General features: G+C 59.3%; 3 protein-coding genes across 3 annotated transcripts; 2 read left to right on the top strand and 1 right to left on the bottom strand.

Moving 5' to 3' along the window:
- The first annotated feature begins 36941 nt into the window (after positions 1-36941).
- On the top strand, positions 36942-39832 carry SCRT1 (scratch family transcriptional repressor 1). The gene is made up of 2 exons (XM_054019833.1): positions 36942-37841; positions 39108-39832. Exons 1-2 carry the CDS (start codon positions 37727-37729, stop codon positions 39830-39832), a joined length of 840 nt encoding a protein of 279 aa, XP_053875808.1. The 5' UTR covers positions 36942-37726.
- Positions 39833-71397: 31565 nt separating this feature from the next.
- Positions 71398-80088, top strand: LOC128831755 (cytochrome P450 11B, mitochondrial-like). The gene is made up of 9 exons (XM_054018492.1): positions 71398-71663; positions 73059-73214; positions 73782-73981; positions 74646-74849; positions 75670-75824; positions 76924-77090; positions 77579-77657; positions 78512-78703; positions 79247-80088. The coding sequence occupies exons 1-9, from the start codon at positions 71398-71400 to the stop codon at positions 79358-79360; spliced, it is 1533 nt and encodes a 510-aa protein (XP_053874467.1). The 3' UTR covers positions 79361-80088.
- A 12345-nt stretch (positions 80089-92433) lies between these two features.
- On the bottom strand, positions 92434-136975 carry LOC128831758 (TBC1 domain family member 20-like). Its single transcript, XM_054018495.1, has 8 exons — positions 136880-136975; positions 130224-130412; positions 128013-128093; positions 126274-126460; positions 106429-106530; positions 98424-98565; positions 97498-97682; positions 92434-93835 (listed from the first exon to the last, which is right to left on the bottom strand). Exons 1-8 carry the CDS (start codon positions 136953-136955, stop codon positions 93586-93588), a joined length of 1212 nt encoding a protein of 403 aa, XP_053874470.1. The 5' UTR covers positions 136956-136975; the 3' UTR covers positions 92434-93585.
- Between the last annotated feature and the right edge of the window lie 2892 nt (positions 136976-139867).

Below are 139867 nucleotides of genomic sequence, written 5' to 3'. Positions count from 1 at the left end.
AGGGCCTTTTTGAATAGTTCGTAGTCCCCTTTCTCTGCCTCTTCCAGTTGGCGGTACAATGCCACGGCTTTGGGGTCCAGTAAGGGGGTAAGGACCCGGAGTCTGTCCGCGGGATCAACCCGGTGCAGCTCGCAGGCCGTCTCAAAGGCCTCCAGGAAGTCATCCATGTCCTCCCCCTCCTTGTATGGGGCCATGATGCACTTATCAAAGCTCTGTGCAGTCCTGGGTCCCCCCTCACTCACCGCAGCCGGGGGTTCGCCGCCCTTCAATCTCGCCAGTTCCAGGTCATGCTGACGCTGTCTCTCATTCTCCTGTCTCTGTCTCTCATTCTCCTCCCGTTCATGCTGTCTCTGTCTCTCTTCACGCTGATGCTGTCTCTCTTTCTCCTCCCGTTCATGCTGTCTCTGTTGTTCACGATCCTCCAGCTCCCTCAGTTTTAGCTCTTTCTCCCATTCCAGCCAATTCCGCTCCCCGGATGCCGAACGTCGCCGGGAGGATCCTCTGCTGGCCGGCGAGCTTCGCCGGGGGGACCCCCTGCTGGCCGGGGGGGTCACGGCGCCTTCGGTATTTGCTGGGCTCCTCCCCACCCTTCCCCTAGGCATAGGAAGGAGGGGTCTCGGGAAGCCCTCAGCAGCCGGCTGACCACTCCCAGCTGGGACAGATACTGGTGCCTGCGCTGCATTTGCCAGGCTGCTTCCCTGAGACACAGGGATCAGTTCATTCGCGCGATCTTCCGCCTCCAGCTGGGCAATGAGCTGTTCTTTGGTGAGCCTCCCAATGCGCAGCCGCCTCTGCTTGCACAGCTCCACCAGGTCGCTCTTAAGCCGCTTGGCATACATCTTCCTGCTGGCCACTCACCGGCCTGTGTGCTCACAGCTCCCCACAGTTCCCAGGGGGACCCCTAGTGTGCCAGCCCTTCTCGAGGTCACCGCCTCTCTGCCAGGGTCGAGCTGCAGACTCCTCCGCCCCTGGGACCACTCGCTGCGATCCCCCCGGGGGACCCTGTTACTGCAAAAGTCCTTCTCGCTGGTCACACACTCCCAGGGGTAATAACCGTCTCTCTCCCACTCTTCAGCCGGCCTGGTCCCCGTCAATCCCCCTTCGTTTTACTGCTCCCCAGTCACTTACCGCAGGAAGCGCCATCCACGGGGTGCAGTACATCCCACCGCTGCCACCAGTTGTCACGGAGTATTGGGGGACTCAGGGCCCTGCACCCCCGGCTTCCTGCGATTCACCATGACTCTCAGCCAGCCAGTAAAGCAGAAGGTTTATTTGGATGACAGGAATACAGTCCAAGACAGGTCTTGCAGGCACAGACAACAGGGCCCCCCTCAGTTAGGTCCAGCTTGGGGTCCCAGGGCATGCCAGCCCACCCCCCTTTGGGGGGTCAGAGCCATCTCTGCCTCCCAGCCATCTCTCCAGCCTCCCTCCAGCCTGCTTCCAGCACTCTGCTTTCAGCCCCCCTCCCACAGCCTTTGTTCAGTTTCCCGGGCTAAGGAGTCGCCTCGCCTTCAACCCCTTCCTGGGTTCTCATGTTACACACTCAGGTATGCGCCCTCGGGCAGATCCCATCCTGCAATGCAGACTATCCCAGCACACTCCCCTGTCAGCATTCACAGACCACCGTGAGAACACGCCCAGTTCGTCACAGGCCAGTTTCACCTCCAGCAGCTTTGGGTCTCCATGTGCTGCCTTGTGCAGAACGCTCCGCTCCAGGTGTTTTCCGTACGTCCCTCCCGCAGTGGCCGTGACAACCAGCGAGTGTGTAGCTCTCGGCAGAGACCCGCCTGGCCCCTTCGGCGCAGCACCATCACGGCTGGGCATGGCTAGGCAAGTCCCTGGGCGCAGACTCATAACTGTGCCCCCCGTCTGTTGCCAACCTGAGGTGCCTGGCCCCCCCTCCTCGTAAACAGCCACAAAGCTGCCCCATCCCCTCCCGCCAATCCCGCCTGAAAACTCTCTGCTACCAGCTGGGCTGGGCTGCCGCGCTGACCGGCTGCTGTCTCTTTGTGCTGGGTCTGTGCAGCGCCTGGCGCAGTGGGGACGGTCTGTGACGGGGTGCGTTGGGGCTAGGGTACTGCAGAGAAGAGCATCCCTCTTGCCAGCCTAGAGACAGCCCAGCCAGGCTCTCCTTTGGGTGGGGATGGAAGCCCCTGTGAGGCCCAGCCCCCCCGGGGACGGCCTGCCAAGCCCGGATTGGGGCAGGCTGACAGCAGAGATGTTGGGGGTCGGGGGGCTCACTGCCTGCTCAGGGGAAGATCCAGGTCAGCGCTTGTTCTCTGCCAATCCCCACTGGGAAGACTTTTCTTTCCTGGGCTCACCTCCAGCCGGGCAGGAAGCAGTGGGCAGAGGGAGGGCAGCCTCTGGGCTGGGCTCAGGGTCCCCTGCGTTGCTCTGTGGTGAGGCAGTGCCTGTGTGCATGGAGCCTTCTCCTCCCGCCTGCCTCCTCTTGGCCCACCCGCCCTCTTCCCTTGTGCCCAACATTTCCTCCCGGACCCTGAGCCTTCCCCTGCTGAGGCCTTTTGTAACCTCCTTCTCTGAGCGCCTGGCTGTGTCCGGACAGGGGCATTTCCACTCGTCAGCCCCCGCCCTGCACACCCTCCTGGCTGAACTGGGTCCCTAACTCCTTACAGACCTTTGTGTGGTCAGGTGCAGGAGTTAAGGCTCAGGACCTGCCACTCTCCTCCCCGTACCACCAGCCGCTGGAATTTCCCTCCAGCAGCGGAGAGGGCAAGTCACCCTCACGCTCCGCATGGGACAGGTCCCTCCAGTGAGTTCAGGACCTCACCCCGGCTCCCCAGCCCAGCGAGCCTGGATCCCGGCTGACGGTAAATGCCAGCTGGCTGGGAACAGGCCGCTTGGCGACACTGCAGATCCCTGCTGCTGGCTGCATCGCTCCCAACAGGCTGAAGTCTCTGCTGGGGGCTGAGCGCATGTGGATTCACTGGAGCACCACGCTGAGGCAGGAATGCTGAACCCGAGGGTCCCGGCTCAGCCCCATGGAGCTGTGGGGCTCGCCCTTGTGAAGAGTGTCAGCCCTCCGTCGGGCGCAGGAAAGGGGACACTGCCAGGGAGACTTGGTGGGGGGAGGCAGAGCCCACCCTGTACATCCCAGAAGACAGTGTTGGCCCCAGCTAGCCCAGCCAAGTGACTGGTTACCCAGAGCCCCAGACCTGCGTTCCCAGCACCCCAGGTGCTCAGCACAGCGGAGGGGCCTGTGCAGAGACCAGACTGCTCAGCTCTGATGCTGAGTCTGGCTCTGGGTTCAAGCATGTCTTTGGCTGAGGGCTCGCTCTCATTGTGGGCCATGCACCCCATCCTCCTGGTCTTTGTCTTTGACACGAGCTGATCTCCCCTCTCAGCCCTTCTAGCACACCAGGATCCCAGCTCCACGCACACGGAAAGGGTTGCCATGATCCAACCAGAGTACGTGTGGCTCACTAGGGGGCGCTGGCCTTGAGTCTGTGCCGACCCCAGTACCCAGTACAGTGCTAGGGGGCGCTGTGCTGCAGGGAGCAGGGCTGGGGGTCACTAGGGGGCACTCGCCGTGAGTCTGTGCCAACCCCAGTACCCCAGTGCGGTGCTAGGGGGCACTGTGCTGCAGGGGGCAGGGCTGGGGGTCACTAGGGGGCGCTCTCCCTCAATCTGTGCTGACCCCAGTACCCCAGTGCGGTGCTAGGGGGCGCTGTGCTGCAGGGGGCAGGGCTGGGAGTCACTAGGGGGCGCTCTCCCTCAATCTGTGCTGACCCCAGTACCCCAGTGCGGTGCTAGGGGGCGCTGTGCTGAGGGAGCAGGGCTGGGGGTCACTAGGGGGCGCTCTCCCTCAATCTGTGCTGACCCCAGTACCCCAGTGCGGTGCTAGGGGGCGCTGTGCTGCAGGGGGCAGGGCTGGGGGTCACTAGGGGGCGCTCTCCCTCAATCTGTGCTGACCCCAGTACCCCAGTGCGGTGCTAGGAGGCGCTGTGCTGCAGGGAGCAGGGCTGGGGGTCACTAGGGGGCGCTCTCCCTCAATCTGTGCTGACCCCAGTACCCCAGTGCGGTGCTAGGAGGCACTGTGCTGCAGGGGGCAGGGCTGGGGGGCGCTCTCCCTCAATCTGTGCTGACCCCAGTACCCCAGTGCGGTGCTAGGGGGCGCTGTGCTGAGGGAGCAGGGCTGGGGGTCACTAGGGGGCGCTCTCCCTCAATCTGTGCTGACCCCAGTACCCCAGTGCGGTGCTAGGAGGCGCTGTGCTGCAGGGGGCAGGGCTGGGGGTTACTAGGGGGCGCTCTCCCTCAATCTGTGCTGACCCCAGTACCCCAGTGCGGTGCTAGGAGGCGCTGTGCTGCAGGGGGCAGGGCTGGGGGTCACTAGGGGGCGCTCTCCCTCAATCTGTGCTGACCCCAGTACCCCAGTGCGGTGCTAGGAGGCGCTGTGCTGAGGGAGCAGGGCTGGGAGTCACTAGGGGGTGCTCTCCCTCAATCTGTGCTGACCCCAGTACCCCAGTGCAGTGCTAGGGGGCGCTGTGCTGCAGGGGGCAGGGCTGGGGGTCACTAGGGGGCACTCGCTGTGAGTCTGTGCTGACCCCAGTACCCCAGTGCGGTGCTAGGGGGTGCTGTGCTGCAGGGGGCAGGGCTGGGGGTCACTAGGGGGCGCTCTCCCTCAATCTGTGCTGACCCCAGGACCCCAGTGCGGTGCTAGGAGGCGCTGGGCTGAGGGAGCAGGGCTGGGAGTCACTAGGGGGCGCTCTCCCTCAATCTGTGCTGACCCCAGTACCCCAGTGCGGTGCTAGGAGGCGCTGTGCTGAGGGAGCAGGGCTGGGAGTCACTAGGGGGCGCTCTCCCTCAATCTGTGCTGACCCCAGTACCCCAGTGCAGTGCTAGGGGGCGCTGTGCTGCAGGGGGCAGGGCTGGGGGTCACTAGGGGTCACTCGCTGTGAGTCTGTGCTGACCCCAGTACCCCAGTGCGGTGCTAGGGGGCGCTGTGCTGCAGGGGGCAGGGCTGGGGGTCACTAGGGGGCGCTCTCCCTCAATCTGTGCTGACCCCAGTACCCCAGTGCGGTGCTAGGGGGCGCTGTGCTGAGGGAGCAGGGCTGGGAGTCACTAGGGGGCGCTCTCCCTCAATCTGTGCTGACCCCAGTACCCCAGTGCAGTGCTAGGGGGCGCTGTGCTGCAGGGGGCAGGGCTGGGGGTCACTAGGGGGCACTCGCTGTGAGTCTGTGCTGACCCCAGTACCCCAGTGCGGTGCTAGGGGGCGCTGTGCTGCAGGGGGCAGGGCTGGGGGTCACTAGGGGGCGCTCTCCCTCAATCTGTGCTGACCCCAGTACCCCAGTGCGGTGCTAGGGGGCGCTGTGCTGAGGGAGCAGGGCTGGGGGTTACTAGGGGGCGCTCTCCCTCAATCTGTGCTGACCCCAGTACCCCAGTGCGGTGCTAGGAGGCGCTGTGCTGAGGGAGCAGGGCTGGGAGTCACTAGGGGGCGCTCTCCCTCAATCTGTGCTGACCCCAGTACCCCAGTGCAGTGCTAGGGGGCGCTGTGCTGCAGGGGGCAGGGCTGGGGGTCACTAGGGGGCACTCGCTGTGAGTCTGTGCTGACCCCAGTACCCCAGTGCGGTGCTAGGGGGCGCTGTGCTGCAGGGGGCAGGGCTGGGGGTCACTAGGGGGCGCTCTCCCTCAATCTGTGCTGACCCCAGTACCCCAGTGCGGTGCTAGGGGGCGCTGTGCTGAGGGAGCAGGGCTGGGGGTTACTAGGGGGCGCTCTCCCTCAATCTGTGCTGACCCCAGTACGCCAGTGCGGTGCTAGGAGGCGCTGTGCTGAGGGAGCAGGGCTGGGAGTCACTAGGGGGCGCTTTCCCTCAATCTGTGCTGACCCCAGTACCCCAGTGCGGTGCTAGGGGGCGCTGTGCTGCAGGGGGCAGGGCTGGGGGTCACTAGGGGGCACTCGCTGTGAGTCTGTGCTGACCCCAGTACCCCAGTGCGGTGCTAGGGGGCGCTGTACTGCAGGGAGATTTCCCTTTTCAGAGGGAAACTGATCCGACAGCCTGTGGCCTGCACGAACCCAGGGCCCTTGTGCAAGCTCTGGAGTGCAGCGCCGGGTCCAGCCTGCTCTCCCTCCCCGTTCGGCTGCCCCAGCCCGCCCAGTGGTTTCCCTTGGGTAGTGCCGTGCCCCATGGCTGCATCCCTTGGGTGGGGGACGGGGTCCCTGTGTGCCCGGCTGGCAGCGTGGCAAGGAGAGTGGCATCGGTGGGGCGCGCAGATGGGCTCGGGGAAGGGCCGAGCGGGCTGGGGCCTCGCTGCATCCAGCCGCCAAGCGGAACTTTCCGTCTCATTAACGCTGCCACGAGCAATCGGCCGGCGCAGGCCTCACACCAGCTGACCTGCTCCGCGGCTGACTTCTGAGGGGCCAATTAGCAGAAGCAGCTAATTACCAGCACCTGGACATCCTCCACCCCCCCCCCCCCCGCATCAAACCCTCGGTGTTAACCCCTGAGTGCCCAGAGCCATGCCTCGGCTGCAGGGCCCCCGGGAGAGGGGAACCTCCGAGCCTTAACTGCCCTTCCCCTCAACCCCAGCAGCCCCGTGGCCCTCTCCCGTGCCCCCCGCCCCAGGAGACCCCCTCCCTGCCCGTGTGGCAGGCAGCACTCAGCTGGCAGGTCACACTGCTGGCTATTGACATGCCCTGATCCAGGCTCGGCTACCTGGGCCTGGCAGAGAGACCTGCCCAGGGGTAGGGGGTGTTTGGAGAAGGGTTTCCCCAGCCAGGCGGAAGAAGCGGCGGTCAGAGGTGCTGGAAGGTGCCATAAAGAGGCAGGGGAAAGGCCTAAGAGGGAATGCTCCATAGAGATCCAGCGATCCAGCCAGGAGTGTAGTGTCCATCCCCGTGGTATCTGGGCACCAGCCGTAATGAGCCCCTCGAAACCCTCGCAGAACCTTGCAAACAGTCTCAGCTGCCATGGGGCAGCTAACGGCTGGAAATCGCCTGCATTATCCACCCGGCACCAGCACAGGCAGCGGAGACCCAGCCCAGAGCCTCCGGCTCCCAAATCACTGCCCTGCCACTTGGCTTCTCCCAGCAGTTAGCAGTATAGGGGGTAGGACTGGGGAGCAATTCTGTCTCTGCCCAGTAGAGGGCAGTGGAGGACATGCACATTAGCCAGTTTGTTCCTATGCATATTCATCACCTCTAAAATGCAGCCTCCTCTGGGGTGGAACCTGCTGCTGTTTCACAGCCACACAGCAACATGCCAGGGTGAGCTTGGGGGCATCCAAACTGCAGTGTGATGCGTGACCCCATGGGGTTAGGAGGTGAGGAGGGGGTGATGGCGAGGGGTCAGCAGGGCTGGCTGGTAGGACACAGAGCTGGGGATGGTGCCCAGGGACTCAGGCAGAGGGAGGGCACCAGGAAGCCCGAATGTCCTGAACGGTGCCCATTGTGCTGCAAGCTGTGGGCACAATGTTTTAGGTGCAGGCTCTGGGGTGCTTGGGCCAGAGCTGAAACCTTCAGCCAGTAAAGGGACTCTCCGCGAAGGCACCTGAACCCCCTTGACTCTGCCCCATGGAAACTCAGGGACCTCACAGGATGGCGCCCTGGGATGCCATGTGACAGCCCGTTCGCCAGGGCTTGTTCGGCACAATGGCAAGATTCGGAGCTGGTACCAATGGGTGCAGCGCCCCTGACTTCCCCGACACCAGCAGTGGATCTGGCCCAGGGAGCGTGTCCCTGTGTGCAAGGCCCATGGGACCCACGTCCTCCCACGGACGGCGCAAACCCACACCCTTGGTATTGCAGACACGTGTGTAAGAAACTCCCCAGCATTCTGTGCAGCCCATCGGGGACAGGCGGCCATCCTGGAGGGAGATGGGGAGGCGTGGGGTGGGGCAGGCAGTGGGGAGCGGGAGGAGATGAGGCTGGCAGGGTGGGGAGAAGGTGGCGGGATGGGCAAGGGGGCCAATGGAGGGTCTGGGCCTGGCTGGGGAGCTGGCTAGACCCCTGTACCCGCTGTCCTGGCTCCCCGCTCACAGGGCAGCCGGGCAGGTTCAAGGACCTGACTCCCAGACCAGGCCCCAATGGGGCATGGGGGCTACACTGGGGCGTCAGGGCACGGTGGAGAGAGGCCCCTGGGCACCGATTCCCTCGGCTCCCCCCAATGCTGTGGGTCTGTCATGGGACTCCCTGGCTGCCACTGCCTGCCAGCAGCTCCTCCCCAACACTGGGTATCTGTCGGTCTGTGCGGGGCAAGCTGTGCAAACAAGGGGCTGGGAGCCAGGACTCCTGGGTTCTATCTTGGCTCCGGCAGGTGTGACGCAACAGGGAGCGGGTGGATTTGACCTGGGAATGTTGCAGGGGAGTTACATTGGGGATGGGAAGGAAGCTACCTGAGTTATAACCTGAGCCAGGAGGGGGCTGGGAGAAGTGACACCTTCTGCCCGGGAGACTGGACAAAGGGGAGGAGGAGCAGAGGGGAGGGGAGAGAGCTGCTGGAGGGGTTTTTGGTTTCAGTTTGGGCTGGGTGGTGCAACGCAGGGAACCCCAAGCTGGGGTCTAAGCTCCCTGAACCCCCCAGAAGGACTTGATTGAGGGGTCCTGGTTGTACCTACACGCCCTGTTATAGCCTGCATTCCTATTGTCCAATAAACCTTCCGCTTTACTGGCTGGCTGAGAGTCACGGTGAATCCCAGGAAGAGGAGTGCCCTGACTCCCCTACACTCCGTGACAGAAGGGGAGTGGGGTCTAGTGGTTAGACCAGGGGGGCTGGGAGCCAGGACTCCTGGGTTCTCTTCCTAGCTCTGCTCCTGACTCCCTGGGAGGTCTGTCACACCACCCCGTGCCTCAGTTTCCCCACATAGGGCCAGCTTATCAGGCTATGCAATAGGGCTTGGCCCTTCCCCCCTGTAGGACAAACCGCTGCGACCCAGGGGACCCGTGGCCCAGCAGAGCTGGACAGAGGCTCTTTGGCGTCTGCCCGCACAGGCCAGGCAGGCTCCACCTCCAGCCCCCCTGGGCCCATCCCCATGGGGCACAGAGCACGCTGGGCAGCCCAGCGCCGCTATCAGCCCCTGCCCAGGCGCCGCTCCCTGTAATTCTCCCAACAAAGCCCCTAACGCCGGCGCCTTTCCCAGCGCCGACTAATCAGGCTTAGGCAGGGAGCGCTCGGCCTTATCTAGGCCAGGCAGGCCCGGGAGCCGCCGGCTGGCTGGGCTGATAGGGGCTCCTGGAACCAACCTCATCAGTGGGGAGAACGGAGCCGGCCCCCTCCCCGCTGCCTTCCTACAGTGCCTCCCCCCGCCCTGCCTCTCCCCCTCCCCACTGCCTCTCCCCACCCTGCCTGCCCATCTCCCCCTCCCCACTGCCTCTCCCACCGCCTGCCCATCTCCCCCTCCCCACTGCCTCTCCCCCCGGCCTGCCCCTGCCTTCCCCCCACCCTGCCTGCCCATCTCCCCCTCCCCACTGCCTCTCCCCACCCTGCCTGCCCATCTCCCCCTCCCCGCTGCCTCTCCCCCCGCCTGCCCATCTCCCCCTCCCCGCTGCCTCTCCCCACCCTGCCTGCCCATCTCCCCCTCCCCGCTGCTTCTCCCCACCCTGCCTGCCCATCTCCCCCTCCCCGCTGCCTCTCCCCCCGCCTGCCCATCTCCCCCTCCCCACTGCGTCTCCCCCCGCCTGCCCATCTCCCCCTCCCCGCTGCCTCTCCCCCCGCCTGCCCATCTCCCCCTCCCCGCTGCCTCTCCCCACCCTGCCTGCCCATCTCCCCCTCCCCGCTGCCTCTCCCCCCGCCTGCCCATCTCCCCCTCCCCGCTGCCTCTCCCCCCGCCTGCCCATCTCCCCCTCCCCGCTGCCTCTCCCCCCGCCTGCCCATCTCCCCCTCCCCGCTGCCTCTCCCCACGCCTGCCCATCTCCCCCTCCCCACTGCCTCTCCCCACCCTGCCTGCCCATCTCCCCCTCCCCACTGCCTCTCCCCACCCTGCCTGCCCATCTCCCCCTCCCCACTGCCTTCCTACAGTGCCTCCCCCCACCCTGCCTCTCCCCCTCCCCACTGCCTCTCCCCACCCTGCCTGCCCATCTCCCCCTCCCCACTGCCTCTCCCCCCGCCTGCCCATCTCCCCCTCCCCGCTGCCTCCCCCCACCCTGCCTGCCCCCGCCTTCCCCCCACCCTGCCTGCCCATCTCCCCCTCCCCGCTGCCTTCCTACAGTGCCTCCCCCCACCCTGCCCATCTCCCCCTCCCCACTGCCTCCCCCCACCCTGCCTGCCCATCTCCCCCTCCCCGCTGCCTTCCTACAGTGCCTCCCCCCACCCTGCCCATCTCCCCCTCCCCACTGCCTCCCCCCACCCTGCCTGCCCATCTCCCCCTCCCCGCTGCCTTCCTACAGTGCCTCCCCCCACCCTGCCCATCTCCCCCTCCCCGCTGCCTCTCCCCCGGCCTGCCCCTGCCTTCCCCCCACCCTGCCTGCCCATCTCCCCCTCCCCGCTGCCTTCCTACAGTGCCTCCCCCTACCCTGCCCATCTCCCCCTCCCCGCTGCCTTCCTACAGTGCCTCCCCCTGCCCTGCCCATCTCCTCCTCCCCGCTGCCTCTCCCCCTGCCTGCCCCCGCCTTCCCCCCACCCTGCCTCTCCCCCCCACCCTGCCTGCCCATCTCCCCCTCCCCACTGCCTCTCCCCCCGCCTTCCCCCCACCCTGCCTGACCATCTCCCCCTCCCCACTGCCTCTCCCCCACCCCCGCTTGCCCCCACCTTCCCCCCACCCTGCCTGCCCATCTCCCCCTTCCCCACTGCCTCTCCCCCCGCTTTCCCCCCACCCTGCCTGACCATCTCCCCCTCCCCACTGCCTCTCCCCCACCCCCGCTTGCCCCCACCTTCCCCCCACCCTGCCTGCCCATCTCCCCCTCCCCACTGCCTCTCCCCCCGCCTTCCCCCCACCCTGCCTGACCATTTCCCCCTCCCCACTGCCTCTCCCCCACCCCCGCTTGCCCCCACCTTCCCCCCACCCTGTCTGCCCATCTCCCCCTCCCCACTGCCTCTCCCCCACCCCCTCCTGCCCCCACCTTCCCCCCACCCTGCCCATCTCCCTCTCCCCACTGCCTTCCTACAGTGCTTCCTCCCACCCTGCCTGCCCATCTTCCCCTCCCCGCTGCCTCTATCCCCCACCTTCCCCCCTGCCCTACCTGCCCATCTCCCACTGCCTTCCCACACTGTCTCCACCACCTGCCCCTCTCCCCACTGCCTGCCCCTGCCCCCCCACCTTCCCTCTCCCACCCTGCCTCTCTGCTCCCCACTGCCTGCCCATCCCACACCTGCCCATCTCCTCACTGCCTCCCCCTCCCTGCTGCCTGTCCCCCCATCTTCCCCTCCCCTGCCTGCCTCTGTCTCCTCTATCTCCCTCAGCCCTGCCTCGGTGTGGGGAGCCGGGGGGAGTCCCTACCCCAGCCCCCCTCCTGCTGAGATGAGCTGATCACGGGGTCCCGGTCCCACACGCCGGGCTCCTTAGCGAGAGCCTGGCTTTCCCCTGCCCTCTCCCAGCCGCCAGCCCTGCGACCCGATCACCCAGTGCCACACCCAAGGGGCCCTCACCCCCCACCTCCGTCAGGGGCAGGGATGGCAAAGCAAGGCCCACAACACAAAGGTTCTGGGGGGCTCTGCCTGGGGGTAAGCCCCACCTGCTGCCCTGCATGGCCCAGGGAGAGGATACAGCCTCACTGCCCACACCCAGCTGGGCTCCCAGGGACTCCATCTCCCCCTGAGGGGAAGGTGGGGGAGAGGCAGGGGGTCCAGGCCCCACTCCCCGGGGCCAGCATGAGCGCTCGGGCCAGGAGAGCATTGGGCCAGGCCCGGGCCCAGGCCCGGCTGCCCCATCCCCCTCCCCTCTGCCCCTGAAGCCGCCAGCAAAGAGCCCAGGCTGCTCCGGCATCCGCGCTCCCCCCCCACACACCAACAAAGGCCCCTCTCCTGGCGGCACTCAGGGCTAACGAGGGGCTTGTGCGGCTGGAGCAGGTGGAGGGAGGCTCCGGCACGTGGCTGGCGCGAAGGCAGAGCAGCGCTTAGCCCACAATGAGCCTCTCCAAGCAAATCAGCGGGTTATTGAAAAGGCTCCTGAACACCTGCCGGGGCTCAGCCGCACTGAATGGGGCCGGCCCATTAGCACCTCTCGTGCCAACTGTTGCGTTTTCCTGCTCGGAAGCGCCCGCGTTTGGCTTCCCAGCGGCAGGGCCGAGTTCTCAGCACCCACTTGGCCCTGGGGGGCTGGGCCAGGCTGGGACTAGGGGGCTCCTCGGATCCGGGATGGCAAAGGGCACGGGAGGGGGGCAGTCAGAGGGGCAGCACTTGGCAATGGCCCCTGCTTGTGTGATGGAATCTGACCAGGACCTGCCTTTCATGTGAGATGAGTTTGGTGGGGTCTCAGCCTGGGGAGCCCCACGTAGGGATGGAGGTAGCAAAGCCAGCAGCCTGTGTCCTGAAGAGAAGCGGGCTGGAACAGCAGGGAGCTGCGGGTCGGGAGTGAGGGGCACTGGCAGAGCTGGGGGAGCAGGGCTGGGCTGGCAGGGAGCTGTGGGTCGGGAGTGAGGGGCACTGGCAGAGCTGGGGGGGCAGGGCTGGGCTAGCAGGAGCTGTGGGTCGGGAGTGAGGGGCACCGGCAGAGCTGGGGGGGCAGGGCTGGGCTAGCAGGAGCTGTGGGTCGGGAGTGAGGGGCACCGGCAGAGCTGGGGGGGCAGGGCTGGGCTAGCAGGAGCTGTGGGTCGGGAGTGAGGGGCACTGGCAGAGCTGGGGGGGGCAGGGCTGGGCTGGCAGGGAGCTGTGGGTCGGGAGTGAGGGGCACCGGCAGAGCTGGGGGGGCAGGGCTGGGCTAGCAGGAGCTGTGGGTCGGGAGTGAGGGGCACTGGCAGAGCTGGGGGGGGCAGGGCTGGGCTGGGCTGGCAGGGAGCTGTGGGTCGGGAGTGAGGGGCACCGGCAGAGCTGGGGGAGCCCAGGGCTGGGCTAGCAGGAGCTGTGGGTCGGGAGTGAGGGGCACTGGCAGAGCTGGGGGGGGGCAGGGCTGGGCTGGGCAGGCAGGGGGCTGCGGGTCGGGAGTGAGGGGCACCGGCAGAGCTGGGGGGGCAGGGCTGGGCTGGCAGGGAGCTGCGGGTCGGGAGTGAGGGGCACCGGCAGAGCTGGGGGGGGGCAGAGCCGGGGGGGGCAGAGCTGGGGTGGCAGGGGGCTGAGAGTCGGGAGTGAGGGGCACTGGCAGGGCTGGGGGGCAGGGCTGGGCTGGCAGGGAGCTGCAGGTTGGGAGTGAGGGGCACCGGCAGAGCTGGGGGGCAGGGCTGGGCTGGCAGGGGGCTGCGGGTTGGGAGTGAGGGGCACCGGCAGAGCTGTGTTGGCATTGCCAGGGGTGGAATTGACATAGTCCCTCTAACCAGCCAAGGCTTGTGCCCATATCTATCAAACGGCTCATGCCACAAGGGTCCCGACAGTCCGGTGGGGTTTGTGATGGAGAAGCCATGGGGCCCTGCCCCACACCTGTCCCAGCCTGGCCAGAGACCCCCCCCACCCCTCCCCGCCCTCAACTAGCCAATCCCAAAGCAGCCAACAATCACCTCAAGTGGCCAAGAGCTCTCCCAGCTAATCAGTGTCCCGGCTGACTTGCAGGGCGTTGGCTTGTGCGGAGCTGCCCTGCCTAACTTGGCCAGGCCATGGTGGGACGTGTCAGGACCCCGTGGTCCTGTCTCACCACTGCTGCCAGCGAGGCCTTTCCCACGCCCGTGTGTCACGGCCCGGGTGGCTCAGCCTCGCGGCCCGTTGCCCAGGTCGCTCCCTGGGGCTCGCAGGGCCACCTCCAAGGCCCTGGCCCGCCGAGCGCCAGCCTGGCTCTGTCCCTCAAGCAGGCGGTAGCCTCTCGCTGGGCCTGCAGTGTGGTGCACGCTCCTACACTGACCTCCCTCCAGCCGGCTCCTAGCACGGAGCCCAGAGCAATGCAGGGCCGCGGGAAAGAGGCCCAGGGCAGGCATCTGATGCCACCGCCGTGGGCCCGCATCCCGCAACCCTCGCACCACACTAGGCGTGTCCCAGGTCACAGCGCTGGGCACATGGCCCATAGTTCCCCGTTGCCACCTTGAGCGTGTAGCCCATAGGACTAGGCTGCGTGGGCATCCCAGAGTGCCACGTGGGTACCAATCACCCTCAGAGCGGGGGCCATTAGCACTGGTGTTAACGAGCACACAGGTTCCAGGCAGGGAGAACCCGGCCCAGCGGGTTTTGAACGCCCCCAGCTATCATGCTGCTGGGTGCAGGACATGCTCGTTGGGCGGCGCTGACGGAAGCTGGCTGGTCATGTGGGAGCTGGGGGAGGGAGGGTTATTAACAGCAGCCGCAGGCCTCTGCCTCCCCCAGAAAGCCAGTATCCCAAGTAGCTCCAGCCCCAGGCACCCAGGAGCCCGGGACAGACCATCAGCCAATGGCCTGGCTTGGATCTCTGCAGGAGACCAGCAGAATTCGCATCCCCTGAAGCTGTAAAGGAGCCAATGGTTGAATCCCTTGTACATGCAGCTCCGAGACGCTGCCAGCACCCGTCTCTCCGCGGCAAACCTGGCGCACAATCAACGCACGACTCGTGATTCACCCAGTCCGGGAGCTCTAGAGGGCACAACCCCCCCACAGCCAGCTGCCTGAGGTGCCCGAGGCCAGGAGAGGATGTGCCACCCCTGAAGGAGAACAGGCCACTGGCACCCTGTGAGTGGGGTCCCCGTAACTCCGGCCTCCCGAGCGGCACAGCGTGTGATGTGCATGAGCTCTGGCCCAGGTACAATGGGGTCATTGATCCTGGCCCAGCTCCCAGGAGGCCACGGGGCCAAATTCACTCACGGGCATGTGTTCTCCAGGAGGTTAGGACGGAGGGCCCTAGAGGAACGTGAGGAATTGTTCCGGCCTTCTCGCTCTGCACCATCTTTCCTCCTCCGGGGTCCCCAGTCGCACTCTGAGAAGGGACTCGCTGCTCCTGCCTCTGGGGTGGAGCGTGGCAGTTCTTTAACAGCCCACAGCCACACTGTGCTGCAGTGCGGGCCAGGGAGTGAAGATGAAATTTCTAGCCAGATAGAGCTGAAGGGGGGGATTGAGCTGGACTTTGGCCAGGCCTCGGGTTAAGTGCCCGGCCATCTTCCATGCCAGCCCGTTTCATGTTTCAGCTAAAAGACGAGTAAACCTGGCACCACAGTGCCCCCTAGCCTGGCTCTGGCGTCAGTACGGCCAGTGGGCGAGCACTGCACTGGGGCACTGGGGTCAGCACTGACTGGCAGGGGAGGCCACCCCTGACTCAGTCACCAGTGCCCTCCCTGCCGCCCTGTGCCCCCTTGCCCCATGTTGGGGCTTTGGGGTTCAGGGCTGACCCAGAGAGGACAGCACCCCCCCCCCCCAGAGCTGCTCCCTCTCTGGGGCTCAGTGGCCCTTAGCTAAAGGACTGGGGCAGTGGGTCAGGGCTGGCGGGGGACAGTGCCCCCTGCTGAGTCACTGGCACCACTTCCCAGAGCACCCTGACTTTTCCTTGGAGCTCTCCGCTCCCAGTGGCGACCTGTGGATCATCGTATATTGGGTGGGGGAGGGGATGGGGGGAGGGTTTGAAAGGTGCTCAGGGCATCCATTCAAGGCCAGGCACCTCAGAGCTGTCTAGCTACAGCCCCCTACCAGAGGAACGGATGGGGAAACTGAGGCACGGAGCAGTGTCTTGCCCGTCACCCAGGGAGGCGGTGGCAGAGCCAGGTATGCCCTGGCCCGGCCCGGCCTGGGCCGGCCGGCAGAGGGATCTGCACCGCCACAAGAGACAGGGCTGGGGTGTACATTGGGGGGGGACCCCACCGATCCCTGCCCTGCTCAGGGACAGCCCGGGGCTGGCTGAGCTCTGGCAAGCAGGTGCCACCGGTGGGCTGGGGAGCTCCGAGCAGGTACTGCCCGGGCTCTGCCCCAGCCGGGGTCCCCAGGTCCCGCACACCTGTGCGCTCGCCCGCCGGAGCTCGCCGCGGGGACAGCGGCAGGGCGAGTCCCGCTGCAGTCCGGGGCAGAGGCGCAGGGAAGGGCCGGGCCAGGCGCGCCAGGGGTAGAGAGCGGGGAGCAGCGCTGTCCTGTCCCCGGCTGGCTGACGGTCGGTCCCGCCCCACGCGGGGGCCCCTCTCCCCGGCCCGGGCCGCGCCCACCTGTTCGCTGGGGGGGGACGGGCCGAGGCTAATTAAGGCGGACGCTGGGGCGCAGCTGAGCGGAGCGCGCCCCGGGGACAGGCGCGCGCGGCTCCGGGCGGCCCCGGCCGGCTGGGGGCTAATTAAAGGTGGGGGGACGCATGTGGGCGCAGCCTTCCCCGGCGCAGACCCTGATAGCGGCTCCGCCAGCGCATCTGCTCCACGCCAGCGCGCCGGGAAGTGATAAATCACCGGCTGCGGCGCGGGAGGGGCCGCGGGCTGCGAGGGGCGCATGTGGCTCCCCCCCCAGCTCGGGGGCGGGCGGGAGCAGCCGGGAATTGGCAGGGGAGGGGGGTTTATGGCACATTAACCAGGCGGCCACATGCGCCTCGCGCTTGATTATTCCGCAATTAGCCCCGCAGCCGGGAGGGGCCGAGCGAGAGCGCGCTGGGCGCCTGGCCAGGAGGGCCCCGATCCGCGCCGGGTCCCGCCGGGGGGAGTAGGGCGGCTGGGCAGCTGGCGGGGGTGACACTGGGGAAGGGTGATGGTGGGGCGTGGAGGGGGCAGACCCTCCCGGCGGCCTCGGGTCCGGCCCTTCCTTGGGCTTCTGCCCCAGCCGCCGGCTCAGGGGCCGGGTGGGAGAATTGGGTCAGAGCGCAGCCGGGCTGGGGAGTTGCTCTGGGCGGAGCCGGGCTGGGGGCTCCCTGCAGGGGCCCCCAGGGGGCCTGTCCCCCCTCCCTGGCCACCAGCGGGTTAGTGCGTGGGAGCGCGTGTGCACCCGTGGGGTACAGCGGCCTGCGTGTGCACTGGACGGGGCAGGGCCTGGGCAGGTCTCTCTGGCTGTGCCAGCCCACAGGCCTGTGCAGGGGTGGGAGCGCACATGGGCGTGCTCCAGACAGGCTGGGCCCATCCGGCCGGGCTGGGGATCCCTGGTGCCCCCGGCTCCTTCCCCAGGCCAGTGGGCTGCTCCAGAGGAGTCCCCCTGTGTAGGCCGGTGAAGGCCACAAGAGCCCAGGTCCTGTGGAGCTCGGGTGGGCTGGTGACTTGCTGGGCCAAGGAACCAGCTGGCAGCGGTGAGGGAAAAGCCCCTGGACCTGCAGCCCGTGGGGGGCAGAGGAACGACTTCAGGGGGGTGTTTTGCCTCCGTTTCTGTTAAGTGGCCCTGAGGCCGGGGCCTGAACCAGCCGGTGATGGGGCATCACCTTCCGGGGCCGGGCAGACCTCAGCCGCAGCGCCTGCCTCCCGCTCACCTCCACCTTTGCCCAGCACTGCCTGCCAAGGGAGGGGTGGTGCCCAGTGCCGTGGGGGTGGGGGGCTGCTCAGACTGGAGGGTAATTTATCAGGGTGAGGAGACCCCCCCCCCCCCCGGGGACCTGAGAGCCAGCAGCGACACTACATGGGCTGAGGAGAACAATGCAGCCCTCCTGCTCTGATTCCTGGACTAGGGAGGAGAGGCCTCTGCCTAGGACAGGTGTGTGCCCCATGTGAGGGGCTCTACCCCCAGGTCCTGCCCACTGCATCCGCCAGGGACAGGGTGGTGCTGTCCTCTATTCCCTCCCCCCCAGCCCACTGTCCCTGGAACGCCCCAGCTGACCTCGGCTTCCTCCTCTCCGGAGGCACGGGGGGCGGGGGGGGAGTCTCTCCATGTGCCGCGTCCGGGGAGCTGCAAACCTAGGACCCCAGACCCCCACCAAGAGAGAGAGACAGGCAGAAAGTCTGGTGGGGCCACGGCGAGACTCTCACCTCCTCCCCACCTCTGCCCTGCTGCCCACGGGCTGCCAGGCCCAGCCATGGCCCTGAGCAGCCCTGCCTCCGAAGGCAGGTCCCTACGGTGCCCCCAGTAGGGCAGGAGGGAGCCAGCACCTCCTACGGCGCTGCTCAGTGCAGGGGCAGTGAGGCCCAACGCCTGGGAAGGCAGATGAACGGGATTCCCTGGCCGGAGGAGCAGTGAGGCAGGCCAGCAGCTCGGAGTGGTGGTGGTGAGACTGGGCTGGGGGGTCTGTGCCAGGGAGTCCTGCGGTAGGTGGGGGGAGGTGGGACTTTGCCCTGCAGTGAGGGCGCACTAGGAGAGCTTTGCTCGGTGCCCAGCTGGGGGATGCATGTGGGCAGGGAAGGGCCTGAGAGAGGTTGAGCTGGCCCTGGGCCGGGGGGTTGCGTGTGCAGTCCATGCGCTCTGCATGCAAGGCCCGGAGGGGGCGGGGGCGGGCAAAGTGGGGCTGGGCAGCCGGGTTCCTGTCTGCTGCGGGGTGGTCACGAGCCGGCACACGGGGCCTTAGCCCAAGCCTGAAACTCGCCTCCCCAGCTCTCGGCACCAGGCTCCCAGCGGCCCCTTCCGGCAGCTGCCATGCTAGGGGCGCTGCGGTGCGTGGTGCCGGGGAGGGGGTTCCCTGCAGCTGAGGGGCCAGGAATCTCCCTGACTCGTTAAGCATTTTTAATGAGCCCAGCCTGGCCCAGATGAGGCCGTCTCCTCGGTGCAGCCTCCTGGAACTGTCCCCGATTGGGCTCTGCGCCTCGCTCATCAAAATGCTAATTTGTTTGATTCCCCTGGTGCCCATCGGCGTGCCCCTCCCCCACCCCCAGTATGGCACAGGGAGAGTTCAAAGCCCAGGCCCCTCGAGCACCTGGAGCCCGTTGAGTCCAGCCTGGCCCCTCTCCTGGAAGTGCCGGGGAGCACGCTGACCTGGAGAAGTGGGAGGTGGTGGAACTGGCCGGTTGCTTCTGCAGGCCAGAGCAAGATTGCTGGGTTGGGCCCAGGGTGATGAACTGAGCGAGGCTGGTGCTGGGGCTGAAGGGCGGCGCCAAGGAGGTAAAGGACGGTGCCCGAGTCACAAGGAGGGGCTCAGGCTAAGCTGGGTGAAGGGCGAGGGCTGGAATAGCTGTGGGAGCAGCAGGTTGCGGCTGAGACGGATCAGCAGAGCTGTGTGCATGGGGAGCCCAGGGCTGGGGGAGCAGGGGCTGTGGGTCGGGAGTGAGGGGCACTGGCAGAGCTGGGGGGAGCCCAGGGCTGGGCTAGCAGGGGCTGCAGGTCGGGCGTGAGGGGCACTGGCAGAGCTGGGGGGAGCCCAGGGCTGGGGTAGCAGGGGGCTGTGGGTTAGGATTGAAGGGCACTGGCAGAGCTGGGGGGAGCCCAGGGCTGGGGTAGCAGGGGTCTGTGGGTCGGGAGTGAGGGGCACTGGCAGAGCTGGGGGGAGCCCAGGGCTGTGCTAGCAGGGGGCTGTGGGTCGGGATTGAGGGGCACTGGCAGAGTTGAGAGAAGCCCAGGGCTGGGCTAGCAGGGGGCTGTGGGTTGGGAGTGAGGGGCACTGGCAGAGCTGGGGGGAGCCCAGGGCTGGGGTAGCAGGGGCTGTGGGTTGGGATTGAGGGGCATTGGCAGAGCTGGGGGGAGCCCAGGGCTGGGGTAGCAGGGGCTGTGGGTTGGGAGTGAGGGGCACTGGCAGAGTTGAGAGAAGCCCAGGGCTGGGAGAGCAGGGGGCTGTGGGTCGGGATTGAGGGGCATTGGCAGAGCTGGGGGGAGCCCAGGGCTGGGCTAGCAGGGGTCTGTGGGTCGGGAGTGAGGGGCACTGGCAGAGCTAGGAGGGGGGAGCCCAGGGCTGGGGTAGCAGGGGCTGCAGGTTGGGAGTGAGGGGCACTGGCAGAGTTGAGAGAAGCCCAGGGCTGGGCTAGCAGGGGGCTGTGGGTCGGGAGTGAGGGGCACTGGCAGAGTTGAGAGAAGCCCAGGGCTGGGCTAGCAGGGGGCTGTGGGTCGGGAGTGAGGGGCACTGGCAGAGTTGAGAGAAGCCCAGGGCTGAGGTAGCAGGGGGCTGTGGGTCGGGATTGAGGGGCATTGGCAGAGCTGGGGGGAGCCCAGGGCTGGGCTAGCAGGGGGCTGTGGGTTGGGAGTGAGGGGCACTGGCAGAGCTGTGGGATAGAGCAGAGGGTTGTGGGTCAGGACTGAGGGGTGTTTGCGGGGGAGGGTGCCCAGGGCTGGGGTAGCAGGGGCTGCAGGTTGGGAGTGAGGGGCACTAGCAGAGTTGAGAGAAGCCCAGGGCTGGGCTAGCAGGGGGCTGTGGGTCGGGATTGAGGGGCATTGGCAGAGCTGGGGGGAGCCCAGGGCTGGGCTAGCAGGGGGCTGTGGGTCGGGAGTGAGGGGCACTGGCAGAGTTGAGAGAAGCCCAGGGCTGGGGGAGCAGGCGGCTGTGGGTCGGGATTGAGGGGCATTGGCAGAGCTGGGGGGAGCCCAGGGCTGGGCTAGCAGGGGGCTGTGGGTTGGGAGTGAGGGGCACCGGCAGAGCTAGGAGGGGGGAGCCCAGGGCTGGGGTAGCAGGGGCTGCAGGTTGGGAGTGAGGGGCACTGGCAGAGTTGAGAGAAGCCCAGGGCTGGGCTAGCAGGGGGCTGTGGGTCGGGAGTGAGGGGCACTGGCAGAGTTGAGAGAAGCCCAGGGCTGGGGCAGCAGGCGGCTGTGGGTCGGGATTGAGGGGCATTGGCAGAGCTGGGGGGAGCCCAGGTCTGGGCTAGCAGGGGGCTGTGGGTCGGGAGTGAGGGGCACTGGCAGAGCTGTGGGATAGAGCAGAGGGTTGTGGGTCAGGACTGAGGGGTGTTTGCGGGGGAGGGTGCCCAGGGCTGGGGTAGCAGGGGCTGCAGGTTGGGAGTGAGGGGCACTAGCAGAGTTGAGAGAAGCCCAGGGCTGGGCTAGCAGGGGGCTGTGGGTCGGGAGTGAGGGGCATTGGCAGAGCTGGGGGATAGAGCAGCGGGTTGTGGGTCAGGACTGAGGGGTGTTGGCAGAGCACATGTGGAGTGTGGGTGTCCATTTACACACGGTATAGGATGTACCTGCCCTACATGTACACACAGGCCTTGTATCTCCAGCACTGTGCATGTCTGGAGTTTACACAGCTGCGTGGGTGCAAAACACACACACTTGGGCATGCACCTTCTTGAAAATCTGTGTGTTGGGTGTGTGTAATGTACACACAAGTATACACCCGCCCCCCCAGAGACTGCCATGACACCTGGGGCCAATCCTGGGCCCGGGCACTGCCTCTGAAATCCCAGCTTCCGCCAGGCCTGGATTTGGCCCATACAGTGTCGGTCCATACACCTGTGCGCACACACGACATACCTGGGCTACCTGCCTGTGGCACCCCCCCCGGTGAACACGCATGCAGTGCTTGCACACGTCTCATGCTGGGTGTGCACCGTGCACACGGAGGGGCTCACACGTACACGTGTGCACTTCAGTCTCTCGAGGCGCCCCGGCCTCTCTCGCGCATCACCTCGTGGGCTGCTCCCTTTGTGCCGGCCAGGCCGAGGTGATGGAGGGAACATTAATCTTATTTGTCATAACCAGTCCCCTGGGGGGGCGCGGGGAGGGGGAGCGGCAGGCAGCCCAGCCAGCCGATTGGCTGAGGGGCCGGACCCCCTTTATCTCGGCCCTGCAGTGTGGGAACCTAATTCTCTGGGAAAGTTTGGGAGGGTAAAGCGGAGGCTGCAGCTCCATTATGCAAATAGCGTGGCTGATCCTTGTCTGCTGTCCCCACTGGAGCCCCTTCCCGGCGCGGGAACAAAGCCTGGCCCGGGAGCCCCCGTCCCCGCCACACCACTGCCTCTCGCTCCTCCGAACCCCCGGCAAACGCACCTCCCCCCGGTCCCCGCCTGCAGCCGCATTCGCTGCTTCGCTCCTGGCCAGAGCTGGGCCTGGCAGGCGTTCCGCCAGGGCGAGTTCGGAGCTGGGGATGGGTCACAGTTCCCAGAGCAGTTTCACATCCTCCCTCAGGTCTGGTCTGGCTGATGGCACAAGAGGAGTTTTCACACAGCCTTCTGCCAGCCCCAAACCTTTGGGTTTGAAATGGGGCTGGGGTCCTTCTCCTCCTCTGCCAGGGAGCGAGGAGGGCGGTGACCCCACCTGCCTCCATGTAAGACAAAATCCAGCCCCTGGTTCTGCACCAGCCCAGGGTTTGACCCACAGCAGCCAGAAGATTGGGGGTGGAGGGGTGAGTGATAACGCACGAGGTCGGCTGGCAGGAAGAGGGAGGGTCCCCCGGCCAGTCACACAGAGGACACCGTCCTGTCTGGAACCAGATGCCTGGACCTGAGGGGGCAGAGGAATGGCCCCACCCAGCTCCGCAATGGAGATGTGAGTCCCACGGGCTCTGATGCTGTGACCGAGGCAGCCAGCTCCCGGCCTGCCATCGCTGGGGAGCAGGGGCAGAGCTGGGCCCTGGGGGGGCTGAGCCCCCAGCTGAGCGTGACCCAGGCAGGGCAGGGTGACGGCCAGACAGGGTCGTCCTGTCCAGGGTCGAGAGGCCCCAGCAAAGGGTGATGCAGCTGGAGGCGGTCAGAGGGTGGCCATGGGCATGGTGAGGGCTTTACACTGAGAGCTCGAAGCACAGCCCACCCGGGGGGTGAGGGGCTCTGCCCTGGGGGTGAGGGAAGCAGGTTGGCCCCAACAGGGGAAATAGGCTCCTGGCATATGCACAGTCCTGGGGTTAAGACACAGCTCTGGAGGGAGCCTGCCAATGTGGGGGAGCACCCTGCACCCCTGCCACACCGACCCCAGGCCACCGGAGCCCCAGAGATAAGGCTGGGTGAAGACCAAATGCCCAAGGGGTCACTCCAGGCTGCAAGCAAGGCAGCTGACAGGGTGACACAGTCATTCCCCAAAAGGACATCAGAGCGGCTATCCTGGAGACACCCCCCCCCAGCTACCCTGACCTTTCCTGGGCCTGACCAGGGGTCTAAGCCATAGGCAGGGCGAATGGCTCCATGTTTGGCGTCTTCACCCAGGTCACAGTCTGTCAGCCTTCAATGGGGTTATTCCACACAGGGTCTGCCAAGGGGTCTCCCGGTCCCAGAGTCTCTCCAGCCCAGGGCTGTCTCCCCACTGACCACCCCCTTCTGCTCCCACTGGGGTCAGATGTGCCTGAGCCCAGTAGAGTCCAACAGGATGCGTGTGCGGGGGCCTGGCGTGGGAACCGATCCATCACCACCCTCGTGTCCCACAGAGCTGGCTGTGTGGCTGCTTCCCTCTGAAAGCTCAGTCATACCGTTCACTCTCGCAGCCAAGCTACGGGCTGCCTTCCTGGTCAGATAGAGGATGACACAGCCTCTCTGCCCCGAGCAAGCCTTATTTCATCAAGCCTTGGCAACTTTACCCACGTATGCCCTGTTTTCCTACCGCTGTTACAGCTTAGGTCTCTGAGGTCCCATGGAGGAGATCTGCCCACATCAGCCGTGACCTATCAGCCGGTATCAAGCGGAGTGCCCCAAGGGTCGGTCCTGGGGCCGGTTTTGTTCAATATCTTCATTAATGATCTGGAGGATGGCGTGGACTGCACCCTCAGCAAGTTTGCAGATGACACTAACTGGGAGGAGTGGTAGATATGCTGGAGGGTAGGGATAGGATACAGAGGGACCTAGACAAATTAGAGGATTGGGCCAAAAGAAACCTGATGAGGTTCAACAAGGACAAGTGCAGAGTCCTGCACTTAGGATGGAAGAATCCCATTCACTGTTACAGACTAGGGACCAAGTGGCTAGGCAGCAGTTCTGCAGAAAAGGACCTAGGGGTTACAGTGGACAAGAAGCTGGATATGAGTCAACTGTGTGCCCTTGTTGCCGAGAAGGCCAACGGCATTTTGGGCTGTATAGGTAGGAGCATTGCCAGCAGATCGAGGGATGTGATCATTCCCCTCTATTCAACATTGGTGAGGCCTCATCTGGAGTACTGTTGTCCAGATTTGGGCCCCACACTACAAGAAGGATGTGGAACAATTGGAAAGAGTCCAGCAACAAAAATGATTAGGGGGCTGGAGCACATGACTTATGAGAGGAGGCTGAGGGAACTGGGATTGTTTAGTCTTCAGAAGAGAAGAATGAGGGGGGATTTGATAGCTGCTTTCAGCTACCTGAAGGGGGTTCCAAAGAGGATGGATCTAGACTGTTCTCAGTGGTGGCAGATGACAGAACAAGGAGTAATGGTCTCAAGTTGCAGTGGGGGAGGTTTAGGTTGGATATTAGGAAACACTATTTCCCTAGGAGGGTGGTGAAGCACTGGAATGTGTTACCTAGGGAGGTGGTGGAATCTCCTTCCTTAGAGGTTTTTAAGGCCCGGCTTGACAAAGCCCTGGCTGGGATGATTTAGTTGGGAATGGTCCTGCTTTGAGCAGGGGGTTGGACTAGAACCTCCTGAGGTCCCTTCCAACCCTGAGATTCTAGGCCTCTAGGACCCTGGTTTGGGTTTCCCCAAGTCCCTTTCCCAGGAGCCATGCTTGGGCCAGTCCCCTTTGGGCCGCTTTTCATACCCAGACCTACTGTCCACAAACTCATCTGCCAAGCAGCCTGCACTGCGCTGCTCCTTAGCCTGCCTGCCCACGAGCCACGTTTGAAGCTCATGGGGACAGATCTCAGAGTTGTTCCAATCCAGCCAGGATACAAATCCTCCAGCATAGTGACCCCTGCTCACTCCCCTACCGCCTTTGCAGAGAGATTCTCCCATCAGGGTGGTGGCTTCCATGCAGGTCACACCCTGGGACTTTTGCACACCCTGATACATTTTCCTGTGAGCCTAAGGTGTCCATTGAAATATAAGCAGCACAGCCTGTTTGATCTGTTCACGGTCCCCAGTCTCCACTTCGTCCGTCTGGCCGTGCGCCTTCAGGGCTTTGGGAACGAGGAAGGGGGTGAGACAGCGGAGCTGGTCCGCAGGGTCAGCCTGGTTCAAATCACAAGCCTTCTCACAGGCAGAGCCGTAGGGATCTATAGAAACCGCCCCGCCCCTTAAACAGGAGCAACGATTTGGTATCTAGGCTCCCTGCAGAATAGGCCTCCCAGGGTCTTTCCCCACTTACCCCTCAGTGGGTCCTTCTGCGCCTCCAGCTCACGCTTTCATGGCTTCTCATGGTCTGCTAGCTGCTTTGCTCTAGGCTCCAGCTTCCACCGCTTCAAGTCTATCGACGGGGAGCCAGGTTGTGACGACCCCCTGCTGGACACGGAACCAGGTCTGCTGCTGCCTCTGTCACACTCGGACCTTCCTGGAGCCCCGCTTGGGTCTGGAACCTGCTTCTTGGCCCATTCATCCTTCTCCAGCCATGCAATCAGCTGCACCCTGTTCAGCTTCCCAAGGCTTGGCCCCGTCTCCCTGTGCAGGTTCGCGACGTCCTTCTCAGGGAGGTGGTTACACGCCATTTTCTTGCTGTTTCCTTTTACTCCCTTTGCTTTACTGCTGCACGTCACATTGTAAAATACTTCTTGTGACTTCAGCATCCCACCGCTGCCACCACCTGCCACAGGATTGGTGTTATGCCCCAGCTTTGCCACAGTCTCTGGGAGGACCCCTCTGGGACGCTGCAGTCTGTATGAGTTTATAAAAATATGCTAATGAGTGAATATAATGTAACTGGGATATGCTTCATGCAAAAGGTCTCTTGTAAGGTATCATTACAAAGCTCATAATCTACTGAGTATGATCATTCTATTTGTATAAATGTATCATTCTTGTATCTGAAACTAGAACTATGAACTATAACTCTGAGGGCCTATTGTAATTATGCAAAGTGTGGGCCATTCATGGTGGTTTGGAATCTTGATGACTCCCATTAACCAGAACAATTGTCTGCAGATGGGTGTGTTTTACCTGTGAGTCTTCCTGTATAGGTGTGTGCTGGCAAGTGGGTAATGAAGTCTTGCAGTGACATGTGATCATGTTACCTGAACTGGAATCCATCTTTAACCTGGTGTTTTTCCATTGAGAAGTGGGGGTGGGAACCCAGAGGGACAAAGGGTTCCCGCCTTGTGCAAAAGATATATAAAGGGATGGAAGAGAACAAGGGAGGGAGGAGCCATCATGAAGAATCCCCTAGCTACCACCTGAGCTGGAACAAGAGCTGTACCAGGGGAAAGAATTGTGCCCAGGCCTGGAAGGTGTCCAGTCTGAGGAAAAAACTTACTGAAGCATCTCTGAGGGTGAGATTATCTGTATTCAGTTTGATTAGACATAGATTTGTGCATTTTATTTTATTTTGCTTGGTGACTTACTTTGTTCTGTCTGTTACTACTTGGAACGACTTAAATCCTACTGTCTGTATTTAATAAAATCACTTTTTACTTATTAATTAACCCAGAGTATGTATTAATACCTGGGGGAGCAAACAGCCATGCATATCTCTCTATCAATGTTATAGAGGGCGAACAATTCATGAGTTTACCCTGCATAAACTTTATATAAAATGGATTTATCTGGGTTTAGACCCCGTTGGGAGGTGGGCATCTGAGTGTTAAAGACAAGAACACCTTTGTAAGCTACTTTCAGGTAAGCCTGCAGCTGTTAGGGGCCGTGATACAGACCTGGGGCTGGGTTTGCAGCAGGCTAGCGAGTCTGGCTCAAACCAGGCAGGGCACTGAAGTCCTAAGCCAACGAGGCAGGAAGGCAGGGGCAGAAGTAGTCTTGGCACATCAGGGGACAGCTCCCAAGGTGGGTTCTGTGATCCAACCCGTCCCACCCTCCACCATGCCAGCCCCACGGGGGGTCTCCCTCTCCCTCTAGGGTAAGACATGCAGCTTCACCGCCTCCCACCGCAGCCGACTAACCCCTGGCTATGCAATGAAAGGCCCAGGTGTCCAACGCCTCGACCCCTTATTGTCCCCGGGCACTGCACAGTTGCCCGGTTTGGCACCACCCCTTTCCCATCGCTCACTCCAGACCCTTGTTTAGTGCTGCAGATATTGCGAAGGGAGACGATGATCCCATGACTCCCCACTCAGGGTTCTTGATCCTTCCTCTGGGGCTGACCACTGCTGGCGCAGGATACTGGTCTAGATGGACCTGGGTTCTGATCCCGACTGGCAATGCCCGTGTTCCTCTATGGGAGATCTACCGGGGCACTGCTTAGCACCAAGCCAGCGGCAGAGACTCCTGGCAGACCCCCGGCACTGGAAGAGAACGATGAGACAGACACGGGACTGGTCTATGCCCTGAAGAAGGAGGAGTTAGAGCCCTTGCGATATTTGCTATTATAAGGCCAGTTTTAATTTCCGTTTTCCTGGTGCCCCTCCCCATTCGCCCAGCCACTGACACATAGCAAAGGGTGTGCTGGCGCAGAAGAGTGAGGCCCCTCCTCATGGCAGGGCAGGGTGTAGCAGACTGCCCCCGGTCGTGGTCTGCTTGTTCTTTAGGACTCAACCCACCGGCCAGGTCATGTTCAGTCTCACCCTGTCTGAGTGTCCCATGGAACAATAGTCCAAAGACCTTATGCCACGTCTGCAGCCCGACCCCAGGTTCAATGGCCTTCACACTGCTCATCTCAGGAGGCTTTCACCCCACCTTTCTCGGTGGCTGGTAGGAGAACCCCAGCCTTCACTCTGCTCCGGGTCTCAGCTAAGGGACCCTGTAGCTGGCAGCTAAGATCGGCTCCCTCAGCCTCCTCACTGCCTCCCTGGACCACTTCATCCCTCAGCCTGTCTCCAGGACCTTTCCTCCAGCCCCTTCCTGGCTTGCCCCTCCAGACTGGTCACCCCTGGCTGGGCTCCACAGAGTTCTTCCCAGCCCTTGGACAGAGCGACACCTCCCAAAGTTTTCTCCCTGGAGACCCAGCTCCCGTCTGATTCATCCCAGGCTCTCCATGTCCCTCTCTGTCCCAGAACCCCCACGGCCAGGGTACTGCCCTGGGGTCTGGACCTTTGAGCGAGACTCACCACAGGATCTTGCTCTGTTCCTGCCCTCACTCAGTGTCTCTCCTAGCCTTTTGCCAGCGCTTCCTTCTCAGAAGAAGGTCTACGGTTACCCTGGCCTTTCCACCTCCCCTGAAGTTCCTCGGTCACCTCCATCCCCTGGGCTGAGACGCCTCCTTAAATCAATATCAGGGGGTAGCTGTGTTAGTCTGTATCTACAAAAACAACAAGGAGTCTGGTGGCACCTTAAAGACTAACAGATTTATTTGGGCATAAGCTTTCGTGGGTAAAAACCTCACTTCTTCAGATGCATCAAATCAGCCACCCAGCTCTGCCCCAAGTCGGCTTCACCCACCCTTTAGGTGCAACCGAGTGCATGCATTTCTCCCTGACTCCAGTTCACTCTTTTTCTGCCAGAGTGGGGTCTGCAGCGCATCCCAGTGTGCCCCACCCCCAGGGAATTGTTGCATGTGTCTCCCAGGGGATCCCCATAAAAGCCACCAGGGGATGGGGAACATTTCAACCCTTCTCTCCCTCTGTTGTGTTGATTCGTTGTGTGAGTTGCGTTTGTAGCTGTCTTTGCCGGTCACCAGCACACACAATGAACACATTGTGTTCTGTCTGAAATATTGTTATTTAGGGAAACTCCAGGTGCTGTTGAAGGACTGCTGGCTGACGCTGAGGCTTTTACAGAGAGCTCACTGCAACGCTGAGACGAGCGCCCCCAGCCGGACGACTGGCTTGCTGCAACAGCTGTAGTGAATGGGGAATAGAGACGGTAAATCCCAGGGCTCTGCCCAAAGACACATTGGTGTCCCAGGCAGATCCCTACTGTGGTCCCCACCAGCACAGCTCAGTGCTCCTGCTAGCAAGAAGCTGTGGCCATCAGCAGCCAGGCAGCCGCTCTGTCTGGGACAGAGCCAGTCAACAGGTGTAACCAGCAGAGCTGCTGGTCTCCAACAGAGTGACACTGATTTATGGCAGCTGGGGTCCTGGTCTGCTGGTGGGACCGGCAGAAGTTGCTGGGTCTGCCCCCTGCAATGAATTCCAGTTCGTCCTTATGTAAATCTCTGCTACGGCCCTACAATGTGTTTTCCGTCTGTCAGGATGAGCAGAACTCTGCTCTCCTGGAAATCCAGGGAAAGTTCATGCCGACAGGGACTGGACAATCAAACCTCGGCTTCTAGCTGCCGATGCACCTGGGAACCATCTCCCGCCGTTAACCCAGCAACAAGAACCGCCCTGTCTTTAGCCTGGCATCCACAGGGTCAGAGTCACAAAAGAGTGTGGCTCCCAGGGCCTGGCTGCCAACAGTGTCTTCCAAAAATCTGTCCCCTAAAGACTACAACTCCCAGCATGCAATACTCCATCTCCAGCTGAGCGGTGGGCCACAGTGGTGGCTGGAACCTGTTGCCCTGTGAGCTGCACTGCCGCTCCGCTCTCCATCAGCTGGTGCTGGGACCAGGGCTCCCAGGATAGCGCGGGGAGAAAGGGGCTCACAGGATCTGCAGCGCTACCCATTTCCCCCTAGTTCTAATTCACACTGCGCATTGCTGCGTGGTGAGCGACTGCCTGCAAGGCACCGGGCTGTGGACGCCCAGGCCTGGTCTACACTTAAAGATTTGATGGCGCTAGTGACGTCTCTCAGGGCTGGCGAAAGTTTGCACCCGGAGTGTTGTGGCTTGGCTGTCCACACTCCCGGTGCAGATCCATCTAGGGCGACTGCAGAATTCCTCCATCGACCCAGCTCCTGCCTCTCGGAAAGGTGGACTAACTCCCTGGAAGGAACCCCCTTCTGTCAATGTAAGAAGTGTCTACACTATCCATAGGTGGCGAGTTATATGGGCCCGTGGTGCCCGTGCTCCACCAATATTTAGGAACGCGGGCCCAGCTCCACCACTGTTTGGGCTTACCACGCTTTGGGGGGACGTGGGGTCCAGGGTGGCCCGAGGGGTCAGCGGGAGGCCTGGTGCTGGCAGCAGTGAGTGACTCCATCCCCAGCTTGCCCTGCTCCGCCCCCTCCCCGCCCCGCTGACTCCTGGCGTCACTCGGAGGAGGGGGCGGAAGCTGGAAAGAGGCGAGGCGTGGGGGAAGGGGTGGAATGGGGGCAGGGAGGGGGTGGAGCAGGGGCGGGCTGAGGCCAGGTTGCTCCCTGAAGCATGGGGCCCCCCAAGGCATGGGACCCAGGGTGGCTGCCCCGGTCCGTCCTATGGACAGGACAGCTATGGGTCCAGGGCAGCCGGGGGGGGTTAGTGGAGGGCCTGGCGCCGGCAGCAGCGAGTGACCTGGCCCCAGTCCACTCCTGATTTTCCCCCTCCCCACCCCCATTCCACCCCTTCCCCCAAGCCCCTGCCCCCAAGCCCCGCCTCTTTCTGGCTTCTGCCCCCTCCCCTGAGCAACACTGGGATCCAGTGGGGTGGAGCGGAACAGGGGCGGGGGTGGGGGGCTGAGGCCAGGTCGCTCGCTGCTGCCGGCGCCAGACCCCTGTGACGAACTGGGACTGTTCTTACTGTGGTCTGTGAATGCTGACAGGGGAGTGTTGGCCGGGGCAGGTTGCAGGGGAGGTTGGCTGGGACAGTCTGCATTGGGGGATGGGAGACTGGCCTTGAGGGAGGAGACCTGAGCATGTAACGTGAGAGCCCAGGAAGGGGTTGGAGGCCAGGTGACACCTCTGCCCCGGCAACTGGACAAAGGCTGGAGGAGGAGCCGGGGAGAGGTTGAGTGAGAGGCTGGAGGGAGTTAGAGTTTTGGAGCTGGCTGGTGAAATGGAGGGGGGCCCAGACGGGGCTCTGCCCCCCCCCCACGGGGCTGTGGTGTCCCTGAGGCCCCTAGATGGACCAAACTAAGGGGGTCCTGTTGTCTGTACCTGCAAGACCTGTCTTGGGCCGTGTTCCTGTCGTCTAAATAAACCTTCTGCTTTACTGGCTGGCTGAAAGTCAGGGTGAATTGCAGGAAGCCGGGGGTGCAGGGCCTTGTGTCCCCCCACACTCCGTGACACCCCCCACTACCCTCCAGGCCCCTGCATCCCCCTGAAGCGCAGGACCCGGGGTGGTTGCCTCAGTCCATCTTATGGTCAGGACGGCTCTGCTTGGCCTCGTTCTGGGCACCACCAAAAATGATATAAACCTGGCGCCCAGGGGCACCCCGGCTGCTTTGCTGTAGCTGGGCGGCCGTAGTGCAGACATACCCCGTGGTGAGGCAGCAGGGACCTGAGTTCCAGAAGCTCTGAGCGCCGTCAGCACCCACTGAATCTCCAGGCGCTGTGAGCGCTCCGCCCGTCGGGACAGCCTGCTTGAGTTCGCAGCACCTGGGAGCATTGGTCTGTTAGGGTCTGTTCCCTTGTCCGACCGATCTGTGAACAATTACAGCCAGTGGGTGCCTGGCGTCCAGGGTGTGACACCGCTTAGCCCCCAGCTGAGGGGCTGGCCTCTTGTTTTACTGATGGGAACAGCTGAATCTTCCAGTCTTGCAGGAGGTGGAGAATTCTCGGTGTCTGCAGAGGCATCCTTTTAATGATTCATTAGCTGATGTTTGGACAGCGCAGCCTGGGCCACATATTTGTCCCCTCTGGTTAGTCCCCGGCCTGCTCTGAGCTGTGTGAACACTGGCCCTGGGTGGTACCAGAGGATGCAATGTCTGCGTGAATCCAGAGCAGGTACAATGCCACCACCACCCTGCCAGGCTGCCTCCCGCGATCTCCTGCTACGACAGAGGTCAGGCTCCTCGGTGTAAACCAACCTCTCTGCAGAACACAACATGCAGGCCCTGACCCTGCAGACACTTACGCACGTGAGTAATGTTACCTTTGTGAGTAGTACCCCTGAGTGCAAGGGCACAACTCACTCGCGTGCGTGTTTCCAGGATAGAGGCCTTCGTGCCTGTGAGGAGGCGGGGAGTTTGGGGATGTTGACACACCACCCTCAGAAATGGGGCGAGACCCAACAAACTCATGTCAGGCAGGCCACCAGACGACTATCTCATGGAGACAACTGAGTGCTCCCGACAGCCTGAGCTGATTGGCCACTGCCTGAGCGGCCAGGGCCAGACCTCAGGGTGCAGACTTCAGAAAGCAACGAGAGCTTGAACGTGCCCCAGAAAGATCTGTTGCTGGAACAGAAGCAGAATCCCAAAGGTCGATGGCTCTAGGGCTGAATACCTGCCTAGGAGACCCAAGGAAGCCCAGCTTTCTGACTGCATTTACCGCGGCAAGCTCATGGAATAAAACACCATGATTAAAATATCGCAGGCAGAACTATACCCCAAGGGGTATTCCTCTTCCTTTTTCTTCGGTGGAGCCCATTTAGTTAACACACTGATTATTTTGTGCAGCCTTTTTATCAGGAGACCAGACTTCAAAAGCTTTTGCTTCAATCCACAGCCTGCTTTCTTCATTTGTTTAGCAAGCTCCCTCCCTACATCTCCCACTCCCGACAAAACACTTCTCACTAGGCCGGGTAAACATACAGAGGCTGGCACACCAGCCAGCGTGTTGGGGGGCTGCACAAAATCCAAGCCCAGCTCCTTGGTGGGTCAAACACAAGGTGCAGCAATTTCTCCTGAATACCTTTGGGTTTGCCCTGGCTCGTTTCTATTATCCCCTTCTGCTTGGATCATGTTTGCTCCCCTGTCTCTGGCCACAATTTGTTTAAACGCCTTTGCTTCATTGCTCTGACCAAAGGGGGCAGCAGGGGTTGGCAGCAGGTGGAATGGGGCCAAATCTGGACCCCTGGACACTTTTGAGTGGACCCCAAAATCTTTGTCTTTACTTTCTATTATCATTCCGGTTGTTATTTTCACTGGAGTCTGGACCTTGACAAGAGATGATTGACTCCCCCGGTACTGAAATACAGCAGCAGGTGCTGGGAGGTCCTTGAGCCTGTTCTACCTGCTGCTGGAGATCTGAGGGGAAGCGAGATGGGAATGCACACTGACCGATAGCACGGGACATCCGAATCTAAGGGCCCATCCCCGTGGTATCTAGGCTCTGGCTGTCACAGCACTGGAAGCACTGCAGGCTCCCAGTGCCCGAAGACAGGGACCCCCCCCCCCCCCAGTAATCACCAGGCTTGTCTCTGATGCCCTCCTCTCTGGAGCTGCTGGGTCGGGGAGGGGAGGGGAGGGGGGATTTGGGTGAATTGGTCCCAGCTGCACCGTCTGCCGGAGTCGCAAAAGCCCTTGGGCCATGGATGGTAATGCAGATCGAGCCCGGCTGCAGGACCTGACAATAAAGTTAATAACATATTCAAGCACAAGTGCCCTGGCGGAGAAAGGGCTCCTCGGCATGAAAGCATGATGAGGCAAAAATCAAGTGCTTGGAACAGAAAGGAAGTTAACTAAGGCCTCCCTCTGGGAGAGGATCCGTGGTGTCAGGGGGAGGGGCAGGCCAGAGCCGCTCGCAGGGCGCGGGCCTGGCTTGCTCTCGTTCACACCAGCCTGGGGCTGGCTGGCTGCAATGGAGTCACTCCTGATTTACGCCAGGGAACATTACAGCAGTGAAAGAAAGGCCTTAACTGGCCTGCACAGAGCCAGTCCCTGCTCCCCTGCTCGACAGACAAAGGCTGTGGTGGGAAGCAGGGGAGTACAAAGAGGCAGGGATGGGCCCCAGGTCAGTGGCAAGGCTGGGAACAGAAGCCAGGTCCCCTGAGGCCCCTGTCTCCATCCCTGGCCCCTCTCGCCCCTGCAAAGCCCCCTTCCAGCCAATGGGACTCTGGCCATTGGCTTCAATGGGAGCTGGAGGCAGAGGAGGGTCTGGGAGGGTGTGGACCAGACAGGCTGCCCAGATGCACTGGGCTAAGCAGGGCCGACCCCCCCGCCCCAGGCTCTCGGTTGCATGGATTCCTGGGGAGGTTCTCTGGGGCTGCTGGAGCACTTGGCTTCCAATCTAACCCGTAAGAGTGAGAATTAAATGCTAATGAAGCGCTTTGATTTAACAGCAGACAAGACGTTTTAGTGTTGCTTTGCCTCATGGACTATTATTATGCAAATGAAGGGAGCTTGTATCTTTCTTCCCCATTTAGCTGAAATCAGCACTTCTTGGCAACAGCCAACGCTCAATTACTGTACTTACCTGCTTAATGGGCGCTCTCCCTGGCGGGGTCTTTACCGCGCTGCGTCCGGGCGGACGCGCGGGTGCTCGGGTCCCTGGCTGGGGGGCAGCCCCGGGAGCTGTGGGGCTCAGGCGGGGGGGTGGCTGTGTCTGGGTCTCGCTCTGCGTGTGTGATCGGGGGTGGCTGTGTCTCGTTGTGTGTGTGTCTGGTGTGGGGCGTGCGGCTGCGCTCGGGTGTCCCGGGTTGTGGCTGCCAGCCGGGTGGTTGCGTCGGGGGCTCGTGTCCCTGCCTGTGGCTTGCAGTGTCAATCCGGATCCCCCGCCCCGCCAGCCTGTTCCGCGCTGATATGTCGAACAGCAGGTGCTCGCTGAGCCTCCCTGGTGTTTTAAGCCACTTTCCCCTGGAAACTTTCCAGAGCTTGGGCTTCCTTCCCCTCCAGCTGCAGCTCCCCGGGCCCAGCGCCGCCCGCCACGGGCTGTGGAGGTATTAGGGGAGCCTGGGAAGGGACTCGAGCGGTCTCCTGGGGGGGGGGGGGGGTTCCCTGCGCCCGAGTGACATTCATGAAGCAAGTTCTTAGTCCGGTCATCAGATCAAACCGAGCAGCCGCTGGAGCCCCCCGGGGCGAACCGGGCAGGGGGTTGGACGCAGCTCACTTTCCCGGGACCAGCAGAGCAGCGGTCCTCCCCGGCCACAAGTCTCCGTGCGCCCCGCCGCGCGCTTCGCTTCAGTCGGGACTCAGTTTCCCGCTCGCTCATACAGGCAGCAGCCCCTGGAAGAAGGGGGGGGGGGGGAAGCGCAGAGGGTCCCTGAGCCGGGCGGGCGGCCAGGCTGCGAAGGAGGGGAGGGGGGGGTCCGATTGACCCAACTGGCAGGAGACACAGGACGCGCCAGGGTTACAGGGGTCTGGGATCCGCAGCGCCTCCATAGAGCTGCCGTAAAGGGAGGTGCTGGGGAAACACCCCCCGTAGGGGGATTCTGCTCAGGTGACCTCCCAGTAACGGGCCTCAGGGTGGAGCCAGGAACCGGCTCCGGGCCGGTTTGTACGTGACAAGAGAAGTCAAGTGTGAGCCCGATTTCAACCGCCGAGGGAATAAAATCCGGTGCAAAGAACGACCCGTTTTCTGTCAGGCCACAGAACCTGACCAGCGAGGCAAGAGTTTGTATCTCATTCGCGGGTTGCTTGGGGTCAGATGTTACCCCCCTTTCACCTGCAAATCACGTGTGTGTGTGTGTGTGTGTGTGTGTGTGTGTGTGTGTGTGTGTGTGTGTGTGACATAGACCCACACATGCAAACCTAGGGGCAGGCTGGCAGATGCACACATCTGTATGTGCCCCCCTGCACCCTGTGCGTGTGAATGGAGCGAGACAGACCGGCAGGACCCCCAGCCCCCGGGGGGGGGACACCGCTCCCCCAAGCTGAAATCCAAGGGGGTTGCAAAGAGCCTGGGGGGGTCACTGAAGAGCCCGCCTCGGTTTCTCGCTGCAGAAGTGAACAAACGCGCCCCGGTGTAAGACAATAGGAGCAGGCCCGTGCCCGGGTGTGTTTTAATTAGGGACATATGTCTCCTAAAGGAATCGTTGGGGAAGGGGGGGGCCTTCTGCTCCCCTGCGCGCCTCATTAGCATGAGCCGAACGCCATTGGCCCGGAGGACGTGATGTAAGAGGGTGACTTGTAAACTTCAGGCGGCTGCGGATTGTTAGCTTGGTTGCAGTCCCATCAATCTGCTGGGGGTAAAGAGGGAGGGTGGAAAATCAGAACAAATGCCCGGCTCCAGAGGCCCTGAGGTGCACAGCGCCGCTGCTAATTAGAACTCCGGGAAGGAGCGCAGCAGGGATCAAACCGACAGTCACGGGGGCCACGGGAAAAACAAATGCAACCTGGAGCCTTGAGTGAATATCCTGCGGGAGGCGGCTGCTGGCTGGCAGGGGATTCACTGTCCGCCCGGAGCCAGGCAAAGCCCCTGGAAGGGACCCGTCCCTCGCAGATGTTTCGGCCCCAATGGGAGCGGCAGGTGCTCAGGATCTGGACCCCTGGGGTGGGGGTGGGGAGGTATTTGAGGAAGGACTTCAAATCCCAGGGGCTGTTGTCTTCTTCTGCTTTATTTCCATCGATCAAACCTTGAGCTTGCAACGTCCTTTGTGCGGGCACTGCGCGTTCCCAGCACCCTGGCGGGGTTCAGAGAGTAACTCCCAACACGGGGTCACCTCCTGAGGCCTTCGTTCAGGCTGCGAGTCAACGGGAGGCTTGGCTGAGTAAGGACTGGGCTATTCAAAACCCAGGAAGGGCCCCCCCACCCCACCCCACACGCTTTAACCCACTAGTAATGGACCTGTAAGGAAATGGCAGGAATGAAACCTGGAATAAACTCATCATGCTGCCCATCCTTTGCACTGATTGGGCAGCTTCCATGGAAGATCTGAAAGGATGTTGCAAGCGTGAATTAATGGGGGCTCACAGCGTGGATGTGGGGGTGTCGCTTATCCACTCCTTTAGAGAAGTGGAGGTCCAGAGAAATGAAGCAGCGGGCCCACTCTCACATAGCTGGGCCAGGACTAGAAGCCAGGAGTCTTGGTTCACATCCCCCTTGTTCTAACCACTAGGTGATACTTTCTCGCACAGCTGGGGGTAGAAGCCAGGAGTCCTGACGCCCTGCCTCTGCTCTAACCACTAGGCCCCCCTCCCCCAGAGCTGGGAAAGAACCCAGGAGTCCTGGCTCCCAACCCAGCCCCCCAGCTCTAACCACTAGACCCCACTCCCCTCCCAGAGTTGGGAAAGAACCCAGGAGTCTTGGCTCCCAGCCCTCCCCCCAGCTCTAACCACTAGACCCCACTCCCCTCCCAGAGCTGGGAGAGAACCCAGGAGTCCTGGCTCCCAGCCCCCCCCAGCTCTAACCACTAGACCCCACTCCCCTCCCAGAGCTGGGAAAGAACCCAGGAGTCCTGCCCCAGCCTTTGCTCCAACCACTGCACCCCACTGCCTCCCCAAACCAGATGGAGCAAAAGGACGAGCCAGCTTGGTACTTTCCTCATTAAAAAGTGAACATGTCGCTTTTTTTATTGCATCACAGAGACCACAGGTCCTCCGTATTCCCCCATCCATTAATCAAAGAAATAGTCTCTCATTAGGTCCGGCCGCGCCAGGGCGGCGCTCTGCTCCCAGGATCCCGGAGCTGCCCGAGTGCCGGGGGGTCAAAGACAGGCCTGAGCCCCTGGGCCTCACCAGGGCACCCTGTCTCCCTTCTCCTCCTCTCCCTTTTTGATCTAACTCGCAGAAAGCCCGGGCAGGAGGCGACTCACAACAGCGTCACTAAATCATCTAGTCTCACTGCTGTTCCCGGGAGATTTTTTTTTTTTGATGGATTAAATTAAGCGCTTCCATTTCCGTCCACCACCTGATCGCTGCATTATAAATCCAAACAGCTGATCAGAGAGTCTTCAGAAATTCAGGACCTTCTACAGCGGCTGCGGCAGAGCCTGGGAGCTGTCCAGCGCTGACAAGAAGCCGCCAGCCCCGAGCGGAACAATAAGAATTGCGGCACACGGCGCAGGAGGGGACGCCGGGAACCCAAGCTAGGAGCCGCTCCCGAGCGCCGGGAGCTGTCCAGTGCTGAACTCGCGGGCGATGTCTGAGGACCCAGCTCTGGGCTGGTGACCCTGGACCTCAGGGTGGGCTTTGCAACCGCCTCCCCTGCTGCACAAAAGCCGCTGGAACAAGGACTGATTGCACCAGGCGGGGTCCGGGGCTGGGGACTGCACGTCGGAGCCCAACCTACAGCAAGCCACAAAGCCATAGCGCCCAGGAGCCCTTTTCTAACTGTCCTTTTTTTAAAGCTTTTTTTTTGGGGGGGGTCCATTTCTTCCCCCCTCTAATCGCTGACCCAGCAACCATCGGCCAGCTGCCGCGTGTCTCCCGTTTCGGCCGCGTGTAGAAACCATGCCAAGATCTTTCCTGGTCAAAAAGGTCAAACTCGATGATTTCTCTTCGGCGGATCTAGAGAACTCGTACGGCAGATCTCGGGCAGACTTCAGCTCGCGGCTCCATGACAAGGGTAAAGACAGAGCCGCGCTAGCTCGCGGGTGCTGGTGTAGATGTCCGGGGCTGGGGCTGGGGCTGGCTAGGGAGCGTGTGTGGCTGGCTGGTGGCGCTGGGGCCCGGGCTGGGGATGCCTGGCCGTTTGAGCTGCACCGGGGGACACATTCCTATGTGCCGCCTGCCTCCTTCCCTGGAATGCACCTCGCCAAGAGCCATATTGAGCAGGTCGGGCCTCTCGGAGGCTGTTGACTCTGCACATTTTAATGCAACCCAATCGCTCTGTTCCTACCACGCCGCTAAAATTAGACCTTGAAAAAAAGACGGTACCAAGGCGGTGCAGGGGTGGGGGAGAGTTCCCAGCCGGGGGCCGGGGGGGGGGAGAGTTCCCAGCCGGGGGCGGGGGTGGGGGGGTTGGAATTCACCGCTGCAGAAATGTTTTTGTTTGGAAGGCCCTTTTGTCTGCCACTAGACAAGTTCAAGGACAACTGTTAGCAACCGCCGGGCTTCTCCGCGCGGCGGGCTGCCCCCCTGGCTGGCGCCAGGCGATGGATCGGGGCCGAGGTGACTAAACCTCTGGGTGAAAAGTTCCTCTAGGAAGGACCCCGGCTCCCAGAGGCTGCCCCGAGCCCTGGCGCGGCGCACTTCGCTGGCTCCTGGCTTTTGTTGACTGCAGAATGTCTGCAGCGTGTTGCATAATCGGGGGGGAATTGGCTGAAGTGGTTTGGGAGGGAAGGAAAGGTCATGCCCCGGGCCCCCCTCTGTAGGCTCGGCCCCCGAACTGACCTTGAGCGTTCCCCGGAGAGGCAGGTGTCACCTCTGTGGGGTGGGGGAGGGGCCCATCACATCCATGTCCTTGCTTTGCATTCAGAGGCATCTCAATGAGTGCTCGGAGTTGCAGCCCCCAATTAGAGGAGCCGGAGCAGCGCTTGGCTGCCGCATCTCCCCAGCCTCGCTCCCTCCCTCCCTCCCTCCCTCTGCCTATCTGCGCCCAGCAGCCGGCGAAGCGAGCGGGAGTCTCGGGGAATGATGAAGAGGGTGGCTGGCGGGGAAGGTTCATCAAACGCCAGGGCCATTAGCATGACAGTGGAGAGCCGGCTCCTGGTTCATCGCCACGCACTTCATCCCGGAGCCGGCCCCCCTGCCGCAGGCAAACCAAGGGGGGCCACTCGCGGGACTAGCTTGTTGCATCTATTAAGCAGAGAGCTCTCCAGCTAATCTCCCCGGGCCCATCCATGATTTAACAAGCCTCTCCGTGTCTCTCCCTCCCCTCCCCTCCCCGCAGGGTACATCCGTGACTACATCACCCCGTCGGTCTATGAAGGCGAAAGCGAAAGCGCCATCAAGGTGCCCTCGCCTGACCCGATCTACCCGGGGGCGCACGGGGACTATGGCGCGCCGGACTCGGACCAGCCCGACAGCCCGCACTCGGAGATCGCGGCCGGCTACATCAACGGGGACGCGGCGGTGAGCGAGGGCTACGCGGTGGACGCCTTCTTCATCACGGACGGGCGGTCGCGGCGCAAGGTGGTGAGCGGGGCGCGCAGCCTGCAGCGGCACCGGTGCAGCGAGTGCGGCAAGACCTACGCCACCTCCTCCAACCTCAGCCGGCACAAGCAGACGCACCGCAGCCTGGACAGCAAGATGGCCAAGAAGTGCCCGACCTGCGGCAAGGTCTACGTCTCCATGCCGGCCATGGCCATGCACCTGCTCACCCACGACCTCAAGCACAAGTGTGACATCTGCGGCAAGGCCTTCAGCCGGCCTTGGCTGCTCCAGGGCCACATGCGCTCGCACACGGGCGAGAAGCCCTTCGGCTGCGCGCACTGCGGCAAGGCCTTCGCCGACCGCTCCAACCTGCGCGCCCACATGCAGACCCACTCGGCCTTCAAGCACTTCAAGTGCAAACGCTGCAGCAAGACCTTCGCCCTCAAGTCCTATCTCAACAAGCACTACGAGTCGGCCTGCTTCAAGGGGGCCGTCCCGCCGCTCAGCCCCATCGAGACCTGACCGGGGGGCGTCCCCTGGCGGGGCCCCCTCCCCCCTCCGAGAGCCCCTCCCCTCCCGTCCCTGGCGGGGCTCCCTGCCCCCTCCGAGAGACTCTCCCCCTCCCGTCCCCTGGCGGGGCCCCCTCCCCCCTCCGAGAGCCCCTCCCCTCCCGTCCCTGGCGGGGCCCCCTCCCCCCTCCGAGAGCCCCTCCCCTCCCGTCCCTGGCGGGGCCCCCTCCCCCCTCCGAGAGCCTCTCCCCTCCCGTCCCTGGCGGGGCTCCCTCCCCCCTCCGAGAGCCTCTCCCCTCCCGTCCCTGGCGGGGCTCCCTCCCCCCTCCGAGAGCCTCTCCCCCTCCCGTCCCCTGGCGGGGCCCCCCTCCCCCCTCCGAGAGCCCCTCCCCTCCCGTCCCTGGCGGGGCCCCCTCCCCCCTCCGAGAACCTCTCCCCCTCCCGACCCCTGGCGGGGCCCCCTCCCCCCTCCGAGAGACTCTCCCCCTCCTGTCCCTGGCGGGGCTCCCTGCCCCCTCCGAGAGCCTCTCCCCCTCCCGTCCCCTGGCGGGGCTCCCGCCCCCCTCCGAGAGCCTCTCCCCCTCCCATCCCCTGGCGGGGCCCCCCTCCCCCCTCCGAGAGCCCCTCCCCTCCCGTCCCTGGCGGGGCCCCCTCCCCCCTCCGAGAACCTCTCCCCCTCCCATCCCCTGGCGGGGCCCCCCTCCGAGAGCCCCTCCCCTCCCGTCCCTGGCGGGGCCCCCTCCCCCCTCCGAGAACCTCTCCCCCTCCCGTCCCTGGCGCCCCCCCCCTCCGAGAGCCCCTCCCCTGCCGTCCCTGGCGGGGTCCCCACCTCTCCGGGAGCCCCTCCTCCCTCCAGTCCCTGGCGGGGTCCCCTTCCCACTTTCCGGGAGCCTTTCCCCACCTCTCCGAGAACTTTCCGGGCGCCCTCCCCCCTTCCGTGCTTGGCGGGGTCCCCCTCCCCGCCAGCACTCTCCGGGATCCCCTCCCCCCTCCCGTGCTTGGCGGGGTCCCCCTCCCCACCTCCGAACAGTCTCCGGGAGCCCCTCCCCCTTCCAGTCCCTGGCGGGGTCCCTGTTCCCCAAGCACTCTCCGGGAGCCCCTCCCCTCTCCGGTCCCTGGCGGAGTCCCCCTCCCCCCTCCGAGAGGCCCTCCCCTCTTCCCCTCCCGTCCCTTGCGGGGTCACCCCTTACCCACCTCTCCGGGAGCCCCTCCAGTCCCTGGCGGGGTCCCCCCTCCCCAAGCACTCTCCGGGAGCCCCTCCCCCTTCCAGTCCCTGGCGGGGTCTCCCCTCCCCAAGCACTCTCCGGGAGCCCCTCCCGGTCCCGTCCCTGGCGGGGTCCCCCTCCCCCTCCTCCGAGCACTCTCCGGGAGCCCCTCCCCACCTCTCCAATCCCTGGCAGGGTCCCTGTCCTCAATTCGTCTCCAAGGTCCCCTCCCCACCTCTCCAAGCACTCTCGGGGAGCCCTTCTCCAATTCGTCTCCAGCCCCCACCCCACACACACCTCTCCAAACCCTCCTCGGAGTCCCCCCCCCATCTCTCCAACCCCCGCCCTCCAACTCCAGTACAGAGCACAGCAACCGAGATCCCCCCCCCCCCCCTTGGAAACGGACTCAGATCTCCTGCTGCTCCTCGCATGGACCTTTGAAATTGACTCTCCCTGCCGGGAACCCAGCCGCAAGGGCATCCAATGTCCCTCCATCCGGGCTTTTGCTTTCGAAAGGTTCAACCTTTTTTGAAGCGAAGAAGGAAAAAAAAAAAACACAAAATAAAACTCGTACTCCGCAGCCAATGACCACAAAGTGTCCACCTTTAAAGGTAAAACAATAATGAATAATTCCTGATCGCGAGTCTCTTTGGTACGTTTTTATTTGATTCATTTACAACGGGTTTTTTTAAGTGTCTATTTCTATTTTCGTAAATGTCTGGGTTGATTTATTATATATTTATTTCGCAGATTTTTTTAATATCTCGAGATCTACACTCGCCCCCCCCCCTTATTTATTTATGTCTTTCTCTGGGGGAAGCTCCTTAGTGAATTTAGTTTGCGTTCAAAACTGAGTTGCTCGGTTGTTTACTTCCAAGCTCCTCTCCGTTGGTTGCCAATATCTCCTCGCTATGCCAAAGTCTTCGTCACTTTTTTGAAGAAAAAAAGAAAGAACGAACCGATTTTTCGTTGCCACCCTTTCTAACACTTTGAATTTTTGCATGCAAAAAAACTATTTAAATCTATGCCAATTTTATGATGCTTTTGATTCTGACCACTGGGTTGCGTTCTTTGGTTATTGATTTATTTGCCAAACGTTAGATAGTATATTTGAGGGCAATATGTCTCCTTAGGAGTCCGATACTGAACTTATAGAGCAATAATTAACGTAATGCATGTTATTTTTAAGACAAATAGTATTACTGAGAAATCAGGTACATTTTAATCCAATATTCTTAATAGCAACGAATATCAGGGACTATGCCAATGTAGTGGAATAGAATATATGACGATTCTTCCTTCTCTTCTAATGTATGCACTGCCTGCCTTTGACTTCATTGTAGTTTTAGGATTATAGGCTTGTGGTGCTAACCAGGGGACCTGCAAGCATTTTAGTTACATTTTTCTAGCAAATCTTGAAGGAACATCCACCTTGGCTTTAAGGATTTTTTTTTTAAAGATTTCAAGCATCTGGGGAAAAATATAGATATACTTGGACAAGCTGTTCAAAATTTCTACACACACACACAGCTAGACAGCCACACACACTCAGACAGACACACAGACACACTCACACAGACATACATACACACAGACAGACACACACAGCCATACACACACACACACACACACTCAGACAGACAGACACACAGACACTCACACAGACATACATACACACACACACACACTCAGACAGACAGACACTCACACAGACATACATACACACACACACACACAGACAGACACACACACACTCACACACACAGCCATACACACACACACACACACACTCAGACAGACACACAGACACTCACACAGACATACATACACACACACACACACTCAGACAGACAGACACACAGACACTCACACAGACATACATACACACACACACACACTCAGACAGACAGACACTCACACAGACATACATACACACACACACACACACACAGACAGACACACACACACTCACACACACAGCCATACACACACACACTCAGACAGACAGACACACACATGCATACAGCCATACACACACACACACACACATGCAGACAGACAGACACACATGCAGACAGACAGACACACACATGCAGACAGACAGACACACATGCAGACAGACAGACACACACACACACACACACACATGCAGACAGACAGACACACACACACATGCAGACGGATAGCCCACAAAGAACTAAACACTCCCCTTGGTAGGAAAACATGCCATCACCTTATTTTGTACAAGCCATGTGGATGCTCCTAATCTTTTTACCTATACAGCACTTCCTCTTTTAGTCTTTCCATTTTATGAATAACTTAAAGCAGCACAAAATACAAATAAAACGGAATAGAATTCAGGTAGAAGGAACTTGTATTCGATAGACCTCTGTTTTTGTACTTAAAATAAAAAAGGGAACTGTATATTCCAAGAATGCCTTGTAAATACCATTTGGAAATTTACATGATTTTTACAAGCTGTAAAGAATCTAACCCTGTTTCTGGAGACTTTTCCCCGGGAAATTTTTTGAGCCAGTATTTGAACGATGTCCCAGTAAGCACAATGGCACCAGGCCTCTTGGCGCACTTCACAATAAAAAGAAAACAAGATAAAATGGACTATGGAGAGAGGGTTTTTTGTTGGTTGCTTTGTTTTTAAATCCTTCTTGCCCAGCGACTTACAGCAGCGCGGTGCACCCCAGGTGGGAGCCAGACCCCCCCCCCCCATCAGCTGCTGGGGGAGCAGTTTCGGGCTGAGGTTCGCGGAGCGAGCCCCTCCTCTGCGCTCAGCAGCCTGGGGGCCTGGGGGCTGCTTGCGGGGGAGGGGCTGGGCCTTGAACCGCGGCTTTCCCCGCGCTCCGAGCAGCCACAGGCCGCGGCTAGCGGGGCACAGCGAAGCCGGAGCCAGGCCCGTCAGGGCCCCCAGCGAGGCTGCGACATGCCCCCGCCCGGGCACCCCTCTCCCGGCCCGGCTCCGGGGCCGGGGCCAGGCCGGGAAGGTACAAAGCGCCCAGGCTCCATCTTAGCGAGCCCCGGGACACAAAGGCAATTCCCGGGAGAGCAGCCGCTGCCTGGACCCCCAGCGCCGCCCCCAGCCCTGCGGTGCCCGGCTCCGGCGCAGGGCTCTGCGGGGCTGGAGCGCCCGGCGCCGGAGTCCAGCCCGGGGAAGCGGCCCAGGCCGAAGCCGATTTGTCACGGGGCGGCCCCGGTCCAGGGAGCCGGAGCACAAAGGGGCCGGCGCGACCCTGAGCCTCTCCCCTCCCCCCCTGCAGCCCCCTCCCCCGCCCCGCTCTGCCACAAAGGCCCGGGATTGTTCCGCGGCGAACAAAGGCCGCGGCTCTCCGGGGTGGACCCGGCGGGGACCGAGCGCTGGAGCCTGGGACCCGGCTTTGCAAGGCCCCCGCCCCCGCCCCCGCGCCCGCGCCGCGGGGACCCGGCTCCTGCAGCTACGGGGGATCGGAGCCCCCGGGGGCTGCCCCGGCCCCCGCGGCTCCGCTTCGGCTCAACAGGTCGCGCGACCTGTTTGCAACGCGCCGAGCTCCGGAGCGCCCCGGGCGGGGCCGGGGGACCCCGTTACTCAGAGGGGAGCGGGGCGCGCACGGGCGGGTGGGAGGGAGGAGAAAACAGCTCCGAGACCCTCCTGGCCAACCGGCCCCATTGGCGTGAGCGGGCGGGGGAGCTGTGGGGGGAGATCTGTGTGTTTGAGGGGAGGTCTGTGTGGGGTGGGAGTGGGGGGAGGTCTGTGGGTATGGGGGGCTCTGTGGGGGGAGGTCTGTGTGTGTATGAGGGGAGGTCTGTGGGGGGAGGGGTGTGGGGTGGGAGTGGGGGACGGTCTGTGAGTATGGGGGGCTCTGTGGGGGAGGGCTGTTTGGGGAGTCGTGGGGGGAGGTCTGTGTGGGGTGGGAGTGGAGGAAGGTCTGTGGGTATGGGGGGCTCTGTGGGGGGAGGGCTGTGTGTGTATGAGGGGAGGTCTGTGGGGGGAGGGGTGTGGGGTGGGAGTGGGGGATGGTCTGTGAGTATGGGGGGCTCTGTGGGGGGAGGGCTGTGTGTGTATGAGGGGAGGTCTGTGGGGGGAGGGGTGTGGGGTGGGAGTGGGGGACGGTCTGTGAGTATGGGGGGCTCTGTGGGGGGAGGTCTGTGTGTGTATGAGGGGAGGTCTGTGGGGGGAGGGGTGTGGGGTGGGAGTGGGGGACGGTCTGTGAGTATGGGGGGCTCTGTGGGGGGAGGTCTGTGTGTGTATGAGGGGAGGTCTGTGGGGGGAGGGGTGTGGGGTGGGAGTGGGGGACGGTCTGTGAGTATGGGGGGCTCTGTGGGGGGAGGTCTGTGTGTGTATGAGGGGAGGTCTGTGGGGGGAGGGGTGTGGGGTGGGAGTGGGGGACGGTCTGTGGGTATGGGGGGCTCTGTGGGGGGAGGTCTGTGTGTATGAGGGGAGGTCTGTGGGGGGAGGGGTGTGGGGTGGGAGTGGGGGGAGGTCTGTGAGTATGGGGGGCTCTGTGGGGGGAGGTCTGTGTGTGTATGAGGGGAGGTCTGTGGGGGGAGGGGTGTGGGGTGGGAGTGGGGGACGGTCTGTGGGTATGGGGGGCTCTGTGGGGGGAGGTCTGTGTGTGTATGAGGGGAGGTCTGTGGGGGGAGGGGTGTGTGTAAAAGGCAATGGAAATAGCACCAAATTAATTCCAACACGTGTGTGGGGGAGGGGCTGGTCTGTGCCCCTCGCGGGCTCTGCCTGGCTGGGCGGGGCTACCGCGGTTCTCATGAATATTTTATTTCAAAATACCGGTTCAAATCGCTAGCGAGTGGCGCAGCGCAGTAAAGGAGCCGGGGACTCCCCTCCCCCGTTCCGCCCCTCCCCCTCCCCCGTTCCGCCCCTCCCCCACCTCCGGACCCCCATTCGGCTCGGGGCCGGCGCTCTCCGCCGAGCCCCGCACCCCGGGCAGGGAGCGAAGATGCGCCCAGGGCGCAGGCTGCCTGCCAAGCCGGGCTACCAGAGGGGTGGGGGGGGCAGGAGTCGGGCCGAACCCGCCCCCAGCTGCCCGGCTCGGAGACGGCAGCTCCCCTGTCCTCCGGGAGCCCCCCCGAGCTAGGGGCTCCGGCCGGCTCCGGCCCCTTGGGCCGCGCTCCTGCGCAGGGAGCAATGGCCAGAACCGGGCACAGCCTCCAGCACCCCCGCCCGGTCCGGAGCAGCTCCCGGCGGAGCTCGGCGTGCCGTGCTGCGGGGCTGGGCCCTTCCCGGCCGGCTGGGAGGGGAGCCAGGCCGGCCCCTTAGTCCGCGCTCCGGAGACCCAGCCACAGGCAGATGCAACAGGAGGGGTCCTGCCTTTGTGTTGGGCCGGGCTGGTCCCACGTGTGGCCAGCGAGGGCCCTGTGAAGCCAGAGAGCAAGAGGGACCGCCCTGCCCCCAGAAAGGGGGAGGGGATGCTGGGAATGAGGGTGGCAAAGGGGAGGGGGATGGGGGTGAGAAGAATCAGGAAGGGGATGATTGGAGGGGGTACAGGTTGGGGGTGCAGGGGATTGTGGGGGGGTGGAGTGGTTCAGGGGGGGATGGAGGGGAGCAGGGTGGGGGGATGGATAGGGTGCAGGGTGGGAGTTAGGAGAAGGATGGAGGGGAGCAGGGGGGTGAGGTTTCGGAGGGGACTGGAGGGGATCAGTAACAGCTCTGTCCTTTGGAATTGCCCCCTGCAGCACAGCGCCCCCTAGCACCGTGCTGACACACCTTCCCTCCTCCCCCAGCCTGCTCTGGGTCCCACTCAAAGGCTGAGCAACAGGGCTTAATTAGTAATGAAAGAGGTGCCGGGCTCTGAACCGCCAGGCCCAGAGGTGCCGGGGATAGGAACTGCCGGGCCCAGAGGTGCCGGGCTCTGAACTGCCAGGCCTGGAGATGCCGGGGCTCTGAACCGCCGGGCCCGGAGCTGTCAGGCTCTGAACTGCCAGGCCCGGAGGTGCCGGGCTCTAAACCGCCAGGCCCAGAGGCGCCGGGCTCTGAACTGCCAGGCCCAGAGGCGCCGGGCTCTGAACTGCCAGGCCCAGAGGCGCCGGGCTCTGAACTGCCAGGCCCAGAGGCGCCGGGCTCTGAACTGCCAGGCCCAGAGGCGCCGGGGCTCTGAACCGCCAGGCCCGGAGGTGCCGGGCTCTGAACCGCCAGGCCCAGAGGTGCCGGGGCTCTGAACTGCCAGGCCCGGAGGTGCCGGGCTCTGAACCGCCAGGCCCGGAGGTGCCGGGGCTCTGAACTGCCAGGCCCAGAGGTGCCGGGGCTCTGAACTGCCAGGCCCAGAGGTGCCGGGCTCTGAACCGCCAGGCCCGGAGGTGCCGGGGCTCTGAACTGCTGGGCCCGGAGGCACAAATTAAGCACTGCTAGGCTACTTCAGCAGCAGACCATTGCCTGGGGTGGGAGTGGGGGGAACTATCGCACGCAGCACCATGGCTGGGAGATGGGACAGTCCCTCTAGGCCCCCCTGCTCCCTGCAGTCCTGTTCCCCTGACCTTGTAACCAGAAGCCTGAGGTTCTCTCTGCAGCCACCTGTGGCTGGTCTCTGTCAGCATCAGTCCGCCTCCATTAGCATCCTCCAAGCCGGGCTGCCACGCATGCTCCTGTGCCCCAGGCGTGCTGGCTTCACCATGCAGCAGCCCAAGGCCAGCAGATCTGCCTGAAGAACTTCCATGGCCAAAACAGTGCATGGAGGCAGAAGGGAAAGCAGAGAGGGAGGCAGCCCTTGGCTAGGTATCGAGGGCACGAGAGCCCTCGGCATCTCTGGGAGAGCCAGTGCCCAGTGAGCCGATACCCCATGGCATCCTCCCACAGCTTCCCTCATCTGGGATAGGAAAGTGCTGCCCCGGGAGACTACAGATCCCAGCATGCTCTTGCCCTGTGCTCCGCCCGCACCGTCGGTTTGAGTTCAAGGTGGGGTGGCTGCAGCCTGCTCCATTTTTTAATAATTATTCAGTCAGCCCCCTGCACTGCACTTCTCTAGTCGTTCACTGGTTCAGCCTCAGCGCCAGCCTGTAAGGGAGACAGGAAATACTTTGGGGGTCACCCGAAACAGCCTGGAAATGCAGCCACCTCTGGGGTGTGATGCAGCAGCTGTTCACCAACTGTGGCAGCTCAGCAGAGGAGGTGAGGTGAGGAAGAACCCTGCCTCTGGCTGAACATGCAGAGGGATGTTGGGGTGGAATAACTCCCCAGATGGCATGTGATGGGGAAACCAGGGTTAACCCCTCGGGTTCTGTGTAAAGGGGGGAGTGATGGGCTCTTTAAATGGCCAGGAGTGGTGGTTTCAATCCCATCTCCCCTGTAGCAACGCAGCACCCCCTAGCATCAGGCTGGGGTGTTGGGGTCGGCACTGCCTGCGAGGGGAGAGCACCCCCTACTGAGTGGCTTCCCCCAGTCCCTGCAGTGGCTCCCATTCAGGTGCGGCCCTGGCCTGACCTGGCTTAGCGAGGGCTGAGGGAATCACAGCACATGGTGTTATGGACATAAATCAAACGCAGCCCTCAGGCTTCTGGAGAGCTGCCCAGAGAGCTAGGAGCTGGGCAGAGTTTGGGCACCTCGATTCCTCCCCACACAGCTGGGAAAAGGGCATCTGCACAGGTGAGGGAGCAGGAAACACACCTGGCAAGAGGCAGTACAGGTCTGTTCAAGGCACTGGACACCAAGGTCTTTAAGCATTCATTTGTTAAGCCTTGCAGTGCCCTCCTCCACCCTCCATGTAAGTCAGAGAGTCATAGAACATCAGGGCTGGAAGGGACCCCAGGAGGTATCTAGTCCAACCCCCTGCTCAAAGCAGGACCAATTCCCAACTAAATCATCCCAGCCAGGGCTTTGTCAAGCCTGACCGTAAAAACCTCTAAGGAAGGAGATTCTACCACCTCCCTACGTAACCCATTCCAGTGCTTCACCACCCTCCTAGTGAAATAGTGTTTCCTAATATCCAACGTAGACCTCCCCCACTGCAACTTGAGACCATTGCTCCTTGTTCTGTCACCTGCCACCACTGAGAACATTCCAGATCCATCCTCTTTGGAACCCCCCTTCAGGTAGTTGAAGGCTGCTATCAAATCCCCCCTCATTCTTCTCTTCTGGAGGCTAAACAATCCCAGTTCCCTCAGCCTCTCCTCGTAAGTCATGTGCTCCAGCCCCCTAATCATTTTTCTTGCCTCCGCTGGACTCTCTCCAATTTGTCCACATCCCTTCTGTAGTGGGGGCCCCCAAACTGGACGCAATACTCCAGGTGTGGCCTCACCAGTGCCGAATAGAGGGGAATAGTCACTTTCCTCGATCTGCTGGCAATGCTCCTACTAATGCAGTCCTACTAAGTGAGCATGTCCCTATTATATGGATGAGGAAATTGAGGCATGGGGAAGAGACTTGCCCAAGGTCACACAGCAAATCACTGGCAGAGCAGGGCATAGCACTCACGTCTCCCAATACTCAGGCCTATGCCTGAACCCCTCCGTATCCCCAGCGCCTCCCCCTCTAGGAATTGCCCTCTTCCTGCTCCCCAGCCTTGCCCCTCCCCCAAAAGTGCCGGTGGAGCCTCACTGCTTCTTCTGCAGCAAGCCCAAGGTGGGCAGGCTCCCGCCCCTCACCCCTCTTCCTCCTACGGAGCTCAGTGTCTGGCAGATGCCTGGAGTCAGCAGTCTCTGGCCCCTGTTCCAGGCTCAGTGACTCACACAGGAGAGTGTCTGTCCCGCTATTTCAGCACTTTCTTCTGCAATCGATTTAACAAACCCCGAAGGGAAAATCAGGCACATCCTGTTCTTTGCAGCCCCTCCCGCGCGTGCACACGCTCAGTCCAGCTAGGCCTGTAATGCGCCGCCTGCAGAAAGCACAGGCGGCCCCCGCCCTGCCTCTTCAGCTGTTGCTGGAAGCCAGCCCTTGCACTAATTAAAGCCGCCGCGAGCCCGGTGCGGCTGGGCCTCTCAGGACCCCGCATGGAGGGCGCAGCCCCGGGCCAGTTGCGCTCCCTCCCCCCGAAGCAGGAGCCTCGGGGTTTGCGGCAGAGGCTCCCCAGCAGCAAGTCGGTGGCGTGGCTGGGTCGGGAGCAAGCTCCTTCCAGAAGTGCTGGCTCAACACGCTGCAGATGTGCTGGATGGGAAATCAGGCCTGTCTGTGCAGGAGCCCAGCCTGCGGGGGTGGGGGCACTCTCCCTCCTCCCTCTGCCCAGGGGACTTCTCAGGCCAGAGGCGCTGGAACTAGGGGGGCTGGGGGACTGCTGCACACCCCCTCCCCGGGCTGCAAGTGCTTTCTATCAGATCCAGGGGTTGCAGTTTGGTTCAATGGCTCTCAGCCCCCGTGTCTAGGCTACAGGGAGTGGGGTGACCCCAGTGCAGCGCTAGGACATGGTCCCGACTGCGGGGCGTGGGGTGGGGTGGAGGAGGCAGGGCCGGCTCTAACTTTTTTGCCGCCCCGGGCAAAAAAAAAGAGCGCCGCCCCGCCATAACAGCCCCCCCCGAGCACCGCGCTGCTGAAACCCCTGCCCCCTCCCGAGCGCCATGCTGCCAAAACCCTTGCCCCCCCCCCCCCCAGTGCCACTCCAGGCCGCCGAAATCCCTGCCCGAGCTCCATGCCGCACCGCCCAAACCCCCGCCCCCCCCCCGAGCGCCACGCCGCACTGCCCAAACCCCAAGCGCCGGGCCGTGCCGGGCCACCCAAACCCCGAGCGCCATGCTGCACCAACCCCCGTCCCCCCTAGAGCCACGCCGCACCGCCGAAACCCCCACCCCCCCATGCTGCGCCACTGAAACAAAAACAAACAAACAAAAAACCTCGAGTGCCGCCCCACCAAACCAAAAAAAAAAAAAAAAACCCCGAGCACCCCCGCCACCCCAAGATTGGCCGCCCCTTCCAAGGTGCCGCCCCAAGCACATGCTTGGTCGGCTGGTTCCTGGAGCCGGCCCTGGGAGGAGGCATGCACTCGCCCCTCACAGTCAGGGCAGACCCCAACGCCCCCATGTGCTGGTAGAAAGCCCTAGGTTGCTGGAATCAGGGGAGATGCGCACAAGAGACCTTGCCCTCTGGTGCTCTTTCGTGATCACACACGGGGCGGTTAATTCTCACAGCTTGGGCAAATTCTCACTCGGGTGAGTATGGGGCCGTGGTACTGGCCTCCAAGACAGTTTTCAGTAGAAAGCCAATTTTGACTTCCTCTGCTGTGTTCCAAGAAGCTGCATTTCTCCTTCGAGTTGCATACCGTCTCCTTCCAGAGATTTTTGCCCCCAAGTTGGAGGTGGATTGAACCAGACACTTGTGAGATCCGGGACTGGCAAAACGGCTGGAGTTCCCCTTTAGAGAGATTGTCTGGCTTTGCCGCTGTCTATCTCAAACATAGCTTGGGCTAGGAATTCCGCAGACGTGGCACCCGCTACGCTGCAGAGAGCGATAGCAAACAGTGCTGCGGGGGGAACCGGAATGTTACTTACCACAGAACGAGGTCAGTAATGAACACTCTCCACGGTGACCATGGGCACGCGGGTCCTGCTCAGTTCCTGAGCGCCTCGGGCTCGGCTGGGGTGCCTGTGCAGTAGGAGGTACTACTGGGACTCACACAGAGCTTCACTCTGGGGCAGGAGCCTTGGCTTTGTGCCTGACTGGTGGAGCGTGACACAAGCACTAACAATTGCACCCGCGGGGAAACTGAGGCACAGATCGGGCCAGCGACTTGCCCACGTCACCCAGCAAGTCACTGGTAGAGCTGGGAATAGAACCCAGGTGTCCTGAGCCCCAGGCCTCTGCTCTGGTTGCTCAACCATTATTACTGCTCTTCATCCAGCCCTTTTTAAAACCAGCCTCGTCGCCTGCGTCTGTGGGAGCAAACGGCCCCCTAGGCTGCTGTCGAGACCCTGAGAGCTCAAGACGGCGGCTCTGCCAGTCTGGGCAGGTCCCGTGGAGACAGCTGGACGTGTCATTGCTCAGGTGTTCCTGGCACTCGGCCCTGCCTCGCAGAGCTGGGGAGAAAAGGGGGGAGTTCATGCTACGGCTGGGGTCCCAAAGCTGCCGAGAGGGTGGGTGCTTGATCCCAGGGCTGGGGGCACGGCTGGGGGGGCAGGGTACGGCACCCTGGGCTGCAGGCTGTGGGACGGGGGATGTGCAAACACCACGGTGGGGACAGAGCTCAGGATATGCGGCTCCAGGAACACATCTCGCCCACGGGAGCAGAAGGGGCTTGCGCTGGGGTCGGGCCAGGCAGGGGCGGGGCCTCCATGAGCTTGGAAGAGACGGAGACTGGATTGATTCTGGAGGGTCCAGAGCCCGACGGGATACACACAGCAGGCTGCTGGGGCGGGAGCATGGCTCTGACAGGCTGCCCATGAGGGGGATGGACCCCGAGGGACCCCTCTGGGAGGCAGGGAGGGGCAGCCAGCATCTGGAGGAGGCCAGGAAGCTGCCATGTCCCAGCTGGGCTCTGTGACCTCTCAGACCATGGGTCAGCTCCCTGCTTGGTCGGCGAGCCAGGAGTCCTTCGAGGCCGGCTCCACGTGCCACTCCTGGTCTCTGCGGTGCCCGTCCCCAGGCCCAGCGCCCAGCGCTGGGCAGTGCCTCTGGGCCAAGGATATGGTGCTGCACGGGAGCAGCTGAGACCATCAAACTGTTCTCACTTGTGCGCCCAGCCAGGCCTCGTGCTCGCTCATTGCCCTCCAACTAGTGATGTGGCCCCCCTCCCACAGCCGGGGGGTGGGCGGGACGTGCTCTTCCCAGCCGTCTCTGTGCCCTGCCTTTGGGAGCTTGCGGAGATTTGGGGGGGGACCATCAGGCTCAGCTGCCCTGCAGCTGCCCCGTGTGAGGGCAGCTTCTCGTCCCCATGGGTCCCACGTGTGGCTGGTCTCCCACTCTCTGTCCCTGCTGGCCCCAATACCCCAGCTCAGCACTAGGAGGCGCTGTGTACAGGGTGCCGAGACCCTGACAACCTGAGGGAATGAAATATTTCATGGGACTTTGCAGATATCCCTCTCTGGGAGAATTACAATGTTCCCTTCCTCAGGGCCAGATTTCAGTGACCCCACGTGAGACCCGAGGGGACAAAATGCCCCGGGCACACCCTCTGCCCCCCAGCCCCTGCCCAGCACAGCTGGTGCCCACATTGAGATTCTGACCCCAGCAGCCTCAGACCCCACAGCTGCAGAACTTGGCCCAGTGCTTCATTTGTGCCAGGGCTTGTCAGGGCCGACCCCAGACACCTTCGGGCTTGGCCGTTCATAGCCCTGGCACCTTTGGCCCTGGCGGTTCAGAGCCCGGCACCTCAGGGCCTGGCAGTTCAGAGCCCGGCACCTCTGGGCCTGGCGGTTCAGAGCCCCGGCACCTCTGGGCCTGGCGGTTCAGAGCCCTGGCACCTCCGGGCCTGGCAGTTCAGAGCCCCGGCACATCCGGGCCTGGCACTTCACAGCCCCGACACCTCCGGGCCTGGCAGTTCAGAGCCCCGACACCTCCGGGCCTGGCGGTTCAGAGCCCCGGCACCTCCAGGCCTGGCAGTTCAGAGCCCGACACCTCCGGGCCTGGCAGTTCCTATCCCCGGCGCCCCTGGGCCTGGCAGGTCAGAGTCCGACACCTCCGGGCCTGGCAGTTCAGAGCCCCGGCACCTCCGGGCCTGGCAGTTCAGAGCCCCGACACCTCCGGGCCTGGCAGTTCAGAGCCCCGGCACCTCCAGGCCTGGCAGTTCCTATCCCCGGCGCCCCTGGGCCTGGCAGTTCAGAGCCCCGGCACCTCCAGGCCTGGCAGTTCAGAGCCCGACACCTCCGGGCCTGGCAGTTCAGAGCCCGACACCTCCGGGCCTGGCAGTTCAGAGCCCGGCACCGCTGGGTTTGCCGCGTCAGTTATGAAAGTATAAAGACTGCGTGAGCCCGGCTCCGCTTTCAGTACAAATAAAGCCCTGACTTCGCCCCCTCCTATTGCTGCCTGGCTGCTCCCCGTGGCTCACGGCCTGTTGCATGACAAATCAGCTCCGTTACCCAGGCTCCTCTGGGGCCTTCCCTCCAGCCAGAGCCTTTCAACTCACCCAGGCTGGGCAGAGGGGGAGATGGGTGAGGGCACCTCCAGGGGCTGGGACTGGAGACACCCTCCTTGTCCAGCCCCCCCAGTGCCCCCGCTCACCCGTGTCTGTGTCTGAGCCGACGCCTGGGTGCAGGGCAGGGCTTCCAGCTGGGGCTGTCTGCGCTAATCAGGAAACAGGATTAACCCTTCTCACTTTGCATCAGCCACAGACACTTATTAACCAGCTTAGGCCCCGGTACCCGTAATCTCCTGGCTGCCTCTCGGGCCAGCCCGGCTCTGCAGGGACCTGCGCCAGGGCCTCAGGATGTGGCCAGAGCCATCAGGTGTATGAACCTGCCTGGTGCTGGCTGGCCACCCCGCAGACCGTCACACACACACACACACACACACACACACACACTGCCTGCGGGGGTGGGGTGTCTAGGGGTGCGTGCTGCTGCTCAGGCCTATTCAGTCCTTGTCCCCCAATGGCCCCCGGCAGCCAGGGGCTCCCGAATGGCCATAGCTGGGGGGGGGGCACAATGACCCGGGCCGGCTCTAGCTTTTTTGCCGCCCCAGGCAAAAATTTAAAAAAAAGACAGCCGCAGGAAGCCGCAGGGAGCGCATGGAGGGCGGTCGAGGCAGCTTGCAGGGGGGTGAAGGGCGGCACTCGCCCGCTCCCTCCGCCCGTGGGCAGCCCTCTGGCCTTGGGGTGCCTCTCCCAGCCAGGCAGGCGGAGCCCCCGGGGCTGCAGGAGGTGCTGGCTCATCGCTCCTTTAAAGGTGGCTCGGCCGGGCCGGGCTCAAAGCGGCGCGGGAGGAGGAGGCCGGTGCAGGTGGTGGGGAGTGGCGCGTCCCGGGGAGCCCGGGGGCACGGTGAGCGGTGGGGATCTCTAGTTCGTGCCCCTGCAGGGCTGGGCTGGCCGCCCCAAAATTGGCCCGAATGCCGCCCCTTACAATGGGCTGCCCCAGGCACGTGCTTTCTCGTCTGGTGCCTAGAGCCGGCTTGCTGCTTGTGGTAGCTTGTTGCTTCTTTTTTTTAATCAGCTCCCGGCAAGCAGGAGCAAGGAGGGGCACGGGGGGGCAAGCAGGGGCAAGGGGGGAAAGAGTCAGGGGTGCACAGCGGGCCCATCCCAGTCCCAGACTGCACGCCGGGGGGATCTAGCCACGCAGAGTGTCGGGGTTCGTAGGGACTGGGACTGGCTTGTTTGGGCTTGTTTTGAAATGGGACTAGCTTGATTTTTGGCTGATTGTTAAAGTCGGGGGCTAATTTACCGCATGAAAGTTGGCAATTGTGGTGTGAGCATTTACGTGTGCACACACGTGTGTGGCTATGGCCATGTGGGCATGTATGTGTCTGTGTGCATGCTCAAGCAAGGGGGAGCGAGGCCAGCAGGACCCCACAAGGGCTTGAAGTCCCTGCTCATTATAAACTGGACAATGGCCCCATCTGCTCTGCAGATACCGCTGGATCAGGGGTGCTGGTCACAACACAGTTGCAGCTTGTAGTGTAGACGGCACCTGGACCATGTTCCATAACCCAGCACAAAGTCCCATAGGCCTGTCTCCCCAGTGACTCTGGCACGAGCATTCGTGTGGCAGGTCAGGTGTGTTTCTAGGGCAGAGATGGCCGAGCTCGGAGAGCTGAGGGCTAGAGCTGAGCTCAGGGCAGGCGGAGAAAGCTCTGAATGGCGTGTGTAGCCTGTGCAGTGTGTCGGGGAGCCAAAGGCACCGCAGAGCTCGGGGTGGGGGGAGCAGCGAGCTGTGGGTCAGGGCCAAAGGGCACCGGCAGAGCAGGGGGTGAGGGGAGCCCAGGGCTGGGGTAACAGGGGGCTGAGGGTCAGGGTTGAGAGGCACCGGCAGAGCTGGGGGGGAGCACGGGACTGGGCTAGGGGACTGTGGGTCCGGAGTGAGGGGCACCGGCAGAGAAGGGGGGAGCCCAGGCTGGGGTAGGGGGCTGCGGGTGGGGATTGAGGGGCATTTGGAGCCGTGTGGGGCGGGTTCCCCAGCGCCCTCCGGCCGGTCCAACGCCCCCGGGCCCCGGTTCTCCCGGCCCCTTCCCCTGCCCCTCGCCAGCCTCCCGGCGCTTGTCAAGGTCGGTAGTGTGGAGCTGTAGTTACAGAGCCGGCCGCCAGAGGGGGCCAGTGTCCGCGATGGAGGCGGCCGGTGACTGCGGGGTTCGGGGCTTCCCCGGCGGAGCGGGGGCTGCTGGGCGGGGGGGTGGGAGGAGGTGTCAACACAGCCGTCAGACACACACAGAGAGCACACACAGGGCACACTTCACATGTACACCATGCACACACACACAGCGCACGCGTGCACTCACACACACCAAGATCCCATGCACGTGCACACTCAGAGCGCACACACAGAGAACACACACACAGAGCACCTGCATGCACACATACAGAGCGCACACACACAGAGCATGTGCACACACAAACACAGAGGGAACACACACAGAGCACATGCGTACATACACAGGGCACACACACACACAAGTCTGTGGGCACACCCGGCCTTGTCTGCACGCCCAGCAGCACGGACTCACGCTGACACACTCCCAGACTCACGCTCAGACACACAGCAGCAAGGGCAGATCTAGGGGTGGCTGGGGGAGCAGGGCAAGAGCTGGCCAGGGCTACCCAGAGGGGGGGGCAAGTGGGGCAATTTGCCCCGGGCCCCACAGGGGTCCTGCGAGCCCTGGCCCGGCGGCGGTCCGGGTCTTCAGTGGCATTTCGGCAGCGGGGGGGGGGGAGGGGGAAGGGGAGCCCTTCAGTGCTGCCAAAGACGCGGAGCGACTGAAGGGCCCCCTGCCGCCAAAATGCCGCCGAAGACCCGGACCGTGGCCGGGTGAGTACAAGTGCCGAGCTCCCCCGCTTTGCCCCAGGCCCCCTGAATCCTCTGGGCGGCCCTGGAGCTGGCAGTGCCTTGGGGAGCCCCCAGCCATGTCATGAGCTAGTCGTGCAGAGCAGGACCAAGTATCTCAACAAAGAGCTAGAGAAGTTCACAGGGGATAGGTCCATCGATGGCTATTAGCCAGGCTGGGCAGGGATGGTGTCCCTAGCCTCTGTTTGCCAGGAGCTGGGAATGGGTGACAGGGGATGGATCACTTGATGATTCCCTGTTCTGTTCATTCCCTCTGGGGCACCTGGCATTGGTCACTGTCGGCAGACAGGATACTGGGCTGGATGGACCTTTGGTCTGACCCAGTGTGGCCGTTCTTATGTTCTTATTGTCTAGCCCATCCCTGACAGGTGTTCGTCCAACCTGCTCTTAAACATCTCCAATGATGGAGATTCCACCACCTCCCTGGGCGATTGATTCCAGTGTTTAACCACCCTGACAGTCAGGAAGTTTTTCCTAATGTTCAACCTAAACCTCCCTTGCTGCAATTTAAGCCCATTGCTTCTTGTCCTAACCTCAGAGGTTAAGAACAATTTTTATCCCTCCTCCTTGTAACAACCTTTTATGTACTTGAAAACTGTTATCATGTCTCTTCTCTTCTCTTCTCTTCTCTTCTCTTCTCTTCTCTTCTCTTCTCTTCTCTTCTCTTCTCTTCTCTTCTCCAGACTAAACAAACCCAATTTTTTCAATCTTCCCTCACAGGTCATGTTTTCTAGACCTTTACTCATTTTTGTTGCTCTTCTCTGGACTTTCTCCAATTTGTCCACATTTTTCCTGACACATGGCACCCAGAACTGGACACAATCCTCCAGCTGAGGCTGTATCAGTGTCACGGACTCACAGATCGTGCCCACTCTTGGCCCCATGCAGTCTATGGGGGATGCCCCTTTCAGTGAGACAGCCCTTCTCGGGGGTCCACTCTCTCTCGGGGTCAGGCCCCTCCACCTCCTGGAGCTGCACCTCTCGGAGCCTTAGCACGTCTGTCTCTGCTGTGGGCCCCCTCATGGAGTCCACTCATTCTGGACCCCCTGGGCCTCCACCCCTGTTAATGACCCCTGTTCTCTAGACTGGAGTGACTCTCAGCCAGCATAAAGCAGGAGGGTTTATTGAGCATTGAACACAGCCCAGGAAACTCTCAGAGCCTCAGGCCTGACCTCCCTCAGCCCAGCACATCCCAGTCTCTCTGCATCCAGGTGGGCTCTGCCTGCTCCCCCTCTCCAGCCCAGAGCCCCCCTGCTTCCCAGCTGGGCATCTGAGATCCCCGACCCCAAGCCCCGCCTCTGTCCATTTTCTTCTCTCCAGGTAAACAGGGTCATAAACTGGGTCACCTGGGCCTCCTCTCCTCTCTTCTGTCCTCTGGCCCCTCTGGCTGGAACTGGCTGGTTAGGTCACCGGGGTCCTCTCCCCGCAGCCCATTGTCCTCCCACTGGCCAGAACCCGCTGCGACTCCTGAGCTGGGCCTCGGGGTTGTCAGGTCACCAGTCACTGAGTTGTCCCTCCTCCAGGCCATCGGCTGGGGTCCCAAGTTCCCTCGCCGGTCCTCTGTAACCACCAGGGGCGGCTCTAGCTTTTTTGCCACCCCAAGCACAGCGGTCAGGCGGCCTTCGGTGGCATGCCTGCGGGAGGTCCCTGGTCCCGCGGATTCAGCGTACCCGCTGCCAAATTGCCACTGAATCCGTGGGACCAGCGGACCGCACGCAGGCGTGCCACCGAAGGCTGCCTGACTGCCGCCTTCGGAGCGCTGGTGCCTGGAGCCGCCGCTGGTAACCACAAACTCCCTCGGCCATCACCTTGTAAAACCCGTAACACGCAGGGACACTGAGTCCTACCCCCTCTGCATGCAAACCATAGGAAAACCAAGTGAATCCCCCATAGGAAACAAGGAAAACAAGAAACTCCCCCACGTCGTCATAATCAGTGCAGAGCAAAGCGGAAGAATGACATTGCGTGTTGTTTATAACTCACCACAATCCGGTGGTGACCAGATTGCAGGCTGGAGCTGAGGGCCAGGGGAATGGCGGCTACAAAGGAGAATGAGAGGACATGGTCACGGGGGGGGCGGGCAGCTGAGTCCTGACCGGGGGTGGGGAGGAAATGCCGTGGGCGCTGAGGCCGGAGTAATGCTGCTGATGCCCAGTGACACGTTGCACTCTTATCCAGAGCCCATGGTGCCACCAGCCTGCTGCCCGGGGCTGGCAGAGAGACGACAGTGGAGGGGGAAGCAGTCATGGGGTCTGGCCATCAGTCACCATCTGGGGTCCTGCCTTAATTCTGCACAATGCCTGGTCACCTTAAATGCCACCCCCAGCAGGCCTGGCGCCTGCCTGCGTCACTTGGGCTGGGCCTGAGTGCACAGATCCCCTAGACCCTGCTGGCTGTGCCATGCTCCCCCCCCCCAGCCTGTACGAGGCACCCCCAGCTGTACCAGATACCTGCAGACTGTACCATGCACCCGCGGGCTGTGCCACGCACCCCCAGGCTGTGCCAGGCACACGCAGACTGTACCACACCCCCCCAGGCTGTGCCAGATACCTGTAGACTGTGCCACGCACCAGCAGACTGTACCACGCACCTGCGGGCTGTGCCAGGCACCCGCAGGCCATATCAGGCACCCCCAGGCTGTACCAGGCACCGCAGGCTGTGCCACACACTCCGAGGCTGTACCAGCATTTCAGGCTGTACCAAACACCTCCTGGAGATACCAGACACACCCCAGCTATACTAGACACCCCAAGAGTTACCACCCCCCCCAGGCTGCACCTGTAACAGCGACTCACCAGCTATGTGCTATTTTGTGGGTGTAGCGTTGTCATGATTTCCCCCTCAATAACCTCACAGAGGGGTGCATTGGGGGGATGGAGGGATGGGTGCACTGTGGGGGCAGAGGGATGGGTGTCTTGGGGGATGGAGGGATGGGTGTCTGGTGGGATGGAGGGACAGGTGTGTTGGAGGGATGGAGGGAGGGGTGTCTGAGGGGATGGAGGGACAGGTGTGTTGGAGGGATGGAGGGAGGGGTGTCTGGGGGGATGGAGGGACAGGTGTGTTGGAGGGATGGAGGGAGGGGTGCATTGTGGGGATGGAGGGATTGGTGGGTTGGGGGGATGGAGGGAGGGAGAGAGGGAGGATCCCCTCTGGGCACCTGGCATTGGCCACTGTCGGCAGACAGGACACTGGGCTGGCTGGACCCTTGGTCTGACCCGTCTGGCCGTTCCTATGTGAGCAGTCTGCTGGATATTAAACTCTGAACTGACTCTGTTTTTACAGCCGCTGTCTTATGTTCTCTCCCTGTGGAGAACTAAGTCCATTGCACTGAGCATCTGTCTTCTGCCCATGCTCCTCCCCAGCCCGGCTTGCAGAGATTCCCTGCCCGTGTGGCGCCCGGCTGGCAGAAATTCCCTGCCCGTGTGGCGCCCGGCTGGCAGACTGGATTCCCTGCCCGTGTGGCGCCCGGCTGGCAGACTGGATTCCCTGCCCGTGTGGCGCCCGGCCAGAGGGTGCTGGCCAGCCTGGCGCCGTGGCTAGTGGAAGCAGCCGTGCAGGCCACATGGTATTTCCATCACACCAGGGTTCATTTCTTGGCCAGCCTGTGGAGGTGATATGGGTGCCCAAGGCCTGGCTGAACGGGCACCAGACAGCAGCCAGGCCTGGCCGGCCGCCACTGTTCCCCCACAGCCTGGTATATTTAGAGCCCTTATCTCAGGGCATCGTCCCTCGCAGCCGCAACCTGCTTTCCTTGGCTGCGTCTCTGACAGGGCCTTGAAACATCTGAGTGCTCGGTGACGCCAGGACCCGCTCAATGCTGCTGGCCCCCCTGGCGGCTCCCACAGCCGGCGTCCCGCTCTGCTGGGCCCCAGGACCCGTTCACCCCCCCGCCCCCACCAGGGAGCTCTCGATGGCCTTTGGGAGATGTGCGGCACAACACGTGTCTGCCCCAGCCGTGGGCTGTGTATTATACTGACCCAGCGTGGGGCCAAAGCCAGCCCAGGCCAGGGGCTATTTAAAGGCCTGTTTGCCCCCCAAGTCCAGGACTCCATGTCCCATAAGCCAGGGAGTGGGGATCTCCAGCTTTCTGGGGGTTACATATTTGCGTCCTGGTCTGGCCGATTGCAAGGCTCCCGTCAGTCCGATTACCCTCTGCCTCCCCTCCCCCACGCCGAGCAGCTGCTCCAGAGAGGGCACCCCGCCGCCCCCTGCTGGTGGGGAGAGAGCAGCTGCCGAGGCCACAGCAGAACAACGGGGACAGGCAAGGAGGCCGTGCCCTATGGGCCAGAGCCGGGAGCCTACCGGGCCTGGGGACACCCTGGCTGGGCCCTGCACGATGCTGAGACAGAGAGAGGTCTGGCTCCTGCCCCCCCCAATCTCCCCTAAAACACCTTTCTCATGCTGCCAGGAGGTCCCAACTCCCTCTCAGAGGCGCAGGCAAGGGTGAGACCCTATGATCAAAGCCAGTGGGAAATCCCCACTGAGAACCTGGCTCTCCCCTGTGGCGGCAGGACCTCGGCAATACCAGGAGCTCACAGCGCAGTTCAGGGCCAGGGGGTCCCCGATTCCGGGCGGTTTGTGCCAGGCTGGTCCCCGGCTTCGTTCAAGCGGCCTGGGGGCCGTTGGAATTGACACCAGCAGCCAACAGCCTGGAAGGCCAGGTGGGAGCTGGGGACTGGCGGGCACAGGGCCGCCCCCCGTATGCCAGGGTGGAAAAGCCACAGTGCCATGCAATGCCAAGGGAGGATGGCTCCAGTGCTGGGATGACCCAATTCACGGCTGCGCACACCAGCTCTGTGACCTGCAGTGACACGCGGTGTAACTGGCTCATCGACTGAGTCTGGAGCGAGCGCTCGGGGTACCATCCCGCCCTTTACTGCCTCTGGGGCAGTGGGAGCTGGGGACACCTCTTGGCCTGCAGCAGCCCGCGGCAGGGCCATTCACCTGGACTTGCCTGCAAACTGCCTAGCACACCTGTGGGGTTTTAATGACAGTCCCGGACGGAGTGATGGGTGTGTAAAAGTTAATAGTAACCCCCCCGTCTTTTTTTTTTTTTACAATTTAGCAGCCGTTATGGCTACCAACGGCCATTGGGGTAGCAGGCACCTTACGTACACAGCTAGCCTAAACTTTTAAACTATTTTGTCTTCCCTGCCTTAAAGCAAAGAAAACCAGCTCCAAACCGGTTTTCACTAACCAAATAGCAAAAGTACAGGGTCTGGTCACCACCAATTAAGTGTTAACACAGCAAAAGTCTTTGTCTAAGTGTGTATAAAAGATCTGCAAAATTTGTAAAAAGAACAGGAGTACTTGTGGCACCTTTTGCGGACTAACACGGCTGCTACTCCGAAACCTGTAAAATTTGTATAAAACAAAGTTTTTGTACCAAGGTGCAAAGCTCTCCTTTTTTCTGCAAAATAAAGCAACCTTTCCTTATCCCTGTCTGGCTGTTATTGGCTCTCAGTTGGCAAACCCGACATTTTGGTAACAGTTTCTGGCGACCCAGATGGCACCCTCCTAGCTCAAACATTAAACTCCAAACGGCTGCGGCAAACTAAAAATGGCGCCTACGGGGTGTTTAGCCCCTCTTTCTTGGCTTCACTGCGGCCCCTGGGGTTCGTGCTCCAATAAGGTGAGCCCTAATAGAATAAAAAAACACTATCTAACTCTGGTTCTGGTTCTGTTCTGGTTAACCGGTTAATACATTTCTATCTGGTACACTTGAGTGTTCAAAGTGTGGGCAAAACTAAGCCTCTCATTCGTAATTCCTCAGGGTAAAAGCCATAGCGTGCAAAAAAGCCCTACGTTACATTTCAGTAACAGGTGGGTTGGGGAACAGAGGGACAGGGGCATTGGGGGATGGAGGGACGGGTGCTGTGGGAGGACGGAGGGATGGGTTCGTGTGACGAACTGGGCCTGTTCTCACTGTGGTCTGTGAATGCTGACAGGGGAGTGTGCTGGGATAGTCTGCATTGCAGGATGGGATCTGCCCGAGGGCGCCCGAGGGCGCATACCTGAGTGTGTAACATGAGAACCCAGGAAGGGGTTGAAGGTGAGGTGACTCCTTAGCCCGGGAAACTGAACAAAGGCTGTGGGAGGGGTCGCAAAAGGAGAGTGCTGGAAGCAGGCTAGAAGGAGGCTGGAGAGATGGCTGGGAGGCAGAGATGGCTCTGACCCCCCAAAGGGGGGTGGGCTGGCATGCCCTGGGACCCCAAGCTGGACCTAACTGAGGGGGGCCCTGTTGTCTGTGCCTGCAAGACCTGTCTTGGACTGTATTCCTGTCATCCAAATAAACCTTCTGCTTTACTGGCTGGCTGAGAGTCATGGTGAATCGCAGGAAGCCGGGGGTGCAGGGCCCTGAGTCCCCCAATACTCCGCAACAACTGGTGGCAGCGGCGGGATCTACTGCACCCCGTGGATGGCGCTTCCTGCAGTAAGTGACTGGGGAGCAGTAAAACGAAGGGGGATTGACGGGGACCAGGCGCGCTGAAGAGTGAGAGAGAGACGGTTATTACCCCTGGGAGTGTGTGACCAGCGAGAAGGACTTTTGCAGTAACAGGGTCCCCCGAGGGGATCGCAGCGAGTGGTCCCAGGGGCGGAGGAGTCTGCAGCTCGACCCTGGCAGAGAGGTGGTGACCTCGAGAAGGGCTGGCACACTAGGGGGCCCCCTGGGAACTGTGGGGAGCTGTGAGCACACAGGCCGGTGAGTGGCCAGCAGGAAGATGTATGCCAAGCGGCTTAAGAGCGACCTGGTGGAGCTGTGCAAGCAGAGGCGGCTGCGCATTGGGAGGCTCACCAAAGAACAGCTCATTGCCCAGCTGGAGGCAGAAGATCGCGCGAATGAACTGATCCCTGGGTCTCAGGGAAGCAGCCTGGCAAATGCAGCGCAGGCACCAGTGTTTGTCCCAGCTGGGAGTGGTCAGCCGGCTGCTGAGGGCGTCCCGAGACCCCTCCTTCCTATGCCTAGGGGAAGGGTGGGGAGGAGCCCAGCAAATACCGAAGGCGCCGTGGCCCCCCCGGCCAGCAGGGGGTCCCCCCGGCGAAGCTCGCCGGCCAGCAGAGGATCCTCCCGGCGACGTTCGGCATCCGGGGAGCGGAATTGGCTGGAATGGGAGAAAGAGCTAAAACTGAGAGAGCTGGAGGATCGTGAACAACAGAGACAGCATGAACGGGAGGAGAAAGAGAGACAGAGACAGCATGAACGGGAGGAGAAAGAGAGACAGCATCAGCGTGAACGGGAGGAGAATGAGAGACAGAGACAGGAGAATGAGAGACAGCGTCAGCATGACCTGGAACTGGCGAGATTGAAGGGCAGCGAACCCCCGGCTGCGGTGAGTGAGGGGGGACCCAGGACTGCACGGAGCTTTGATAAGTGCATCATGGCCCCATACAAGGAGGGGGAGGACATGGATGACTTCCTGGAGGCCTTTGAGACGGCCTGCGAGCTGCACCGGGTGGATCCCGCGGACAGACTCCGGGTCCTTACCCCCTTACTGGACCCCAAATCCGTGGCATTGTACCGCCAACTGGGAGAGGCAGAGAAAGGGGACTACGAACTATTCAAAAAGGCCCTGCTACGAGAGTTTGGGCTGACTCCTGAGATGTACCGGGAAAGGTTCCGGAGTCAAGATAAAACCCCTGAGATCTCATATCTGCAACTAGCCGCCCGCATGGAAAGATACGCCAGCAAGTGGGCTGGTGGGGCCCAGACGAAGGAGGACCTGATTAAACTGCTGGTACTGGAGCAACTGTATGAGCGGTGCCCATCCGACCTGAGGCTGTGGTTGGTGGACAGAAAGCCAGAGAACCCGCGACACGCCGGGCAGCTGGCTGATGAGTTTGTAAAGAGCCGGTCAGGGGGTGGCAGGGAGGAGTCCCAAAGGAGCAATCCCACCACAACGCAGAGAGAGAGTCACCATGGGACCTCCCCGTGGGAAAATACAGAAAAACCCCATCAGAGGGGAACATCCGGCATCAGGACCATCCGACCCACTCAAGGGGACCCATGGGACATGGGCTGCTACCACTGTGGCCAAAAGGGCCACATACGGGCCCAGTGCCCCAGGCTCAGGGACAGACTGAGCAGGCCGAACCCACAGAGGGTTGACTGGGTAGAGACCCAGCCTGGCGAGAGGCAGCATTCCCAGGGAAGGGGGGCTGGCAGAGTACCACCTGCTAAGGAGGGAGGAGAGCCCCAGGCCAGCTTCTCTGGGGGGCCAGATGCTCCGGATTCAAAGTTCTCCGTTTACAGGGTTGGCGCGGGGCTGTCCCTGCGGAGCGAGTGCCTTGTTCCCCTGGAGGTGGATGGGAAGGAAGTTTATGGTTACTGGGACACGGGCGCAGAGGTGACACTGGCCCGACCCGAGGTGGTGGCCCCAGATCGGGTGGTGCCCAACACCTTCCTGACCCTGACCGGGGTGGGCGGGACCCCATTCAAGGTTCCCGTAGCGAGGGTACACCTGAAATGGGGGGCCAAGGAGGGCCCCAAGGACGTGGGAGTGCACCACCATTTGCCCACTGAGGTGTTGATGCGGGGGGACCTAGAGGACTGGCCCAGCAGCCCCCAGACCGCCTTAGTTGTGACCCGCGGTCAGAGCCGGCGAGGGGCACTGCGCCCTGGCCTTGGGGGGGGTGCCTTGCCTGAGGCGCGGGACTCTAACCTGGTGGGGAGGGAACGCCCAGGGACGCGGCTCAGGGAGGCTGCAGCTTCGGACCCAGCGGGCGAGAAAGAGCAGGTGGCCATCCCCGTCCCAGCTGCTGAGTTCCAGGCCGAGTTGCAGAGAGATCCCTCCTTGCGGAAGATAAGGGACCTGGCCGACCTCAATGCGGTACAGACCATGGGACGAGGTGGCCGGAAAAGGTTCCTGTGGGAGAAGGGGTTCCTGTACCGAGAATGGGCTCCCCCAGGGAAAATGGAGTCAGGGGGGATCAGGAGGCAGCTGGTGGTACCCCAGAAGTATCGCCGCCAGCTGCTGTGCCGGGCCCATGACATTCCCCTCGCAGGGCACCAGGAAACCTGGCGTACCCAGCAGAGGCTGCTACGGAGCTTTTACTGGCCTGGGGTCTTTGCTACTGTCCGACAGTACTGCGGATCCTGTGACCCCTGTCAGAGGGGGAGGAAGGCCTGGGACAAGGGGAAAACAGCTTTAGGACCCTTGCCCAGCATAGAGGAGCCTTTTCGGAGGGTGGCCAAGGTAAAAAGGGCGGCTCTAAACCAAGAGAGCCCAAAGCACAGACCTCCAGACTGGAGCGCTGGGAGAAGACCACAGCCCAGTTGGAGCCCCAGAGGTATGGGGGTGGGAAAAGGGCGCAGGCCGCATAAACCTTCCCACATGCGAACTGCGAGTGCCATCAAGCAACCCCAACCTAAGGGGGAGCGTGAAACTGGAGGGGCCTGGTGTAATTCTCACCAAGGAATGGGAGGGATGCGGGGGCATCCATGGGAACGGGGGTAGGTTCGAACTTCCCCGGGTCACTGGTTAAAGTGACCCTGCTCAGTTCGGTCTCGAAGGGGGGAGAGATGTGACGAACTGGGCCTGTTCTCACTGTGGTCTGTGAATGCTGACAGGGGAGTGTGCTGGGATAGTCTGCATTGCAGGATGGGATCTGCCCGAGGGCGCCCGAGGGCGCATACCTGAGTGTGTAACATGAGAACCCAGGAAGGGGTTGAAGGTGAGGTGACTCCTTAGCCCGGGAAACTGAACAAAGGCTGTGGGAGGGGTCGCAAAAGGAGAGTGCTGGAAGCAGGCTAGAAGGAGGCTGGAGAGATGGCTGGGAGGCAGAGATGGCTCTGACCCCCCAAAGGGGGGTGGGCTGGCATGCCCTGGGACCCCAAGCTGGACCTAACTGAGGGGGGCCCTGTTGTCTGTGCCTGCAAGACCTGTCTTGGACTGTATTCCTGTCATCCAAATAAACCTTCTGCTTTACTGGCTGGCTGAGAGTCATGGTGAATCGCAGGAAGCCGGGGGTGCAGGGCCCTGAGTCCCCCAATACTCCGCAACAGTTCGTTGTGGGGATGGAGGGATGGGTGTGTTGGGGGATGGAGGGATGGCTGGGTTGGGGGGATAGAGGGACTGGTGCTGTGAGAGGATGGAGGGACGGGTGGGTTGGGGGATGGGTGCGTTGGGGGACGGAGGTACGGGTGCTGTGGGAGGACGGGGGGACGGGTGGGTTGGGGGACGGAGGGACGGGTGCTGTGGGAGGAGGGAGGGACGGGTGCGTTGTGGGGACAGAGGGACAGGTGCATTGGGGGATGGAGGGACGGGTTCATTGGGGGACGGAGGAACGGGTGGGTTGGGGGATGGAGGGACGGGGGGACGGGTGGGTTGGGGATGGAGGGATGGGTGCGTTGGGGGACGGAGGGACCGGTGGGTTGGGGTATGGAGGGATGGAGGGATGGGTGGGTTGGGGGGATAGAAGGACTGGTGCTGTGGGAGGATGGAGGGACAGGTGGGTTGGGGGATGGGTGCGTTGGGGGATGGAGGGAGGGGTGCTGTGGGAGGACAGAGGGACAGGTGCATTGGGGGATGGAGGGACGGGTTCATTGGGGGACAGAGGGACGGGTGGGTTGGGGATGGAGGGATGGGTGCGTTGGGGGACGGAGGGACCGGTGGGTTGGGGTATGGAGGGATGGGGGGACGGGTGGGTTGGGGACGGAGGGATGGGTGCTGTGGGAGGACGGAGGGACGGGTTCATTGGGGGACGCAGGGACGGGGGGACGGGTGGGTTGGGGACGGAGGGACGGGTGCTGTGGGAGGATGGAGGGACGGGTGCTGTGGGAGGACGGAGGGACGGGTTCATTGGGGGATGGAGGGACGGAGGGATGGGGGGACGGGTGGGTTGGGGACGGAGGGACGGGTGCTGTGGGAGGACGGAGGGATGGGTGCTGTGGGAGACCACAGACCAAGCCGGTATTAACCTTGCCCCAGAATCTCAGCCCCAGGAAGCCGGTGGTGTGTGCGGCACGGCCCCAGGCTGTGCAGTGTAACACCCCCAGCACGGGAGCAGGCAGCCGCTGCCTTTCCCTGGAGGGGCCAGTCCTGTCGCAGGGGCTGGTGGCGCTACTGGAGCGCCGGGTTCGATCCCCGCCCGCCATGCGACAGTGGATGTCGCTATCCAGGGGTGCAGTGTCCACGTCCCATCAGTTCATCTCTCAGTCGGGCGCCCCGGGAGGACCAGGGATACGCTGGGCAGGTGCCAGGGGCTGCTGCATGCTCAGGCCAGGCCCCACGGCTCCTTTACCAGCTTCTCCTGCGGTCAGAGGCTGCCGGGCTGTGGCAGTGTCGTGGGGAGCAGGCAGAACCCTCCGTCTCAGACACCCACGAACCTGTGAGGCGATGGCTCCTGCAGACCCTGCAGGTGAGCCCCCCGATGCCATGGGGGAGACCCCTTCCGTGGGGGGGCTAACCCACAATGCACTGCTCTGCTCACACTCCCCTCTGCACCCCGCCAGGGCTGGCAGGGAGCGCACCCAGCAGCTGCCCTTTCTCTTGACCCTGCTGTGGAGAGGAACATCGCTGGGGGGGGGCGGTGGGGGCTGCGCTATGAATAGATCAGAGGGAGCCAGTCCCAAGACCTTGTGCTTTCCCTGCTCTGCCCGGCCTGCAGGGTATTTTTAGCACTCATGAAAATGAGGGATTAACAGCAGGGCTTAGAGCCAGGCAAAGTGTGGGAGGGGCTGTGCGGGCTTCACAGGCAGCTCTGCTGGTGCCCCTCATCCTCGATCTGCAGCTCCGGCCATCCCAGCCCTCAGCTCCCCCCCCACACACACACAAACAGAGCTCTGCTGGTTTCAGAGAGGTAGCCGTGTTAGTCTGTGTCAGCAAAAACAAGGCGGAGTCCTTGTGGTACCTCAGAGACTAACACATTTATTTGGGCATAAGCTTTCGCGGGCTACAGCCCACTTCATCAGATGCATGGGTTTTAGCCCACGAAAGCTTATGCCCAAATAAATGTGTTAGTCTCTGAGGTGCCACAAGGACTCCTCATGAATTTATCTAGTTCTTTTTTTGAACACTGTAATAGTCTTGGTCTTCACAACATCCTCTGGCAAGGAGTTCCACAGGTTGACGGTGCGTTGTGTGAAGAAATACTTCCTTATGTTTGTTTTAAACCTGCTGCCTGTTCATTTCATTGGGTGACCCCTAGTTCTTGTGTTATGAGAAGGGATAAATAACATTTCCCTATTTGCTTTCTTCACACCAGCCGTGATTTCTTAGACCTCTGTCATATCCCCCCTTAGTCGTCTCTTTTCTAAGTTGAACAGTCCAAGTCCTTTTAATTTTTCCTCAAATGGCAGCTGTTCCATCCCCCTCATCATCATGTTGCCTTTCTCTGTACCTCTTGTGAGGCTGGCAGACCAGGCCCCATCTCAAGCTAAGGTCCCCTTGTCTCAAGGGCACCCCAACAAATATGTCACTGGAACCGGCCTGGCCCCCCGAGTGTTAGTATGGCTCAGACGGGGGTCAGGATGCTACGCATGTGGGTCGTGTTTAGACTGTATGGAATGGTGGTGAGCTGCCACCAGCATCAATCTCACGTATCACGTCTGTATCCCCTAGTGCAGGGGTTGGCAACCTTTCAAAAGTGGTGTGCCGAGTCTTCATTTATTCACTCTAATTTAAGGTTTCGTGTGCCAGTCATACATGTTAACGTTTTTAGAAGGTCTCTTTCTATAAGTCTATAATATAGAACTAAACTATTGTTTCAGAGTAACAGCCGTGTTAGTCTGTATCCGCAAAAAGAAGAACAGGAGTACTTGTGGCACCTTAGAGACTAACAAATTTATTAGAGCATAAGCTTTCGTGGGCTACAACCCACTTCTTCGGATGCATAAACTATTGTTGTATATAAAGTAAATCAGGTTTTTAAAATGTTTAAGAAGCTTCATTTAAAATTAAATTAAAATGCAGAGCCCCCCGGAGCGGTGGCCAGGACCCGGGCAGTGTGAAGTGCCACTGAAAATCAACTCGTGTGCCGTCTTTGGCATGCGTGCCATAGGTTGCCTACCCCTGCCCTAGTGCAAGGGAACATCTGAGCGGCTGGATTGGGAGCTTCTGTGAGCGTGTAACTCACCAGGCAGGAGAGAGACATTAACCAGTGTGAAGTGCTGGCTCCAGCGGGAGGGGTCACGTCCTGCCCCACAGGGAAGGACCATCGACACCTGCTGTGCCCCCCACGAAGCTGAGTCGTGCAAGTGGTTTCCTCCCATCAGCGGAGTTCCCAGCTCAGAGCACATGGGGGGAGGGGGATAAAACCCCCAGGCAGAGGGAAATGATTATACTCTGCTTGGGCTCCGGAGGGGCAGGTTTCTAGGCAGAAGCAAGAGATCCCCAGTGCTCAGCCTGGGTCAGCCCTACAGGACGTACGGAGCTTGCATGTGATAGACGCGTCTAGTCCCTTTGGAAACTTGTGACTGTAACTCCGGTGCGTCTCTGTGGTTCCCGGCTTCACCTCGTCAAGAACTCTCCTGTTTCCTGTCCCAGGTAATAAAGCTTTCGACAGCTTGTTATGGGGCTGGCTACAAGCGTGGGCTTTGGTGTGAGAGCTAAAGCGCAGGGGCCCTGGGGTGAGGACGGGTCCTTTGGGACAGGGAGTAACCTGACTATTGCTGTATCCTTGGGGGAAGGGCCCAGCTATCTCCCAGGTGGCAGGACAGACGGGGGGCCCACGGGGCCTGTCTGTGACTCCCCGGAGAGGCTGTGGTAGGGCCTGAGGAGCTCACACCTGGTAACTGGTTGGTGAAATCGAACACAGAACTCACAGCCAATGTGGGGCTGGTGCCGGGGCCCGGCCCTCTGCCTGCGGCTGGCACTGACGCGGGGACAGGCAGGGCCCGGGGGTGCCGGCTGAGGAGGGCCGGGGAAGGGGGCAGTGCTGGGGGGGGTGGCGGGTGAGAAGGGACGCGGGGGACGGGGGGGCGGGTGAGGAGGGATGCGGGTGCCGGAAAGGGGCCGGGGGGGGCCGGGCGAGTGGGGATGGGGGGGGCGGGTAGGGGCCGGGGGGGGTGGGCGAGTGGAGATGGGGGGGCTGGGCGAAGGGGGATGCGGGGGCCGGGCAGGGCCCGGGGGGGTGGGCGAGTGGGGATGGGGGGGCTGGGCGAAGGGGGATGCGGGGGCCGGGCAGGGCCCGGGGGGGTGGGCGAGTGGGGATGGGGGGGCTGGGCGAAGGGGGATGCGGGGGCCGGGCAGGGCCCGGGGGGGTGGGCGAGTGGGGATGGGGGGGCCGGGCAGGGCCCGGGGGGGTGGGCGAGTGGGGATGCGGGGGCCGGGCAGGGCCCGGGGGTGAGGGGTGGGCGAGTGGGGATGGGGGGGCCGGGCGAAGGGGGATGCGGGGGCCGGGTAGGGCCCAGGGAGGGGGGGGGGCGAAGGGGGATGCGGGGGCCGGGCCCAGCCCGTTCCGGGCGCTCGGCGTCGCCGTGTCCTTGCGGGGCGGGGCGGGGCGGGCCGGGCCGGTCCCAGGGGATTTAAGGGGCGAGCCCCGCACCGGCTGCGCAGCGAGCCCCGCGGACCCTCCGTGCGCCCCGGCCATGGGCCCGCCGAGCCAGCTCTGGAAGCGGCCCGCCCAGCGCCGCCTCTCCCGCTGCCTCCCGTCGGGGGCCGCCCGCAGCTCCACGGCCCCGGCGCTGGCCCCGGTCCCGGCCCCGGCCGCCGCCCGGCCGCTGCCCTACGAAGCCATCCCCCGCAGCGGCCGCAACGCCTGGCTCAGCCTGTATCGCCTGTGGCGGAGTAACAGCTTCCCGCGCTTCCACCTGGTCATGCAGCGCAACTTCCAGCGCCTCGGGCCCATCTACAGGTGCGGCCCGCGGGCCGCCGGACTCCTGGGTTCTCCGGCGCGGGGCGGCCGCTCAGGAGCGCGGGTTTCTCCCGCTCCAAGCAGCGCCCTGCCCGCTTGAAGGGGGACCTGGGCCCGCCCGGGCAGGGCCCCCAGGCTGGCTGGTCCCGTTAGTGTGGGGGTGAGACCCCGTCCTGGGTGTCTGCCGGCCCCGCGGATCCCCCCATTGCGGGGGGCTCTAGGGGGCCCTGCCCGGGATCTAAACGCAGCGGCTGCTCCTGGAGCCGAAGGATCAGAGCCGGCAGCTCCTGGACCGGTCCCGGGGACCGAGCGGCGCTGGGTGAGGCCGGGGCGCACTGGGGCGGGAGGCGCCGGACTGATCCAAGACGTTGGAGATGGCGAAGCTCCATCAGCCCATCTGTGCCCCCAGGTTCAGGGCTGCATTTCCCCACCCCCCTCCGGCTGAGGTGTCCCAGCACTTCCCTCCAGAGGGACCAGCCCCTCTTCCATTCAGAGCCACTGGCATGACATGCCCAGCAGGGCCAACCCCTGGAACTCCCTGCAGCAGGAGATGGGAGTCAGACACCCACGGTGGATATTTTGTAAAGGATAAATCCACAACCATCCCTCTCTGGAGAGAGGGGGGGCAATCAACTCTCATGCTTCAGGGCCTGAGCTGGCTGCTGGGGTCAGGCGGCAGAGCGCTGGCCCCAGCTTCTGCACCAGCGCACCCAGCAGTGCGGGAATCCTTGGCCCTATGCAATACTCCCGGAGCTTGGGAAGAGGCAGGGGGTGGGCTGGGAAGTGCTAGGGGCTGGCAGAGGCTTGTCTGTCTCTAGGGCACTTGCCTGCGGGGTCTGGATGGCGCAGGCTCCGCCTGCACGGAGAAGCTCCGTTACCAGGAGAAGCACCAGCACTGAGCTGCTGGCACCAGAGAGCCTTGGGGAATCCATGTCACTCGAGTACCCTGGGGGAGGCCCCCTCCCCAGGCACAGCCGGGTGCCCACCCAGTGCCTGGCCCCAGGGGCGCGTGCTGGACTCTGGAGCGATGGATCCGGAGCCCAGGGGAGCCCGCGCTGGGCCTCAGGCTGGGTTAGCTGCAGTTGCCAGCTCTTTGGGAGTGACCCCCCCCCCCTGGTGCCCACGGAGGCAGGGGCGGGACCAGCAGCTGGGAGAGGGGTGGGAATCCCGAAGGCCTCCTGCCCTGAAGCAGGGAGGGGAGAACCCTCCCTAGCTGGCTCTGGGGAGAGCCGCTCAGATCCCTGGGTCCCAGGGGGCTGCATGACCTTCTCTGCTGGTGGGGGTGGGGCAGCTGGGGCCCAGGCTGCTCGGACCTCGCAGCCCCCGTTGCCTGGGCTCACCGGGCCGGGGGATGGGCAGCGGGGGCCGAGCTGAGGCCAGGACTCTTCCCCACAGGGAGACCGTGGGCACCTACAACTGCGTCAACGTGCTGCTGCCCCGAGACGCGGCCCAGCTCTTCCAGTCGGAGGGGATCTTCCCACGGCGCATGGGCATCGAGTCCTGGATCGCCCACCGCCAGCTCCGCAACCACAAGTGCGGCATCTTCCTGCTGTAAGGGCCGCTGCTTGGCTGGGGGGCAGGATGGGGGGCAGAGGAAAGGGAGTTGGGGAGGGACAGGGCATGAGATGCAGGACAGAGGGAGGAGGGCAGGGGCAAGGCCTGGGGCAGGGGGAAAGGAGAGGGGGTCAGAGGCATGGGGTGGGGGTGAGGTGCAGGACACAGAGAGGAGAGCAAGACCTGGGGCAGGGGGGAGAAGCATGGAGGAGGCCGGGGACAGAGGGAGGGGAGGGGTAGTCCGGGCCCAGGGGAACTTTCATCCCCCTGGGCATCGCCCGTGAGCTAGGATCTGCTTAGGTGAGAACTGAGCCAGTGACTGGCCGCAGCCATGCGGGGGCGCTCCGCTCCCTGGAGCCAGGTGGCATGTCCTGGCTTTGACAGTAACTGTGCTCCCACGCGTGCCCCTTTGCTGCAGATGGTGGAGGCCAGCCCCTCCTGCCCCTGGAGCTGAAGAGGAATCTCCCAAGGCTGGGGGCAATGCGGGGCTGATGACACACCCCCTGGGCAGTTCTGATGCCCCCAGCAGAGGGCAGTGTCACTCGCTGGCTCTCCCGCCCGCAGGAACGGGGAGGAGTGGCGCTCAGACCGCCTGATCCTCAACAAGGAGGTGATCAGCCCTGCGGGCACCCGGAAATTCCTGCCCTTCCTCAACGCAGTGGCCCAGGACTTTGTCACCCTCATGCACCAGCGCATCAGCAAGAACACGCGCCGCTCGCTCACCATCGACCTCTACAGCGACCTGTTTCGCTTCACCCTGGAGGGTAGGTGGGCGAGGGGAGCTGCGGCCCATGCCGGGGCTCCAGGTCCTCGCCCCATGGCCCTGGGGGTTGTGGCATCAGAGCGACGCCCTGTGGCCAATGTGGGAAATGCAAATCCCTGTCCCTGTGGGGTTGCCACTGGTGCCCCCTGCCGGGCTCTGCCTGGCTCGTCCCTGGGTCCTGGCTCCTGGTGGGCATGAAGCTGGGACCAGGCGCGTGGTGTACCCACGTCCTACTCCATTTAGACAAGCCAGGCCCAGGGACTCCGAGCAAACTGCCCCCGCACCAGGCAAAGGTCGGGGTGAGCTCTCATCTGCCCCAGCCCCGGCCCTGCCGATCTGTGCAGGCTGGCCTCCTGCCTGCCTCCCAAAGCCCAGCCAGACGGACACAACGGTCGACGGCCCCCTTGTGAGCCGGGGCAGGTAGGCCCCCGGCAGCTCTCTGACGTGGTTTTGGTGTAGAAGGGCGCTGAACACGCTGGCGGGGAGCCAAGGGACAGTCGGGGGAAGGAGGGGGTGGCCTAGCGCTTAACCCCCCATCCAGGACACCTGGGTTCGATTCCTGGCTCTGCTCCGCCCTGCTGTGTGCGTGGGGGCAGGTTAACCCCAGCCCTTGAGCTGTACATGGCGATGCTGATCCATTCACGGTTCCCCTCCCCTCCGGCCAGCAAGCAGCTACGCCCTGTACGGGGAGCGGCTGGGGCTGCTGGAGGAAAGCCCCAACGCGGAGTCGCAGAGGTTTATCAGCGCCGTGGAGACCATGCTGCGGACCACCTTGCCGCTGCTCTTCATCCCCCCGGGCCTCATGCGCTGGGTCAACACCAAGCTGTGGAGGGACCATATCGAGGCCTGGGACACCATCTTCAAGCATGGTGAGCCGGGCGCAGAGGGCACGAAGGAGGGGGGCATCCCCGCAGGGTCTCCTGCAACAGGCCTGGGGGCCCCGCAGCAGGTGCTGTTCCCCTAGGGACACCCGGCCCTTTCCTGGACAGCCACACGCGGTACAGGTTGGAATGTCGCCTCTTAGCAATGAGCTCACACCCCAGGCCACACACCCCCGTCCCCCGCAGTGCCAGGCTGGGGCACTGTGCCCAGCGCTGGTGCAATGAAAGAATCCCCTTTTCCTTGCGGGTCTGCCCGGGATCTGCCCACCTGAGACGTAACCAGCTCCCAGCAGCAAAACAACTGCAAGCCCATCTCCAAAGCACACCCCTGCGTCCGGCTGTCCCACAGCTGCAGGAGCACCGTGGGGCTTGCATGTCACCGCCTCTAGCAAACTCCCCATGGCCCCTTGCTCCTCCACACTCTTCCTCCCCCTTCCTGGGGCAGAATGGCCAGTGGGGAGAGCCTCAGAGCTTGAGCCAGGACTCCTGGGTTCCATTCCTGGCTCTGGGAGACTGTTTGGGGGGAGGGCTGGGAGCCAGGACTCCTGGGTTCTGTCTGGGGCTCTGGAGTTGTGGGGTTCTGGACACTTGCCCTCTCAGTTCCCCTTCTCTAAAGGGGGGAAGCCCGCATCTTTCTCAGGGTTTCTGAGGCTCCGGAGGCTGGTCCCGGCCTGCTCTGCTCCCCTGGGCCTAGGCATGTTCCTTTCCCTAGGGCCTGGGGCTCTGGTTTGTTTCCTGCCCTGGGGCTGAGGGAGGATTGTGAGCTCGGCTGGGAGGAGTCGCTCACTGCCCCGTGCTCATCCCCCAGCTGATAAGTGTATCCAGAACATCTACCAGGAGTTCTGCCTGGGGCAGCCCCGGAAGTATTCGGGGATCATGGCGGAGCTGCTCATGCAGGCAGAGCTGCCGCTGGACTCCATCAAGGCCAACATCACTGAGTTCACCGCGGGCGGCGTGGACACAGTGAGTACCCGGCACCCTCCCCTCTGGCAGGCCAGCTCCCTGGCAGTGACGCGGTTCGGGATTGCGGGCAGCCCAGCCCATCCTCCCGGAGCGGCTCACAGCTCCCGGGGTGTCCCAGTGCTCACAGCTGCTCCTGAGCTCTGGGGCTCCCGCTTGGGCCAGCCAAGAGCCAGGGGCCAGCCTAGGGCCCTGATGGGAAAGGTCCCTGTGGAGCTGAGTGGGGAGTTCCCACCTTGCCACAGGACTCCACAGGTTCCTGACCTACCTATGGACAGGAACTTGTTCCTTGTTGCCTCCTCTGGGTCTCTAGTCCTCCCTCTAGCTCCGGTTCAATTCCCGCGGGGCCCTGTTGGCTTTATCCCCACTCAGGTCTGGGAGCTCTCCTCGTGGGAGAGATCGGCATGTTAGTGAGGCCCCCGGTGTCCTTCCCAGTCAGCCTGGCGAGGGCTTGGCAGGCCTCAGCTCTGGGTTGGGCTGGTTAGAGACCCTCACGAGCAGCCAGCACGGCAGTGACTAACTCCACAGGACCGAGAAATGCTCCTGGGGGCCCTGGAGAAACCAGAGACCGGCTTGGGGGAACAATACTAGACTCAGGCCAGAGACCTGCATAATACTCATAGGGGGTGTGTGTGGGGGGGGTGAACCAGACCCCCAGTGGGGGGAGCAGGAACGGCTGAGGGACTAAGGGGGCAGCAAACAGGCCCTGACTCAGCAAAGGGGCACAGCATGTCTGGGGGTTGGACAATGCTCTGGGAAGAGCCGGAGGGGCCAGGGGAAGCACCTACATGAATGGGTCTGTTGTGACCAAGGGGGGTTGAACCCCATGGAGGGAGCGGGGTGATTCAGGGGGAACAGGCCTAGAGCGCAGCGAACGGGGTGGGGGGCAGAGCAGAGGAAGGCTGAGGCTGCATCTCCGAGATCGTGACTCAGACCGACAAGGCCGGGGATGTCTCAGTGGCTGGTAACACTGGGTTGGCCAACGCAACTGGGACCGTCCCACACAGGCCCCAGGGAGACGCCGCTGTGGCTGTGCCCAGCATGCTGCGCCCCCGGGTGAGGCACAGGGGTGGGCCGGCTCTGACTGTCCCCTCTGGCCCAGACTGCCATGCCCCTGCTCTTCACCCTCTTCGAGCTGGCCCGCAACCCCAGCGTCCAGACGGCCATTCGCCGGGAGATCGCCGAGGCCGAGTCGCAGGGGCCACGGGAGCTCTCCAAGGTGCTGAACTCCATGCCGCTGCTCAAAAGCGCCCTCAAGGAGACACTGAGGTGAGGGCCAAGGGCACAGCCTCCGGGGCCCATGGGGAAAGGAGGGTGGGCTCTGCTGTCTGGGGCTCCAAGGGCAACTTCTCCATCATGCCAGGCACTGGGTCTGGGGCTAAAACGCCTGCCTGTGCCCGTGCATCCGTCCAGGGAGTGCTGGGGACGCGACTCTCCGGGCGTAGGACTCGGGGGGCAGCCCAGCCCAGCGGGCCCTACAGCCGTGGGGTCTGGCCAGGCACGAGCGGGAAGAGGGCGTGGGCATGGCAGACACTGTGGGGCACAGATGGCCGGCGGATGATCCGGGATGAGGAGGGCAGCCGGAAGCAGGGAACGCTGGGTCCGTGGGGTTCAAAGCTAAGCAGCACCAGTGGGTGAATGAAGGGCAGCGGCAGTGACGTGGGGCTCCCCCCAGGGGCCGTTTGGCCTGAACAGTGTCAGGCCAGCTGTCTAGATGGTGGCAGGGCAGCCAGCTGATGGTGCGGCTCTGTTGGCAGGCTCTACCCTGTGGGCATAACGGTGCAGCGCTACCCAACCAAAGACGTGGTGCTCCAGAACTACCGCGTGCCAGCTGGGGTGAGTCCCTGCTCCTCCGCCCCCACCCCCATTCTCTGCAGCCGGGAGGTGCCCCCAGGAAGGGGGGAGGCTCACTGGCCCGGGGGTTAGGCTGGCTGCTCAGACGCCCAGGCAGATCACAAAGCGAGAACTCCTACTCCGTGCTTAGAAGAGAGTTGGGGGTCTGGAAGGGAACTGCACACCCCAGACCCCATCCACGGCATTGCACCACTGCCCCAGCACACGAGGGCTTCTCACTCTGCCCCCCGAAGCTGCAGGGACCAGCCGTGACAGGAGGCAGGGCACCAGAACTGCCCCGCGGCATGTGATGGGGTACGGCAGGGGACCGAGCTCTTTCCTGATTTGCCACAAAAAATCCTGGCTTTTGATCAAACCACTAGTCACATTTGACCAATTTTTTTAACCTCAATTTTGACTTTTTTTGGGGACCTGAGTAATATTTCACAGGGGAAGCGGATGGGGCCAAGCTGAAGGGCTGGGGGGGGTCAGTGAGGGGCTCTCTCTGCCGGGGGAGCCAGTACTCTTGGGGTGCAGCCTTCTGACCTCCACCTTCCTTGCCCTGTGGGGGAGTGAGACAGGCAGGGAGGGGAAGCTCCCTCAACAGCTACATGGCGAGTTCCCCTCCCCCTCCCCCTCCCCCGCTGCTCTTGGTTTGGGGTTTTGCTGATACATTCAGGGACGCTAAAGAACTCCCACAAGGGCCCATGGCCTGTGTCAGCCCCTGACTTCTGTTGGACAAAGCAGCAGTTGTTGAAATGACGGAGGTATAAACCAATCAGCTCTCTGTGTGCAAGCAAGCTTGCATCTGATTGGTGGAGCCTAGTGGCCACCCTCTCCCCTCTGCTGCCCCACAGACCCTGTGCCAGGTGGGGCTGTACGCCATGGGCCGGAGCCCGCAGGTGTTCAGCAACCCGGAGCGCTACGACCCCATGCGCTGGCTGAGCAAGGAGGATAACAGCTTCAAGGCCCTGGCCTTCGGCTTCGGGGCCCGGCAGTGCATCGGCCGCCGCTTGGCAGAGACCGAAATGATGCTGTTCCTCATGCACGTGAGTCGGGGAGAGGTGGCAGGGCGGAGAGCCGGGCAGCCTGGGGGCAGGCCTGGGGCTGGCCTGAGCTCACGGGGCTCTCACTGTACGTTGGCCAAACTTTACACAACTCAACTTGTTTGTTGGTACTTCAAGAAAAGGAGAAAGTATTTGGCACTGTGTGACCTTCCCACACAGCTCGTCCCCCAGCCCCAGCCCACTGTCCCCTGCTATCCCTGCCCTGGGCTCCCCTCAGCTCTGCACTATGTGCCTCAGTCCTGACCCGCAGCCCCCTTACCTATTCCAGGGCTCCCCCCTGCTCTGCTCCTCATCCCTCAGGCAGGGGATTTAGGAGCTTGCATTCTTCTTCTTCCGTCTGCCCTGGACTGAGCAGGCCCCGTAGCCCTGTCAGACAGAGTCAGGAGTGACCAGCAGAAACGAGCCAGTAAATGCCCCTGCGCGATCCCCTCCCAGCCCCACGCCCTGCAGCATCTGGGTCTGCCAGCCCCACACACCGCAGCCCAGCCCTGCTGTGGCTCAGACCAGCTGCCCGTCTCCTTTCAGGTCCTGCGGAACTTCCGGATCGACACGGTGTCCAAGGCCGATATTAAAACCGTCTTCGGGTTCATCCTCATGCCGGAGAAGCCGCCTCTGCTCACGTTTCGGCCCATCGACTGAGCCCCTCACCCCGGCTCCCCGCCTGCTCTTTCTGTACCCTGGGCATGGGGAGGGGAGGAGGAATCCAGCAGCGAGGGGGCAGGAAGGGGGGGCTGTGCTACCGAGACAGACCCCTCTCCAAGGCAGGGCATCGAGCTGGCAGCCCCCCAGCCCCGAACATGCCAAGGCAGCCTGGTACAGAGAACAGCCCCCCACACACACACCTTGTAACACAGAAGTAGGTGCAGACCCCACAGCCAATGGGCCCACCCGTGGATCCCGGCTGCGTGCTGGGGTTTGTAGTCTCTATGGGCTGCATAACGTGGGAGGGGGGCCTGGGGCCACAGTTCAGCCACCTCTGTCCTAAGGGCCTCCAGTCCCCCTTTTCCAGTCTGCTGAGAGGGGAAAGGGGTCTCCTTCTCCGGGAGAGCCCCAGTGCTGGCAGGAGACCCCACCAGCAGGGTGGAACCATAAAGCCATGGGCTGGGGCAGGAGAAGGAGGCAGGTTCTGTTGGAAGACGAGGAGGTGGCAGAGGCGCCAGCCCCCGCATTTCTCTTATTCAAAGAAGTGGCCATCCCTCATTTCATATCAATGGGGCTGAAGCCAGCAAGATGGCCACCGTTTCCCTCTAGTCCAGCTGCATGTGGGAAGGAGGCTGCCCTTAATAAAGATGGCTGCCATCTCCCACGCTTCTGTATGAGGTTGAAGCTGTGCCCCAGGCAATGTGGGTCCGGGGGCTGGATGGGACACAGGGATTGTGAGGAGCAGCAGAGAGCGGGGGATGGGGAAAGTGAGGGGAGGAAGATGCAGAGTTATGGGGTGCAGGGGATGTTGGGTGCAAGTGGGGGGCTGCAGGGGAGGTGGGGGGTAGGGGGTGGTGCAGGGGACAGTGATGGGGTGGGAAATGGAGGGGATCGGATATCAGCTCCCGCAGCCTGCGTGTGTGGGGGGAAGGGGCATCCCCTCGGAGCAGCCAGGGGAAGGCCATGTTACAGCATCAGCAGCTCTCAGTCCTGGGAGTTTGCTGCCTGCGGGAGGCGCTGTCATGAAGTCATGATTCACACCCAGGACTTTCAGGGCTGGGCAGGCGGGCAGAGCTCTGGGAGAGAGCAGCGGGGCTGAGGACACAGACCTGACCTGCCATGAGCCCTGCCGGGGTGTGACCCTAGAGCAGAGAGAGGAGCCTGGAAGTGGGGCTGTGGGGCTGCTGAGACCCGCCCACAGAGGACCCCTGGGGCAGCAGGAGGCGGAGAAGTGAAGACCGTGCTGGGAAGTGGCTGGCTGCCCCCGGTCAGGGGGAGGGAGTCTCCAGCCGGGAGAGACGCATTGTGATATTTCACCCCAAAATTCTCACCCGCTGCCCAGCCGAGGAGTGGAGGGGAGTTAAAAAGGCAAAAGACAGACCCCAAACATCACTGGATTCTTTTTATTAAGTCATGATTTTTTGGGCCAAGCTCCTGATGTTTGAGGGTCAGACTCATGGGTTTTGATCGCTGGGGGCTGGCGGTTCTGACGCAGGGCCCAGCCACTCCCATGGCAGGTCTAGCCCAGCCCTCGTTCTGCTGCCCCGTCTCACTCCGGGCAAACACTCTGGGCTGTAGAGCAGGGGTCCCCGAACTTCTCAGGGGCTCGCCCTCCCTCGCCCTGGCCGCCCCAGTGCCACAGCTCCGGGGGGGGGGGCATGGACGGGGAAGGGGTTGAGGCTGGGGCTGCAGCTGGATCCAGGGACGGAGCTAAGGCAGGGAGCGCGGCTGGGGTCGGGGCTGGAGCGGAGCTGGGAGTGGAGCAGGGCTGGCCCCCCCCCCGGGGGACTCGCCCACAGTTTAGGGACCTCTGCTGTAGGGCAGGTGACAGCCTGAGCCCTGGTGGCCAATGCTGCCAGCCCTCTCCCTGCTCGGCTGCAGCATCTCTTCCCCTCTCCTGGGCCTCTCCTGTCTGCACCAGGCATCTGTCTGCTGCCGGGAGGTTGTAGTAGAAGTATTTTCTCCCTTGTTAAACTGTTCATCCATTTGGACTAAGGCTGAGGTGTGTGAATTTGGCAACCTTGGCTTGGCGGATGTATAGAAATAATTATTCTGGGTTTGGGTTTATCTACGGTGCTGATTGTCACGGAGCAGCACATAGGTGACGTCCGGCCCCAGAGAACTGGTTTGTAAGAACTGGTGTCGTGCCATGTAAACTGAAGTGGAGTGGGAGACGGAGTCATTACACTAAACCAGGATCACTTGCAATCCATTTCCCTCCTGGGTGGGGGTTAACAGCAAGGTCTCACTAGAAACTCGTCTTTTTTCTTCCTCTGAGCATTAATCGTCATGCGCCAATGGCTGGCTGGCTGTAGGAGTTACAGTAACAAAAGGACAAATAAGCCATGGCCAAGGCAGACTTCAAGTTGCTTCGCTGAAAGCTCTTTTTCTGAAGTCATTGACCATAAAGGCTACTCTGGTCAAATGCAGGTGGTTAGTGTAGCGTAATGCTGGAGCTGCACCTCTGTAGGAATTCAGCACAGACACTGCTAGGCTCCCATGGGCGGAGATAATCCACTCCCCGAGCGGTGGGGGCTAGGTTGATGGAAGAATTTTTCTGTCCACCTAGCAGTGTCTACCCCAGGGGCTGGGTCAGTTTAGCTACATCGCTCCGGAGTGTGGATTTCCCCCACCCCTGACAGGCACAGCTAGACTGGAAATTCCTAGTGGAGACCAGGCCTACTCTGCCAAATGGATTTCCCCTGCTCTGAATACTCTATAGGGGGTTAGATTTCATTGTACCTCTTGCATATGTTGATAGGTTGATAGAACCCATGCTGCCCTGGCATTCAGGAGATGGCTGGTTCTTATTCAGCTTAAGGCTGAATAATAACTTTGAAAGCACAATAACAAATAGGTACGCTGGCCCTTGCCTGTGCGCCCCCATTTCCCTATTCCCCGGGGGAGGAGGCCCTTGAGAACAGGAAGACTTAGTGAGGTGTAGTGCATTGCAGGGCTTGGGAAAGCTACCAGAGAGTTGTCTACACAGGCCGTTCTTTGAGACGAGCAGTTCCTGAGTAACTCCCTGTGTAGACAAACCCAGAGCTCCTGGCTGCACAACCAAGTGTGGGTTGGGTTTTGGTTTTTTGAATAGCAGGGTTAGTAAGTATCGCTGGTCCTTAGCACATGCTACTTGGCAAAATAACTCAGGGCAGTTTCTTTACATAACTCTATACATAATTCATAATCTGACCTGCTCTCCGGGTTGTGCCACCAGTATTTTAGGTAACTAGTTGAACAGCATGGATGCAATGATGTTTACATAAGCAAGTGACTTCATGGACATGGATCACTGACTTGGTACCTTCTGTCTGAAAGTGCATAGGGAACGTAATCGAGAACAATTGAGGTTATCACCAGGAATGCAACTATTTTTAGTATACACCCTATTGGAACTGCAGAGTAAAACAACAAAGGGGTTTAAACTGCTATTTTGCATGCAAAGTAATAAAGTCTGAAGATGAAGGGCCAATATTCTGCTGATTAAAGATTAACATTTGGAGAAATGACCTCAGCTGAGCATCTAATGTCCAAACAACACGACAAAATGAGTGCCTTATGAACAGAGCTCATCATATGAAAGTCTCTCTTGATTGGTTTGGTCTGTCCATGGTAGAGTTTGCACGTATGAAACAATAATAGGAAAACATGTGAATTCAGTAGCATGCGCTACGCAGCTGTAGCAGGTACACACAACTGCACTAATGGAGTTTCCTTTTGTCGTTATGCCTTGCAACTCTAAGCCACCTTTCTTGGACATCACAGAAAATAAAGTGAATGTACTCAGGAGTTCTCTGGCCCCGTTTCCAACACTGAAGTCTTGTAGCCAACTCCAAATAATACAAAACTTTGTGCGGCTGGATGTGGTCGGATCTCTTCTTTCTGGAACCGCTTGCAGATCAGTGTGTATATTTCAGGGTTGCTCTGGATTTCCTTACCAGGGCCCCTCTTGTGACTCTCCAGGCACTCGTGACCCCCCTCCCTGCGGTGTTTTCTTTTTTTTAAGGACGCTCATAGTCCTGGGCGTGGCTGGCTGAGCCTGGTTTGCTGACTGGGACTCATGGTAGAGGGAGGGTCACCAGTCTGCAGGGCAGCCTAAATGCTTGGTCTTTTTCTCCTGCTGGGCTCTGAAGGGCAGGGTCACAATGTCCAGGTTTCCTTTGCCACGTTATGAATAATGCTCCCTGAGCTGGGAAAGCAGATACATTCTCGATATAACTGATTTAAGCCTGAAATTAAAACTAGCCTCGCGGGGAGCTATGTGAATAGGGCTCGTGCTTAGCAATCTAGCAAAATCCTGCCCTTGTTTGAGGGGAGCGGTAGAAAATAGAGCTCCCGTGGTGTTCACCTGCTGCTTTCCCCAGCTGGTTCAGTTTTCTGCTGGCCAAGCCGGGCTCCCGCTCTCTCCTGGCCCCGCTCTCCGACTGGAACTCTTGCTTTTTGCAGTGGAGTTGTAGCTTTGTCGGCACCGGGTATTAGCATATGATATCCCGGGCCCAGCACAGCCGCAGCTGCAATGCTAGAACCAGGGGAGATGCTGGATGTTGCCGTCTGAATGGAAATTCCACAAGGTGAAGAAAAAGGAAGCAAAACTTACCAGCGACCTCGACTTCCTGAGCAAATGCAAGAAACAGAACAAAACCTCCTCCCGGGACTCACCATCGCCAGCTCTCTGACCCCTGCCTACAGCTCTTGCTTCTCTTTCAGCATAAGTGAATGGCTACCTTCCTGTGGCTACCAGTTGCCACCTAGTGATAGGTGAGAGCGCAGTTATTCCCCTGCGTTTGGGCTGGGTCTATATTACGTTGGATGGCGGGGGGGGAATAAACCATAGCTGTGCCGAGAAAGCCCCCAGTGTAGACACAACTATGTCAACAGAAGAGTGCATCTGTCGGCAGAGCTAATGTCAGGCGGGCGGGGGGGTGGTAGTGTAACGCTGCCTGCCGTGACTCCGGGGCATCAGTACCAGCCGCAGGGCAGAGGGCCGGGAACCCGGCACCAGCCCCACATTGGCTGTGAGTTCTGTGTTCGATTTCACCAACCAGTTACCAGGTGTGAGCTCCTCAGGCCCTACCACAGCCTAACCCGGGAGTCACAGACAGGCCCCGTGGGCGCCCCCACCTGTCCTGCCACCTGTGAGATAGCTGGGCCCTTCCCCCAAGGATACAGCAATAGTCAGGTTACTCCCTGTCCCAAGGACCTGTCCTCACCCTTGGGCCCTGCGCTTTAGCTCTCACACCGAAGCCCACGCTTGTAGCCAGGCCTTTAATAAACTATACACAGATTTGTTAATAGGCAAGGGAAACATGAGTGTTATTGACAAGGTTAAAGCCGGCAAATTACATACACACGTGAGCTTTAATTGTTGGTTTCGAAAGTGAATAGAGGCGTCTATGATAAGCAAGCTCCATACGTCCTGTAGGGCTGACCCAGGCTGAGCACTGGGGATCTGTTGCTTATGCCTTGAAACCTGCCCCCCCTCCCCCCCGAGTCCAAGCAGCAATGAGATCCAGTTTCTCCCTGTCAGGGGTATTTATTCCCCCCCCCGCCCCCACCCATGTGCTCTGAGCTGTGGACTCAGCTAACGAGAGGAATCCACTGGCATGACTCAGCTTCGGGGGGGGGGGGGGGGGGAGAGCAGAGCAACAAAGGCTTTTGTCCTCTCTAATGTTTCACTCTAGTCTGTCCGGTGTCCATGGGCCAGCCCTGTGGGGCAGGACGCAACGCCTTCCTCCGGAGAGCAGCACTTCACACTGCTTAATGTCTCTCTCCTGCCTGGTGATTTATACGGTCACAGAGATTCACACGCTCAAACAGTGCCTTGCAAGAGGGGATACAGATGTTAGATATGCCGGCAGCAACTCACGAGCAAGCCATAAAGGCTAAACACAAAGCACATTCTTGGAATCCTGACACCTGTTCGAACAATTCTAGCCTGCAGGTGAGCCAGCCTGGTTCCAGCCACGGCTTTGTCAGTGTTGAGTTGACACATGGCACCTTGGCATGAGCTGGCACCTGGTCTCCCAGTGTCCCAGTTAACTAGGCCAAAAGAAAAGACCTCTCCCTGTCCGCATACACAGCTCTACACTAGGAGCTGTGCTGGCAGAGATTTGTAATATAGACCAGGCCTTAGTGGGACAGAAGTGCAGGACAGTGCTGGGAAATGCTGATTTTAAAAAGGGTATTTTAATGGTAACTTGCTCTCTGCATAGAACCGACTGGTACGTATGTATTTTGAACAATGGAAAACCGTCCTTTAAAAATGTTAACTCTCCTCCATCACACATACACCTGTACAGGTCTGTGGGGGTCTTTCTGGCAGGTGCAGAGACATTGCTGGCTGTTCAGCGAATGTTTGGCACCTGTCCCAAAGCAGGGTTACACTTTTATTAGTACATGGCCTAATCCCTATTGCTCCTTCTATTCAGCAGGTCCCAGCTGTTTTCCACCCCCCCCCCACCCACCCCCCGCAAAGAAACTCTTCTCTTAGCTCTGCTCTGACAAGCTGGTGAAGTCAATGAGGCTGTTTATCTCCGTGGGAACTGGGTTGGACCTTTACTAAACAGGGGTCTTGCTGCCAGCCTGCCCCCAGTGTGTTTAATGTGCTGTTAGGAGAAGCCCACACACCGGTATGTTAAGGAGTTGGAACTCCCACTAACGACTGAGCCCTGCGCTACACACAGCGTCAGGTCGATGCCAGGCAGCTGACGTCCCCCGAACGCTGTAAAGGGCTACACTAAAATTTCACTCCTCCCAACATAACGTGCCCGCTACAGCGACATAATAACCCCACTTCCACGAGAGGCGGAGAGTCACGGTCGATGTCGTTAGGTCGACGCAGTGTCAGTGAAGACGCTGCCTTGCTTACATCGACTGTTGCTGGCTTTCAGATGCCGCCCTGCAATGCCCCACACTGACAGTTCATAGAATCATAGACCAATCCCCAACTAAATCATCCCAGCCAGGGCTTTGTCAAGCCTGACCTTAAAAACCTCTAAGGAAGGAGATTCTACTGCTTCCCTAGGGAACCCATTCCAGTGCTTCACCACCCTCCTAGGGAAAAAGCTTTTCCTAATATCCAACCTAGACCTCCCTGTTACGGAGTGTGGGGGAGTCAAGGCCCTGCACTCCTCTTCCTGGGATTCACCATGACTCTCAGCCAGCCAGTAAAGCAGAAGGTTTATTTAAGGACAGGAACACAGTCCAAAACAGAGCGTGTAGGTACAACCAGAACCCCTCAATCAAGTCCTTCTGGGGGGTTCAGGGAGCTTAGCCCCCAGCTTGGGGTTCCCTGCGTTGCACCACCCAGCCCAAACTGAAACCAAACCCAAACCCCTCCAGCAGCTCTCTCCCCCTCCCCTCTGCTCCCCCTCTCCTTTGTTCCATCTCAGGGGCAGGTGGTGTCACTTCTCCCAACCCCCCTCCCGGCTCAGGTTATAACTCAGGTAGCTTCCTTCCCATCCCCACTGTAACTCCCCTGCAACATTCCCAGGTCAAATCCGCCCACTCCCTGCTCCATCACTTTTTTTTTTTTTGAGACTGAACTGAGCGGGGTTACTTCGACCAGTGACCTGGGGCAGTTCAGGGCCCCCTTTTTGGGACAACGCGTTTGCTATGAGGTTGGCACTTTTTTTTCCATGGCCCACGTCCATGTTATAATTTTGCAGGAGCAGGCTCCACCTCAGGAGCTTGGCGTTGGCTCCTTTCATCTGGTGCAGCCAGGTCAGGGGAGTGGTCGGTGTGCACGGTGAAGTGAGATGGCTCTAGTTTTTTAAGGGCCCACACCATGGCCAGGCATTTTTTTTTTTTTGGATGGCCGTGTAGTTTTGCTTTTGGGGTAGCAACTTTTTGCTTAGGTACACGATTGGGTGGGGTTTTTTTGCATTAACTCCGCCCCCAGTTTTGTGTTTGAGGCGTTGGTGAACACCATAAAGGGCTTGTTAAAATTTGGGTTTGCCAGAACTAAGTCATGTGCCCCAGCCCCCTGATCATTTTCATTGCCCTCCACTGGACTCTCTCCAATTTGTCCACATCCCTTCTGTAGCGGGGGGACCAAAACTGGACGCGATACTCCAGGTGTGGCCTCACCAGTGCCGAACAGAGGGGAATAATCACAGTTCCATCGGTGCAAGTGCTCCCGGTGAGGACATGCACCATCGACACAAGGAGCAAAATGCAGACACGCGCACAAGCGATGTAATTACTGCGGTGGCGGTACGCCAGCCTAAGCGAGGGCAATTGAATTTTGTAGTGTAGACATGCCCTCGGGTGTCCAATGTGAAGATGGACTGACACACAGAGCTTGATGAATAACCACAAAAATTAATTTACAAATAAGTGGTAGATAAAATATCCTCAATAAATGTCAATTACAATGAACTGCTTGACCAGTTTCACTCATTACAAAGAGCTACAAAAGGATCTCACAAAACTGGGTGACTGGGCAACAAAATGGCAGATGAAATTCCATGTTGATAAATGCAAAGTAATGCACAATGGAAAATATAATCCCAACTCCACATATAAAATGATGGGTCTAAATTAGCTGTTACCACTCCAGAAAGATCTTGGAGTCACTGTGGATAGTTCTCTGAAAACATCCACTCAATGTGCAACGGCAGGCAAAAAACGAACAGAATGCTGGGAATCGTTAAGAAAGGGATAGATAATAAGACAGAAAATATCATGTTGCCTCTATATAAATCCATGGTACACCCACAACTTGACTACTGCGTGCAGATGTGGTCACCCCATCTCAAAAAAGATATATTGGAATGGGAAAAGGTTCAGAAAAGGACAACAAAAATGATGAGGGGTATGGAACAGCTTCCGTATGAAGAGAGATTAATGAGACTGGGACTTTTCAGCTTGGGAAAGAGGCAACTAAGGGGGGGATACGGTAGAGGTCTATAAAATCATGACGGGTGTGGAGAAAGTAAATAAGGAAGTGTTATTTACACCTTCTCATAATACAAGAACAAGGGGTCACCAAATGAAATTAATAGGCAGCAGGTTTAAAACACAAGAAAGTATTTTTTCACACAACACACTGTCAATCTGTGGAACTCCTTGCCAGAGGGTGTTGTGAAGGCCAAGACTATAACGGGGTTCAAAAGGGAGCTAGATTCATGGATGGGCAGGGATGGTGTCCCCAGCCTCTGTTTGCTCGAAGCTGGGATTGGGTGACAGGGGATGGATCACTTGATGATTCCCTGTTCTGTTCACTCCCTCTGGGGCACCTGGTACTGGCCACTGTCGGCAGACAGGATACTGGGCTTGATGAACCTTTGGTCTGACCCAGTACGGCCGTTCTTATGTTCTTATTAATTAGTTCCAAGTGTTTTGCTTAGGTTACTGGTACGATGAAGCAGCTCCTGTCTTGGAGCATTATAGGCATATAAATAAATATTTCACTAGCCCAGTGTGTACTCCCGTCCCCACACTGACCAGGGTCCATGCCGTGCTCAGAGCGTTATTACCTAGCTAAGTGTCTAGCACAAGGCCAGGGGTGGAAATTCTTTTAAAGTTTCCAGAAATGATCACATATCTTACACAACACTAATGGAATTTTAATGGGACTCATAAGGGCGGCCAGTTCAAATCAATTATTTAAAACAAAACAAAACCCTTGATTTTATTTTCTCCATTCTTAATGCGCTTGTTTCTTGTGAAGTGGATTTTGTGCAGTCAAAAAGGAGCAGAAAGTCCACAAGGTCTCACACCACAGCAAAGGCACAAACCTCCGGAGGTCCCTTCCAACCCTGATAATCAACTAGCAGCTTTTCCACTCTGTAAAGGCACATTGAGGGTATCCACAGCTGTCAATCCAGAACTCTCCAACAACAATAAGAGGAGGTGGGGGGCGGGCTCAGTCCCTGTGTATCCATTCAGTCCTTGGCCTCTTAGCTGAAACGTCAACAAGGGTCTCAAAGAAGGCGGCCATACTGGTTAAAAAAAAACCCTGGTTGAGAGGGAAAGTAACAGCAGCTAGAAAATATGTAACAAAGCACAGAAAGGGGAAGTTGATAATAATGAACTAGAACATTATTAGGAATTGTAGAACATTAATAAGGGAAGCACAAGGACACAAGGCAAAATCTATGGCCAGCAGAATTAAGGACAATAAGGAGGAGTATATTAGGAACAAAAAGAATAATCCATTCATTTCTAGATGGAAATTGTAGACTTTATCAATAATAATGCAGAAAAGTTCAATAAATATTTTTGTTCTGTCAAAAAAAGATGTAGTCATCCCATATAACGCTCTTTCCAGTCTACTAGTCTCTCAGGAGGATGTTGGACAGCAGCTACTAAAGTTAGACAATTAAAAATCAGCAGGTAACGTGCATACAAGAGTTTTAAAAGAGCTGGCTGAGGTGCTCACCGCACCATTAATGTTGATTTTCAGTGTTTTAGAATACCAGGAAAGTTCCAGAAGACTAGAATAAAGCTGATGTTACACCAATATTTAAAAAGGGTAAACGGGATGACCAGGGTAATTAGAGGCCTGTCAATCTGACATCTATCCCAGGGAAGATAATGGAGCAGCTGATACAATACTCGATTAATAAAGAATTAAAGGAGAGTGATATAATTAATGCCAATCAACCTGGGTTTGTGGAAAATAGATCCTGTCAAACTAACTTGATATTTTTTTGATGAGATTATAAATTTGGTTGGAAAAGGTAATAGTGTTGATGCAACATAAATAAACTTTTGGGCACTTGACTTGCTACCTCCTGACATTTTGATTAAAAAACTAGAATGATATAAAATTTAACTTGGTGCACATTGAATGGATTAAAAGCTGCCTGACTGATAGGTCCCAACAAGTAATTATAAATGGGGCCTCATCCTTGAGCAGGTGGGTTTCCAGTGGGGTCCCACAGGGATCAGTTTTGGCCCTACACTAACATTTTTATCAATGAGCTGGAAGAAAACATAAAATCATCCCTGATAAAGTTTGCAGCTGACACAGAAACTGAGGGAGTGGGAAATAATGAAGAGGACCGGTCACTGACACAGCGTGATCTGGGTCACAAGGCTGGAGGAGATGATCACCACGGGCCCTTCTGGCCTTGGCCTCTTGGTATCTAGGATACCGTGGCCATTGTCTGCGCCAGGTCCTTGCAAGCGGGGGGCCGAGAGCCTGGGGGGCTTTGGGTGCGGGATGCAGGAAAGAGGCTTACAGCTGTTACCAGACACCACCCCGGCAGAAGGGGGCAGCACCAGCGAGCCCTCTGTGCGGCCAGCCTGGGGGGGAGGGGGTTACTGGGGGCTGGAAAGGCCCAGGCACCACAGCTCCAGTCAAGGCAGGATTGTGAGACGGCCACAGCCTCGTCCCCACCCCTCACTGGCCGTGCAAACACCCCACCCTCCTCCTTCCAGCTGCACCCACAGCGACCCCTGCCAGGACCAGTGCAAACGCTCCCCTGGCACAGCTGTGTCCCACTGGGCGCTGAGACCCCCTGCTCCCCCAGTGCACCAGCCCTGCTCGGGGCGGTCATGAGCCGAGCTGTCTGCCCTGCCTCGCTCCTCCCCAGCATAACATGCCTGGACCTCAGGCCTCTGCTCAGGGCCCTTTCTCCACCTGGACCCAGGGAGCTGCAGCCTCCACCTCCCGGCACGGCTCACGTGCTGCCCTGCAGCCCCACTGCACCCAAAGGTGGCCTGCATCTGAGCCTCCCACAGGGTGCGACTGGGCCAGCCGGACCCTCAGCCTCTGAGCCATTGGTGTGCTGCATGAGGCACCATTCACCAGTGTAGCTCTGGGCACCTGCTCCTGGCTCTGCTCCACGCAGCTCTAGGCTCACACCGGTCCTCCTCCCACGTTTAAATCCCACTCGCCCCAGCCGGACACGGCCGTCCCAGCGTCAGGGAGATGCGCCTTTGATCGGGGCTGCCAGGGGGCTGGAGCCGCTGTAGAACCACTGCTGGGTCGGTGTCACCCAGTGGCGGGGCTGAGGCCACCCCGGCACATTGCACGGCGCAGGCCTGGCCTGTCAGAGGGATGAGGCACCACTAACGGGCTGGGCCCTGGAGGGGTGGGCGGTTGGGGATTCCCACGGCAGGGCTGAGCTCCTCCCACGCAGCAGTCGTACCATTCCCCAGGGCGCAGCCAACTGCTCGTGTCACCAAGGCCAAGCCCCCGCCTCCGGTGTTGGGCTCCCACCTCTGCCGCGCTAGCCAGACCGAGGCGAGCAGAGAGCACGAAGGCCAGAGAGCTGCTGAGGCACCTGAGAGGGGTGAGGCTGGCAGCAGGGGACAGGCAGAGAGGGGGCTGGGGCAGGTGGGGGGAGTGGCGCACAGGGCTGGGCCTCGCAGGCAGTGCTGGGGGGCAGACGAGCTCCGGGCTGCCTGAGCACCGTTACAGCCAGCCTGGCCGGGGGTCGGAAAGCTCCTGTGTGGATGGGGTGGGGCTTCCAGCACGGCTCCAACAGGCTCAGTCCAGCCCAGGAAGCCCCTCGTTTCCCTGGTGAGGCCGGTGCAGGAGGGGCTGCAGTGGTGGAACAGTATCTCCTGCCCTGCGGCGACGGCTGCTTCGGGCCAGCCCCCAGCGGTGCCTGTGAAGTACCCTACACCAGTGGCACAGGCGCTCCAGGCAGCGAGCACCACAACCCCATCAGGATCCAGCACCACGCAGGGCCTGGCTTCACAACTCCACCCAAAACACCACGGGAGTAGTGAGCTTCAGCTGGCAGGGACTGTATCCACCCCAGGCAGCCACTTGGCGCCCGTCCCCCAGCCCAGCTCTTCTTGCAGGCCCAGGGGCAGCTCCCGGGTGGCAGGCAACTCGGCCCTGTCAGTGCAGGGCACCCAAAGCTCCCATTGACTGCACCAGCGGGTGGGGGTGTTGCTCAGCCCCCAGGAAATCGACCCTGGGGGGGCTCACACTGCGCTCCCCTAACCCAAGCACCCACAGACGCCGGCCTCTCTCTGGCTCTGGCCAGCCGCAGAGGCCATGAGGGGACAGCAGAACCCGGCCCTCCCACACCCTCGCCCCCTGCTCTAACCATTGGAACTGGTTCCCTCAACCCCCCTTCTCCCCCCAGCCAGTGAGACACAGGGGGCCAGGCTCACGCACTTCATTCACACCCGTACCCAGCGCTCCGGGGGCTGTGCCTTTCCCAGGCAGCAGCCTGCCCCCCCTGCAGCGGGGGGAGCCCAGCCGACCCCATTTGCTGCTGCCACCACTTGGGACTCGCAGGGGGAGGCAGGCGCCACTGGCTGCTTTCCCGGTGCTGGGGGAAGGGACGGCTGATGGGCTGCACTGGCTTTACGTGGAAGAAATAAAGTTGAAGCCTTGAGAAAAAGGGCCCTAGACCCGGTGTCTCTCCATCCTGGGCTGAGGGGCCGGGCTGGCAGGGCCGAGGCGAGGGCAGAGGGCGGGTACAGAGGAGATGCCAGGAGGACCCTGGGTGCTACACAGGCAGGAGAGAAGCAGCGATCTAGGCGAGGCCTCTCGCCCCTGGTGCAGCCTGCACGGGGCGCCCTTCCTCACTGCTTTCCAGGCTCTGCTCATGCCTGCAGCCTGTGCGCCCTCACTCCAGTGATCCCCGCCTTCCGCCATTCCTGGCACGCTGCCCCGGCCTGCAGCGCACCCCCCCCGCCACTCTGCTGGGACAGCGCTTCCCGCGGAGCCCCCAGCCGCTCACACCATCCTGCCTGGCCCCTCCGGGTGGGGGCAGCTCTCTTCCTAGGTCCTGTGCACAAACACGCAGGCAGCTGGTGCTTAGCAAACACCTGCCCCCTGTGCAGCAGGACGGCCTGCAGGAGCACAGCCCCACGGGGCAGAGGCTGGGGAAAGGGACCTAGGAAAGCTCTCTGGGGCCAGCGGGGCGGCTGGGGATTAGTGCTCTGTTCCCCTGAAAGCGCCCCGCGGTCACCGTTCTATGCTTCCACCTGAGAGCCGGGGTGGGGCCTGCCCCAGCCATGGGAGAGACCCAGCGTTCGAGTCCCGGCTCTCGCCCGGGGTGTAAGCCCAGCCCTGCCCCCTCCAGGCCACGAGTGGCTCAGGCAGCAGCAGGAAAGGCCTGTCCCAGTTCGGTGCCACTGTGGCTAGTGCTTTGGCTACTGGCCGCTCTGAGCTGGGCGCAGCCTGGCTGAGCTCGGCTGTCCAGCCTTTGACAGTCCAATAAATTAAGTCGGAGGAGGCACGAGGGCTGTGGCTCCGTGGCCCAGGGCACGCGCCGGCCGTAGGGTCCTGGCTGGCTTGCCGGGCGCTAGAAGAGCTGCAGTAAGAACTCCGGTGCCCACTCCAGGGCAGTCTGTGTGACGGCCAGAGCCGCTGCCCCCAGCGTGGCTGAAATCCCCCACACAGCTGCTTTCACCAGCGGGCTGTGCCCGGCCGTGGGCAGGAGAGCAGTGGCTTCGGCGTGGGCGCTGTCCTGCTGCCGCTGTCTGCGCAGCACGGCGTCTGGGCGCTGGTGGGAGGCGGCCAGCTGGAAGGCAGTGAAGGAGCCTATGGAGATGCTGGGAAGAGACGGGGAGGGAGCTGGTTAGCGCAGGGTGTGACGTTATTGACATAAACTGGGACCGGATAGATCATTGTTGCAACCAAGGTTCTGTAGTGGCACCCAAATCTTGTATAAAGGGGGTCAAATGGGGTGTCTAGGACAAGGTTATGGTTTGCTGGTTATGATTATGCTGTCTATATGTGTGTATCAGTTTTGTAGTTGAAGTTATGAATATTGGCTCTATACTGTCTGTATGGCAAATTTATGCTATGCTTCTGGGTGACATCCCAGACAAGCTGAGATTAGCTCTGCCTAGCCTGCTTGATGGCCCATTAAGGACCATCAGCTATACAATGGACCCATTGAGAGAAGGCAGATACGCCTTGTACCTCAGCAAAGTATGCAGGGACTGGCCCATGTGACTCCAGACTCCATTTTGCTGTAATTTTCCACAGTAAGAACAAAGAGGTGTTCTTACACCTGGAAAAGACTATATAAGGCTGATGCCTCATCTCCCTCTTGTCTTCAATCCTGCTTCTTACCTCTGGAGGAACTTTGCTACAAGCTGAAGCTCTGAACAAAGGACTGAGGACCCATCCCGGCTGGGGATGTATTCCAGAGACTTGATTTGAACCTGCAGTTTATTCCATCGCCGCTGCAAGCCTGAACCAAGAACTGTGCCATTACTGTATGTAATTGATTCCATTTAACCAATTCTAACTCTCATCTCTATCTTTTTCCTTTTATGAATAAACCTTTAGATTTTAGATTCTAAAGGATTGGCAACAGCGTGATTTGTGGGAAAGATCTGAGTTGTATATTGACCTGGGTCTGGGGCTTGGTCCTGTGGGATCAGGAGAACCTTTTTCTTTTACTGGGGTATTGGTCTTCATAACCATTTGTCCCCATAACGAGTGGCACTGGTGGTAATACTGGGAAACTGGAGTGTCTAAGGAGATTTCTTGTGAGACTTGCGGTTAGCCAGTGGGATGAGACCGAAGTCTTAGTCTGGCTGGTTTGGTTTGCCTTAGAGGTGGAAAAACCCCGGCCTTGGGCTGTAACTGCCCTATTTTAGCAATTTGTCCTGAGTTGGTGCTCTCAGTTGGGTTCCGCCAGAACCGCATTGTCACACAGGGGTGACATGGAGGGCTGGCCAGGACGCTCCCTGTGACGAACTGGGCCTGTTCTTACTGTGGTCTGTGAATGCTGACAGGGGAGTGTGCTGGGATAGTCTGCATTGGAGGATGGGAGTCTGCCCGAGGGCGAATACCTGAGTGTGTAACATGAGAACCCAGGAAGGGGTTGAAGGCCAGGTGAAACCTTGGCCCGGGAGACTGAACAAAGGCGGTGGGAGGGGTCGCTGAAGGCAGAGTGCTGGAAGCGGGCTGGAGAGATGGCTGGGAGGCAGAGATGGCTCTGACCCCCCAAAGGGGGGTGGGCTGGGATGCCCTGGGACCCCAAGCTGGACCTAACTGAGGGGGGCCCTGTTGTCTGTGCCTGCAAGACCTGTCTTGGACTGTATTCCTGTCATCCAAATAAACCTTCTGCTTTACTGGCTGGCTGAGAGTCATGGTGAATCGCAGGAAGCCGGGGGTGCAGGGCCCTGAGTCCCCCAATACTCCGTGACAACTGATGGCAGCGGCGGGATCTACTGCACCCCGTGGATGGCGCTTCCTGCAGTAAGTGACTGGGGAGCAGTAAAACAAAGGGGGATTGACGGGGACCAGGCGTGCTGAAGAGTGAGAGAGAGAGACGGTTATTACCCCTGGGAGTGTGTGACCAGCGAGAAGGACTTTTGCAGTAACAGGGTCCCCCGGGGGGATCGCAGCGAGTGGTCCCAGGGGCGGAGGAGTCTGCAGCTCGACCCTGGCAGAGAGGTGGTGACCTCGAGAAGGGCTGGCACACTAGGGGTCCCCCTGGGAACTGTGGGGAGCTGTGAGCACACAGGCCGGTGAGTGGCCAGCAGGAAGATGTATGCCAAGCGGCTTAAGAGCGACCTGGTGGAGCTGTGCAAGCAGAGGGGGCTGTGCAGTGGGAGGCTCACCAAAGAACAGCTCATTGCCCGGCTGGAGGCGGAAGATCGCGCGAATGAACTGATCCCTGTGTCTCAGGGAAGCAGCCTGGCAAATGCAGCGCAGGCACCAGAGTCTGTCCCAGCTGGGAGTGGTCAGCCGGCTGCTGAGGGCTTCCCGAGACCCCTCCTTCCTATGCCTAGGGGAAGGGTGGGGAGGAGCCCAGCAAATACCGAGGGCGCCGTGACCCCCCCCGGCCAGCAGGGGATCCTCCCGGCGAAGCTCGCCGGCCAGCAGAGGATCCTCCCGGCAAACTGGAACTGGCAAAATTGAAGGGCAGCGAACCCCCGGCTGCGGTGAGTGAGGGGGGACCCAGGACTGCACGGAGCTTTGATTAAGTGCATCCTGGCCCCACGCAAGGAGGGGGAGGACATGGATGACTTCCTGGAGGCCTTTGAGACGGCCTGCGAGCTGCACCGGGTTGATCCCGCGGACAGACTCCGGGTCCTTACCCCCTTACTGGATCCCAAAGCCGTGGCATTGTACCGCCAACTGGAAGAGGCAAAGAAAGGGGACTACGAACTATTCAAAAAGGCCCTGCTACGTGAGTTTGGGCTGACTCCTGAAATGTACCGGGAAAGGTTCCGGAGTCAGGATAAAACCCCTGAGATCTCATATCTGCAACTAGCCGTCCGCATGGAAAGATACGCCAGCAAGTGGGCTGGTGGGGCCCAGACGAAGGAGGACCTGATTAAACTGCTGGTACTGGAGCAACTGTATGAGCGGTGCCCATCCGACCTGAGGCTGTGGTTGGTGGACAGAAAGCCAGAGAACCCGCGACACGCAGGGCGGCTGGCCGATGAGTTTGTAAAGAGCCGGTCAGGGGGTGGCAGGGAGGAGCCCCAAAGGAACAGGCCCAGTTCGTCACACTCCCCACCTAATGCCGAGATGCGGAGCCTGCACAGGTCCCAGCATGCAGCTCTCTTCCTGGCTGGCCAGGCCGCGCTGTATGGGGAGACCCGTCCTCGGCTGCACTGCCACGTTAAGAGAAGGCAGGGGGGCATCTCTGAGCGCAACCCCCCGGCTTCTGGCTGTTGGCCAGTGCAGCCCTTGGCTCTGCCGAGCTGGACATCCTGGATGGGAGGGAATCGGACCAGCTCCAACGTCCATTACGTCGCCGCCTAGGGGCCGGAGACCCCCAGAAAAGCCATTCGCGCCAGTCCTCCCACAGCCAGGGCCCTTCAGTTCTGGCACTACCAGCCTGTGCTGCGGTCTGGGAGCCTCTCAGCCCCAGGGCTGCATGCGGGGGGTTGGCTCACCACCAGCCTGCCAGACACCACGAGCTAAGAGGGGTGCCCAGTCCCCCCACGCCCCACCTGCTGCAGCTGCCAGCATGCCTGAGAGCTCGGCCAGACCGCCTGGTTTTCTCGCTGCTCCAAGGGCAGAGGGAAATCGACAAGGAGTTTAGGAAGCCCGGCCCCCGGCCGCGGGGATGGTCGGGGAGGGGGGCAGCCAGCCAGCCCTGCAGCGGCTACATGAGCAATGGAAGGGAAGAGTTGCACCTTTAACCAGACACTCCTGCCAGGGTCCCGGGCAACCCCACGCCTGGGAGACCACTGGGGGCCGGGTGCACACCCCCTCCCCCCGCAGCCCTGCCCTCCCTCACCTCTTGTGGTGCTGCAGAGCCGCCTGCTTTGCCAGCTCGGCATGCGGGTGACGCTGGAAGAGCCGGAGGGCCCGGCCGATGAGGCTCTCGTATGGAAGGTTCTGGGGGATTTGGGACAGAAGCTGGTGGACGCTGGGCATGTCGCAGTCACACGCCAGCACCTCCTCCTCCCGGTGCAGGACGATCTGCAAGGAGAGCGCGTCATTGTCCCATGGGACACGTGTGGCTTCCCAGCATGGCCACGGGGCTGGAGCCTTTGCAATAACCCACATCTCCCAGCCCCGACAAGGGCTCTCCTTGGCTGCCCCTGCCATGCCCCTGTCACATGGTTCACGGTCCATCACCTTACCACGCCACTGACAAAACAGCCACCTCTGGGGTGGAGCACAGCAGCTGTTAAACAGTGAACAGGGACAGCACACACCAGCTTGAGACAGGCAGTAAAAGAGAACCCCGTGACCAGCTGGGAGCCACAGAACAGTGTCACCCTCCTGGGACTTGGGCTGGGACTCCAGGTTAAACAACTCGCCTGACTAAAAGTGCCAGAGGATCATCAATGGCCCGGACTAGAGGCGCAGGACCTGGCACCGCACTGGGCTGGCTCCCCTCTGAGTCACCCACCCCCACCCTCCAGCAACTCAGAGCTCTCCCAGCCAGCTGCTGACCCGTCCCAGCGGGCTTAGCTGGTGAGATGGGCCAGGGGACAGAGCTGTGCTCGCTGGCTTGTGTTCAAGGGACAACGGGCCCTTCTGCCTTTGGGAGCGATGGAGGCAGGCTGGTGGCCGGTCACCTTCCCCTGCTAAGCCCCCCACAGAAGCGGGGTGCAAGGGGACAGGGCTCCCTCCCACTTCCACTCCCCTTGCTCCCCAGGCAGGCCAGGGCTGGGGGCACCGCTCCGTGGGGCTGAGGACTGCAGTTGGACGTACCACAGCAGCAAAGTAGACAGGCATGAGTGGGTGCGAGGCCAGGAAGAAGTCGTAGAGGCGCAGGATGTGGGGGAAGCTGGTGAGGACGTGGCCGTACCACGTGATGAGCCAGCTCAGGGCAAAGATGGTCCCCACCTCCGCTCTGCAGACACGGGAGAGAGGGTCCTGCTCAGGCGTGCCCGTCTCCATCCTGCCAATACCCACCCCCAGGGCTGTCCCTGCCCCCCACAGCACCCCACCCCTGCCCACAACTCACAACTCACAGCCCCCACCCCGTCCCCCAACCTCTACCCGTAGTCCCCCACTGCCCGCCAACCCACAGCCCCCACCCCATCTCCAAACCACTACCCGCCAACCCACAGCCCCCACCCCGTCCCCCAACCTCTACCCGCCAACCCACAGCCCCCACCCCGTCCCCCAACCTCTACCCGCAGTCCCCCACTGCCCGCCAACCCACAGCCCCCACCCCATCTCCAAACCACTACCCACAGTCCCCCACTGCCCGCCAACCCACAGCACCCCACCCCTGCCCACAACTCGCAGCCCCCACCCCGTCCCCAAACCTCTACCCGTAGTCCCCCACTGCCCGCCAACCCACAGCCCCCACCCCGTCCCCCAACCTCTACCCGCAGTCCCCCACTGCCCGCCAACCCACAGCCCCCACCCCGTCCCCCAACCACTACCCACAGTCCCCACTGCCCGCCAACCCACAGCCCCCACCCCGTCCCCCAACCTCTACCCGCAGTCCCCCACTGCCCGCCAACCCACAGCCCCCACCCCGTCCCCCAACCTCTACCCGCAGTCCCCCACTGCCCGCCAACCCACAGCCCTCACCCCGTCCCACAACCTCTACCCGCAGTCCCCCACTGCCCGCCAACCCACAGCCCCCACACTGTCCCCCAACCTCTACCCGCAGTCCCTCACTGCCCGCCAACCCACAGTCCCCACCCCATCTCCAAACCACTACCCACAGTCCCCCACTGCCAGCCAACCCACAGCCCCCACACTGTCCCCCAACCTCTACCCACAGTCCCCCACTGCCCGCCAACCCACAGCCCCCACCCCGTCCCCCAACCTCTACCCGCAGTCCCCCACTGCCCGCCAACCCACAGCCCCCACCCCATCTCCAAACCACTACCCACAGTCCCCCACTGCCCGCCAACCCACAGCCCTCACCCCGTCCCCCAACCTCTACCCGCAGTCCCCCATTGCCCGCCAACCCACAGCCCCCACCCCATCTCCAAACCACTACCCACAGTCCCCCACTGCCCGCCAACCCACAGCCCCCACACCATCTCCAAACCACTACCCACAGTCCCCCACTGCCCACCAACCCACAGCACCCCACCCCTGCCCACAACTCACAACTTGCAGCCCCCACCCCGTCCCCCAACCTCTACCCGCAGTCCCCCACTGCCCGCCAACCCACAGCCCCCACCCCATCTCCAAACCACTACCCACAGTCCCCCACTGCCCGCCAACCCACAGCACCCCACCCCTGCCCACAACTCACAACTCGCAGCCCCCACCCCGTCCCCCAACCTCTACCCGCAGTCCCCCACTGCCCGCCAACCCACAGCCCCCACCCCATCTCCAAACCACTACCCACAGTCCCCCACTGCCCGCCAACCCACAGCACCCCACCCCTGCCCACAACTCACAACTCGCAGCCCCCACCCCGTCCCCCAACCTCTACCCGCAGTCCCCCACTGCCCGCCAACCCACAGCCCCCACCCCGTCCCCCAACCACTACCCGCAGTCCCCCACTGCCCGCCAACCCACAGCCCCCACCCCGTCCCCCAACCCCTACCCGCAGTCCCCCACTGCCCGCCAACCCACAGCCCCCACCCCGTCCCCCAACCCCTACCCGCAGTCCCCCACTGCCCGCCAACCCACAGCCCCCACCCCATCTCCAAACCACTACCCGCAGTCCCCCACTGCCCGCCAACCCACAGCCCCCACCCCGTCCCCCAACCCCTACCCGCAGTCCCCCACTGCCCGCCAACCCACAGCCCCCACCCCATCTCCAAACCACTACCCACAGTCCCCCAGTGCCCGCCAACCCACAGCCCCCACCCCGTCCCCCAACCCCTACCCGCAGTCCCCCACTGCCCGCCAACCCACAGCCGCCACCCCGTCCCCCAACCTCTACCCGCAGTCCCCCACTGCCCGCCAACCCACAGCCCCCACCCCATCCCCCAACCCCTACCCGCAGTCCCCCACTGCCCGCCAACCCACAGCCCCCACCCCGTCCCCCAACCTCTACCCGCAGTCCCCCACTGCCCGCCAACCCACAGCCCCCACACTGTCCCCCAACCTCTACCCGCAGTCCCCCACTGCCCGCCAACCCACAGCCCCCACCCCATCCCCCAACCCCTACCCGCAGTCCCCCACTGCCTGCCAACCCACAGCCCCCACCCCGTCCCCCAACCTCTACCCGCCAACCCACAGCCCCCACCCCGTCCCCCAACCCCTACCCGCAGTGCCCCACTGCCCGCCAACCCACAGCCCCCACACTGTCCCCCAACATCTACCCGCAGTCCCCCACTGCCCGCCAACCCACAGCCCCCACCCCGTCACCCAACCTCTACCCGCAGTCCCCCACTGCCCGCCAACCCACAGCCCCCACACTGTCCCCCAACCTCTACCCGCCAACCCACAGCCCCCACCCCGTCCCCCAACCTCTACCCGCAGTCCCCCACTGCCCGCCAACCCACAGCCCCCACCCCATCCCCCAACCCCTACCCACAGTCCCCCACTGCCCGCCAACCCACAGCCCCCACACTGTCCCCCAACCTCTACCCGCAGTCCCCCACTGCCCGCCAACCCACAGCCCCCAACCCGTCCCCCAACCTCTACCCGCAGTCCCCCACTGCCCGCCAACCCACAGCCCCCACCCCATCTCCAAACCACTACCCACAGTCCCCCACTGCCCGCCAACCCACAGCCCCCACCCCGTCCCCCAACCTCTACCCGCCAACCCACAGCCCCCACCCCATCTCCAAACCACTACCCACAGTCCCCCATTGCCCGCCAACCCACAGCCCCCACCCCATCTCCAAACCACTACCCGCAGTCCCCCACTGCCCGCCAACCCACAGCCCCCACCCCATCCCCCAACCCCTACCCGCAGTCCCCCACTGCCCGCCAACCCACAGCCCGCACCCCATCCCCCAACCCCTACCCACAGTCCCCCACTGCCCGCCAACCCACAGCCCCCACACTGTCCCCCAACATCTACCCGCAGTCCCCCACTGCCCGCCAACCCACAGCCCCCACCCCGTCCCCCAACCTCTACCCGCAGTCCCCCACTGCCCGCCAACCCACAGCCCCCACACTGTCCCCCAACCTCTACCCGCCAACCCACAGCCCCCACCCCGTCCCCCAACCTCTACCCGCAGTCCCCCACTGCCCACCAACCCACAGCCCCCACCCCATCCCCCAACCCCTACCCGCAGTCCCCCACTGCCCGCCAACCCACAGCCCCCACCCCATCCCCCAACCCCTACCCACAGTCCCCCACTGCCCGCCAACCCACAGCCCCCACACTGTCCCCCAACCTCTACCCGCAGTCCCCCACTGCCCGCCAACCCACAGCCCGCACCCCGTCCCCCAACCTCTACCCGCAGTCCCCCACTGCCCGCCAACCCACAGCCCCCACCCCATCTCCAAACCACTACCCACAGTCCCCCACTGCCCGCCAACCCACAGCCCCCACCCCGTCCCCCAACCTCTACCCGCCAACCCACAGCCCCCACCCCATCTCCAAACCACTACCCACAGTCCCCCACTGCCCGCCAACCCACAGCCCCCACCCCATCTCCAAACCACTACCCACAGTCCCCCACTGCCCGCCAACCCACAGCCCCCACACTGTCCCCCAACCTCTACCCGCCAACCCACAGCCCCCACCCCGTCCCCCAACCTCTACCCGCAGTCCCCCACTGCCCGCCAACCCACAGCCCCCACCCCATCCCCCAACCCCTACCCGCAGTCCCCCACTGCCCGCCAACCCACAGCCCCCACACTGTCCCCCAACCCCTACCCGCAGTCCCCCACTGCCCGCCAACCCACAGCCCCCATCCCATCTCCAAACCACTACCCACAGTCCCTCACTGCCCGCCAACCCACAGCCCCCACCCCGTCCCCCAACCTCTACCCGCCAACCCACAGCCCCCACCCCATCTCCAAACCACTACCCACAGTCCCCCACTGCCCGCCAACCCACAGCCCCCACCCCATCTCCAAACCACTACCCACAGTCCCCCACTGCCCGCCAACCCACAGCCCCCACACTGTCCCCCAAACTCTACCCGCAGTCCCCCACTGCCCGCCAACCCACAGCCCCCACCCCATCTCCAAACCACTACCCGCAGTCCCCCACTGCCCGCCAACCCACAGCCCCCACCCCATCCCCCAACCCCTACCCGCAGTCCCCCACTGCCCGCCAACCCACAGCCCCCACACTGTCCCCCAACCTCTACCCGCAGTCCCCCACTGCCCGCCAACCCACAGCCCCCCATCCCTAAACCACTACCCACAGCACCCCACCCCTGCCCACAACTCACAGCCCTCACCCCGTCCCCCAACCTCTACCCGCAGTCCCCCACTGCCCGCCAACCCACAGCCCCCACCCCATCTCCAAACCACTACCCGCAGTCCCCCACTGCCCGCCAACCCACAGCCCCCACCCCGTCCCCCAACCTCTACCCGCAGTCCCCCACTGCCCGCCAACCCACAGCCCCCACCCCATCTCCAAACCACTACCCACAGTCCCCCACTGCCCGCCAACCCACAGCCCCCACACTGTCCCCCAACCTCTACCCGCAGTCCCCCACTGCCCGCCAACCCACAGCCCCCACCCCATCCCCCAACCTCTACCCGCAGTCCCCCACTGCCCGCCAACCCACAGCCCCCACCCCATCTCCAAACCACTACCCGCAGTCCCCCACTGCCCGCCAACCCACAGCCCCCACCCCATCTCCAAACCACTACCCACAGTCCCCCACTGCCCGCCAACCCACAGCCCCCACACTGTCCCCCAACCTCTACCCGCAGTCCCCCACTGCCCGCCAACCCACAGCCCCCACCCCGTCCCCCAACCTCTACCCGCAGTCCCCCACTGCCCGCCAACCCACAGCCCCCACCCCATCTCCAAACCACTACCCACAGTCCCCCACTGCCCGCCAACCCACAGCCCCCACCCCATCTCCAAACCACTACCCACAGTCCCCCACTGCCCGCCAACCCACAGCCCCCACCCCATCTCCAAACCACTACCCACAGTCCCCCACTGCCCGCCAACCCACAGCCCCCACCCCGTCCCCCAACCCCTACCCGCAGTCCCCCACTGCCCGCCAACCCACAGCCCCCACCCCGTCCCCCAACCTCTACCCGCAGTCCCCCACTGCCCGCCAACCCACAGCCCCCACCCCATCTCCAAACCACTACCCACAGTCCCCCACTGCCCGCCAACCCACAGCCCTCACCCCGTCCCCCAACCTCTACCCGCAGTCCCCCACTGCCCGCCAACCCACAGCCCCCACCCCATCTCCAAACCACTACCCACAGTCCCCCACTGCCCGCCAACCCACAGCCCCCACACCATCTCCAAACCACTACCCACAGTCCCCCACTGCCCACCAACCCACAGCACCCCACCCCTGCCCACAACTCACAACTTGCAGCCCCCACCCCGTCCCCCAACCTCTACCCGCAGTCCCCCACTGCCCGCCAACCCACAGCCCCCACCCCATCTCCAAACCACTACCCACAGTCCCCCACTGCCCGCCAACCCACAGCACCCCACCCCTGCCCACAACTCACAACTCGCAGCCCCCACCCCGTCCCCCAACCTCTACCCGCAGTCCCCCACTGCCCGCCAACCCACAGCCCCCACCCCATCTCCAAACCACTACCCACAGTCCCCCACTGCCCGCCAACCCACAGCACCCCACCCCTGCCCACAACTCACAACTCGCAGCCCCCACCCCGTCCCCCAACCTCTACCCGCAGTCCCCCACTGCCCGCCAACCCACAGCCCCCACCCCGTCCCCCAACCACTACCCGCAGTCCCCCACTGCCCGCCAACCCACAGCCCCCACCCCGTCCCCCAACCCCTACCCGCAGTCCCCCACTGCCCGCCAACCCACAGCCCCCACCCCGTCCCCCAACCCCTACCCGCAGTCCCCCACTGCCCGCCAACCCACAGCCCCCACCCCATCTCCAAACCACTACCCGCAGTCCCCCACTGCCCGCCAACCCACAGCCCCCACCCCGTCCCCCAACCCCTACCCGCAGTCCCCCACTGCCCGCCAACCCACAGCCCCCACCCCATCTCCAAACCACTACCCACAGTCCCCCAGTGCCCGCCAACCCACAGCCCCCACCCCGTCCCCCAACCCCTACCCGCAGTCCCCCACTGCCCGCCAACCCACAGCCGCCACCCCGTCCCCCAACCTCTACCCGCAGTCCCCCACTGCCCGCCAACCCACAGCCCCCACCCCATCCCCCAACCCCTACCCGCAGTCCCCCACTGCCCGCCAACCCACAGCCCCCACCCCGTCCCCCAACCTCTACCCGCAGTCCCCCACTGCCCGCCAACCCACAGCCCCCACACTGTCCCCCAACCTCTACCCGCAGTCCCCCACTGCCCGCCAACCCACAGCCCCCACCCCATCCCCCAACCCCTACCCGCAGTCCCCCACTGCCTGCCAACCCACAGCCCCCACCCCGTCCCCCAACCCCTACCCGCAGTGCCCCACTGCCCGCCAACCCACAGCCCCCACACTGTCCCCCAACCTCTACCCGCAGTCCCCCACTGCCCGCCAACCCACAGCCCCCACCCCATCTCCAAACCACTACCCGCAGTCCCCCACTGCCCGCCAACCCACAGCCCCCACCCCATCTCCAAACCACTACCCACAGTCCCCCACTGCCCGCCAACCCACAGCCCCCACACTGTCCCCCAACCTCTACCCACAGTCCCCCACTGCCCGCCAACCCACAGCCCCCACACTGTCCCCCAACCTCTACCCGCAGTCCCCCACTGCCCGCCAACCCACAGCCCCCACCCCGTCCCCCAACCTCTACCCGCAGTCCCCCACTGCCCGCCAACCCACAGCCCCCACCCCATCTCCAAACCACTACCCACAGTCCCCCACTGCCCGCCAACCCACAGCCCCCACCCCGTCCCCCAACCTCTACCCGCAGTCCCCCACTGCCCACCAACCCACAGCCCCCACCCCGTCCCCCAACCTCTACCCGCAGTCCCCCACTGCCCGCCAACCCACAGCCCCCACCCCATCTCCAAACCACTACCCGCAGTCCCCCACTGCCCGCCAACCCAGAGCCCCCACCCCATCTCCAAACCACTACCCACAGTCCCCCACTGCCCGCCAACCCACAGCCCCCACACTGTCCCCCAACCTCTACCCGCCAACCCACAGCCCCCACCCCGTCCCCCAACCTCTACCCGCAGTCCCCCACTGCCCGCCAACCCACAGCCCCCACCCCATCCCCCAACCCCTACCCACATCCCCCAATCCCGCCCCGCAGCCCCCCACCCCATCCCCCAACCTCTACCCTCAGTCCCCCGCTCCCCAATCCCGCCCCACAGCCCACCAACCTGCAGTCCCCACTCCATCTCCCAACCACTACCCGCAGCCCCGTGCTGCCCAACCCTGTCACACAGTTCCCCATCCCCCAATCCCAACCCACAGCCCCTTGCCCCAACCCCAACCCACAGCCCCTTGCCCCCCAATCCTGCCCCACAGCCCCACCCTCCAATCCTGCCCCAGACTCCTCCCCCACACCCAACCAGCTCTGTTGATGCCTCCCAACCTGCAGGGCCCAACCCAATTTTTTCTATCCTGGGCCCATCTTGGTGTGTGTGTGTGGGGGGGGGGGGCGGCCCTCTGGGCAGGTCAGTCATGGAGCTGCTGGGCCTGGGAAGGAGGCAGCGTTGAATGGCGCACATCCCCCCGCCCAGCATCGCCACTGGTACCTCAGCATGAAGTCATGGAGGCGGAGGCTCTCCCGCTGCAAGATGGGCATGAGATAGTTCAGGATGTGCTTGGTGCTGTCCATTGTGGGGTCCATGAAGTCCCTGCGGACGGGGAGAGGTTAGAGGAGGGCGTCTCCAGCGAGTCACAAGGAGCACAGACGGACGTGATCACTGCGCTCCCACCCAGTACATGCTGGGGCTGGGAGCCCCCCTGCCCCCCTGCGCTGTATTACAGGCCGGGTGGATAAAAGTCAATGATTTAAAAAAAAAAAAAAATTGATTTTTTTTTTATTTAAATTGGATTTTTTTGATAAAGATAGTTTTAATTAAGATACATGATGGCTCAAAGATCTCTCATCATGGAATCAGGTTTCAGAGAGGTATCCGTGTATAGGGATTATAAATTCTAATTCTATAGCATGAGACACTATATGCATGTAATGTTTAAGAAAATGTTTGTAATTAAATTCCAATAGTTCATGGATTAGGGACCCAATCTTATGGAGTTCCAGGGGCTTCTTTATAGATTATTTAGGTTAATCTTTCGATCTACCCAATGGGACTCAGTGCTCAGTCTAGAAGACACCATCAGAGATGCTTAGTTTTGCAGTTCTCAAACTGTGGATTTGTGTCTCCCGAGATAACATGCTTGTTAACAGCAAAAATGTTTTTAAATAAATAGAGAGGTAAGAAATAACAGACATGAACCCTATTGTCCCTCTGCAAATTTGTGTACACAGAGTCAATCCCTTACCTCTCTCTAAAAGTGCAAAGTCTCAAAAAGTTCAATGACTAGAAGATTGTTGGGGGCGGAATAGATCTGGACAGGGAGAAGAAGTCTGGAGATAACTGTGAGAAGGGAGGGACAGGCAGTAGAAACAGAAGTGAAACTGTTTGAGCAGCATATTCCAGAAGTCTTGGGGTCTTTCTGAGTGTAGCCTTCATTGATTTGAGATCTACCATACCATTCTCTCACTAGAAGGGAAAACCTAGGCTGGCAGCAGGCCATAAAAGAGACCCAGTCTGGGAATATTTTCATGAAGTTCCCCTACCTGTGGGTAAGACAGGCATGCGTGCAAAATGCAAACAGTGGGTACAGATGTGGTCTCCTCATCTCAAAAAAGAGATACTGGCACTAGAAAAGGTTCAGAAAAGGGCAACTAAAATGATTAGGGGTTTGGAACGGGTCCCAAATGATGAGAGATTAAAGAGGCTAGGACTCTTCAGCTTGGAAAAGAGGAGACTAAGGGGGGATATGATAGAGGTCCATAAAATCATGAGTGATGTGGAGAAAGTGGATAAGGAAAAGTTATTTACTTATTCCCATAATACAAGAACTAGGGGTCACCAAATGAAATTAATGGGCAGCAGGTTTAAAACAAATACAAGGACGTTCTTCTTCACACAGCGCACAGTCAACTTGTGGAACTCCTTACCTAAGGAGGTTGTGAAGGCTAGGACTATAACAGCATTTAAAAGAGAACTGGATAAATTCATTGTGGTTAAGTCCATTAATGGCTATTAGCCAGGACGGGTAAGGAATGGTGTCCCTAGCCTCTGTCTGTCAGAGGATGGAGATGGATGGCAGGAGAGAGATCACTTGATCATTACCTGTTAGGTTCACTCCCTCTGGGGCACTTGGCATTGGCCACTGTCGGTAGACAGGATACTGGGCTAGATGGACCTTTGCTCTGACCCGGTACGGCCTTTCTTATGTTCTTATGTAAAGAAATGCAAGGCCTGGTTGCCCAAATGAAACAACCTCATGAGAAGTGTTCCTTCTCAGGAGGAAGTTGTGTTGAAGATAATGAAAGGAACATGTCTGAACATGCAGGATCTTCGGTTTGGTAAACTTTTTTATTTCATACTTCTTTCTTAAGGACTGCCTGTCTTCCTTCTGGACTATTCTTGAATTCTCATGTTTGAGCAAAAAATATAATTGTTACTTTATGGTACTATCATTTTAGATGCAGTTGTGATAAAAAATAAAGAGCTGAAATAGGCAGATCTTCCTTCTACAATTTCACCTTTAAAGTAGTACTGAGTGTCGGCGAATGCAATGAGTAACACTAAAGGAGCAGTATGGTAATAATAATGAAATAACTGCATTGACTTATTTTGTTTCGGAGAATCCATCTTCAACATACAGGATTCTGAAGACTATCCACCTTCAACATCACCATTATTTTCTATAGTGTCAGAATTATCTGGCAATGATAGTGTTTCAGTCACATCATGTAGGTCACATAGCCACAGTAGATCACCTGTAGCAAAAAGGAAAAAAAAATCTCCATCATCCAGAAACAACCATGGATACGCAAAAAGAAGAACAGGAGTACTTGTGGCACCTTAGAGACTAACAAATTTATTAGAGCATAAGCGTTCGTGGACTACAGCCCACTTCCTCGGATGCATATCATATGCATCCGAAGAAGTGGGCTGTAGTCCTCGAACGCTTATGCTCTAATAAATTTGTTAGTCTCTAAGGTGCCACAAGAAATCCTGTTCTTCTTTTCGCGGATACAGACTAACACGGATGCTACTCTGAAACCAACCATGGATACGTTTGTGATAAGAACCAGCAGATTACAAAAAGAGGTAATTGATGAAAAAATTGCCCGGTTTCTTTATGCAACAAACTCTCCTTTCCATATGACTGAGAACGGACACTTCATTAACATGGTTCAGTCATTAAGACCAGGATACAGTCCACCCAACAGAGCAGATGTCCCAGGCAAATTGCTGGATAAAGTGTATGAAAAAGAAATTGAGCAGTGTGCAAAAGGTCTAGAGGGTGAAATTGTTAACCTGAGTCTTGATGGCTGGAGCAATGTCCACAATGATCCTGTTGTATGTGCTTGTGTGACAACAGAAGAAGGGAATGTCTTCCTTACCGAAACAACTGATACATCAGGAAATGCACACACAGCAGAAACAACGAGGAGTCCTTGTGGCACTTTAGAGATTAACGAATTTATTTGGGCATAAACTTTTGTGGGCTAAAACCCACTTCATAAGATTCATGGAGTGGAACATACAGTAGGGAGGTATAAATACACAGCATATGTAAAGATGGGAGTAGCCTTACCAAGTGGGACGTCAGTGCTAACGAGTCAGCAGTAAAAGCTATAACAAACTGTGAAAAAAAATTCAAATGTCTAGTACGCAGCTTGGTCACAGACAATGCTGTAAATGTATCCAAGATGAGAAGAAATTATTTAGAAGAGAGTGAAGAGAGTCCCAAGCTAACAACATACGGTTGCAGTGCTCATTTGAAGCACCTCCTAGCCAAAGACTTCAGTGTTCCAGAAACAAAGGCTAATGCTGTTGAAATTGCAAAATACTTCCATAACAACCACTTTGCAGCAGCTGCTCTGAAAAAAGTGGGAGGAACCAAGCTAACTCTCGCACAAGACGTGCGATGGAACTCAGTAGTGGACTGTTTTGAGCACTATATCAAGAACTGGCCTAATCTGATGACAGTTTGTGAACAAAAACGTGAAAAAATAAGATGGCACTGTCACAGCCAAAGTTCTCAACATTGGGCTTAAGAGAAATGTTGAACACATGCTGAGTGCCCTGAAGCCTAGTTCTGTAGCCTTGAACAAAATGCAGGGAAATAGCTGTTTTATTGCTGACGCTGTTGAAATCTGGAAGGAACTGAGTGAGATCTTAACGAGAGAAATATGCAATGACAGAGTTACATTTCAAGCATTAAAAAAAACAAATGGGACAAGCACCATCTCCAGCTCATTTTCTTGCAAATATTCTCAATACTTGGTGCCGGGGTCAAACCTTAACTGGTGAAGAAGAGGAGTTGGCTATGACATGGACATCCAGCAATCCTCCCTCCAAAATGCCACCTATAATAAACTTCAGCATTAAGAGTGAACCATTCAAGAAATACATGTTTGCTGATGATGTTTTAAAGAAAGTCACACCAGTGAACTGGTGGAAGTCACTTATGCACTTGGATTCAAAGACTGTTGAAGTGATAATCTCACTTTTAACAGCAGTAGCTTCTTCTGCCGGTGTAGAAAGAATATTTTCTTCCTTTGGACTAGGTCATTCCAAATTGAGAAGTTGTTTGGGACCTGAAAAAGCAGGAAAGCTTGTTTTTCTTTTCCAGATTATGAACAAACAGGAAAATGTAGGTGAAGACGACTGAGTTAGCTGCAGAAGCCAATATATTAAGTTTCTCATGTTGACCTGGCTGACATAAACCACCCTAAAATAAAATTGTCTTCTTTAAATATTTCATTTAACTATTTTAAGTTACAAACTATTTTAACAAAAACAAACCTGATTTTAAAAAACTTGAATGTTTAACTGAATTCAAACATTCATATGCTTGTTTTGTTAAAATATTATGTTTGCTGTTGAAGAAAAAAAATCCAGAATATATAACATTGTTGTTTTAGTTAAATAAAACAATTTAAACTCTGTCTGGTGATGTTCTCCTCCTAATACAGCATGGCACGAAAATCCTCCAAATATTAATGATTAACCTGTTGAATTGGAGATATTTATGAAGTCATGGGGAGGTGAACTATCTGCTTCAATTACCTTTGTTTATTTCATTTACCAATCATTCATTTTCTGATACAGCTGTAAAACTAATCTGAAAAGTTTTCAAAATAAATCACTTTAAAAATGTATAGTGTGTACCTTCTAAAAATGAAACTTACCTCTATCTCTGAAGAACATGTATTAAGGTTATAATAACCAACAAGAATGCACTTTTATGTAGAAATCCATGATTAAATCGAGTCTCTCTGACTAGTGATTTAAATCATTATTTAAATAATGATTTAAATCAAACCCACCCTATCAGATCATGGGTCAAATTTCATGTTCCAGCTATTTAGTGAGTTATGGAAGATGTGTCGGGTAAAACAGCTGAGATCTGCCCTGTATTATCCAGAGAGAAATGGTTCAGTTGAAAGGTTCAATGTGACCCTCAAATCTATGCTGGGCATGTATAAAGGAGGGCAAGCAACAGGAATATCCCTGTTACCTCTCTGTTATTTGCTTACTGGGAGGTACCCCGAGAGTCTGCGAGGTTTGCCCCATGGGATCTCCTGTGTGGGAGAAAGGTCAGAGGTCCCCTAGATCACATGAAAGACTCCTGGGAGGGCGAGACTGAGGCAGAGGGGGAACTGGTGGCTGACGACGTACAGAAGTTTAGGAAGAATCTGATGGAATGATTCAGCAAAACCTCCGGAGAACCAGACTGCTCCGGAAGCTTGGCGTGACCACAACGCCTGCGAGTCACCATGTGACCTGGGCGACTCGGTGCTGGAGTTACTTCCTATAAAAAGGCCCCAAATGCAGAACTCATGAGGCTGTGGAAAGGGCTAACAATGGTATTTACAATATCCATGGAGGCATCACACAGTAACCTCTCTTTGGCTGTTCCTGGCCTCTTCCCTTGAGCATCACTAAAAACTATTTCACCCCTGCTTAAAGCCGTTATAGCAACCCGTGTGTAAATCCTGCCCAACTACGCCACTGGGACGGCTGTCGGGTCAGTGAGGGGCTGTGTCACCATTAGCCCTGCAACCTGGGGGGCCTTACAATGCCTTGCTGCTGTAGCTCCCCGCCAGCCTGCCAACATGCAGGTCCAGCAACACACCAGCCACACTCTGGCTTCCAGCAGCCTTGGTTACAACCAGCACGATGAGCCCAGGCCCGAATTTCCCCAAAACCATGTCCAGCCCGCTTCTGGACAGTGCAGAGAAATGATAAGAGACAAAACCACAACCCAGCTTATTAACTTAACAGGGGAAATACCCCCTTCCCTGCAAACACAGCACTAAGCTGGTTTAGAGTGAACTCAAGACAAATTGATTAACAATAGGACATCTGTTAAGTGATGCCATGTGAAAGGAATCAAGTTAGGAAGGGTCAGAAGCAAATAAAAGTGACAACATGCATCTCGAAGTCTAAAACAATCTAGCAAAATACTGGCTTTGTTCACGATGCTCTCTCTCACCAGTCTTTCTTCTTCCCAGCCACGGCTGACTTTCCCTCAGTCAGGACCTCCCACAAAGATACAAGGGGCTGGCTTCCCTCGTCTCCCTAGGTGAAAGATCTGTGTCTAAGCAGGTTTCTCACCTACATTCAGTTCCAGAGACTTCAATCTCCACCCCCCCCTTGGCTGGAGGACCCGTCCTTCTCAGCTTGCAAGAACTCCGTTCCCTTGTGTCCGTCCAGTGATGGATGCCAAAGATGGCTTCTGTCCTTGCTTGTATCTTCCAAAGTTCAGTGAACTTGTTGCAAGAGGCAGGATCAGCTCATGGTGTTCTTCCCTTCCTGTGGGTTTCCCGCCCCCTGTACGTGTTCTGTGACAATGGGGCGTCCATTGTTTCTGAGTCCACCATGCTGAATTTACATAGGAGACCGGTAGATAGCGGTGACGTTCCCTCCTGCCTAATATCAGTGAGTCCCCATAATTCCTTACGTAGCATTAACACAGACATTTCACAGTGAGATCCATCACCAGTGTGTCAGGGGCTTTCTGAAAAGGCCTCACTCCATACACTTTTATAACACAGTAATGTCGTATGCAGTCCGCTGATCCAATTGCTATCACCGGAGGTTCAGCCCCCCCCCCCATCTTTATAAACCAGTAAATCTTAGCAGTGGGTTCTTGAGAAGTACAGCCCAGACCAAGCTACTCCCTCTTGCTGGGTGTAGACCCTGCTGGCTTCTCCCTCACTTGTTAGCCTGACGTTTGCCTCCACCCTTAGCTGCTTGATGGGTCTGTTTATGAAATATGTAAATACATTTTCATTGTCTTTCAAAGTACGTTGGAAGTAACTCGCAGGTAGGGATAACACACTCCTTTTAGGGCAGAGCTGTTTCCCAACTCCCCCGGCATGCCTGGATTGAACCCAAGTTAGTCATCATTCTAGCGTACTTCCCTAGCTCTCAATGCCCACTACGGACATACACCAGGCAAGAACATTACCGTTTTCAGGTGATGCCTCCCAAGGCCTATTTTGTACAAAGACTGTTACAATAGCAGGTAGGGTATGAATGTGGGGTACTTTCGGTCACACCTCCCCCTTACAAACCTGCAGGAGAGTTAGCCACTGGCTGACCTGGAGGCAGCAGGGGGGGAGGGATAGCTCAGTGGTTTGAGCATTGGCCTGCTAAACCCAGGGTTGTGAGTTCAATCCTTGAGGGGGCCACTTGGGGATCTGGGGCAAAATCAGTACTTGGTCCTGCTAGTCAAGGCAGGGGGCTGGACTCGATGACCTTTCAAGGTCCCTTCCAGTTCTAGGAGATAGGATATCTCCATTAATTAATTAATTAATTAATTAACCCACCATTCTCCAACACCTCAGTATGTTTAATTACATCTGAAATCACCACCCTCAACCCACAGATTAAAGGGCAACTTCCCCACTCCTCAACATTCCTACTTCCCCCAGTGGCTGCTTCCCACTCACCTGGGTCACCCAGGCCAGTCAAGAGTTTTGTCACCCCGAAGGTGTTTACTCAGCTTTCTTACCACGCTGAGTCTGCCCTGCTCTCAGGGGAGTTCTGGCCCACAGCTTTCCTAATTGTGTCAAAGACTCTCAAAGACTCACCACTGCCAGCAGTCTTCCCTGCTCTCGGCACAGCGCTATTCCCTAGCTGTGCCAGAGTCCCACCACTCCCAGCAGAGCTCTGGCCCACAGCAACTCTCGCTGTGCCAGTCTCTCTCCACACTCCGCAGTTTTGGTGCCTCTGCACCTTTCAGCCATGCCTCAGTTTCCCTGTTCCAGTGGAGTTCTGGCCTACAGCTTTCCTAGCTGTGCCAGAGTCATACTCCACACGGACTCAGATTCCCTGGTGAGGCTTACCCCCTCGACCACTGAATCTGCCTATGGCAGGAGTGTACCTGAGACCTCAGGCTTCACCATTACAGGAACTAACACATGCAGAAAAACCACATCCCACATTCTCCCAGTCAGAATCCCAGAACGCCCTTCAAGGTCTGTAATGCCTCGGGCTACAGGCGGAGTGCTGGGGTCCATCTATCCACATCTGCTATCCCCTGATCAGCCACCCTCATAGGTCCTTCCTCCTGGGTCCTATGGGCGTGATTTGCCCCTCCTCTTCTGTTCGAGCTGCCTGCATGTGTCCTGGTCAGCAAGCTTCTGCTGCTGCACCTCAGCCTCTTCGCACAGGCCTCCAGCTTCATCCACCTCTCCCCCACTGCAGCCTCTTCCACTCCCACCTCCACCGCTCTTGCCATTATTCCCCTGGGGAACTAGCCGCTTGGTCCATTGCATGCCTTGTAGAACGAGGGACCCCATTGGCGCAGGTACCCCAGCCTGCCTTACGGCACGAGTGCAGCACGGCCACTGGCTCCGATCGCTTCTGAGCGGCTGCCGACAGAGCTCCCTGTGCTGACAGCTGCGCTCACTGCTTCTTGGGGAGCTCAGCACCTGCTTCTTTGCTCCGCCTGCCTTTTCTACTGCGTCCTCATCGTCACGCTTTCCTTTGCTCTATTGCCCTTGCTCGACATAAACAACTAGAAATTGGTAAAGCTGTTCCCAGCCTTTCCACCAGAGAATCACTCAAAGCTATTTTACCAGGGCTCGAAGTGTAAACCTCAGTTAAAACAACAACCTGTGTGTAACTCCTGCCGACTACGCCAGTGGCAAGCTGCCTGCCGTGACTCCAGAGCGTGAGTGCCAGCCTCAGGGCAGAGTACCGGGAACCCGGCACCAGCCCCACATTGGCTGTGAGTTCTGTGTTCGATTTCACCAACCAGTTACCAGGTGTGAGCTCCTCAGGCCCTACCACAGCCTAACCGGGGAGTCACAGACAGGCCCCGTGGGCGCCCCCGTCTGTCCTGCCACCTGGGAGATAGCTGGGCCCTTCCCCCAAGGATACAGCAATAGTCAGGTTACTCCCTGTCCCAAAGGACCCATCCTCACCCCAGGGCCCTGCGCTTTAGCTCTCACACTGAAGCCCACACTTGTAGCCAGCCCTAGAACAAGCTGTCGAAAGCTTTATTACCTGGGAAAGGAAACAAGCGTTATTGACAAGGTTAAAGCAGGTAACCACAGATACACACACAAATGAACTACAAAAAGTAATTAGAAGCTTCTCTGATAAGCAAGCTTTATACATCCTGTAGGGCTAAACCAGGATGAGCACTAGGGATCTTTTGCTTTTGCCTAGTAATCCTTGCCCCTAGAGTCCAAGCAGCAGAAAGATACAGTTCCTTCTCGTTAGGGGTTTTTTATTCCCTTCCCCACTTCTGTTCTGAGCTGTGAACTCAGCTGATGGGAGGAATCCACTTGCATGACTCATCTTCATGGGGGGAGGGGAACAGTCAATAACAGTCTTTTGTCCCCTTTAATGTTCCACACTAGTCCGTCTGGTGTCCATGGGCCCTCCTTGATGGGCAGGACAGAACACCTACTGTTGGAGACCAGCATTACGCACTAGTTAATGTCTCGCTCCTGCCTGGTGGTTTACAGCCACAGAGGCTCACACTCTCAAACATTCCCTTACAATAGTGGATACAGATGTTAGAAGTGAGATTAATGCCAGCAGCAATTTACAAGCATTCCATACCGTCTAAGCACTAAGCACAGTCTTATCATTCGAATACCGATCTGAACAATACCAACACACAGATGATCCAGACTGGTTCCAGCCACGTATGTGTCAGGGGGACCTTGGCGTGAGCTGGCCCCTGCTCTGCTATTGTCACACGCCGTATAAAAAGGTACAAAAAACACAAACTCAAAAGGCCAGTCCCATGAGTTCTGTAGAAAGGGATAACAATGTGATTTACAAGACACAAGAAGGCCCCCCCCAGCAAGGCGGCTTCACAGACCGTGCATGTGAACAGGTTAAAAGCATATCAGAGTCAGGAAGCCATTGTAAACAGGAGATGTTGTGCAGAGGAGACTTCTCAGAGCGCGTTTCTCATTGATTTGATGGCTGCATACCACAATAGCAGCTCACTAGAGAGCACTGAGTTACGTGAAGCGCTAAGCTCGGTTGAAAAGGCAGAGTTTATGAGTATGTTGCAGAGTCACCCCCTGGTATTTTCCAACAGACCAGAACTGACTCATAAAATGGTCCGTAAGATTAACATGGTGGAGCCACAACCTGCTCCCAGCAGAGCATATCGGACCACAGGAAAGATGCAGGAGCAAATTCCTAAGGTGATAAAAAAGATGCTGGAAATGGGGATAATTAAGGGGTCAAACAGTCCCTGGGCATCTCCAGTTATTATGGCTCCCAGAAAGGATGGACCACAAGGTTTTGGGTTGATCAGAGAAAGTTTAACACTGTCACAGCTCCTGACACACACCCTGTGCCCAGAACTGACAGCACGTTAGCCACTCTGGGACAGACAAAATATCTGAGCACTCCAGACCTAAAAAGAGGATGTTGGCAAATCCCATTAGAGAGCAAAATGCAGAAAACAAATCTGCCTTCATTACTGATTGGGGACTTTTTGAGTTCAAAATGTTATCTTTTGGATTAATTAATGCAGAAGCCACCTTTCAGAGACTTGTTAATCAAATGGTATTTACGCCTTCTCATAACACAAGAACTAGGGGTCACCAAATGAAATTTATACGCAGCAGGTTTAAAACAAACAAAAGGAAGTATTTTTTCACACAACGCACAGTCAGCCTGTGGAACTCCTTGCCAGAGGATGTTGTGAAGACTAAGACTATAACAGGGTTCAAAAAAAGAACTAGATAAATTCATGGAGGATAGGTCCATCAATGGCTATTAGCCAGGCTGGGCAGGGATGGTGTCCCTGGCCTCTGTTTGCCAGAAGCTGGGAATGGGCGACAGGGGATGGATCATTTGATGATTCCCTGTTCTGTTCATTCCCTCTAGGGCACCTGGCATTGGCCACTGTCAGAAGACAGGATACTGGGCTAGATGGACCTTTGGTCTGACCCAGTCTGGCTGTTCTTATGTTCAGCGGATTACAAGACTTTGCACAGGCATATACTGATGACATTACAATCTATAGCTCTTCTTGGCCAAATAAAAACAACCACTTGGGAACTGTGATGATAACACTCAAAGATGCAGGTCTCACAGCAAACGTGTCATATGCAAGATAGAAGTTGCCAAAGCCCCTTGTTTGGGACATTGGGTAGGGGGTAGCCAAATTTCCCCAGATCCCTTAAGAGTGGAATTGCTAACGGGCCTATACCCAGACCAAAAGGCAAGCCCAGTCTTCGCTAACTATTCCCGCCGGTTTCTAAATGGGTTCAGTGACACTGTCTGCACTACCACGGACTGATGCAGAAAGACAAAACCGAACAAAACAGCATGGACGGCAGCCTGTCACAAAGCTTTCGAGGAGGTGAAGACAAGGGCATCAGGAAAGCGCATTCTGGCCAGGTCACATTTTGACAAGCTGTTTGAACTGTGCATGGATGCTTCTGGCACAGGCCTGGGAGCTGTACTAATGCAAAATGGGAGGGGAACAGGCCGCACTCCATTGCTTTTCTGAGTAAAGCACCCACGGCCACTGAACAGAATTGCTCCAAATCAGAAAAAGAATGGTATGCGTGCGTGACGCAGAGGCCCATCGATGGTTTACTACTGCGCATCAGCAACTCGTCAGGCCTGACACACTCACTGCACCTCACACACCGTTGTCACGAGATATACCCAAAAGGCGGCAGGTGGAAAACTAGTAACTCGGTGGTCATTAATATTCTTGCATGATTTATGCACCGGGTGTGTACAAAGAGTTACGGGTATGCACTCCAATTGTGTTCTTAAAGCGTGTTTGGCAAGCAACGCATACGCCCGGTCTGCCCTAACCAAAGGGACGCATAGTTGCTCGGCTGAGTAGCCTGGTCATCCGGCAAAGACAACGAAGGCACATTTACATAAAAGGTAAATAAAGCTAATAACTGAGCCAGGCAGGGAGATAGCTTCTGAACTATAGGGCCAGGGGTCTGTCCGCAAAGGATACGTGAGTGCATCAACTGTTCGTGTACAGAACTACTGTGTTATAAAGGGTATCAAGGAAAGTCTTTTCCGAAAGCTACCACCACCCCGGTGACTGATATCATTGTGAAATGTCTGCATTAACACTATGTGAGGAAAGCTGGATACTTTAAGATATTATGCTTTAAAGTCTGTGACCGAACACAGGGAGAAACAGGTTTCCTCCCAAGCAGGAGGGATGGCAGCTATCGACCTGTCTCCAGTTGCCAGGAGCTGGGAATGGGCGACAGCGGATGGATCACTTGATGATTCCCTGTTCTGTTCATTCCCCCTCTGGGGCGCCTGGCACTGGCTGCTGTTGGAAGACAGGATACTGGGCTAGGTGGACCTTTGGGCTGACCCAGTAGGGCCGTTCTTACGTTCAGTGAAATTAAGCAAGGCAGGACCAAGAACAATGGCAGCCCCATTTCCATATGAATCAGCGGGGGATTGGAAGCCACAGGAGCGGCAGAACCGCATGAGGTCACCCGGAGCCTGGGGACAAAACGGTGAGGTTGGGAAGATATAAGGAGAGAGAAGCCAGCTCGGCATCCATCTCTGGCCAGACACGAGGGGCCTCTTGCCAGCGGAGAAAGGCGGGTCCGTCAGTCAAGGTGGTTGATGTCGCTGGGAACTCAATGTAGATGAGAAACCTGCTTAGGCAGAGGTCTTTCACCTAGGAGGCCAAGGGAAACCAGCCCCTTGCACTTCTGAGGATGGGCCTGACTGAGAGAAAGTCAGCCACAGCTGGAAAGAAAAAGATTGGCAGGAAATCTACCTGGACCCGAGGCTGTGGCTTGTTCAGTTTGATCTTAGCCATTAGAAAGCGTATTTTTATCTTTCTTTGTTTGTAACCCTGTCTAACTTTACTCCTTCTACTTCGGATCACTTCACCCCCGTCCTTGTTTTATGTTCCACTAAGCCAGCTCAGGGAAGGGGGTGTTTACCCCAGGGAAGTTAAGAAGCTGGGATGTGCCTTTGTCTCTTTAAAGGAGACAAAGGCCCTTACTGCGTCTCTGAGTGTTCCAGGAGAGGGCTGGACCTTGCGGAGCACGTGGCTTTGGGAAAATTCGGGCGTGAGGTGGGATCACCTCTGCAAGTAGCAAGACTGATGGAAGCCGGGGTGGGGGTGCTGTGTCGTAGGCAGGCTGCTGGCGTCCCAGTGCTGGACCAGGGCTGCACCGCACGCGGACACTCGGTACTGCATGCTTGGCTGCTGGCTGAGAGCCACAGCAGCAGAACATTTCAGGCACCCAGGGCTACAGGGCAGGCAGTGGCACAACCCCCTCTTGGTCTGGGCTGCACCCCCAACGTGACAACGGGCCATTAAGCAGCTAAGGCTTTGGCTATTTAACAGAGAATTCGGGGTCCCAACAGACGCTCTCCCTTGAGATGGCTGCACAGGACAAAAGGTACCGACACACTGCCCCAAGAACACAACATGGAAACCACACATATTAAAGGGAAGGAAAGCACAGCAGCCACTGGCCCATCCAGGCAAGAGGGGTCTGAACTGATGCCGGCCGGTCAGCCAATGCCTCCCCGTCCTGCCCCAGCGTACGAGGGGAGGTGGGATCCAGGGGTGCCCTGGGGTTACAGAGAGCTCCTGGGTCTGGCATGTACAGTCTAATTCACCGGGGAGAGTCATGTGAGGCTGTAAAAAGCAACAGAGGGTCCTGTGGCACCTTTGAGACTAACAGAAGTATTGGGAGCATAAGCTTTTGTGGGTAAGAACCTCACTTCTTCAGATGCAAGTAATGGAAATCTCCAGAGGCAGGTATAAATCAGTGTGGAGATAACGAGGTACCTGCCTCTGGAGATTTCCATTACTTGCATCTGAAGAAGTGAGGTTCTTACCCACGAAAGCTTATGCTCCCAGTACTTGTTAGTCTCAAAGGTGCCACAGGACCCTCTGTTGCTTTTTACAGATTCAGACTAACACAGCTACCCCTCTGATATGTGAGGCTGTGACGCTTCTCGGGGTACCCAGGGTTATGAGCCTCGTTACCCCCTGCCTCTAGCGGAAGGCGGCCTTACCCACAACGGTTGGGTGTCAGCTGCTCACACCACCATTTCTTCGCCTTGCAAGTTAACAATAGGTGCACCGCAGTCCCTGAGTCCCTTTGAATCACTCCCCTGGGACATCCAGCCCCTGACACTGGCTACCCCCAGAAATCCCAGATCCTCTGCCCCCAAGGAACAGCGTGCCCCAGTTCACTGGTTTTACCTTAGCTCACTGCTCCCGCATAACACCCAGCACTTATAATCAGGGTGGAGAAAAAACAATGATTTAAAAAAAAAAAAAGTTTTTTTTTAATTTAAATCGGATTTTTTGATAGGTTTTTTTCCCCCTCAAAAATCATTTTATCTAAAGATAGTTTTAATTAAGACACATTATAGCTCAGCGATATCATGGAATAGGGATTATAAATTCTTATTCTACAGCATGAGACAATATATTCATGTCATGTTTACAAAAAGCTTTGTAAATGACTTCCAATAGTTCATGGATTAGGGACCCAATCTTGTGGGGTTCCAGGGGTTTCTGTATAGATTCTTTAGGTTAATCTTTCGATCTACCCAATGGGACTCGGTGCTCAGTCTAGAAGACACCATCAGAGATGCTTAGTTTTGCAGTTCTCAAACTGTGGATTTGTTTCTCCAGAGAGAACAGCAAAAATGTTTAATAAATAAATAAATAGACCTCAACCCTATTGTCCCTCTGCAAATTTGTGTACACAGAGTCAATCCCTTACCTCTCTCTAGAAGTGCAAAGTCTCAAAAAGTTCAATGAATAGAAGATTGTTGGGGGCGGAATAGATCTGGACAAGGAGAAGATGTCTGGAGATAAATGTGAGAAGGGAGGGACAGGCAGAAGAAACAAAAGTGAAACTGTTTGAGCAGCATATTCCAGAAGTCTTGAGGTCTGAGTGTAGCCTTCATTGATTTGAGATCTACCATACCATTCTCTCACTAGAAGGGAAAACCTAGGCTGGCAGCAGGCCGTAAAAGAGACCCATTTGGGGAATATTTTCATGAAGTTCCTCTACCTGTGGGTAAGACAGGCAGGCGTGCAAAATGCAAACAGTGCAACAAAGAAATGCAAGGCCCAGTTGCCCGAATGAAACAACCTCCTGAGAAGTGTTCCTTCTGAGGAGGAAGTTGTGTTGAAGATAATGAAAGGAACATGTCTGAACATGCAGGATCTTCTGGTTGGTAAACTTTTTTATTTCATACTTCTTTCTTAAAGGACTGCCTGTCTTCCTTCTGGACTCTTCTTCAATTCTCATGTTTGAGCAAAAAATATAATTGTTACTTTATGGTGCTATCATTTTAGATGCAGTTGTGATAAAAAATAAAGAGCTGAAATAGGCAGATCTTCCTTCTACAATTTCACCTTTAAAGTAGTACTGAGTGTCGGCGAATGCAATGAGTAACACTAAAGGAGCAGTATGGTAATAATAATGAAATAACTGCATTGACTTATTTTGTTTTGGAGAATCCATCCTCAACATACAGGATTCTGAAGACTATCCACCTTCAACATCACCATTATTTTCTATAGTGTCAGAGTTATCTGCCAATGATAGTGTTTCAGTCACATCATGTATGTCACACAGCCACAGTAGATCACCTGTAGCAAAAAGAAAAAAAAATCTCCATCATCCAGAAACAACCATGGATACGTTTGTGAGAAGAACCAGCAGATTACAAAAAGAGGTCACTGATGAAAAAATTGCCCGGTTTGTTTATACAACAAACTCTCCTTTCCGTATGACTGAGAACGGACACTTCATTAACATGGTTCAGTCATTAAGACCAGGATACCGTCCACCCAACAGAGCAGATGTCCCAGACAAATTGCTGGATAAAGTGTATGAAAGAAAAATTGAGCAGTGTGCAAAAGGTCTAGAGGGTGAAATTGTTAACCTGAGTCTTGATGGGTGGAGCAATGTCCACAATGATCCTGTTGTATGTGCTTGTGTGACAACAGAAGAAGGGAATGTCTTCCTTACCGAAACAACTGATACATCAGGAAATGCGCACACAGCAGAATACTTACAAGAAGTAGCAGTAAAAGCTATAACAAACTGTGAAAAAAAATTCAAATGTCTAGTACGCAGCTTGGTCACGGACAATGCTGCAAATGTATCCAAGATGAGAAGAAATTATGTGAAGAGAGTCCCAAGCTAACAACATACGGTTGCAGTGCTCCTTTGATGCACCTCCTAGCCAAAGACTTCAGTTTCCAGAAATAAAGGCTAACGTTGTTGAAATTGCAAAATACTTCCGAAACAACCACTTTGCAGCAGCTGCTCTGAAAAAAGTGGGAGGAACCAAGCTAACTCTCCCACAAGACGTGCGATGGAACTCAGTAGTGTACTGTTTTGAGCACTATATCAAGAACTGGCCTAATCTGATGACAGTTTGTGAACAAAAACGTGAAAAAATAGATGGCTCTGTCACAGCCAAAGTTCTCAACATTGGGCTTAAGAGAAATGTTGAACACATGCTGAGTACCCTGAAGCCTAGTTCTGTAGTCTTGAACAAAATGCAGGGAAATAGCTGTTTTATTGCTGACGCTGTTGAAATCTGGAAGGAACTGAGTGAGATCTTAACGAGAGAAATATGCAATGACAGAGTTTTACATTACAAGCATTAAAAAAAGCCAATGGGACAAGCACCATCTCCAGCTCATTTTCTTGCAAATATTCTCAATGTTTGGTGCCGGGGTCAAACCTTAACTGGTAAAGAAGAGGAGTTGGCTATGACATGGACATAGGGTGACAAGATAGCAAATTTGAAAAATCGAGACAGGGGGTGAGATATAATAGGAGCCTATATTAGAAAAAAAATACCCCAAAATCGTGACATCTGGTCACCCTACATGGACATCCAGCAATCCTCCCTCCAAAATGCCACCTATAATAAACTTCAGCGTTAAGAGTGAACCATTCAAGAAATACATGTTTGCTGATGATGTTTTAAAGGAAGTCACACCAGTGAACTGGTGGAAGTCACTTATGCACTTGGATTCAAAGACTGTTGAAGTGATAATCTCACTGTTAACAGCAGTAGCTTCTTCTGCCGGTGTAGAAAGAATATTTTCTTCCTTTGAACTAATTCATTCCAAATTGAGAAATCGTTTGGGACCTGAAAAAGCAGGAAAGCTTGTTTTTCTTTTCCAGATTATGAACAAACAGGAAAATGAAGGTGAAGACGACTGAGTTAGCTGCAGAAAACAATATTTTAAGTTTCTCATGTTGACCTGGCTGACATAGACAATTTAATTTTTGTTTTTAAGTAAAAATATTTCATTTAACTATTTTAGTTCAAAAGTATTTTAACAAAAACAAACCTGATTTTAAAAACACTTGAATGTTTAACTAAATTCAAACATTCATATGCTTGTTTTGTTAAAATATTATATGTTTGCTGTTGAAGAAAAAAATCCAGAATACATAACATTGTTGTTTTAGCTAAATAAAACAATTTAAATGTCTGTCTGGTGATGTTCTCCTCCTAATCCAGCATGGCAAGAAAATCCTCCAAATATTAATGACTAACCTGTTGAATTGGAGATAGTTCACCTCCCAGTGACTTCATAAATATCTGCTTCAATTATCTTTGGTAAATGAAATAACCAAACAATCATTCATTTTCTGATATAGCTGTAAAACTCATCTGAAAAGTTTTCAAAATAAATCACTTCTAAAAATGAAACCTACCTCTATCTCTGAGTTGTGAAGAATATGCATTAAGGTTATAACAACCAACAAGAATGCACTTTTATATTGAAATCCATGATTAAATCGATTCTTCCAGACTAGAGATTTTAATCAAATCCACCCTGCTTATAATGAAACAAACGAAGGTTTATTTAGGAAAGAACAGAGATCCAACTAAGAACACGAGAGAGTGCTGGAAACAAACAGTGACTGTACAGAACCAAACCACAAAACGCGCATGTGGGTCTGTACTTATCAACAGTTCCCTTTCCTACCTGACACAATAGGCTGCTCCCGCCCCCCAAAGTTGAGTCCGTCGCAGAGTTAGCTGGCTTCCCGGGAACCAGCAGCCAAACATTCACGAAAACACCCCTGCTGCACAAGATGTTTCCTCAGGGAATTAATCCAGATGCCCTCCCCCCACGCTGTGTTACAGTGACAGTCTGTTGTCGCTACTCACACAGGGCGATCCTGATCCTTTTTTACCTCCAAGTGGTTTCGATTGTTTGCAGTTGTCTCGGAGGGTTTCCATCGATTAGTCTTGCTCCATCCCAAGGCTGACAACTGAGCCTTGCAGTACATCACCAGCTAACCAGGGAGCGGTGACAACTCCCTCCTGCTTGAGTGGGCCGTCACCAAGACACATTATCCCCTGGTGACTAACTTCTTCTCCAAGCTCATAAAGCATACTGTCAATATAGTTACATGAGTCCCTAAGTATTACTCGTACACGCACCTCACAAGGATTATGAGGCTTGGTAAGTAACAAGCTGGCCGTAGATACCTTGCATGTTACCCCTCAGGGATAAATACCCTGCCAGACGTGTGTTTGGTATAGCGAGTTTGTCAGGCCTGAGAAGAGACTCGTTTGGAAAGAAAAGGGGACCCTTTGCCGCGGGTCACAGAGGTCTCAAATAAAAGCCACTGCCGCACCGGTCATCAATATCATTGCACAGTGCATGCACAGATACTGTTCTTAAGGGCTGTGTCTAGGGCCTCGCCACTGGCAAAGGGGAAAAGCAGGTTTTCTGTCAGACAAGAAATGTTTTTCTAGCTGGCTGTTTACATGTACATTAAGCAGTGTCTGGTTCACAGTGGGTCTCACCTCATCGAGCCGAGCTGAATGCAGGATCGAGAAAACTTCAGAAAGAGAAAAGTAATAGGAGGAAGCAAGTGGCACCTATTTTAATTCCCTCTGGGGCACCTGGCATTGGCCACTGCCAGAAGACAGGACACTGGGCTGGATGGACCTTTGGTCTGACCCAGTCTGGCCATTCTTATCTTAAGGTGCACTTCAAAGCTTTGCTCTCTAGGACATTTGGGGGACAAAGATGACACCCTGGCATCCTTCGCCTGGGAAGTAATGGACAGCAATTTGCTTCATGAGAGCGGGGTCTCAACCAGGCCTGGCTGAAAACGCTGGAGAGACTCTTGGGCGAGAGAAGCTGCTGTAGACAGGAGGGTAACCTGGTAGCTAAGTGCAGTCTCTAGGAACTGTGCTGTGATTTTGTTTTTCATGCAACCGTTTGTTTCCAATATTCTTAGAGATGCCGGGCACAGCGAATGTCTTTGATGACAAACTTACTCTCGTTTTCACTCTCAACATATCCAGGTGCTGCGTGCTAAGCACAGTGCTGGCCCCCAGCTGAGCCGTACCCGCTGGCAAGTTCTGTGCGCGCAGGAGGGCTGCGAGTGCCCAGTGGCTCAGGGGAGGGGCGCTCCGAGGACTCGGGGCTTGGCGGGTGCCTATGGCTCCCTGCACGGAGGGACCGGGGCCTGCAGAGGCCTGGCAGGCAGTGTTTGTGCTGCCAGAGGCTGGTGGTTTCAGGGAGCTGACCCCCAGCAGCCACAGACAAGACTTCGTCACGCTAAAGGCAAGCAGTGGTGAGGGGCCTGAGAACGTCGCGGTGCCATAGATTCCAGGCCAGGTCTCTCAAGCGCCAGACTAATGCCCCAGTGGTTAGTGCTCTGCAATGCAACACAGGAGATCCTGGCTCGAAGCCCTCCAGGGCCACAGGGGACCCCGGCTGGCACAGTGCCCTGCAGTGCCAGCACTGAGTCCCAGGCCTAGGCATAGGCCGGCCAAGGGGACGTCCCACCCCCCTCCAAGGCGGCTCCGTTGGCCTGGTACCTGAGATGGTGGGTGGAGAGTTTCTCCAGCAGCGCGCTGCCCATGCGCTCGCCCGCCACCAGCAGGAGCGTAACGGCGATGTCGTGGTAGCCCTGGTAGTAGTGCAGCTCGGGGTGTGCCCTCAGGATGTACAGGATGAGGTCGATGAGTTGCTCCTGCAGGACCTGGCGCTGCTCAGCCCGCATGCCTGCGCAGAGACAGAGGGTCAGAGCCCCAGGGCACCGCGCAGTGCAAGCACCCTGCTCCGGCGCCTCCCACAGAGCCGGCCCCCACTGGAGCCTCCAGCTCCCCCACCCTGGCTCTGCTTGGGCAGGGTGTGGTGGGAGGACTGTCAGACAGGAGGCCACTGCAGCGTTCCCTTGGCCTGACCGCAGACCCCTCTAATCCCCTCTGGCAGTTGGTCCCAGCGGGGCCCTCCTGGCCGAGCGCGCTGTGCCTCGGGCCCAGTACCTGGGCTCCGTGAGCTGCCCTGTCCCAGCTGTCTTGGCGGGTCCCAAGCAGAGACGTGGTCTCTGCTGCAGCTGGGCCTGCTTCCTTTGAGGATTAGCACCAAGGCCATGAACTAGAGCAGCCAGCAGCCCCCAGAGAGCCAGGAGCACAGCAGACTGGGACCAGTCATTAGGAGCTGGGGGGCCCTGTATCGTCCCTCCCCATCATGCTGAGCCAGCCAGTCCCACATCCAAGCCCTGGCTTATGGAGAAGAGGCAGAGAGGCCTGGGGTGGCCAGCGAGCCCCAGCGCGGGGTGCACGTGGGGAGGGAGCGTGATCGCTGCGTTTGGTGTTGTGAGTTTGTCAGGTCTGAGAAGAGAACTGTTAGCAAAGAACAGGGCCCCTTCGCTCTTCCAGCCTGACGCGCGCACAGAGCTTCCTCACCAAACCTTCTTCAGCCAAGCAGCCCCTGCTGGCCCCATGAAGCCGGGTGAGACTGGTGCCCCACCAACCCTCCCCAAATGTCCCAGCACCTGGCTGGGCAGATTCACCCCCAGAGACAGCAGGGGAGCGACGGGGAGGGAAGGGAATGAATCTCTAGGCAGGGGGTGTGGGTAGGGCGCTGCTCCAGCCAGACACTCGGGTGGGGACTGGGTTAGCAGAAGTTCTAAGGCAGGACTACGGAGGGGGAGCAGGGGATCCAGCGAGGGGCACAGGTACCTTCCGAGGCAGGCAGCTCCCCTCCGGCACCAGCTCTGCACGGCAGAGCCAGGAACAGGCAGGACAGAAAGAAAACATGGTTACCAGGGAGCCGGAGGCAGGCCGGGCTCTGCCCGGTGAGGAGGGGCACGTGCCAATCAGCGGAGTCAGGAGCCTGCGTGGAACCCTGGGCCCTACCTGACTCTAGCAAGGGGGAACCACTTAACCCTTCCCTGGCCACTGTGAGCTGAGAGCAACAGCCCAAGGCAGGAATGAGGGCACAGCCTCTGGGTACACCCCACCCCCTTACAAAGCTACCCGACCCCGTCTCTCACACCCCTGGGCAGGAGGTGGCCTTGGGTCTCCGTCCCAGCAGGAGGGCCTCTGGGGAGGGGGGAACAAACACCCCTTCTCCCCTCAAATCCTCCTTTCCCCCAGCAACTCCAGCCACCCTCCCCCACAGTTCCCATGGGAGGGAGGTGAGGCCATCAGGCCCCTGCCACCCAATCCTAGCACACAGCAAAGCTCTCTCCAGCTGCCACTTCAGCCCAGGAAGGGCCTGTGGGAACCTTGCTGCCCACGGGCACGCCCGGCACCAGGGCACGTCTCACCTTGGGGGAAGCGGCGTGTGGAGCGGTTCACGTCCAGCTGCACTTGGGTGTAGTCCTTGTGGTTCTGGCGGACAGCCCTGCCTGGAGGGAGAGGCCAGCGGGGTCAGGGGCACCCTCAGGGCTAGCAGCGATCCTCACTCCTCGAGGAGCTGCCATGGGGGGCTGCAGCGTGGACCCCAACTCAGACCCAAGCTCCGCACAGAGTAGGACAATAGCAGAGGCAGCCCCTCCTCCCCACTGCCCCGTATCCCTCCTTGGGTCAGCCTGGCATCGGAGAGGTGAGAGCTTGGGAAGCCTGTCTGAGCCTTTGCCCTCTAGGCCAGGATCGCTCAGTTCGGCACGTCTCCCAGCCACCCGGCCCCAGCTCGGTGCCCCGCAGCCAGCTCTGATCTGCTCAGTGGAGGGCTGGTACCCATACAGCTCTGAGGGCAGTTCCAGTCTCACAGTGGCAGGGAGTGCTTTGTGCTGGCTGCCCATCACTAGGGTTACCATACGTCCGGCTTTTCCCGGACATGTCCGGCTTTTTGGTAATCAAACCCCCGGCCGGAGGGAATTGCCAAAAAGCCGAACATGTCCGGGAAAAATACCGCCGGCCGGGCACTTCCCCTCCCGCGGCTGCTGCGCTCCCTACCTTGACTCTTCGGCTCTGTTTAAAGCCGAGCTGCCCGAGCGCTACCGGCTTCAAGCAGCCCCCGTGCCTCCGGACCCTGAGCCGCCGGCCGGGCACTTCCCCTCTGGGCTCCGGGGGCGCAGGGTCCAGAGGCATGGGGGCTGCCTGAAGCCGGTAGCGCTCGGGCAGCTCGGCGCTTACAGAGCCCAGGAGTTCAGGGAGCACAGCAGCCACCGGAGCCCGGGAGGGGAAGTGCCCGGCCAGGGGCGCAGGGTCCGGAGGCAAGGGGGCTGCCCGAAGCCCAAGCGCTACCGGCTTCACGGTTTGCCGGCCAGCCTCCAGACCCTGCACCCCTGGCTGGGCACTTCCCCTCCCGGGCTCCAGCTGCGCTGGGGAAGCACCGGCCAGGGCGCAGGGTCTGGGGGCTGCCTGGCAAACCATGAAGCCAGTAGCGCTCGGGCAGCCCTTTTCGCATGGCTGGGAGGGAGGAGGGGGAATGCGGGGCGCTCAGGGGAGGGGGCGGAGTTAGGGCGGGGACTTTGGGGAAGAGGCGGGGATGGGTGGGAAAGGGGTGGGGCTGGGTGGGAAAGGGGCGGGGCCCGGGCCCCGTGGAGTGTCCTCTTTTTTTATTTTTTAAATATGGTAACCCTACCCATCACCCTGGCCCCAGGGCACGCCACGGAGATGAGGACTGGTGCCAGCTACAGTAGTGGGCAGAGCACACAGCCGGAGCTAACAGGGCAGACATTAACCCCAGCTCTGATCTGGGTTTGGGCAAGTCTCTGGCCCGGTCCCCATGTTCCCCAGGCATTAGTCCGTCTCCTGGCTCAGGGTCTGCAGAATGGGGGTCACAGCTCCACGCCCAGGGTGGTGAGAATCAGTCAGCACCCCACCCCGTCAGGCTCAGGGGCTGCTAAGCCCAGCACGACTACGACAATGAACCACAGAGGTTGCTGCACACAGGGCGAGGCGCCCAGGCCCCGCTGAGCCCCTGGCAGCAGCTCCTTGCCAACACCTCTCATCCTTGCTTTGCAGCTGCTGTAAACACCTGGGAGCTCCCAAAGGGCCAGATGTTTGCAGCAGCTCGCAATATGCGAAGCAGCGACCGCAGTGACCCAGGCGGGCTGCTCCAGGGGGCCTTGGCAGCCACACATATTTACACACCTTCTGGGCACACCAGCCCACAACTCCCACGGTGCCACCCACAGGGACTACAAGCCCCAGCATGCACTGCTCTCCCAGCGTCCAAGCAGGATGAAATGTGAGGTAAGCACTTTATGAATATGAATTAGCCCCATGGAGATCTAGACGATCCCCATTACACAGGGGGTGCTGATGCGACAGCAGCAGAGGTGGAGAGAGAACCCAGGAGTCCTGGCGCCTAGGTCCCCTGCTCTAACCACTAGCCTATAGTGTCTCCGCATAGACCAACCATGCAAATGAGACCCAAGCACTTCCTGCTCGTGGGACAGCCAATCAGAACTCCCCCCCCCCCACACACTCCCCGGTGCCTGGAAGCCCGTTAAGGCGCTGGCCAGCCCAGCACCGAGGCCCTGGGGCACAGACGCACCCCCACACACCAGGGAGTTGAGCCCCCCTACCTGGCTTGGGAGGCAGGTTGTACACATTGACGCTAAGCAGCTTCGGCCAGACCTTCCTGCGGATCTCATCGGTGAGCAGCCCCCCCTCGCTCACCGCTGCCCCCCGGAGGGTCTCCACGGCCACAGGGTCGCTCGTTAGGGCCTGGTGGATTAACAGCAGCTTCTGCTTCCTCTTCGACCCGAGCAGCTCTGCCAGCAGGAGAGAGATGGTCACCATCTAGGCCCTGCCCAGCTGCCCACGCTGGGCCGTCACCACCTGTCTCCTTCTCCTGGCTTAGCCTTCACTCGAACCCCTCCCTACAGCGCCCAGCGGGATCCTTCCCCCTCCCAGGGCTCGGGGCACTGGGCACACGCTCAGCTCTGCCACCTACCTAGGCCTGCAGACTCCCCAGGGAAGGGCCCGTGACTCCACCTGTGGGATGCACATGGGGGGGGAGAGACAGGAAGCAGGGCAGCCAGTTTCCCCAGATTCAACTAGGATCAAGGCAAACGAAGAAGCCTGGGGAATTAGCCAAACTCCCAGCTCCTCAAGGGGGGCCAGACCAAGGGAGCAGGACGGCAGAGCTCCTGGAGAGGCAGTGATTAGGTACCAGTTTGGTTTTGTCTCCCATCACAAGACCAAGCAGCCTCGCGTAGCTGTGGGCGCGGCATGCACAGGCACCAAGTCGTGGAGCAGGGAGGGGAAGCTCCCATCTGGGACACTGGGCCCAGTTCCAGCCACCCCATTCCCAGAAAGAAAGCGACAAGCTGGAGGGAACTGGGAGAAACGAGTCACCGGAGGCTCCTTGCTGGAGAGTCTGACACAAGCAAGGCTTGGCTCAGCGACAGCTGTGGGGCCACGGGGCAGAGACGTGGACATGAGGCCCACAGGCCTGGGGACGCTCCAGCTAGCACAGAACGCTGCAGCGTGTCTCCTCAGCGACACTGGCTACCATGAGCGCAGCAGCCCCGTCCTCCACTACCTCCGCTGGTCTCACAGAGAACAAAGTCTAGCTCAAAGTTCTGCACGGCCTAGCACCGGGGAGTCTGAACGGAGTCCATCGTGGACAGCTCCGGTCCTCTGGCCCCAGGGGACCTTTCTGCCACCAGGAAGCAGAAGTTTTCCCAGGGGCCATCCAGACTATGCAACAGCCGCCCCAGGGACAAAGGGTCACCCCAAAGCTCGCCAGCCCTGCTCCCCATGCCAGGCACACTCCTCCGGCCAACCTTCTCTCACACAGACCAAGGGGGCCGCTTACAAAAACCTTCCCAAAAGGAAACACCCCACCGTGCACCCAGGTCTGCCCTGGGGCTGGGGGGAGAGAACGGATCGTGCGGGACGGTGTTAGCCACGTCGCCGGACGCAAGACCAGAAGGTGCTCGGACCCCCCAGGTGATGAGGGTGGGATAGGGCCTACAGAGAACAGAACACACATGGCTGCTCTACAAACCCCAAGGAGGGAGAAGGTTCATTCAGGGTGGTGCAGGGGTAGCGGATGCTGGGCCTGTCTTTAACAGCGGCTCTAACGGATGAGTTACAGACCAAAGCGCCTCTTTGCAGCACCGCAGGCACTGGCTGGGACCAGAGCTCTAAGCACCCAGCTGAACGTTGGGCTAGATGGGACCGCCGGGGTCTCGAGTCCAGTCCCTGCTATCGTAGGCGACCCCACCGTGTAATCCTGACAGGACAAGTTCCAACCAGCACGTCTGCAAGACAAATGCTGCCCCGCTCCTCCGATTGAGTGCAGCTGTCCAGGCATGGCCACAACAACAGAGAACCAGAGAGCCCTTGACAAAGCCCCTCACGGGAGGTTGCTATGAAAACAAAGCAGACGGGGCAAGACGCAAAATCTTGTCATGGATCAGAAACTAGCCAAGGCCAAAAACAAGGAGGAGGAGGAGGAGTACATGGGCAAAGGGTGCGTGAGCTCTCTGGGAAAGGGGGTTACAGTGGACGAGAAGCTGGATAGGAGTCGACAGTGTGCCCTTGTTGCCATTTTGGGCTGTATAAGTAGGAGCATTCCCAGCAGATCGAGGGAAGTGATTATTCCTCTCTATTTGGCACGGGTGAGGACACATCTGGAGTATTGCGTCCAATTTTGGGCCCAACACTACAAAAGGGACGTGGATAAATTGGAGAGAGTCCAGCAGAGGGCAACGAAAATGACCAGGGACTGGGGCACATGATTTACGAGGAGAGGCTGAGGGAACTTGGATTGTTTAGTCTGCAGAAGAGAAGAATGAGGGGGGATTTGATAGCTGCTTTCAACTACCTGAAGGGGGTTCCAGAGAGGTTGGAGCTCGGCAGTTCTCAGTGGTGGCAGGTGACAGAACAAGAAGCAATGGTCTCCGTTGCAGTGGGGGAGGTCTAGGTTGGATATTAGGAAACACTATTTCACGAGGAGGGTGGTGAAGCACTGGAATGGGTTACCTAGGGGGGTGGTGGAATCTCCTTCCTTAGAGGTTTTTACGGTCAGGCTTGACAAAGCCCTGGCTGGGATGATTTAGTTGGTGTTGGTCCTGCTTTGAGCAGGGGGTTGGACTAGATACCTCCTGAGGTCTCTTCCAGTCCTAATCTTCTAGGAGTCTATGACCTGTGCAGCCCCATGCCAGTGGGGCTCTGGCCCTGAGCAGTAGTTCTGGGTTCTGTACTGGGACCAGTATTTAATTATTCATTACACGGAAAAAAAACGACATTAAAAGAACATTAATAAGGTTACCAGATCAAGCACTCAAAAATTACAAAATGCCTTAATTCGGCCCCCTTTGTGCACATGCATTCCAAGGCAGTCTTTAATGACGTGATCAGATACTAGTGATTCCTGCCTCATTCCGTGCACAGGCTGGACGATGCTCACTCACCCTCATTCTCCACAGTGCAGCCCCAGGCCTTCTTCACCCCCAGGAGCTGAACCCTGCTCTTGGCAGTATTCTTCATTTCCTCCGGGGCTTTTCTACAGCACTGAGCACTATAGCCTCCGAGTGCTTCCCAGCCAATTGATCTTCACAGCACCCCTGGGAACCGAGCGGCTAGCACCCCATTTTACAGATGGAGCACCGAGGCACAAAGGGATTCATTTTGGGGTGGCCAATCTGAGACACCTAGGACCTGATTCTTCAGAGTACTTAGCACCACACAGCACTTTGTATGTTCAATGCACAGCTCAGCACTGCTGCAGACCAGCCCCCAGGGTCTCAAGTCGGGCGCCCAGAAAGTGAGGCGCACACAGTTAGCGGCCACCTGTGCACAGTCTGGTTTAAGTGACTGGCCCAGCAGCACACAGCAACTCTGTGGCAAAGGCAGGGATAGAATCCAGTTCTTCTCTGCCTGCAGTGTGAACTGCAATTTCTCAAAGGCTTGTTACTTGGCCAAATGTGGACGGATTTACCTGGGGATGGCAAACGGCACCACCCTGACACAAGGGCCAGGCCCAGGCCAAATTTCGAGTCCCTGCTCCAAAGCATGGAGGTGCCAGAGCTTCTCAAAGGCACGATCGCCAGGATTTTAACATGGGCAAACTGCGTTTTCCCTAGGCTCATTCTCGAAAACGGCTGACCCATTTTAGCTGAAATTTTCAAAATAAAATACTAATAATAATCAGCCTGAAGCAGACACCTGGCTTGAAAAGCTTTATCCCAAGCAATTAAAGACTGGGAAACTTATAAGCAATGAAAACTGGGTCTTATCATGGGAAATATCGGGCAGCCATAATAATGGAGGAGGCTCCGAGCCCTGCCCAGAACGATCGGGGAAAGGTGGGAGCAGGGAGTGGGTGTGAGCACAAGCAGGAAGGTGGCAGCAGGCTGCCATCCCCTGCTCAGGGATCGCTCCCTAGACAATGCCTTCCAGACTCTTAGCCCCTCTAGCCGGAGGCGCCCAAAGCGATGGGGCTCCCAGCCCTTCCCCTGGGTGGGGAGGGGTACTGGAGCCTGAGCCAACTCACTGCTGGGCAGCGATGGGGCTCCCAGCCCTTCCCCTGGGTGGGGAGGGGTACTGGAGCCTGAGCCAACTCACTGCTGGGCAGTGATGGGGCTCCCAGCCCTTCCCACAGCTCAATGCATCTCACCTGCCTGAATTCCATCCCCTTTCTCCGGACTCCACCCTGCTCCTCCCCACACTCCCTCTCTCCTTCACCCCTTGCTGGCTGCCTGCCCGAGCTAGACACACGGGGCACTTTCAATCTGGCCATCCAGCTCTGGCTCTCCAGGCCCTGAGCATTTCTGTAGCTCTTCTCCCAATTCCTTGCAGCTGGCTTTCTAGGGGCCAGCACAGAACGCACTATTCCAGGAGCAGCGGGTGTCAGGGATTCTCTCCTCCTTGCTCCAGGCAGGAGACCTCTCCATGCGATGGAGGCACCACAGATCTCATTGCAAACATCCCCCCACACCTCAGACCTGGGGCGCCTCCGGCTGAGCGCTCCAGGGACAAGGGGAGGGAGCAGACTCGGACACAGACGTGGCAGAAAGGCGCAGAGGGTTTGGAAGCCACTACCCGCCGTTCACCGGCCGTCCATAAATCACCACTAGAAACCAGAACGTTCAGGGCTGGCATGTCAAGGCTCTGACACCAGCCGCACGTCACCAGCACCCGCATGGGTCAGGCCCTGAGCGTCACAGCGCAGCAGACACTTCCCAGGGAGCCCCAAGAGGTCGAGGGCTCAGGGACCAGTTTATGCAGCAATATGCTTGCCCGGCTCAGCGCAGGCCTGGAGCACCCTCTGGTGCAATGGGTTGCAGGGGTAGGAAGTAGAAATGCTCTATAAAGAGAAGCCATCAACTCAGCACACTCCACCTGTTCTGTTGGGTGCACCTGGCTCCCCTGCCCTCCCATCGCGGGTTCTCCCAGCTGTTCCACAAAGCACCTCGTTCGTTTCTTTTCCAGCAGTGGAATTACAGCCCTGCAGTGTCCCGAATTCCAGGCAGCGTCCCTGTCCCTCTGGCACCGAGGAGTTAAAGTGCCCAACTGCAATCCTGAAGGTTGCAGGTTTGGCTTGATCTCGCACTGAAAGGCCCCCTCCAGTTCACCCAGCTGCGATGCGGGTACCCGATCCATCGGGCTAGGGCAGTCAAAAGCGGCGGACATGTGCCGCTGGCTGTGAAATGAACAGGCCATAGGCACGTCGGCTGGATGAGCCACTGAACTCTATCGATGGCTCCACCGATGTCCACGTTCCCTCCTGCAGCTCCTGCCTGAGCCCCAAAGAGACAGGCAGGGTGCCACCACCGCTCCCTAGCCACGGCCTTTCCACCTCCATCAGAGCGCAGCCAAGTAGGGAACGAGGCTGCTCCCTCACAAGACACAGCAACGAGGCCTAAACTCCCAAGCACCCGAACCCTCCTCCTCCCCACGCGGGGGGCGCGGACCCGCCCTTGCCCAAGAGCGTGGCTGGAACATCCCAGGAGCTGCCAACCAGGCTGGGAGCACGGGACATGCGACTCCGTGATCCCCTCTGCCGCTCTGCACAGCTGGCCTGAAGAGGCCTCATGGCCAGAAGAGTGAAGTGAACCTGGGGGCAGCACATTTCCCAAGCAAAGGGCAGGGGGTCAGACACAACACGCAACTGAGCGGCGGGTTTGGGAAGCCGTAGATAATATAATGCTAATTCCTAGCGCTATCATCCACAGATCTCACAGCACTTCACCAGGTCCAGGTCACTATCCCCATTATACAGATGGGGAAACCGAGGCACAGAGCAAGGAAGTGACTTGCCCAAGGTCACCCAGCAGGCCAGTGGCAGAGAACCCAAGTCTCCGGAGTCCCCGCCCAGTGCCCTATCCACTAGGCCACCCTGCCTTCCATCGGCACAGGGCAGCCAGTCACCGGAGCCACCTCTTGGCAGACTGCCCAGCACTGGGCTGCGCTCTGAACACAGCCCTCTGCCACCAGCGTTAGAAACCCCAGCCTGGGCCCACCCCACGGGCCGTCCCCTGCCCCCAAGCAAGGCCAGCAGCGGCGCCCAAGAAGGACGCAAGAAGCCAGTAGTGGGCGCTCATGGGACAGCCTGTCCCTGGGGAAATGCCTCCCTAGCCCCCACCAATTAGTGCCAAATCATGTCTGTCGCAGGGGGAGGGATCTATGCACCCCTGCAGCCCTGACAGCCCCACTGGAGAGCCCCCCAGCACCTTCCTCCACCCCACAGAACAGGGGTCCCCCAGGGGTCAGCGCCCCCCAGCACTCCCCCCACCCCACAGGACGGGGGTCCCCCAGGGGTCAGCGCCCCCCAGCACCTCCCCCCACCCCACAGAACAGGGATCCCCCAGGGGTCAGCGACCCAAGCACCTTCCCCCACCCCACAGAACAGGGGTCCCCCAGGGGTCAGCAACCCCAGCACCTCCCCCAACCCCACAGGACGGGGGTCCCCCAGGGGTCAGCGACCCCAGCACCTTCCCCCACCCCACAGAACAGGGGTCCCCCAGGGGTCAGTGCCCCCCAGCACTCCCCCCACCCCACAGAACAGGGATCCCCCAGGGGTCAGCGCCCCCCAGCACTCCCCCCACCCCACAGGACGGGGGTCCCCCAGGGGTCAGCGCCCCCCAGCACCTCCCCCCCACCCCACAGGACGGGGGTCCCCCAGGGGTCAGCGCCCCCCAGCACCTCCCCCCCACAGCAGGGCACGGGGTCACCCAGGGGTCAGCACCCCCCCACCCCAGGGCACGGGGGTCAGCGCCCCCCTCACCTTCCCGCCGCCTGCCCGGGGGGGGCCGCTCGGCCGAGCCGCCCCCCCGCTGCCTCGGGCCGCCACCGCCGCTCATCGCCGCGGAGCCAACTCACAGCCCCCCCGCCCAGCAGGGCGACAGAGCCCGCCCCCCGCCGCTTCCGCCTCCTCATTGGAGCCGCCTCCGCTGCCCATTGGACAGCACCGCCGTCGCTCAAGTCCAGGAGTGGAAGGGGGAGGAGGAGGAGGAGGCGGGGCGCAAGGAACGCTGGGAAATGTAGTTCCCCGGGAGCTGAGGTTCTTGGGTTGTGTTAAAGAAGGGCGGGGGTATGGACATGGGCATGGGGCGTCTGCATGGGTGAGGGTGTGGGGATGCAAGGGTGAGGGGGGATGCAGGGGTGGGGGGTGCATGGGTAAGGTGGTCTGGAGGGGTGAGGGGTCTGGGGATGGGGGGGTTCATGGGAAGGGTCTGTGGGGGTGAGGGGAATGGGGTGGGGGATCATGTCTGGGGATGAGGGGCGGGGATGCAGGGGTGGGGAGTACGTAGGTGAGGTGGTCTGCAGGGGTGAAGGTGTGGGGAGTGCATGGGTGAAGGGGTCTGGCGTGAAGGGGGTGCACGAATGGGGTGGGGGCATGGGTGAGTGAGCAGAAGGAGGGGGCAGGTTCATGGGTGAGGGGGTCTGTTCAGGGTGCTCCCTATAGTTGACGTTTGGGTTTAATGATTTAGAGCCCCTATAAGTACAGAAATCCATAACATGCAGTTCTTCAACCTCCTGCTTCGGGGTTCAAACCAGTCTCTGGGTAGCAGAGACCAGGGTGAGATTTATGTAGGGGGCAGATTAGCCCACATCTGCTCCCGCAGGCTTCTTACACCTTCTGCTGCCGCGTCGGGCGCTGGCCCCTGCCCTGTCAGAGACAGCAGACTAGGCTAGCTGGACCGCAGGTGTGCAGCTCCTGCCTGAGTGAGCCTTGCTACGTTCCTCTGCGATGTCTGCACAATTCCAGCCCAGTGCCTGCAGTACTGCCCCCTCTCATCCTGTTAGCACATGTCTCAAAAGATTCAGTGTGTTTTCCAACAGCACCAGCTCCCGGAGTCATGTGATTACATGAGACTACCAGCTTTCATTTTTAAAAAAGAACAGTTTCTAGCCCTGCTAGTTGTGGAGAAAGGCTTGGAACTGTGACGCCTAAGGGCTCACACCTGGCAGGTAGAAAAAAACCTGTATAATTAAGATTTCATGGGTTTTAAACTAACCCCCTGATTTGGGAGGCATGATTTTGTAATGTCTGGCATTGGCCATCCTGAGCCTCTCTGGGCCACAAATGCATCTGCAGGTTGTTTGCACTTGCCTTGCTTCGGGGTCAGGTGTGTTATTTATATGGTACGAAGGGTGTGTCACCCCACCAGCGCCCTAGCACAGCACAGGCAGCAGCTAGGGAACTGCTACTCAGCCAATCACGAGCCTCAGCTTTGGTCTAGCGGCTTCCTGCAAACAAACTGAAACAACGTTATAATAAGTTTACAAAGTCACTTGCAGGCAGCCTGCCCCTATCCCAACTCCACCCCATTGTTGTTATAGTCTAGCACACAGCCTGGATCAGGGCCCCGGCGTACAGACAGATGGAGGCAGTCCCTGCACTGGAGAGCTGCAAGTTTTGATATAGGCAGACCAAGGAAGGAATGTTACAGCTGGGAAACAGAGGGCTCTAAGATGAAACCATTGGCTCAAGGACAGAACAGGGATTTGAACTAAGACCTCGTCTAGTGGCTTAGCCACCAGCCAGCCACTCCATCCCCTCTTATGTGGTCTCATCCTCCTTTGCTGAGTCCTGGCTGCACTCCAGCCTGGGCGATCTTCAGGGCAGGGATTTTCTCTCTGTTCAAGGGGACAGCTGTTGCAATCCTCAGATGCATAAACCAGGGAATCTCAAGGTGGAGCAGAGAGGTTATTTTACCTCTTTATTTGGCACTGTGGGACCACTGCTGGAATCCTGTGTCCAGTTCTGGAACCCACAGTCCAAGGAGGATGGTGATGTTCGGCCCAGAAATATGGAATATAGAACATTGTTTGGCCACCTTAGCCAAAGTTAGGCTAACAGTAGCTGAAGAGGGTCCCACGAAGAGCCACGAGAATGATTCCAGGATTAGAAAACCTGCCTATAAGAGTGAGAGACTCCAGGAGCTCCGTCTATTTAGCTTAACAAAGAGCAGGTGAAGGGGTGACTTGATCACAGGCTGTGAGTATCTACCCAAGGAACAAATATTTAATAACGGGCTCTTCAATCTAGCAGAGGAAGGTTTAACAGGATCCAATGATGGGAAGCTGAAGCTAGAGAAATTCAGACTGGAAATAAGGCGGACATTTTTAACCAGGAGGATAATTAACCATTGGAACACCTCACCCAGGGTCCTGGTGGATTCTCCATCACTGTCAATTTTGAAATCGAGACTGGATGGTTTTCTAACAGCTCTGCTCTGGGAATTACTGTGGGGCCGGTCTCTGGCCTGTGTTGTACAGGAGGTCAGACTGGACGACCACAGTGCTCCCTTCTGGCCTTGGAATCTATGACCCAGCCCATCTTTGGGCATCGCACAGAGAGTAAATGAGAGAGGAATTTCCTCTCTGCAGCCCATTCAAGCCTTGTCCTCTCCCAAAGCCACTAACCAGGGCCAGTTATCCTAGAATCCTAGAATCTCAGGGCTGGAAGGGACCTCAGGAGGTATCTAGTCCAACCCCCTGCTCAAAGCAGGACCAATTCCCAACTAAATCATCCCAGCCAGGGCTTTGTCAAGCCGGGCCTTAAAAACATCTAAGGCTGGAGATTCCACCACCTCCGTAGGGAACCCATTCCAGTGCTTCACCACCCTCCTAGTGAAATAGTGTTTCCTAATATCCAACCTAGACCTCCCCCACTGCAACTTGAGACCATTGCTCCTTGTTCTGTCATCTGCCACCACTGAGAACAGCCGAGCTCCATCCTCTTTGGAACCCCCCTTCAGGTAGTTGA

This window comes from Malaclemys terrapin, chromosome 2 (genome assembly GCF_027887155.1).
Source record: "Malaclemys terrapin pileata isolate rMalTer1 chromosome 2, rMalTer1.hap1, whole genome shotgun sequence".
Lineage (NCBI taxonomy): Eukaryota > Metazoa > Chordata > Testudines > Emydidae > Malaclemys > Malaclemys terrapin.
This window is presented reverse-complemented; position numbering and strand designations above follow the sequence as displayed.

Bases quoted from the DNA above. Each gene is read 5' to 3' on its own strand.
- SCRT1 (XM_054019833.1), top strand. From the start codon at position 37,727: ATGCCAAGATCTTTCCTGGTCAAAAAGGTCAAACTCGATGATTTCTCT. The intron at 37,842-39,107 runs GTAAAGACAGAG...CCCTCCCCGCAG, and splicing joins CTCGCGGCTCCATGACAAGG to GGTACATCCGTGACTACATC.
- LOC128831755 (XM_054018492.1), top strand. From the start codon at position 71,398: ATGGGCCCGCCGAGCCAGCTCTGGAAGCGGCCCGCCCAGCGCCGCCTC. The intron at 71,664-73,058 runs GTGCGGCCCGCG...TCTTCCCCACAG, and splicing joins CGCCTCGGGCCCATCTACAG to GGAGACCGTGGGCACCTACA. The intron at 78,704-79,246 runs GTGAGTCGGGGA...GTCTCCTTTCAG, and splicing joins TGATGCTGTTCCTCATGCAC to GTCCTGCGGAACTTCCGGAT.
- LOC128831758 (XM_054018495.1), bottom strand. From the start codon at position 136,955: ATGAGCGGCGGTGGCGGCCCGAGGCAGCGGGGGGGCGGCTCGGCCGAG. The intron at 130,413-136,879 runs GTGAGGGGGGCG...TCCTGCTGGCAG, and splicing joins CCCGGGCAGGCGGCGGGAAG to AGCTGCTCGGGTCGAAGAGG. The intron at 126,461-128,012 runs GTGAGACGTGCC...GTCTCTGCGCAG, and splicing joins CACACGCCGCTTCCCCCAAG to GCATGCGGGCTGAGCAGCGC.